Source organism: Sphaerodactylus townsendi, linkage group LG11 (assembly GCF_021028975.2).
Source record: "Sphaerodactylus townsendi isolate TG3544 linkage group LG11, MPM_Stown_v2.3, whole genome shotgun sequence".
NCBI classification, from domain to species: domain Eukaryota; kingdom Metazoa; phylum Chordata; class Lepidosauria; order Squamata; family Sphaerodactylidae; genus Sphaerodactylus; species Sphaerodactylus townsendi.
The window spans coordinates 5,209,246-5,353,424 of NC_059435.1; the positions used below are offsets into that span (position 1 = coordinate 5,209,246).

Sequence of the window (144,179 nt, forward strand, 5' to 3'; positions counted from 1 at the left end):
CCTATCCCCTCATTTGTCAGGACCAGGCCTGTCAGTATCTTGATGTCTTGCTGTGTGTGATTTGCAATTGTTTTCCTGTTTCCCTCTTTCCTTCCTAGCAATCTCCTGTGAGCAATCTCCTGGCGCCAGCCTATCTCCAAAGAGGTGTGAAAGGTTCCCAGGTTCTTTGTAGCTTTGTAGTAGTAGAAACTGTAATGGACATTTGGTGTGGGGCGAAACGGAGGGGATTGAAAGATATAAGTCCTGGATCTGAGCTCTCTAGCTCAGATCCTGCTTTACATTGTTACTCTTCGCATGGAATAAACTGCTTTTGGACTTTCCTACGGTCTCTGTTATTTCCACATTCGAGCGTCTGACACATTCTTCTGCATACATAGATCAGGGTTTAGCTGAACCAGACTGGGGTTTAAACTCAGATGCTCAGGCTACAAATTCAGCACTGAAGCCACTGTTCTACCTTGGTCCAGTTGAAATCAGTGGGACTTATCTAGGAGGAAATAGTTCCTGGGGATATATATTAGTTAATATAGAAAAGTTGCACAGTCATGGGAGAGCCATATCACTTGCAGTGAATAAACTCTTGAGCAAATATATTGCAAAAAAGTAAAACATTTATTTAGGGTGATTCAATTCACATGCTTGCTGCAGTCAAAAAGAGCGAGTGAAGCTTATTCTAAAGAATACTAGTATTCCCTATCACAAATGACCAACAAATCCGGCATCACGTGTGTGCAAGTGAAAAGGCATGACTTCTACAGGAGAGACCACTACATGTGTCCTACTCCTTGCTGATCCATGTGGACAGAGAGAGATAGAATACAAAGGGCACAGGAAGAGAATGAGGATGCAGAGAGAAGCCCCCAGGTTAGGCAAAGAAAGGCATTTCATTCATTAAGAAAAGATTACTCATAAAATCTAGAGTGCTATAGTGCTCCCAGGGTCTGAACATGGTAAATTGTCTCGCTCCAACACTACTTTCAGAACTTAACAAACAAGCAGAGTGGAACCAATTCTGCCCATACCACCAAGTTCCCTCTATTAGAATAAAAAGCCCACGACCTTCAGCTGAATATAATTATAAAACAGTTTTATTTCTGTTAAAGCAACCAGTGCAACATCTCATCACAAAGTAAAATGCTACTCTCACCTGTGCGTTGGCAAAAATTTGATGGCATTCCCAATGAACTAAAAATGTGCATATTAAAACATGGGAAAATGTCCCCACGTCTGGATTATCTTGGTTCTTAGTCACTCCCATGTAGCATGGATTTAATTCAGGTGCTCTATGCAAAAGAAAGCTAATTAATCCCCCCTGACAAGTCGCCTTTCCCTATTAGCAGAGTTCTCAGCAGGGTCACTGGCAGGAGGGAAGGCAAAATCCTGCAAGGTCATTTACTTCCTGATCTGCTGATTTTATAAATCACTGAAGATGACAAATAACATATTAGACTCGGCCTCTGAGCAATATTGGAGCATCAACTATTAGGCTGTTATTCCCACAACTAATTTTAAAAATATGCTATTTCAGGAAGGTGTTTTGCCATTAAACTTGTTATGTTCATACCCTAATGTTATTAAGGCACAATATTTTACGGGTTTGGTAGAAAGTGTCATCAAATCGCAGCTAGCTTATGATGACTCCCTTATGGGGTTTTCAAGGCAAGAGATGTTCAGAGGTGGTTTGCCATTGCCAGTGATGAAGGGAGGGGGAACTACGCCCGGGGCATGAACTGCCTACATGTGCCATTTCCACAGATTAAGAAGAAGAAGAAGAAGAAGAAGAAGAAGAAGAAGAAGAAGAAGAAGAGGAGGAGGAGGTTGGATTTATATCCCCCCTTTCTCTCCTGTAGGAGACTCAAAGGGGCTTACAATCTCCTTGCCCTTCCCCCCCTCACAACAAACACCCTGTGAGGTAGGTGGGGCTGAGAGAGCTCCGAGAAGCTGTGACTAGCCCAAGGTCACCCAGCTGGTGTGTGTGGGAGTGCACAGGCTAATCTGAATTCCCCAGATAAGCCTCCACAGCTCAAGTGGCTGAGCTGGGAATCAAACCCGGTTCCTCCAGATCAGAGTGCACCTGCTCTTAGCCACTACACCACTGCTGCTCCCATTAAGCCTCTATTCAGGACATTTTCCTCCAGTTGGCAGCCTGAAATTCCACTAATCAGTTGCAACAAAAATAGACAAGCGTATCATTGAAAGCATTTACAGTCAGACTCAGTTGGCTGTTGTTCAGTTTTCCAGGCCGTGCGACTGTGGTCTGGTAGTTTTTGCTCCTAATGTTTCACCTACAACAGTGGTGGAAAACCTTTGGGACTCCAGATGTTATGGACTACAATTCCCATCAGCCCCTGCCAGCATGGCCAATTGGCCGTGCTGGCAGGGGCTGATGGGAATTGTAGTCCATAACATCTGGAGTCCCAAAGGTTCGCCACCACGGACCTACAACTATCGCGGGCACCTTCAGAGGTACATCATGGCAAGATCACTTCTGCGTTTCACCACGAATCACCGAAAGGGAGGGAAATGGTTTTACGGCAGCCGAGGGATCCCATCTCTGACCCGAACTTCTCAGTCCTTCATGCAAACATTTTCAGAGCTGTTGGGGGCTGTGCTTCAAGGCAGAGGTCCTGCCGTCACCACAGGTGTGCAGCAGCGCTCGGTCTGTCCAAACGACACTCTGCCACAAACTATACTCTGCCATGATTATTTTTAGAACAGAAGGATAAAGTTAAATCTTTACTGCTCCAGCCCTCTCTATGTTTTCAAGATGAGAAACTATATCCTAGAAAATCAAACTATGGAAAGAATGCTGATCTTTGGTACCACATTAAAACAACTGCGCCACAACCAGTTCAAAGTAGGATTGCGGGTGTGAGTGTGTTAGAAGCTGTTGTTAATTACAGCCATGTGACAAATTTGGATCATGAGCGATTCAGTGTTATTATTGGGATAAATGAGGTGAGCCCTGCAAAAAGCAAAGGCACATAGAAAAGACTGGAAAATCATAAACAGTATTTTTTTTATTATATACAAGAAGCACTTTAGGCTGTTTGTTGGTTTTGTTCATCTTCTAGGCTGACATTTATAGGGTGTATTATCCAGGGAACGTTTAAAAAGAGATGGCTACTTTTACAGAAGAATATTTTAAATCGGTACAATTTCTAAAACCCCACCCCAAATGTTCTTGGATGATAAATTAACCTCACACAGCTCCACGTCACCATTATCAAATATTTACGAAGTATAAAATGTTAAATTCTCTTTATTGGTCACTTTAGATAGAGGAGAATTTGTGAGCATTAAGAATAACGCCAAAGCCCAGCACAATCGACGTGGAGGGGGAAGCGTGTCTCTGCTCGGCAACCCCATTTCTGTCTTTGTAGCAATACCCTGGAGAGGACAGTTTGAAAGCTTACAACTGACGTCAGTTCTTTTAGTCTGACTAAAAAGCTTTTTTAATTAGTCTTCCATCATCCAAAGTTCAAACTCTTCTTTTAAATGGTGGTATTTAACAAAGGTATTTCTGTTCTAACAGAAAAATATAGAGAATAAGTGCAAACGGAGACTTTTGGCTCCGTGGGGCTTGCTAAGTTATCAAAGCACCGAAGGATGTGAAAGAATAAGCTAGAAAATGGCAGGTGGCTTCATAAACCTCACTGGAGGAATGCAATGTGTTTGGTTGGCCTTAACATTGTTTCTTCTTTTGAAGAACTCCTTACAAATGTACTTGTGGCCAACAGACTTATAAAGAAATAATTAGACAGAGGAACATAAGAACATAAGAACTAGCCTGCTGGATCAGACCAGAGTCCATCTAGTCCATCAGAGCCCATCTAGACCAGAGTCCATCTAGCTCAGGGATAGGGAACCTGCGGCTCTCCAGATGTTCAGGAACTACAATTCCCATCAGCCTCTGTCAGCATGGCCAATTTGCCATGCTGGTAGGGGTTGATGGGAAATGTAGTTCCTGAACATCTGGAGAGCCGCAGGTTCCCTACCCCTGATCTAGCTCATGTGCAGCACTCTGCTACTCACAGTGGCCCACCAGGTGCCTTTGGGAGCTCACATGCACGATGTGAAAGCAATGGCCTTCTGCTGCTGCTGCTCCTGAGCACCTGCTCTCCTAAGGCACTTGCAATCTGAGATCAAGGAGGATCAAGATTGGTAGCCATAGATCGACTTCTCCTCCATAAATCTGTCCAAGCCTCTTTTAAAGCTATCCAGGTTAGTGGCCATCATCACCTCCTGCGGCAGCATATTCCAAACACCAATCACACGTTGCGTGAAGAAGTGTTTCCTTTTATTAGTCCTAATTCTTCCTCCCAGCATTTTCAATGTATGCCCCCTGGTTCTAGTATTGTGAGAAAGAGAGAAAAATTTCTCTGTGTCAACATTTTCTACCCCATGCATAATTTTATAGATTTCAATTATATCCCCCCTCAGACGTCTCCTCTCCAAACTAAAGAGTCCCAAACGCTGCAGCCTCTCCTCATAAGGAAGGTGCTCCAGTCCCTCAATCATGGTTGCCCTTCTCTGCACTTTTTCTATCTCTTCAATATCCTTTTTGAGATGTGGCGACCAGAACTGAACACAGTACTCCAAGTGCGGTCGCACCACGACTTTATATAAGGGCATGACAATCTTTGCAGTTTTATTATCAACTCCTTTCCTAATGTTCCCCAGCATAGAGTTTGCCTTTTTCACAGCTGCCATGCATTGAGTTGACATTCCCATGGAACTATCAACTAAGATGCCCAAATCCCTTTCCTGGTCTGTGACTGATAGCACTGACCCCTGTAGCGTGTATGTGAAGTTTGGATTTTTTTGCCCCTATGTGCATCACTTTGCATTTTGCTTTGCACTTTGCATTGCATTTTGCTACATTGAACTGCATTTCAATGCTGCTTGTGCCCCATTGATGAAATCACATTGATAAAATCACAGGCCTTTTCCCCTAGTAATCGTGAGATGCATTGATAACATTTGGAGATCTTTTAATTGATCCAATTAATTTGATCCAATTAATTGGACCATGCTAGCCAGATCATCTCGGAAGCTAAGCAGGGTCAGTCCTGGTTAGTATTTGGGTGGCAGACGAAGGAAGCCCAAGATTGCTATGCAGAGGCAGGCAACTTCTGAAGGTCACTTGCCTTGGAAAAACCCATGGGGTTGCCAAAGGTTGACTGAGACTTGACAGCACTCTCTACCACCAAGAGAGCATCCCTCTAGGGCCGTGGTGGTGAACCTTTGGCACTCCAGATGTTATGGACTACAATTCTCATCCACACCTGCCAGCATGGCCAATTGGCCATGCTGGCAGGGGCTGATGGGAATTGTAGTCCATAACATCTGGAGTGCCAAAGGTTCGCCACCACTGCTCTAGGGCTTTTTCAACCATTCCCCCCACCAAATATTTCCTATTGACCCCAAGAAGTGCCTCATCTTCCAGAACCACAAAACACAATGTTCCTATTTCAGCAACCTTTTAAACCTTGTGTATGAGCTGTGCTTTATCTGTAGATGCCTTGATCTTGCTGTTCTGAGGGATTTTTATGGGCTTGTAATGACGATTCCTACTTGCAAAACTCCTTGAACGTACAAAAAACACAGAATATATTTGGAGGATGAAAAGTAAATAAAGCAATGTCTGAGGAAACTTGTGGTAAAGTTGCATAGGAACGGAGTCAAATGTTTTCCCCTCAGTCAATACAGAAAGCTTTTCTCAGCTTTTCTGGGATACTTCTTGCCCAGCTTCATGAAAGCCTTCCACAAGGATATTTTATCCCCTCCCCCCCCGCCTTCATTTATACCAAGCATTGCCAGGTCCTTCCTGGCAACCAGCAGGAGATGTTGAGAGGTGGGCGCAAGGAATGGTGATTGGCATCTGTGCATGATTTATTTATCTTCTGATGCAATGCAGAAGTGCAGCATTGCATGGGGGGGGGGGGGACACTTGCCCTGTATAGAGTTTTGAGAAAATTGACAGTGTGTCCCCTGGCACAATGCCACTACTTCTGCATCACACCAGAAATGATGTCATTGTGCAAGACACTGACGTTTTCCCCATGGCTAATATATCCTGGGATAAGGAGAAGAAGAAGAAGAGTTTGGATTTATATCCCCCCTTTCTCTCCTGCAGGAGACTCAAAGGGGGTGACAATCTCCTTGCCCTTCCCCGCTCACAACAAACACCCTGTGAGGTGGGTGGGGCTGAGAGAGCTCTGAGAAGCTGTGACTAGCCCAAGGTCACCCAGCTGGCGTGTGTGGGAGTGCACAGGCTAATCTGAATTCCCCAGATAAGCCTCCACAGCTCAGGCGGCAGAGCTGGGAATCAAACCCAGTTCCTCCAGATTAGATACACGAGCTTTTAACCTCCTGTGCCACTGCTGCTGAAACATCCCAGTTCAGCCATAACTTCTGCATGGCTTCCAAGCCTAAATTAGGCACACCCAGCAAGATTTCCCTTATCCCGCGCTTTTCAAAAAAAGATAACATTGGACTGGTTCTGGTGGGTTTCCCGGGCTGTGTGGCTGTGGTCTGGTGGATCTTGTTCCTAACGTCTTGCCTGCATCTGTGGCTGGCATCTTTAGAGGTGTATCACAGAGGGAAGTCTGTTACACACTGTGTCCAGCGAGGCTGGACCTGACCATGCCCTGCCTGCCTGCCTGCAGCACATAGATACAATCCCGCTGACACTATAGCAAACCACCTTTACTTCTCTCTAGCCCTGACAACCCTACAAGATCACAATAAGTTGGCTGCAACTTGACAGCACTTTTCACCACAGGTTTCAGGGCAAACAAACTTTTAACTTTTATCCTTAGTAGTGGTGGCACTGTGGAGGGATGATGGCATCAAGCTGGAGAGGCAAGCCGATTGAGGAGCTTTTGTGTAGTTACTGCTTTCCGCAAGGCTGTTTGCTTCACAATGGGGTTTTCTGCTTACACAAGAGATTACCCTCCTGAAGAAGTGTCCCTAGCTGTAGCATTCCCCTTATGGTGTGTGCCCCTTGGGCTCTCTCAGGCACTGGTTCTCAGATCCATTCAAGCAGAGACAAGCTGGTCGAAAACACGTTTTTATTTGCAAGGAAAGCACCTCTTACAACCATCAGGGTTAGCTAACGGACAAGAACTAGAAGCTGAAACCAAGAGCTCCACCCAGTAGGACCAAACTAAATCACACAGATACATAATAAAATGTACCACACTAGCAGAACCCTGTTTGCCTGTGCTATTTGCATCTAAAATAGTACTCCTGCCAGTCCAACGGGGCAAAAGTTTAAATCCTGCATGCCTTGTTGTTTCACTGCAAACTCCATTTGGGGAGGCTGCCTCCCCCTCCCCCTGCTTGTTTTACCCCAGCATCTTTAGTCAATGGATAGCTCAATAAACCACGACCGTTTCGTTCAGGGTCCCTTGCTCCAGCGATAGACCTGCAGTGATTTAAAAAAAAACCCAAGAAACAAACACAAAAACAAAGCCTGTCCGATCATTTGGAAATGGTTGCCAGGAGTGCTGTTGGTATTGTTGGGGAAGGAAAGAAGCAGCAACAAAACCCAGATAAATAATTATGCTTCCTATTTAACTTTTGCTTTGTGGGGGAAAGCGAAGCAACAGGAAAGGTCGCCTTTTGTTAGCATTTGGAAAACGTGCAGCTTCTCTGCTCTGCCCTATGATGGCTACAAAAATGGCCAAAAAAATGCATAAAGGAACATCTATAGCGAAGGAAAGTGTGCTTGTTGCAAGGCAGAACACAAGTGCACAAACAGCCCTTGGTCTGGCAGCTTGAGACTTAACTCGCTAAACGAATTTTGTGACCCTCATGGAAAAACAATGAATCTATGCAGCCTGTCTCAACACTGGCTTGTAGTCCTTATTGAAAAATAACCTAAGGTAAATCCACAGAACTATGCAAAATAGTATGATCCAAAGGAAGCTGGGTTCAGAATCACTGCATCAAAAACCTGCTTCACACGACTGCTGTGTGGATAAATGACATAAGGATCTCAGAGCACGCTGAATGCTGGGCCTCATTCCCTCTTTCCCATTTTGCTGCTGTCTGACTGATTGTGATAAAGCTGACATGCAAGTCACAGGTCAGAGATGGAACTCTTGCCTTGAATTCAGAAAGTCTCTGATTCATTCCGAGGCATTTCTAGTTCAGAAACACCGGCCAGGGAAAGTGCCAGACTGCTGCCAATCAGAGGACACACAGGACAAACGGATAGATTTTTCTGACAATATAATGCAGCTTCATCTCGGTAGGGGATGTCTCGAATTCCAACAGAAAAACGTGTTGTAGAACAGAAACTCACGTTCCAGATTTTGGAGTAATGTTTACAGTCCTAGTGATCATCAGTGGCGTACCTGCCAGAGGGACATGGGGCATCCCTTCCGTGGGCCTGCAGGGTGCCCCTCGGCCCAGCAACACAAGAGGAAGAGGCTGAAGACCAGGCAGGGAGGCGGCCAGCCGCTGTTGATGGAGGTTGGGCCGGGGGGGGGGGGGGCGCCAGTCTTTGGTCTCTTAGAGCAGCAGTGGCGTAGGAGGTTAAGAGCTCGTGTATCTAATCTGGAGGAACCGGGGTTGATTCCCAGCTCTGCCGCCTGAGCTGTGGAGGCTTATCTGGGGAATTCAGATTAGCCTGGGCACTCCCACACACGCCAGCTGGGTGACCTTGGGCTAGTCACAGCTTCTCGGAGCTCTCTCAGCCCCACCCACCTCACAGGGTGTTTGTTGTGAGGGGGGAAGGGCAAGGAGATTGTCAGCCCCTTTGAGTCTCCTGCAGGAGAGAAAGGGGGGATATAAATCCAAACTCTTCTTCTCCTTCTTCTCCTTCTTCTTTCTCCTCCTCTTCCTCCTCTTCCTCTTCCGCCGCCGCCGCCTCCTCCTCCTCCTGCTGCTGCTGCTGCTGCGGGGCCAGGCCAAGGGCTTTCCTCCTTGCTATGGGTTTGGTCCAGCGGTTCAGAAACCTAGAATTCATTTGCAAGAATTAGACTATACATCTGGAGACCTGTCGGTGTGTAAAAAGACCTGCTGATGGTTCCAGAGTTGTAGCTACCGTGGAAAGCAGTGGCGGGTCTTTCTTCAAGCTTGTTGAACACAGATCATATATCCCACGCTCTCACTCTCACAGAAGGGGCCAAATCACACAACACAACATTGCTCACACACCACCATTAGTTCCAGTGAACACCATATCAACTACAGAGCTGTAACAAGTTGACTCTTCCTTTGGCTGAGACCACATAGAGTTGGTCAAAAACTTTTTAAACACCTCACAGGGTGTTTGTTGTGGTGGGGGTAGGGAAAGGAGATTGTAAGCCCCTTTGAGTCTCCTTACAGGAGAGAAAGGGGGGGGGGGTATAAATCCTCCTCCTCTTCTCCTCCTCCTCCTTCTTCATGACAATTAACATTTTAGTTCTTCCTGCTCCTTTCAAACAATGGAATCCTGGAGAAACAGCATTTGTGATTTAGCCCTGAGTGAATGTGGCAATTTGAGTAGTTGTATCCTTGAAGAAGAAAATGGATTTTTACTGAATTTCTCCAGCTAGAGAAACATAAAAGTTTTAAAGAATCTGCTTCTAAATACAGATCTACTCAAAAAAACATATACGATTCTGACGTATGCTGCTGCAGCTGCAATTCTTCATTCCCTTCTGTTAGCATTTTTGTGACACAACAGCTAGCATGCCCCCCCCAATTAGTAAACATGAAGGGGACACCCCCTCCTCTTCACTACCAAGTATGTCAGTTCCTGAATAAACCCGTACGTACACTTTAATCTGGTTGTGTGCCTTCGCGATGTTAATTACTCTGCTCACACACACAAGTAAGGGAACAATGGGCGATTGTGGCTTCTTAGCACATTACCAACGGGGAGAAATAATGCTTTATGCTGGGGGGGTCCCTGTGACAGCACATCCCAATGGCCTTCTGGGTACATGCCAAGATTTCTAGAAATTGGACGAGGTTCTGCGGGGTTTGGCCTAGCAAGTTTTCTGATTTAAAACTGCTGCTGTCTGGGATTGGCCTGACTGGCCTACCTGGACAACCCCAGGGCCCCAGACTCAGCAAGCAGCAGCAACATCCCTGAGCCGCCGGGGCTGAAGCAGCAGAGGAGAGTCTGGCACAGCAACAATCCAGGAGGCCAGTTCCTGCAGCCTCGGCTCTTACCTGGGCTGCCTTCATCCATCTTGGCTCAGGCAGCTCCTGGGTCATGCCAGCTCTAACTGAAGGAGAGACCTCTGGGCCCGGATGGCTCAGCCAGAGATGTCTTGGCAACTCAGCCAGGAAAGTGTGTGTGTAGCCTGCAAGGGCCAATTTACACCAGCCCTCCTTCCCACCAAATCAAAGGAGAAGGCGAGCCCACGATCCTGGCAAGGGAGAGCCGTGGTCCGTCAAGGTCAGCACTGTCTGCTCAGACTGGCATTGGTTCTCCACAATCTCAGCTGAGATCCTCCACATCACCAACCATTCGATCCTTTTACTAGGTGTTAGGTCTCAGACTCTTAAGCCAACAAACGGACTCTGGAGTATTGATCAGCAGCATTTATTGAGCAGGCATCTAAGTACCACATTGGTAAAGCCAGTTCTGGCGATGCAGGCATTCACAGTCCCCTTTATCCCCCAAGTGAGCCCCTATCCCGTTTCCCCAAGAACTTGTGAAAAATCAGCCTTTGGAGCTAAGACACCCCAAGGTCACAAGCAGGTAGCAAGAGAAAGTCACCTGGCTTCTTGCCCTGCAAGATAACAATGTAACACAGTTCCCATGGGACAGAGGTACCAGGGGAAGCCTAGTTGTCCACAAAGCGTGTGAAGCTCAAGATTCCATAAAGATCAAGGAAAGAATGCACAGATGGCAGTTGATACAATGTAGCAGGCTGGTTACATATATCTTTCCAGCAGCAGCAATTTGTTAATATGCGTATGTTTGTGTTTGTGTGTGTAGATATAAACACACACATACATATTGTCAGGGATGGCCCCTAATTGATTGAGGGGCATTCCTAGACTGAAATAGCCTAACCATATCTGGGTGATTAAAGTACATTTCTGTCAATGTAATTGCTACAAAATATATGCAGCTTGCTATATATTAATTTGCTGAAAAGAAACATTCTTTCCTTGATCTGTACTCTCCCTTTCACACACTTTGTAGATATCTAGGCTTATCGCTGACACCTTCCTCTTCCACGGGAAAAGGGGATGTTTCCGTTGACTCATAGGGGTAGAAGTCCAGATGGCTGGTAGCTATTGCTGAGCTTGGGGTGCCAAGGTGCTGAAATAACTCTTTCTTACATTCTTTGGGAAATTGGGAGGGGGGATTGCTTCTGAATAAAGAAGGGCCCAGAAGCCAGGTTCCTCAGAACTTGCTTCTTGCAAGCTGGGTGCTTCGTTATCTTTTCAATACTGATCAATATTCCAGAGATTGTTTGTTGTTTCAAGGATTCAGACCGAACACATATATACACACAAACATATATGTGCCCTCTCTCTCTCTAGGACCTATGTATATACATGTGTGTTTATATACATACATTCACAAACATATAGTCCTCTATATATATAGGACACGTGTATATATACATAGGTGTATGTGCACATGTATATATCTACATACACATAAATACACACATGTGTTTGTGAATGTGTATATACCAACTGCAATTTAAGCCAGTGAAACATGGAAGGCCACTGCAAGAATAGCCCAAAAGCTGAACGTGTTCCAGCAGCAGTGCCTTCGCAAGATTGTTGGAGGCACTTATCGTGACTATATTACAACAAGGAGATTCTGCGCAGATGTGGTATACGGAGGCTGCAGGACATTGTGACAGAGCGACAATTGCGTCTTGCTGGGCACATCCTACGCCTACCAGGTCACCGTCTCCTGAAGACCGTGATGCGATGGGTCCCATCTGGAGGAAAGCAAAAGCGAGGTAGACCATGGAAGACATGGCGCCAGACGTTCAAAGACCTAAACGAGGCTTGTATCTCATGGGATGAAGTTCGTTGCAGCCAACCAAAATCAATGGAGGACGCCTGTTGCCCTATGTGCCCGGTTAGAACTAAGTCTAAGTAAAGTATTTGTATATATATTCATGCACAAATACACACATACACACGCTCTCTCGCTCTCTACAGAACACATATACCGTTTCCCCGAAAATAAGACATCCCCTGAAAATAAGACGTAGTAGAGGTTTTGCTGAAGTGCTAAATATAAAGCATCCCCCGAAAGTAAGACGTAGCAAAGTTTTTGTTTGCAAGCATGCCCATCAACCAGCTGTGGAGCGGCAAATTAAGACATCCCCTGAAAATAAGACATAGTGCATCTTTGGGAGCAAAAATTAATATAAGACACTGTCTTGTTTTCGGGGAAACAGGGTATATACATAGACACACACAGAGAGAAACGTCCTCTCTCTTGACATGCACACGCGCACACCCTGCTGCAAAACAGGAGAAAGAAGACCCCAGGCAGGTCACGTGTCACTACAGCCTCCCCTTCTCAGGTCCTCTCCGATTGGCCCCGCCCCCGGCCCCGCCCCCCTGAGCGGAGCGCCAAAAGCGGCTGCGCTGGGCCCATGGCGGCTCCGAGTCCCGCCGCTGCCTCCCCGCCGGCGGTGGCCCCAGGCGGCCTTCCCGGGGCAGGCGCCGGAGCCGGGCCGCCTCGAAGCAAGAAGCGCCCCTCCAGCCCGGGCAACGGCAGCTCCGCTAAGAAAAGGCGGGCGGCCACCCCGTGCTTGGGCGCCGTCCCCCCTCAGGTAAGCGGCCGGGCGGATTTGCGCCTGCGCGCGGGTTGTGGGGCGGGGTTGAAGACGAGGAAGAGCCGCGCATGCGTGCTGAGTAGAGACCCTTCGCTTCTCTGTTAGAGGCCGGAGGAGGCTCCGCCCCGAGGAGGCTGCAGTTCGCTGCCTCGGTCCTCCACCTTTCAGAACCGCCGGAGAACTTAGTGGGGCTTCTCTGCAAGGAACGCGTGGCGTGTCTGGTGTCACGTCTGAATGGGGCATGAGGATGTGCAGTGGGGTTTGCTCTCCTTGCCAGGTAGCCTAGGGAACACTTTTCCCGTGCAAAGCAAAGATTTGGCGCCTGCCTGCCTGGTGTTAGGCGTGAAGGGCACTGAATTAAGAGGGGCTGGTGCAGCATGTGCTGGTGGTCTGTGTATTTGCATTACCCCCAGTCCACCCATCTCAGTGACAGCGAAGGAGTATTCCACGGTGTAAAACAGTGCAAATCAATGGATTGGGGCATCCAGTAAGCCATGCAATAGGATGAGGATGTAAGAATCAATCCCAAGTAAGAAAATCTGCAACAAGATTGAAACCGAGCATTAGTACTAACGTGGCAGAGGAAGTGATGCAGAAGTGACACAAGAGGATAATACATCTGTCACTGTTATCATCATCGACCCACGAAAGGTACATCAGATACACTAAAAAGGCTAACATATATTAAAGACTTACATGTATATTGAAAGGAATTACTGGCAGAAGAAAATTGAGAACACAAAAAAGTATGGGAACGTTAGGGGGATGGGATAAGAACGTAAATATTAGAAGGGAGCAAGGCATAAGGAAGCAGTACAATTGGCAGATAAACGGCTATAATTATAAATGGGCAGATAAACAAGTCTAAATAATAAACAATCACAGTAGAGTAATACATCAACAGATAATAGATAGTGCAGATAGTGAGTGGCGTAGTCCAGTGACTTACCCTTTGTTAAACCATTCTTAAAACATTCAATTATAGGTAAAACATTATTTCCTTATTAGAAATACCTCCCTGAATGATTTAATTTTGCATAGTATGCTCATGTGTGTTTTGTAATACGGTCATATAGGGAAGTAATATCGAGTTTTTACCAGTCTCAAATGTCATCTGTTGTTACAGCTATCATGGACACAATGAAGTGAAGTTTTCACATAAACACTGATGTACTTGCAAACAATACAGACACATTTGATTTCCTGCTCTCTTTTTTTTTTAAGTAACTGTGTATTGTATTCACAGTTACTTTCCACACACAAAAAAAGAAGCAGGAAATCAAATGTGTCTGTATTGTTTGCAGGTACATTGATAAAGTATGATGTGTTTATTGGATTTATTTATTATATTAATAATAGTCACACTTCTCACTGAGACTCGAGGCATATTTCACAGTGTAAATTGATACAGACAGTCAGCATAGTGCTGTAGACAAAGTGTTGAAATCAGATCTGGGAAAGACAAGTTTGAATCCCTACTTGGAAGCTTGCTGAGTGACTCGGAGCGAGTCATACATTCTCAGCCATGACCTTGGCTAGTATTTGAATGGGATTTCCATAGTAGTTGCACTAAGGAATACCAAGGTCAAAGTAACCCACCACTGAAGGTCTCTTGCCCTGAAAATCCCGCACTGTCGCCCTAAGTCAGGTTTGGCGGGGGGGGGGGGGGGTTGAGAAAATTGGGATGTTGTTGACTAGATTATGTGTTTTACCACCTATTCCCACGCAATAAGCCCCTCTGGTAAAGGACCAGAACATTTTTCTCCAGGCTTCTGGCATCTCTGTTCCATTCTAGCTTTCTATCATGCTTCTAAGATTGTTTGCCTATGACTGTGAATTTATATACAGTTGCTTGGAGGCAAGTCTGATCGAACCTAATATCCATAAGCATTTTATTGTCATTGTGCACGCACAACGAAATTTACAGCAGCATTCCTCAATGCACACAATTTCAGACTCATATCCCCTCCTCACTTTCCCCTTCCTCCACCCATCCCTACACAGCCCCAAACACATCAACACGAAGCCACGGAGTTCAGCATAGCCACAGCTCTAGAGTAAAAGCTGTCTCTAAGCCTCTTTGTCCTAGTTTTTATAGACCTGTATCGTCTGCCAGATGGTAACAGTTCTAAAAGAGAGTGTGCTGGATGAGACGGGTCTCTCAGAATATTTTGGGCTTTCTTTAGGCTTCGGGGAATTATAGAGTTCTTCCAAGGAGGGGAGAGGGGAGCCGATAATCCTCTGTGCAGTAGTGATCCCCCTTTGGAGCGCCTTCCTATCTGCCACTGTGCAACTGGAGAACCACACACAGATGCAGTAGGTTAAGACACTCTCTATAGCACAGCGGTAAAAGGACACCAGGAGTTTTGCATTCAGTTGTTGTTTCCTTAAAAGTCTCAGATAGTACAGTCTTTGCTGGGCCTTCTTAAGCACCGCGGCAGTCTGAACGCCCCAGGTCAGTGCTGATCTAGGACGAACCCAGCAGGGGGCTTTCAAGGGAAGTCTGATGCAGAGGCAGTTTGCCGTGGCCTTTCTCCAGGGTCTTCTTTGGAGGTCTTCCAAATACTTATTCTATTTAGCATCCGACAGCTGGCGAAATTGGGCTATGTTACGCTGCCATCCCTCCTATAAAATTACTACTATGGAGATCTTAATCAAAAGACACTCATGTTGTGTATTTAGGTTTTTGGTTTATGATTTATCACGACAAAAGTAAAAGCAATAAAAGTTCATCCTTTTATTGGTTCAGTTCCCCAATCTGAAGGCTCTTGCTTGTGTCTGACAGGATAGGATTTAACGGGTGATTGGTGGTCTGTATTGGATTGTGTTTATATTCAAAGTTCAACCTGTTTGGCTAGAAAATAAATCTAATAACCCGGTGTGTGTTGAGCTAGGAGGTAGGTGGGTTTCGCTGCATGAATACCTGACAGTGCTATAGGTCCATGTTTGTTTTGCAAGTATCATTACTGCGATCCACAAGAGGATACATAGGATTTTTTAGCAAATAAGTTACGTGGATAGTTTTACCAGAAAATATGCATTTTAATGAATGACATCTCTTGTTCTCCTGCACAATAATTCTTGTACCAACAGAGACTTGCTTCTGCTAAGACAGGAATTTTCCACTCTGAAGGTTAACGTTGGAAATCAATGGCTTGATATGAGTCTTACTGTTAGTTACATTAAAGGCTTTTCATTTGTTTTACCATTGTCAATAATTATTGTCACAATATGAAATTCCATCAATATTGTGTTTGATTTATACACATCAATGCTTGTATGTTCAGTAACGTAAAGGATTAGGATTCCCAGTTCCCCATACGAACTGGTTTTTTGTTACATCTCATCAAGTTGTCCGGAATTTTGTTGCAATCTGTGTTGTTTTTGGGGTGCTGTGTGGTTTCCGGGCTGTATGGCCGTGTTCTAGCAGCATTCTCTCCTGATGTTTCGTCTGCATCTGTGGCTGGCATCTTCAGAGGATCTGAGAAGAAGAACTAAACAAGTTCCTGGACCATATCAACAAGATCCACCCAAACATCCAATTTACTATGGAAAAAGAAAATGAAGGGAATCTGCCATTTCTAGATGTCTTATTCATCCGCAAACCAAACCAACAATTGGTTCACACAGTATACAGAAAACCGATGCACACAGGTAGATATCTACACAAAAACTCCAATCATCATCCAGGACAAAAAAAGGAGCACCATAAAAACTTTGGTAGATCTCTTAAATTGCTGTGCTGAATATTGTAAGAGGAACGAACTGGTAATTAACTATGAAAAAACCAAAATATTGGTCTTCGCTAGAAGACCCCCTAGTCATACATGGACCATCAATAACAGACCCATAGAACAAGTTAACCAGTTCAAATATTTGGGCATAACTCTTACTAGCAACCTTAATTGGGCAGTACATAGGAAATTAGCACTCGCTGCAGCTAACAGATCAGTGCCCCAGTAATTCAGCTTTTCTTTTTCACTGTGGGCCACCAGTACATCCGCATTGAAGGTGTTCAATGCTAAATGCGACTCTCAGCTCCCTCTATGGAGCACCTATTTGGATCGGAGCTATGCAAACAAAAATATAGCAACACAGCCCAGTCCCGCTTTCTTCCACAAAATTATGGGCTTACCAAATTGTGCTTCATATGCAGCCCTATGTTTTAGAACTCGGGCAAATATCATATGCCCGCGCATGGCCTGGCTGAGAACTGTCAGATACTGGCTCACTGTATCCACACTATTTGCAGGATCGCACTCCAGTTTGTTACACCTCATGCTTTCCGACTATATGCAAATTCTAGGTGGCTGAAACTAGTTGAGGGAAAAATCAACACTCTTGGCTTTTCATTAGAGTCGGTAGTCCCTCTTGTTCCCTATCAGAAGCATATAGCTGCTTGAAAACTAAGCTATTAGAACAAGAGTATCGGGATATGATAACAGCTCGCGAGGAAAACGTGTTCCCCCCTCGACCCTCAAGCTTATTCCAATTGAACAAGGACTACATGGCCAATTATTTACAGTGGATCACCAAGCCTAACAAATTAAGAAGAGCTTAACACTGGCCAGTAGATTCAATCCTAATGCCTTGTATGCTGCTCTATGGCAGATATCAACAAATTGATAAACAGAGGAGGCTATGTCCATGCTATATGAGTCAGGTGGAGACACTCGATCATACCCTCTTTCATTGTGTAAGGTTTGCAAGAATCAGAGTGTCACAATCTGTACTTATCCCATTTCTGTACATAACAATCTAACTGATGCTCTTAAAATACCTTATGCTTTTTTGAACAACACATGGATCCTACAGTGTGTGAGGAAATGTATGCAAAATCTTCTGCTAACAATAATAGACGATAAGTCTAGATGAATACCAACCAATGTCTATGTATTATGGACCACATATAGCCAGCAGTAATTTTTCTAGCTTCTGTCAGTATCCGATGACGTTTAAGTGAGTTAACTTAGCTGAAGGAATGTCCTATAGTTACAGAAGGACCATGTATATATTTTAGTATTTAGTATTTTAGTACCAGTGTCTATAATTGTGAGCAATAATGGGCAAATTTTGTATGCTGATTTTGTATGTTTATTTTATGCCAATAAAGGCTTGTGACTATTGGGTAGATCGCGCAAACAGAATCCTCTGAAGATGCCAGCCACAGATGCAGGTGAAACGTCAGGAGAGAATGCTGCTAGAACACGGCCACACAGCCCGGAAACCACACAGCACCCCAGTGATTCCGGCCGTGAAAGCCTTCGACAATACAATGTGTTGTTTTTCTTAGAATATTGTCTTGTCAACATCTCCTTAGCATGATTACCTAGGAGAAAGTTCCCCTAAATTCCATGCAAAGCTTATGGCATCTTTGCAGCCTGATCCCCCATTGTCTCTACTCATGAGTAAATATTTGAATGGGATTGCAGAATAAATATGCTTTTGTGGTCTTTGAAAAGTGAAGAACTTCCGGTGTGATAGTCTGCAAAAGCATAAAGTAACTGATGTTAGATCTTCGTGATGTCAGAAAATAAACATTCTGAACAACTTTAAAAATATTTTGGGAGGCAGGAAGAACCCAAACTCTATTCTAAATACCTTGGAAGAAAGGCAGAGGATGAAACAAATGTTCTTAGAGAGATTTCACATATAACGTTCCAGCAAACCAAACTTGATTGGGCAAGCGAGAACCAGAAGCTGTCACGGCCAACTATCAAAGGAACCAAAATCATTTGCAGGCTCCGCTTTGTTCCAATGCTGCAGGTTTAGGCACACAGTTTGAAATGTGTGGAGATGTTCTGAAGCTTAGGGCAAAATCTCTGCCATTTACTTTTCACAATGGCCGTTTCTGCACGGCAACGATGGGGGTTGGTCGGCGTATTTCACGCCGACCCAACCCTCCTGGGACCGTTCGCACGAACAGTCCCAGAAACAGCCGGGAAGACGGCACCACGGAGCACCCTTCGCTGCCAACCTATTGGTGGTTGTGGAGCCGCCCAGCGCATTGTACCCAGGCTCAGGGACATGTCCCCCTTGCCTCGCGCGAGTGTTCACAGTCGAGGGCAGGGGGGGCGTGTCCCCAGGCCTTGGCGAAGCGCCAAACGGCCACGGCCATGGTAGGTAGAGGGTGGAAGGGGGGAGGGCGCCTTGGAGCCGCTGCCGTTCGCACGGCAGCGGCTCCAAGCTGCCATTTCCCATAAACCTCGCTTCCCAAGCGAGGTTGGGAAACGGCAGCTTCGCGCTGCTTAGGCGGGGCAAGGGCGGCGCGGCTGCGAAGCAGCTGCGCCCCCTGTGCGAATGGCTCCCTGGGGACGGCGTTTTTGCTGTCCCCAGGGCGCCATAATCCGCCCGTGCGGAAAGGGCCAATTTGAAAAGTAAACGGCAGAGATTTTGCCCCAGGCAATGTGATGAGTGGGACACGCCTCAGTCTTTCTGGAAATACTTCCATATCTGTTCTGCTCCATCAGTGGTTTCTTCTGCTTGGTCTCTGGTGCCGCAGATAAAAATGAGGAAGAAGAGCTTTTCCTGTCTTCGGCACAGTAGACTATTTAAATAACTTTTACAAGAATTGCTTGTATAAAACTGCATACATTGTCTTTAAAACCTCTGCATAGATTAAGTATTAAAAGGCTTGAAAGGGAAATTTATAAAAATTTAATGCCAATTTTTTGGGTAGAAGTATATTTAATGCATAAATCCTAGTGGAGATTGCTGAAAGGTTAACTTTTTATGATGAATATATGTGACTCAGTTGTCCACACACAGATGCACAATAATCAGGTTTTTGAAATATATTGAAATGATTTAGAAAAAAACAGCTTTTCTACCATAACCACCAGGGAGCTAATTTGGTTATCCCCTTTTACCTGGAGAAACTGAAGCTATTCATTGTGTCAGACAGGCAAAATTAAAACGATGTTACGGATCGGTAGAGCTAACAGATACCACAGGTAGAAGAAGAAGAAGAGTTTGGATTTATATCCTCCCTTTCTCTCCTGCAGGAGACTCAAAGGGGCTGACAATCTCCTTGCCCTTCCCCCCTCACAACAAACACCCTGTGAGGTAGGTGGGGCTGAGAGAGCTCCGAAAAGCTGTGACTAGCCCAAGGTCACCCAGCTAGCATGTGTGGGAGTGCACAGGCTAAGCTGAATTCCCCAGATAAGCCTTCACAGCTCAGGCAGCAGAGCTGGGAATCAAACCCGGTTCCTCCAGATTAGATACACGAGCTCTTAACCTCCTACGCCACTGCTGTTCTCACGCCACTGCTGCTCTCTTGTATCTTGTAATGTTATTTTGATACTGCAAGTAGAGATTTGGGAAACAGTTTACTGAGACAGATAGATAAAAATAATCTTTTTGAGTGGCAATACATCGCTTCTCGGCCTTTTGGCTAAGATCAAGTGTGTGTGAGTGGGAATAAATAGGCAACCAAGCATGTTGAAGAATTTGCGGGGTGGAGTGATTATGATCCGATGGAGAAGAGAGTCATTAAGAGCTGAGAGGGAAGGGCCTCTAGCCTGAGTCTGGCCAGAAGGCCACTGGTCAGAACTGGTTACTGGGAGCCAGAGCTGCCCATTCCAGAGAGGGCATTCCGCCAGAGTGTGTGGGCGGGGCCTCCTCCCAAGGTGAAGACAGGTATTGGGGGTGGATTTAAGGACATCTGTGTTGAAGAGCTGGGGAGAGACAGGGGATGCTCCAAGAATTCAAGGCAGTCAGTAAGATAGTCTCACAGGTACACATGGAGGTGAGGGAACCTAGGTCAGTGATAGCGAACCTTTTCGAGACCAAGTGCCCAAATTGCAACCCAAAACCCACTGATTTATCGCAAAGTGCCAACACAGCAATTTAACCAGAATACTGAGGTTTTGGTTTAAAAAAAACAGTTGGCTCCGAGGCGTGCGTTACTTGGGAGTAAGCTTGGTGGTAGTCAGTGGCTTTGCTTTGAAGCAACTGTGCAACTCTTCCAATGGGTGAATCACGACCCGAGGAGGGTTTACTCAGAAGCAAGCCCCATTGCCAGCAACTGAGCTTACTCCCAGGTAAAGGATCACGCTTTAGTTCTTCACACGAAAATCAGTGGGGTTTAACAGTGCTTAACAGGGTTACCTACACTGCTTCCCCAAAACTAGGTCTTAGGTTTAATGCTAATAATCGAGCCCAGAGACCCAGGCCAGCCTAGATGTGTGTGTGGGGGGGCACTTTGCTTGCGCGTGCTCACAGAGTGGGCTCTGAGTGCCACCTCTGGCACCCGTGCCATAGGTTCGCCACCACTGACCTAGGTGCTTGGGCCCAGGGAGTGATGGAAATACTCTCAGCAGTGCCTAGCATGTACTCTGGACTGTAACTAATCCTGTTGTTGCAAGCATTGCTTGGCTCCATGAGTAAGTACGCTGGTGAGAGGGAGGTCTGCCCACTCTCTAGCTTCAGCTCTGGACAGTCCCACCACATGGGCAGGCTCTGAGCAAGACCTGACAGCTACAGAGGCAGTTCTTGTCTCCACAAGGCTGAGGTGTCCTTCTGGTAGCCATGGCCCCCAAACGTTTTGAGCCTACAGGCACCTTCGGCATTCTAACACAGGGTGGCAGGCACCGCCACAAAATGGCTGCTGCAGGAGGTGGACCCTGTCACAAAATGGCTGCCACAGCCTACCTTCAGTGAAGATCCTTGTGCTGTGGTGGCCACTGCTATAGAATTCAACCTTTTAAAATAACTGCACAGCCAATCTAATTCCCTGGTTGTGGTGGGTTTTCCGGGCTGTGTGGCCGTGGTCTGGTGGATCTTGTTCCTCTACGGCAGGGGTCTGCAACCTGCGGCTCTCCAGATGTTCATGGACTACAATTCCCATCAGTCCCTGCCAGCATGGCCAATTGTCATCCATGAACATCTGGAGAGCCGCAGGTTGCAGACCCCTGCTCTACGGGGAGAAAATGTTTCAACAGACCCGGAAAATGGAGACACTCCGGATCAAGAAAGCACACCTGCTATGCTCTTTATCCTTTCTTCTGCATTGCAGAGACACCAAAACTATTCCAGCCTTTCTCACAGAAAAAAGGACTTTTAAATCCCCACAGGCTAACCGCATATATGACCGCCTGGAATGTGCATTATTACGTGAGAGAATCCACACCACACGCAAAGAACTTGCAGCCATAGATGAGGAGTTGTTACTACTCCACATCCACATCAGTCCAAAAAATAGAAGTCAGGACTGGGACAAAAATAGACAACCTCACCTACAGAAAAATGGAGGAAGACATTGCTAGCCACACACAAAGACAGAAGCAGAAATTCAACAAAATCCAAATGGACAAGATCCACCAGACCACGGCCACACAGCCCAGAAAACCCACCACAACCAGTTGAATCCGGCCGTGAAAGCCTTCGGCAAATCTAATTCCCAGTGTCCAAGTAGAAGCCTTGCTGGGCAAAAGCCCCACTTGGCCCCACCCACGTTCTAAAATCATTTGGTGGGGGCCAAAAAAGTGTCCATAGGCACCCTGATGCCCACAGGCAACATACTGAGGACTCTTGAGAAGCCAGACCTTGGAGTGGAACAGGATGAAGGGTCAGTTACCTTCACCCTGGACCCTCTGTGGAGGTGAGGTGGGAGGGGGTGATGGAGGATGTCTCTTTGCCATCTGTTGCAAAGAGACTGTTCTGCATAACCATTAATATTACTATACTCTGTCTCACAAAAAGATGTCAGTAAATTGTATGTTTCTCTGCCACAGAACTCAGCATGCCAGACTGTCTTTGTTATAGAATGCTCTGCCTTTGTCCTAGTGTCTACCTAGCCCTGTTCCCCTCATTGGTTGGAAAGTTTGATGATAATCACTCAATGAACTCTAAATGCTCTTGTATCAAAGCACCATGTTAAGTAATGCATAAAATAACAGTTTTGATAAAGGCAGGGCATAAACAAGAATGATAATTCTCATATTTGTTCAAGACTATATTCTAGCGTGGAAGCATACAGTTTTCTTGACCACTGCACCTTGACTGACTGACTGTTTTAAATCCTTGAGGGATTTAAAAGTCCTTTTTGAGGCAGAGTATAGAACCGTGCCTCCCTTCATGTTAGGCTACCCTAAGTAGGACAGTTGCTTCGGGAACAATTGCCTTATTTTCTAACCTCAGAAGGGTGAAATGACAAAGCAGCCACTGATTTTCTCTCTTGACATACCTACTCAGTTCCCAATTTATAAAAATGTAACTCCTTTTCTAACATTTATTTGTTTAACTTCATTCATCGTTTGCCTTTCTTGGTGAGACTGAAAATGGATCACACAAATAAAAACAATGGAATAGGAAACACAAACTGTTATCTTAAAAGAATCTCCCCAACCGAATGCCTGTAAGACTTGGTCCCCTGTGAGGCTTCAAGATTTTGAAGTAATTATAAAAATGGAGGGGAATAGATATTTACTGTTGTTTCTGTTGTTTTGTATAATGAAAACAGTTTTTAGAAGCCTTACAAAAATACAGAAAGGTGTGTTAACACTAGAATTGCAAACTGACTCAAACACTTTGACCTGTTCCTGTGCCTTTATATTGTTTGATCTGTAGTCCATATGAGCATATTGATATGCATATAATCTTCTAATATCTGTGGATCAAACTGCTGCTAAAGGCACTTAATCAGTGGTCAAGAAAGTTGGCCTCCTTAATTAAGATTTTAAAACACACTTGAAAGGGGAAGAGAAACAAAGCATCGTGTTGTTGCATGTAAATGCTGAACTGTTTAATTAACTGACAAAATCTAACCCTAATTAACACGGATCCATATAAATTGTGATGCCTGCTGTCCATAGTTATTGGGAGACATGTCTCTGAGTTCAAGGAAGCATGCCTTGAGAGGTCTGAAGCTAGATGGGTAGCAGCCCAAGAAGGCTTGGTTGTAGCACGAAAACTTTGGGACGCCTTGCATTGGTGCCTTTCGCCAGCAGGTGAAGACAACTTTGTTTTGTCTGCCATACCTCCTAGAGCAGGGGTAGGGAACCTTTAACACTCGAAGAGCCATTTGGCCCCTTTTTCCATGGGAAAAGAAAACACTTGGAGCCGCAAATAATTTTTGACATTTAAAATAAAGATAACACTGTATATATTGGGTTTTTTTACCTTTTTCTCCGCTCATTCTGAGAAGTGCATGAATGCACCCACCCTGCTGCCTGCAGTGTGGGCAAGGATGAAGCCGGCGGCTCGGCTCGTGGAGCCACAGTGCAAGGGCAGAAGATCCGCATGCGGCTCTCGAGCTGCAGGTTCCCTACCCCTGTCCTAGAGCATTTACTAGCACTCCTTCTAATGTTGTTTATGTTTTAATTGAATTATTTTATAGTTTTAGCAGTCTTTTCATTGCTTACATGTTTTAGTGTTTTTGTGTTTACCACCCTGTGGACCCAGATCGGTTGAAAAGGCTACATAAAATGTTTTTATGATTGTTGTTGTTGTTGATGATGATGATAATAATAATAATAAACCACCCCTCTCAAGTGTACATAGATACTGCAGCCTGATATAACTTAAATTATGATCATTTGCTTAAAAATTATATGTCAGGATTATAAATTTTATAATCTATCTTTATCATGTCATAAGAACATAAGAAAGAGCCTGCTGGATCAGACCAGAGTCCATCTAGTCCAGCACTCTGCTACTCACAGTGGCCCACCAGGTGCCTTTGGGAGCTCACATGCAGGATGTGAAAGCAATGGCCTGCTGCTGCTGCTGCTCCTGAGCACCTGGTCTGCTAAGGCATTTGCAGTCTCAGATCAAGAGGATCAAGATTGGTAGCCATAGATCGACTTCTCCTCTATAAATCTGTCCAAGCCCTTTTTAAAGCTATCCAGGTTAGTGGCCATCACCACCTCCTGTGTCAGCATATTCCAAACACCAATCACACGTTGCGTGAAGAAGTGTTTCCTTTTATTACTCCTAATTCTTCCCCCCAGCATTTTCAATGAATGCCCCCTGGTTCTAGTATTGTGAGAAAGAGAGAAAAATTTATTTCTGTCAACATTTTCTACCCCATGCATAATTTTATAGACTTCAATCATATCCCCCCTCAGACGTCTCCTCTCCAAACTAAAGAGTCCCAAACGCTGCAGCCTCTCCTCATAAGGAAGGTGCTCCAGTCCCTCAATCATCCTTGTTGCCCTTCTCTGCACTTTTTCTATCTCTTCAATATCCTTTTTGAGATGTGACGACCAGAACTGAACACAGTACTCCAAGTGCGGTCGCACCACGGCTTTATGTAATGGCATGACAATCTTTGCAGTTTTATTATCAATTCTTTTCCTAATTATCCCCAGCATAGAGTATTTCATATTTTATGTCTATTTCATATTTTATTACTCTATAGGTTGTGGTTTTTTGAGAGAGAGAGAGAGTACCAACGTGATGTAATGGTTAAGGTTTTGGCCTAGATAGAACCTGGGAAATCCGGCTTTGAATCACCACTCAACCCATGGCCGTTTGCTGGGAGACTTTGGGGACAATCACACTTTCTTAGTCCCACCCCTGTCAAGTACCTGGATGGGAGATCTCCAAGGAATACCCAGCTCATGACATGGAGGCAGGAAATGGCAAGCCACCTCCCAACATCTCTGATCTTGAAAACTTATTTTGCTTTATTTGGGCTGTCCCAGCCACAGCCTACAATGTCACCACAAGTCAGCTGTGGGTCGACAACAACAAAAACAAGTCATTTTTAGTTGTCTTGCATAATTTACACAACCAGACACCTACTGTTGGAGGTTCAGGGGATTTCCAGTTTGTGACAATTGACATCTTTGTTACAATAAGCCTGTCTTCAAGCATGCCTTTAACATGACCTTCAAAAATCCTGATCTTTACTTTGTAATTTGTTTTTCAAAGTCCCATTTTTAAAGTTCAGCCAAAAGCATTTTCCAAAACGAAGGTCTCGCAAGTCAGGCTGTACTTAAAAGGGGAAGATAAGGAAGTCCTGCCAGGGAAATGGAACGTCTTATGCCGTGACTTGACAGCATCTGTTTCCTCTAGGAACTCAATTAAAACGTTGCTGTCCTTCCGACGGTGTTCTAAACTTTTGGAAACTTGCATGCTCCCTTGAGGCAGCTTGTTGTGGCTGCTGAGGTGACCAAAGTAATTAGTATTTCACACACTCTGTGTAAGTATTTTGTCATACAGTGCGGCAGGCCAAGGGAAGGAGAGCGATCGGAGAGCTGGGCCAGCGATGAGACCAGGGAGGAATCCGCCCTTTAATCAAGAGCAGGAGAAGTTGTAATGCCCAGTCCGAGTGCCCTACAGAGAGCATCGAAAAGTGATCCATCACTGTGTGACAGTCCAATCAGACAGACAAAATCGTACCCAGCCTTTCTTGGATCTGGTGGAATATAAAATAGTTTCATATTATCTGAAAACATTAGTTTTAAAATGGTAGTATATAAGTCAGTGTTTGTAAATATCAGGAATAACCAGTTCATGTATTATCGGGGTTTATGCTGTGTCCTTTGGATGAGAAATGCATCTGTTTACACAAAGAGACTTCCCCACACCCCTCCAAGTAAGCAGGTTCCAACATAAATTTGCCGCCTGTCTTTAAGGGACCGCCAAGTGACAGAGCAGGTGTACTTTGTGGTGGCTGGAAAGCGCTGCTAAGTTGTAGCCAACCTCTGTGGGGTTCCCAAATCAAGACTAGTGCAGAGGTGGTTTGCCATTGGCTGCCTGTGCATGGCAATGCTTGGACTTGGAGCAGCAGTGGCGTAGGAGGTTAAGAGCTCATGTATCTAATCTGGAGGAACCGGGTTTGATTCCCAGCTCTGCCGCCTGAGCTGTGGAGGCTCATCTGGGGAATTCAGATTAGCCTGTGCACTCCCACACACGCCAGCTGGGTGACCTTGGGCTAGTCACAGCTTCTCGGAGCTCTCTCAGCCCCACCCACCTCACAGGGTGTTTGTTGTGAGGGGGGAAGGGCAAGGAGATTGTCAGCCCCTTTGAGTCGCCTACAGGAGAGAAAGGGGGATATAAATCCAAACTCCTCCTCCTCCTCCTCCTCCTCCTCCTCCTCCTCTTCTTCTTCTTCTTCTTCTTCATAGGTAAGGTGAGTTTGGCCACTGCAGTAAGAAAATCACTCAGTGCATGTAGGAATTCTGTTTTTACCTCTGTTCCTCCTTCCCCCGTGATAGCACTCCTTTGTGAAATGCATTTACTGACCAATCTTTGTGCTTCTGCTTATTTACTAAAGCAGCACATGGTTCAATCCTTTTATGAATTATGCACGTAACGTGGGAATTTAGTTTATAGTGAGGTTATGATTTTACCTGTATGTGTATATTTCCTTTTATGTTGATGACAGTTTATTATGTTGTAGCTGATCTACAGTCCTAATGGAATTAAGCAATTAATTTAAAAAATGTATTTACTGAGAAGTTGATCTCTGTGAATTAAACTGGGTAGCTTCTTGGTGGTTCCCATTAGGATGGCAGTCTCGCAAACCTCTGCTGGAGTACCAGATTGCTCTGTAGGTTTATTAATCCTTCATTGAGCTGAAGTAATATCCACAGAACTCAGCATTTTTTTAAAACTCTCCAGTTCATGTCAGATTTTTTTCGTGCCCAGTAATTTCATAAAATGAATATGATGTCAGCTGTTCAGCTTGAGCAACCTATTATTTTTAACTAGCTTAATGTGTGCTGAAAAGGTTTTACAAACAGTATATATCAAATAGGAAAAACTAGCCACGCAAAGTGAAATTGAATGGGGATTCTAAAGGAAAATATGTTCTTAAACATGCTATTTTCACACTTCTCCATAACTCTGCTGATCATGCTTGACTATTGAGCAGAAAGAATAAGTAATTTTGAGCCCAAGTTTACATACCAAGCAGAGGCTGCAAGTGCCAGCTACGTTCAGATATAACAGTAAGTCAGGTTTGAATGAACTCCAGTTGACTGGGATGTCTCAAAGCAAACTGCCCAGTGGGAGCTAAAGGGTGATTCCAATTCCCTTCTTCCCCTTTTTCGCACCGATCACCTTGGTGTTCTTCACTCTGATTTAAGTCATAAACAGATTTGACCATATTAGCCGTATTATGGGTGGCAGTATTGTACCTCTGCTGTCGAGAGATTCCATAACGATTCCATATTATGGGTGGCAGTATTGTACCTCTGCTGTCGAGAGATTCCATAACGACGTGTGACAAAAGATCATTGGTTTCAGGAGATCAGAGGGTATCTGCTTCACAATAAGTGTGGGGGAAGACTCTGGTGTTTCTTGGTGGTCTCCCCTCCAAGTACTAGCCAAGGCCAACCTTCTTAGCTTCTGAGATCTGACTGGCCTGGGCTATTCCCCGGGTTTACAAACCAGCAAAATGTATGTGTACTTTCCTAGCAGTGATCACCTGAAAACAACTTTAAAACATCTGGACTTTCCTAGTATTGTAATGACAATGGCATCTGGTCACTGGTCTTATATTTATAAAATGTGAATCTTTACAAATAGAATTTTTTTTCCTCATAAAGCGCTTGGACAACATTTAAAAACATATACACAACTCACATGTGTTTGGGTGATGCTCAAGGCAGCCATGAAAAAGGACAGCAGTTATATTTGCAGCATCTTAAGTGGCAAAGTGCATTCTTCTCCGAACAGGAAGTTGCATCATTTGGGTTCAAGTAATATTTGGTACTGTCTGGGAGGTTTGAAAGGGGGATTCGTCGTTTAGGGGGTGCATGGTGGTACTTACCACCCCTGGCCTTTTATTTATTTAAAACATTTATTAATTACCTTTCCTCCTAACGGCTATTAAGGCAGTTTATGGTATAAATAAAATACTCAAAAATATTGGGTGCAGATAACTCCATCTCTATTTAAAGAAAAAAAAAGTTACCTTCTGTTTGCCTGGCTGTTCATTAACACCACAAGTAAAAAAAATTTGTTGCCAGCCTTTTACATAAACGTATTGTTTTTCTATCTATCCAGGAATGTTAACAGTGTTTTAAATTAGTTCAGATTGAGCAAAATCTGAAATAACCCATAATCCCATGTCATCTTTATTTATTACGTTTCAAAGTAAATGATGTGGTTAATTAATTGCCGCAGAAACAATTGATGGGGGAGTGATAAACATGGCCTCTTGAAGTGTAGGATGTGAATCTAAACTTAAACCTGGATGAAGTTTATTAAATCAGTTCCCAGAGAAATCCAGCCTGAACTTTATAAACAGTTTGTCCCCTTAACAAACAAAACTTACACACCCTAAATGTCCTGAAAAGAATTCTAAAGGAAATAAGTGCCCACCACTCAAGAAATTATAGTGTGGATACAAGAGTTCACCTCCATGGGAGAAGTTAGAACTTGTTTTACAGAACACGGTTGGAACATTAAAATTACTCAAGACAATTTTGTGTAAGATAGAGAAGTACATCTTCGTACCTTTTCTGTAGCCAGATCTTTGGTGACATCCAGTGAGAATTGAAAAAGTTCCCTGAGTATTAACTGCTAGATGAGTGTAAAATTCATGCAGTTTGCACTGAAGGAAAAGATGGTCCTCACCATGTCTTCAGTCTCCATCAACTACCATGAGGACATCATTTTAGTGTCTTTGCTGAGACTCTTTTTGTGGTGAGCGGCATTAGAGAAGCTGCAGGTCCATTCTTTGAGGATGAAAGTCCCTCATGGTTGGGGACATGTCACCTACCTCTTAGTCTGAAGAAGAGCTGGGTTTTATACCCTGCTCTTCTGTACCTTTAAGGAGTCTCAAAGCAGCTTGCAATCACCTTCCTTTCCCCTCCCCACAGCAGACACCTTATAAGACAGGTGGAGCTGTGTGAGTGCAGAGAGAGCTCTCCTGATCTTTTAGGGTGGGGCAGACATTACTGTCACCAACGGGCATGATGAGCTATTCATATCGCGTTTATTGCACCTTAAGTAACAGATTCTGGAACTCTGAAGATTCTTGAGAAGGGCTTCATTGAGATCCCAGTAGAGCATCTGTGTAAATTCTGCTTGGTGTAATGAACTAGTAAAGTCCAGGCAAAAGTAACCGTTCTCAGTTCTTTATTGTACTGGCAGTCATAATCGAATACAGGCGATGCGAGTTCTGAAAACCTCAGAACTTTGATAATAGTTTTAACACAGTAGCAAACCTCTTTCCTGCCACATGAAAATCAACAGTGCATAGTTTCACACAGTCAAGCTGAGATAACAGGAAAGCAGAAATCCCCAGACCAGGCAGAGAGCCAGGACTGACAGGTGGGAAAAATCCAAGGACAGAACACACCCCTAAGAACCGTACCCCCCCGGGTTTGTCACGAAACGCCTTGTAGAAAGCAGTAACAAGAATAAGGGCGTGGACATCAGTAGCACAGACCCATTGATCATGACCTGTGGGAACCCCACCCACGAAACCAGATGCCAGCCACAGATGCAGGCGAAACGTCAGGAGAGAATGCTGCTAGAACACGGCCTTACAGCCCGGAAACCACACAGCACCCCATTGTGCTGGTTCCTTTATTTCCAAACCTGCTTTCTATTTTTTATCACTGGTTTTACTCCTCCCTCCTCTGTCCTTGAGGGGCTAATCATCCATCCCTCCCCATTTGCTTGGGCCTCTTTCCCTGGCCCACGTGTCCCTCTTCAGTGGTCTGCTTTAAGGAGGCTTTAAGGACTGGCTCTTATAGCCTGCTCACTGGCACTGTTGCCTCTCCAGTGGTCAAGGCTCAGATTGTGTCCCAGGAACAGATACATATCCGGACATGACCAAAGCGTCCGATTCAGCCTGTCTTTGGGGAAAGGATGGTCTTTCTTTCCAGAGCCCGATCACTAACAAACTCATCAAACAGATACCATTTTACACATGATTTGAATGGTTCCACTTCATTACTTCTCATTTGAGAATGCACTTAAAGCCGCAGCAGGGGGGGTTGGTGGTAGCGAAGTTTTTCACTTCAAGAAAGGCAGGCAGGCAGGCACACGGCGTAAAGCAGATGGGAACCCCGCTGGCCCCGTTTAAAAAGTCAGATTCTGATGAGAAACTGAAAGAGTTTACAACTCAAAACAAGTTAGAATTTTTTTTTTTGAAAGTTTGCAAGGCACAAAAGGCCTTGATTTTGCATCCCTTACATTCCTTACTGTGCGTTATTTTGAGTATAGAAACAAAGTACAGGCTGCTGGTGAGAACTCCAGTGAAATAACCAACGCAAAGGAATGTTACATCCCTTAATTTTGTGCAGAAAATAATAGGGTTCTGTCATATACATCAAGTCTCTCTAAGTTCTGTAAAGGTTTGTTCCATAAAAGTCCCAATTAAAACTGGAATGTTCTAAATGAGCCCGTTGCTACCGAAGACCTAACCGGTGGTGGAAAGTGCCATCAAGTCATAGCCGGCGTATGGCGAGCCCAGAGCATTTTTAAGGCAAGAGACATTCAGAGGGGGTTTGTTATTGCCAGCCTCTGAGCAGCAGCCCTGGACTCTCTTTGGTGGGTCTCCCATTCAAGTATTAACCAGGGCTTTTGAGATCTGGCGATATTGGCCTAGGCTAGGCCATCCAGGTCAGGGCGAAAACATAGCTACAGTTAATTAAAAATCTTAAGACTGGTATATGGTTCTGACCTGATGGGATTCCAGCTTAATTACACAAATCTTTTGCTGATCTCGTTATACCTTACAGCATTTTGCTTATAGGTCATTTTTCTGTCCTGGAATGAGGTTCAGCCAGTGGTGTTCCTGAAGTCAGATCACAGTGACCGTACCTTCACTGTGGTCCATTAACTGGTTCTTGCCCTCAGTTTTTGGCATATGTAGATCCTGGGGTATGGCTGTATTGCCCAAAGATTTGCTGACAAGGGGTTTGAGTAAGAAACCCATTTTTCGGGAAAGATGAGTGCCCTTTGTTGCTTATGCTGATTCTCTCTCTCTCTCTCTCTCTCTCTATCTCTCTCTCTCTCTTCCTCTGTGTGTGTGTATCTCAGGGTGGATTTGATTTAAATTCTTGCTAGTGTAATCTTGCTAGTACAGACTTAATATTTACAACTGGATGAAGGTTTCATTGTTAGAATAGTGCCTTCCTTACCCCATCGGTAGAGGAACTTCATTAAAATACCTGGTTTCATTAAAATAATACCTTCATTTAAAAACCTGGTTTCTTTTGGGGCCAGCCACTATTATTGATTTTTTCCTCTAGGGAGAGAGTAATGTGGTAAACCTTAGGTTATACACACAAAGATCCCAAGACTTGTGGAGGCTTCACTTTCATTTTCGCTGCTTGCCCCCCCCCCCTCACACTTAGCTCCTTGTGCATATTTATTCCACTCAGAACGATCTTCTATTCATTCAGCTTCTTGAAACTTAGCACTTGAGAGGTAAGGGACTGATTCTGTGTATGTAGATGTGCAAAGAAATGATGGGATTAGAAGAAGAAGAAGAAGAAGAAGAAGAAGAGTTTGGATTTATATCCCCCCTTTCTCTCCTGCAGGAGACTCAAAGGGGCTTACAATCTCCTTGCCCTTCCCCCCTCACAACACCCTGGGAGGTGGGTGGGGCTGAGAGAGCTCCGAGAAGCTGTGACTCGCCCAAGGTCACCCAGCTGGCGTGTGTGGGAGTGCACAGGCTAATCTGAATTCCCCAGATAAGCCTCCACAGCTCAGGCAGCAGAGCTGGGAATCAAACCCGGTTCCTCCAGATTAGATACACGAGCTCTTAACCTCCTACGCCACTACTGCTCCTTTTTCTCAAATCTGTATGTTTATTTTATAACATTTTTGCACCAAGCATCTACAGTAATATCTTCTAGAACGGAAAATTATAAAAAAAATTTTTTACAGAAACCTCTGAAAGGTTACAGAAACCTTGTGAATGGATTAATGGAATTCATTTACCCCAAAATTTAAACATTGCATGTTTATACAGTTTCATGGTACATACTTAAGAATTAATCCTTATTTTATGATGAATAGCCTTTGGACTACAATGTATCTTAAATGGAGAACTATTTAAACTATCTTTGGATAGATTATTTTTCTCAAAAGGTCTTTTATTTTAAAAAAATACAATTTCAATAAAAAAACTGGGTTTTTGTTTAAACAATTGATTTTTATCCTTTTTATGCCAAAGGTGGAATTATATGAAGATGGTTATTTGCTGTAATAGAGATATAAATCCCACTAACGTTTGAGACTATTTTATGATCTGTAACAGTATTGACTGGGGTATGAAGGAGGTGATTTAAACACATGGACTCGTTGCTTGGCCTTATGTCTTTCTTCTAAAGGAAGACTATTCCTTCTTTATAGAATTCCTTTTGTTACCATTTCCTTTTATACCACTTCCTTTATAATATCTTTGCTTTTCCCATGAGTTTTTTTTCCCTTTGCTAAAAATGAAAACTTTATTTAATAAGTTAATAGTCTGGATGTGAGTGAGTCCTGCTTGAAAAGAGCGATGTGCTCTTTTCCTCCTTCTCCTGCTGCCTCCTGTGCCCCCCCCCCACTTGTTTACCTGTAGGTCTCCACTTTCAAACTTGCATCGGACTCCTGCACTGGGGGTTTTTTTTGGGGGGGGGGGACCCAGTGCAGGAGTCAGATGCAAGATTGAAAGTGGAGACAATAAGGAACAATCTTCCTTCCCTCTACTTGCTAAGAGAAATGCTGTTCCATCAGAGAAACTGTTATTGCACAAACGGACAAGCACCTTGAGGTCCAAGTCTCTTTTAAAATGTTTTTATTCAAAACTAGCGGGCCCGGCCACGCGTTGCTGTGGCTGAGTCTGGTGAAGTGGAAAAGAAAGAAAAGGGGAAGCGAACGGTTCGAACATATGTCATTGCACAATGATTGCAAGGGAGGGGAGGGCAAGGGGCCCCTCGCTCCCCTCCCTCTCTCCCGTTCCCTTGCATGGCAACCCGGCCGGTCCCTCCCTAACGTTCCCCTTCCTCTGCTAGGGTAGGTGGGTCATGTGCAGGTGGCTGGCCCTGTCCCTTTCACTCCCTTCCCTTGCAGGCGAATTATCTAGCGTAAAACACGCTGGGAGGCATGAGCTATGTTGTGTTCAAATTTCAGAGTGTTTGGTCCAGCAAACCCCTGGACCCTCCCTCACCTTCCCCTTCCTCCGCTAGGGTGGGTGGGCCATGTGCAGATGGCGGGCCCCATCCCTTTCACTCCATAAGGCAGTGGTTTTCAAGGAAGGCATGGTTGGTTCCCTTAGACGGCCAGCAGATGGCGCTGTTGCAGAACAGAACTGTGGTTCCAACTGTCACAGGTGTGGCATGTACACAATAATGGGCACAGTTGTGACATGTACACAACGGGAGGTGTGGAAACAGTATCCCTTATGGAGTGAAAGGGATGGGGTCCGCCATCTGCACATGGCCCACCCACCCTAGCGGAGGAAGGGGAAGGTGAGGGAGGGTCCAGGGGTTTGCTGGATCGCACGCAAATGCGGTGTTGTGTGAAAATTTCAAAGCAATCGGTCCAGTAGTTTGGGAGATTATCTGTCAGCAGAAAAACGCACTGATAGATTTTTATATATTCAAAATGTCACAATCTGCACTTATCCCATTTCTGTATAACAATCTAACTGATGCTCTTAAGATACCTATGCTTTTGAACAACATGGATCCCACAGTGTGTGAGAATGTAGCAAAATTTCTGCTAACAATAATAGACGTAAGTCTAGATGAATACCAACCAATGTCTATGTATTATGACCACATATAGCCAGCAGTAATTTTTCTAGCTTCTGTCAGTATCCGATGACGTTTAAGTGAGTTAACTTAGCTGAAGGAATGTCCTATAGTTACAGAAGGACCATGTATATATTTTAGTATTTAGTATTTTAGTACCAGTGTCTATAATTGTGAGCAATAATGGGCAAATTTTGTATGCTGATTTTGTATGTTTATTTTATGCCAATAAAGGCTTGTGACTGTATATATTCAAAATGAAAAATTAACACTGGCTAAAAGTGACATTTGAGTACACTTGCAAAAGAGTTTTGGCCCCTTAGACAGCAGTCCTAAGCACTCTTCCTAGGATCAGGCTTCATTCAACTCAGTGGGTCTTGCATCTGTGTAAACATTCATTCTGCCTTTTGTAATGCACCAGGTGATGGGTTTTTTCCTCTTCTGTCTAGTTTTGTTACCATTAGTATAAGGCTTCAGACTTTACTCTTTGTGGGTGGGCGGGGAGGGAAGTCATCTTGGACAGCCCGATCTTGTCAGATTTTGGAACTAAGCAGGACATGCACAGATGAGAGGCCACTGAGGAAGACTATGCAGAAGAAGTGATTGGCAAGGCACCTCTGCATCTCACGTGGCTTGAAGCGTTTGCTGGCATTGCCGTGAGTCAGTTGCAACTTGGCAGCACTTATGAATGTGTGTGTGTAACTCCAGAGTCCAGAATTTTCAAACTGCTGCACTATGTCTTTTTGACTTGCAGCCTATCAATACATTTAATAGTCCACCGAGTATTTAAATCTGTATAGAACTGGATTTAGGGCAAATAAATCTGTTTGAGGATTTTATGGTTCATGCAGTCTGTGACCGATGTGTGAAGCTTTGGAGCGGGGAGGGGGGGGGGGCTGTGAAGTTGCATGTGCTGTTGACTTCCCCAGTCCTGGAACTGAATGAGACTCTTTTTCCAGAGTGGCGGTTCAGAGTCGGGGAGTGAGAATAAAATGGTGCCCACAGATTCCAACATGGGGTCAGCAGAGACTTCTGGCAAACCGTTGCCTTTCAAGGCACCTAGCTTCACAGTAAGTATCCACATGTATAGATAATACTTATATTTTGTTTACTCTATCGCACGGGTGGCCAACCTATGGTGCTCCAGATGTTCATGGACTACAATTCCATGCTGGCAGGGGCTGATGGGGATTGTAGTCCATGAACATCTGGAGCACCATAGGTCGGCCACCCCTACTCTATCGTGAGTCTTAGCATTGTCAGGCCTGGAGCTTACCGTTTAGCCCTGCAACAAGGGATTAACTTTAACTATGCCCGTGTGCGCGTGCTTCCTTTTGCCTGTCCGTCATCTTCAGTTTACCCTGTTGATCGCTGTTCTTTGTAACTGATGGCATATAAACTTAGCCGGTGAAGCTGTTTTGGTCATGAGACCAAGGAGAGGGGCCGTGGCTCTGTGGTAGAACATCTGTTTGACATGCGGAAAATCCCAGTTCAGTCTTCAGCTTCTCCACCTGAAAAAAGAAGCTATTGTGCAAGACCTCTCTGGGTGAGCTGTTGCCTGTCTGACTAGACTACTGACTGGATGCACTGATTCAGTATAGGACAGGGATGACCAACCTATGGCGCTCCAGATGTTCATGGACTACAATCCCCACCAGCCCCTGCCAGCATGGCCAATTGGCTGTGCTGGTAGGGGCTGATGGGAATTGCAGTCCATGAACATCTGGAGTGCCATAGGTTGGCCACCCCAGGTATAGGATAATTTCATGTGTTCATGATAGTAAAATTCTTGGTCCATTGACCAATTCAAAAGGAGCGTTTCTACACAAGGTCATTTCTGGGTGATCTGAAATATTATGGACTGGTCATACCATATTTTTTTAAAATATAAAATCTTTGTTAAATTCTTCAAAATGAATTCATACAGATAGGACAAGCACATATTAAAAAAAATGACACTTAACTGACATTGTACAGATATTGTGACTTCCATCTTCACAGCCATTTGAGAAGTGACTATCTTACATCCTCTAACTAATATATAATTGGTATAGTAAACAAGAAAACAATGAATGCAATGTCATCTAAAAAATTAAAACTTAATATCCACACTTCATTCTGAAATTTAAACCCAGCTGAGAATAAATCTGGGCCATATTGTTGTTTCATACATTCTAACTAGGGAGGCCATGTTCTCTTACAAGTCATACCATATCCCCGTGGTAGCGAACCTTTGGCACTCCAGATGTTATGGACTACAATTCCCATCAGCCCCTGCCAATTGGCCATGCTGGCAAGGGGCTGATGGGAATTGTGGTCCATAACATCTGGAGTGCCAAAGGTTCGCCACCACTGCCATATCCTAATGAGGTGATATAGAGAAATTGGGGGGGGGGGGCTTTCTGAGCCTGCAGGCGCTTTTGGAATTCTGACGCGGCACGTTCAGTGCAGCGACAAAATGGCTGCCATAAAATACCTGCCGCAGGAGGTGGAACCAGTCACAAAATGATTGCCAGAGCTTGACCTTGGTCACTCAGTGAAGATCCTTGTGCCGCCATTGTTGTGTGAAGATCTTTGTGCCCCCAAGGCAACATTTTAAAAAATCTGCGCAGCCAACCAACTCTTCAGTAGTCAATTGGTGGCAGGGGCTGATGGGAATTGTAGTCCATAACATCTGGAGTGCCAAAGGTTCGCCACCACGGTTCTAAGCACTCTCAGTCCTTTCTGCCTCAAGGAGCTGCTGCATCTTGGTGAACCTTCCTGAAATTTAAGATTAGGCATGGGAACTTACTCAGACTGGACTTTACAAGGAGCAGACCTGAATTCCTAGGTGATGACGTGGAGTTCATTCAAAAGTTCAGAACAATGGGACCCCCAGGGCTGAGTAGGGACAGAGAGTTCTTATCTCGGTACAGTGCATCTCTCCCTGCTGTTATCAAACGGTCCACATTTTGCATTGCACTTCTGCGTCCCGGCTTCCTTCTTTGAGACATCCCTCCTACCTTCTGGCTCATACCTCCATTCCAAGTAGTATCTGAACTTTTCACTCTTGAATGCTCATATCCCGCAAATCTCGTTGGTCTCTCAGATGCTGCCGGACTTCGATCCAGCTGTTCTCCTGCAAAAACAACATGGCTGCCATCTGAAATTAAGTTCTCAGGAGTCATTCTGGAGCTTTGGTGTGCTCTCTTACTCTGCTAGCATTCTGCAAGGGGGTGAAACTGTATATGTATTGGGAAAAGAGCTGACTCTCATAGAAAAATTTTGCCAATGGATTTGCCAATGTTTGCTACTGATCACTGAGTCCCCCCCTTCTAGCATGCTTTTGCTGTGGGGGGGGGAGGGTTCCCTGTCCCCCAGGAGCAACATAGAGAGCCTGTGTAGTGTAGTGTAGTGGCTGGAATGACAGGCTAGGACAGGGGTCTTCAAACTATGGCCCTCCAGATGTTCATGGACTACAATTCCCATCAGCCCCTGCCAGCATGGCCAAGTGGCAGGGCTGATGGGAATTGTAGTTCATGAGCATCTGGGGCGGGGCATAGTTTGAAGACCCCTGGGCTAGGATCTAGGTGACCCAGGTTCAATTCCGTGCTCTGCCATGAAAACCTGCCAGGTGGCCTTGGGCCAGTCACATACCCTTGGGCTAATATACCTCACAGGGTTGTTGTGAGAGTAAAGTGGAGGTAATGAGGTAAGCCCCTTTGAGTCCCCCCGGGGAGAAAAGTGGGTTATAAATGAAGTAGAATATACAAAAAAATGCAAGGATGTGTTGGGAGAGCAGAGGTGAAAAAGTCCTCTTCTTCTGGCCAAAATCCCTTTTGTCAGCAGAGAATCACCACTAGAGCCAAGCCAGAGATTTTGATTCATGTCACTGATTCTGTTGGCTTTTGTGTGTGTCTGCCTCTTTATAAGCTGCCCTGCTTATCCGTTGTTTCTGCACTGATATTGGCTTTTATTTTGCAGAGTTTGTTTTAGTGCTCAAAATTTTTACTTTTTTTTTTAATGCTGTGAATTTTTCAAATGAAAGGCAGGACCAAAATCTTGCAAGTAAATAAATGTAAGTAAAGGTCCATCATCCTGCATGGGACTACCCAGGCGCAGGCTGGCTGTCGAGAACTGACTACTAGACTCTCCCGGAAGCTTCAGAGCGCTTGGAGCACTCTCCCTGCCTTCTGTCTGGGGCCGGAAGCTGGCTGATTTCCCACCCAGACAGTCAGTCATATGATGCAGACAGGGAAACGGCTCCCCACACAGTTCTGTCTTTGCCATTGTGGAGACAGGACTGGCTCCAGTTGAGCACTTCATTTACCTCAGAGATCTTCTTTTCGTTTCGTTTCCTTCATCAAAATGACATTATTTGAACGTTCAAAGTGTGGAGCAAAGATGGATCTGAATGATGAGCATACTGAATGTCTTTTCTGCCTCAGTGAGACTCATGTCTCAGAGACATGCTCATCTTTCCATCATTTTAACCCAAAGGCAAGACACGATCATGCCTCTGGGCTTAAGGCACCATAATAATCAAGGCAGCTGTACAACAGGTACTGTCACAATATTACACCAATGCGTACTCCAGCTCTCTAGGTGAGTATCATTTCAACATTATCTTTCTATCACAAATATACCAAAAAAATGTCGCTGGTAATTACACCGTCAGGTATGGCTATAAAACTTCTAGATTAGGTTTTTATTTCGGCAGTCCTTTGTCAAGCCAATCTGAAATGTACAAATACAGGTGTCAATATATAAAAGTGTATCTAATCCTTTCATTTTCATATAATTAACAAAAACCCAAAGAAGCCTCCCATGAGCACTTACAATTGTTGTACAGAGTATTCTTTTTCCTTACTCCTCTAGGAGCACAACTGTTTTTTCTTACGCTATACGATGAGCATACTGCATGTCTTTTCTGCCTCAGTGCGACTCATGTCTCAGAGACATGCTCATCTTTCCATCATTTTAACCCAAAGGCGAGACACGATCGTGCCTCTGGGCTTAAGGCTGCATTGGGGGAAAGACCCCTCATTTTGGTAGACACTCCCCTGGAGAAATCTTTACAGTGGGCTTTTGTGCGCCTTCGGCCTTCACAGCACTAATGACTCCCTCTGATCCAACTTCTGATTTTGCTTTTGCGCCCAAACAGTGCAACTTCCAAGCCCTCTGTTAAAAAGGCGAAAGAGAAGGTGAAGAACCCTTCGCAGTCTAAGCCTTTGTGTCCTCGATGTTGAGCCTTGTTGCTGGTGCGTCTGCAGTCTGATTCTGTTCTGCCTCCTCTCGATGTTGATCCCCATTGTTCCCTCAACTCCCAGACTCTCCTGTTCAGGGGGGACAGTCTCCTCAGCATTGACTGTCCGGGCACCTGCCTAGAGCAGTGGTGGCGAGCCTATGGCACCGGTGCCAGAGGTGGCACTCAGAGCCCTTTCTGTGGGCACATGCAAACAGAGTCCCCCCCACCCCATATCTAAGCTGGCCTGGGCCGCTGGGCTCGATTATTAGCATTAAACCTAAGACCTAGTTTTGGAGAAGCAGTGTAGATAACCCTGATAAGCGCTGTTAAACCCCACTGATTTTCATGCAAAGAACTAAAGCGCAATCCTTTACCTGGGAGTAAGCTCAGTTGCTGGCAATGGGGCTTGCTTCTGAGTAAACCCTCCTAGGGTCGTGATTCACCCGTTGGAAGAGTTGCACAGTTGCTTCAAAGCAGAGCCACTGACTACCATGAAGCTTACTCCTGAATAACGCACGCCTTGGAGCCAATCGTTTTTTTCTAAACTAAAACCTTGATATTCAGGTTAAATTGCTGTGTTGGCACTTTGCGATAAATATGTGGGTTTTGGGTTGTAATTTGGGCACTCGGTCTCAAAAAGGTTCGCCATCACTGGCCTAGAGGAAGCCTTTGTCACAGACAAGGTCAGAGGCCCAGGCCCCTCTTGGCGTTGAAGCAGTTCTTGCTCCCCCCTCAGTGTCAAACGTCATCGTCTCCAGTGATTGAATCTGTTGTCAGAAAGAGTTCCAAGCTCCTCCGTCTGATCGTGACAAAATCGTCCTTGTGCTTCTTTGAGTGTAAGCCCCCATCAGCATCAGTGAGAGGACTCAGGGACGGTTGCAGTTTCTGCCTTGAAAAATCATGTTATTGGGAAAGCATCCACTCTTGAATCCTGTTCCTTCCTTTTGCTTTCTTCCACCCTCTGCTTTTGTAAACGGGCTCACGAGGCGTTCACAGTTCTCCACAGAATTCTCCACAGACTGTTAAGAACATAAGAACATAAGAACTAGCCTGCTGGATCAGACCAGAGTCCATCTAGTCCAGCTTTCTGCTACTCGCAGTGGCCCACCAGGTGCCTTTGGGAGCTCACATGCAGGAGGTGAAAGCAATGGCCTGCTGCTGCTGCTGCTGCTGCTGCTGCTCCTGAGCACCTGGTCTGCTAAGACATTTGCAATCTAAGATCAAGGAGGATCAAGATTAGTAGCCATAGATCGACTTCTCCTCCATCAATCTGTCCAAGCCCCTTTTAAAGCTATCCAGGTTAGTGGCCATCACCACCTCCTGTGGCAGCATATTCCAAACACCAATCACACGTTGCGTGAAGAAGTGTTTCCTTTTATTAGTCCTAATTCTTCCCCCCAGCATTTTCAATGGATGCCCCCTGGTTCTAGTATTGTGAGAAAGAGAGAAAAATTTCTCTCTGTCAACATTTTCTACCGCATGCATAATTTTATAGACTTCAATCATATCCCCCCTCAGACGTCTCCTCTCCAAACTAAAGAGTCCCAAACGCTGCAGCCTCTCCTCATAAGGAAGGTGCTCCAGTCCCTCAATCATCCTCGTTGCCCTTCTCTGCACTTTTTCTATCTCTTCGATATCCTTTTTGAGATGTGGCGACCACTCCGCACGGTCCCATCTCTCCCCCCTTCCCCCCCCCCCCCCCCCCCGGGTATGCTATCCAAAGATCTCGGGACTGCGGAAAATACTTCACAACTCGAGTAATTAAGAACATAAGAATTGTATTCAGTTCAAGCTGTAATACTGTTGCATGAGTTTGGAGATAAGGAGTTTGGAGTTTGAAGATAAGAAGGTAATAGCTGATAATTATTAAATGATAAAGATTACCTTTCTAGACCTGAGACTTTAAAAAAGAACACCTGGAAAGCAAGCCCCATTAAATGAAAAGTACGGCATGCTTTATATTGTTCAGCTCTTCAGGGATCCATATGAACTGCTCCAGAGGAATTGCTTTCATAAGCGAAATTCGTTATCACAACAGTGGCAAAGATTTCTTTTCCAAGCAGCTAGGAAAACTCAGGATTGTTCTTGGTAACCGTGCATTGTTGTGTTAGGATTCCGACGGTAGCCATGTTGGTCTGTTGTTGAACAGATACATTTGAGCCCAGGAGCCCCAACGAGACTTTGAGGGGCATGAACTTTATGAAGGCAAAGCTCCCCTCACCAGACTCCCAAAAGCTCATCGCCCAAAACATCTTGTCGGTCTGTACGGTTCTGTGTGTGTGCGCACGCCATCAAGTCACAACTGAACCATGGCAACCATGTAGGGCAGTGATGGCGAACCTATGGCACGGGTGCCAGAGGTGGCACTCAGAGCCCTCTCTGTGGGCACGCGCAAACAGAGCCCGCCCCCCCACACATACATCTAGGCTGACCTGGGCTGCTGGGCTTGATTATTAGCATTAAACCTAAGACCTTGTTTTGGGGAAGCTGTGTAGGTAACCCTGTTAAGTGCTGTTAAACCCCACTGATTTTCATGCGAAGAACTAAAACGCAATCCTTTACCTGGGAGTAAGCTCGGTTGCTGGCAATGGGGCTTGTTCTGAGTAAACCCTCCTAGGGTTGTGATTCATCCGTTGGAAGAGTTGCACAGTTGCTTCAAAGCAAAGCCACCAACTACCACCAAGCTTACTCCCGAGTAACGCACGCCTCAGAATCAACCATTTTATCTAAACTAAAACCTCAGTATTCAGATTAAATTGCCATGTTGGCACTTTACGATAAATAAGTGGGTTTGGGGTTGCAATTTGGGCACTCGGTCTTGAAAAGGTTTGCCATCACTGATGTAGGGTTTTCAAGGCAAGTGACATTTGGAGGTGGTTTCCCATTGCCTGCCTCTGAGAGGGCTGAGAGAGTTCTGAGAGAACTATGTTTGACCCAAAGTCAACCAGGAAGCTTCATGTGGAAGAGTGGGGAATCAAAACCCGGTTCTCCAGATTAGAGTAGCCGCTCTTAACCACTATGCTGGGTCTCCCTCGTGGGTTCTTTTGGACTCAAATCTAGTAGTTGTGTTAAGAGTTCTGTTTCAATCCTTTTTTAAGTACAGGAGAAAATATTTTGAGAACTTATTTTGCTGAGCATAATATTTCCCCCCAATATGTTTGCTTTGATCCAACTAGAAAGAATCTGCACAAAGACACAAATGTTTGCGTGGGTTCAGGGAACCAGATATATCAGTGGATGTTTCCCCCCTTGATTTAGCTGTTGTGTCTTATGTGTGTCAGCTTGAACTGAAAATTTTAAAAAATGGCAGCTGTTTGGGAAGTCTGTCAGTCTCTTTGAGTTCCTGGGCCCATGTTTTGCCCCCAGTAACCATTCCTACAGCTGTATGGAGCACTCTGTGTGACCTCAGATCTATGTCAAGTTCCATCCCTGCTTCCTCTAGTGGGTAGTCATGTATTAAAGGTAGTGAGCATCCTACACATTGCTGTGAGTTTGATGGTAGGAATTCAGGAGATTCTTGCAAAGTAATTAGGCAAGAAGAATCATTTGAGGAGGCTGTTTGGTAAGTCTGTCAGTCTTTAAGCAGCAGCTGGACAACCTTTGTATGGGATTCTCTAGGCTGGTCCTGCATTGAGCAGGGAGTTGGACTAGAAGATGGCCTCTCTGGCCCCTTCTAACTCTATGATTCTATGGGTTCTACAATAGCTGGGCTCAGGACCAAAGTGGGCAGAGGTGAGCTATAACTGGAGACTGCCTACCTGAGTGATGGTTTTTAGCAGTTGGCTCATCCTATGGACAGAACTGAGATTAGAAGCTAATTGGCTATGCACTGGATCTTATTATGGTAATGAAAGGCCCAAGCCCTGCATTTGGAAGGGCAGATCCTTGCGTCTGGTGGTCCCAGCAACCCTGGCCATGTGGAGTGTGTTTTCCACATCAGAAGTGCACAGCTTCCATTCATTCCACTAAGTTATGACAACAACAACCAAAATGTCTTCCTCTGTTGCATTCAAGAACCAAACAGCCACAGCCTTCATTGAAGTTAACGGTTGGGACATTTTTGGGATTGATACTGTACATAAAATAAAAATGCCAATTTGAATGCATTTGTTTGCAATCTCTCTCTCTCTCTCTCTCTCTCTCTCTCTCTCTCTCTCTCTCTCTCTCTCTCTCTCAAAAACTACTTTAGCACTCTGGCATTGGGGGAGCTGCAGCTGGAAAGAAAAATAGAACCTGGAAGAACCTGAAACAAATCCTCGCATCGGAAAGGGCATTGCCATGGCAACTGAACGATCCCAGTTGTAAGCTGCTTAGATGCTTTTCATGTATTTATAAATAACAACTTTCTCAAAAAGAGAGGGAGAGAGCGAGAGAACAGTTTTCTCTGGGAGAGGGATTGACGTGACCTGGCCTTGGTCAGTTTGGGATCAGGCAAATGACCCTTGCCATCAGAACATGCAGTGTAGGACTGGACACGGCAAGAAACGGGAAAGTGCATTCGAACTAGTCCTGAGTTACCTGGGACGTGTTCTTGTATAGATGTCTGGTTTGTTACATATTTGTAAACTTGCCTGTGCCTTAATCTGGATCACTGTGTGTTAATTCAGTGCCTTTTCTGTTCAGTGCCTAAAGGCAGAATTGCTTTTTTAAAAAAGATGCGAGACAAATTCACTGCAGAGAACAGTCTAAACAACTGATATCTGTGACAGCGCAATAGAACCTCCACGTGAAAAAGAAACATGCATGTTATAGGATCAGGTGATATTCAGAAGCATCGTGGCCAGCCTGTGAGTTCTCAGAAACATCTGGTTGGTGGCTGTTGGAAAAAGAGCAAGAGCCATCTTGTCTGGAAGTCTAGCAATGCACATTGTTAACCTGGAGGACCAGTTGGCAATTTAAAACGTATGAAGAGTCTTCAAATTAACTCTTCCGTTTTCCCACCTCAGCATACTCTGCCATGTCCTTGTGACAACAACACTTGCCGGTGGATTAGATGCTGAGCTGGTGCCCCATCACTGCACAGTTGTAGAATGTTTGCAAGACAATTTATTGTTAATCCATCTATGCCAGTTGTCCCAGCTTCTTGCAGCCACGGAACTCCACCCCCTGACCACCGATCTACCATATTTACTCAAAAGAAAGATGACCCTGAATGTGTAGGGGTGGCCAACCTATGGTGCTCCAGATGTTCATGGACTACAGTTCCCATCAGCCCCTACCATGCTGGCAGAGGCTGATGGAAATTGTAGTCCATGAACATCTGGAGCACCATAGGTTGGCCACCCCTAAAGTAAGGCAACCCCTGCCCTATCTTTAAAATAAAATCGCACACAATTTTTGCTTTTGAATCTGACGAAAGAAGCTTTCAAGACTCAAAGTTGCTGTTGTTGTAGTTGCTGGATATAACTCTTGAATTGCTGAGGATTCTGGAGCCTTTTCTCTAGGAGCGCTAAGGTCGGATCCCTACTCTGCTGTGAGAGCCCACTGGGTGACTTTGGCCCAGTCACACACGCTCACCCCAACCTATCCCACGGGGTGTGGTTCGGAGGATACAGTGAAGAAGCGGAGAATGGCGTCAGCTGCTTTGGGTCCTCACTGAGGAAAAAGGCAGAGTATAATGAAAATAAATAAGTAATAAATACAAATGTTCACTCTTGTGGCGGTGGCAGAAAGTTCCGCCAAGATGCAGCCTGACTTAAGTCAATTCAGTAGGGTTTTCAAGGCAAGAGACAAGCAGAGGTGGCTTGTCATTGCCTGCCTCTCAGAGGCGTTCCTCCCATTGGGCGAAGTGGGCAGTTGCCCAGGGCGCCCCCTTGTGGTGGGTGCCAAAAATCCAGGTTTGTTTGTGGGATTTTTTTGTATTTTCAGTGTTTTTTCTGTTTTTGGCCTGCAGGGGGTGTGGCTTTTAGGCTAGCAGCACCAAAATTTCAGGAATTTTTCAGGAGACTCTCCTGATGATATCACCCAAGTTTGGTGAGGTTTGGTTTAGGGAGTCCAAAGTTATGGACTCCCAACGGGAGTGCCCCATCCCCCATTGTTTCCAATGGGAGTTAATATGAGATGGGGGCTACACATTTGAGGGTCCATAACTTTGGACCCCCTGAACTAAAATTCACAAAACCTGGGTGGTATCATCAGTAGGGGCTCACAAAGATACTCTGAAATTTTGGTGCTGCTATCTTAATAATTGCACCCCTGACAGCAGGCACCCCCTAAATTTCCCCAGATTCTCCTTTTAAATCCACCCCTTCCTTCCAATGCTTGTTTTCTTTTTTCTTTTATTCTCTCAATGCCTAATAAAGGGTGGTGTTGTTGTTATTAAATCCACCTCCTTCAGCATGGATTTAAAGGGAGAATCTAAGGTCCCCAGTTTAAACAGTGAAAGTGATGCTGTTTCAAGGTGGGGGAGAATCCACCCCAAAACAGTATCACTTTCAATGTTGCTTTAACGTGGGACCCCAGATTCTCCCTTTAAGGTGGATTTAAAAGGAGAATCTGGGCTCCCTAGTTTAAACACCATTGAAAATGATGCTGTTTGGGGGTGGATTCCAGCATCACTTGTGGGGTTTTTTTTTAAAGCTGCACAGCCAATTGGAAGCTTTGTCAGACAAAAGCCTGACTGGGTCCCTCCCACTTCCTACAAACACTGGGCAGGCCCCAGGAGAGATGTCAGTGGGCACCCTGCTGCCCACAGGCATTACGTTGGGGGACCCCAGTCCAGATGGCTCCCAGTGTACAAAATAGTACTTTTAATTTTCAGATGGGCAATGTGGCCTATGCAACAGGGGGTGGCAGAGGAAGGGGGATGATAAGAACATAAGAACATAAGAACAAGCCACCTGGATCAGACCAGAGTCCATCTAGTCCAGCTCTCTGCTACTCGCAGTGGCCCACCAGGTGCCTTTGGGAGCTCACGTGCAGGATGTGAAAGCAAGGGCCTTCTGCTGCTGCTGCTCCCGAGCACCTGGACTGTTAAGGCATTTGCAATCTCAGATCAAGGAGGATCAAAGAATTGGTAGCCAAGGATTGACTTCTCCTCCATAAATCTGTCCAAGCCCCTTTTAAAGCTATCCAGGTTAGTGGCCATCACCACCTCCTGTGGCAGCATATTCCAAACACCAATCACATGTTGCGTGAAGAAGTGTTTCCTTTTATTAGTCCTAATTCTTCCCCCCAGCATTTTCAAGGGATGCCCCCTGGTTCTAGTATTGTGAGAAAGAGATTTATGAGACTTCAGATCTTTTGTCCGGAACTAAGTCTGCTGCTCAGTGCAATCCAGCTCCGTTGTTATCTTGCCTGCCGTGTGTTCATAGGGTATTGTAACTGACAACTTGCTGATGATGCTGTTTGTGTTGCCTCCTCTCTCTTCAAAAATAAGCCTTCGCGTGCCCCCCGAAAAGTGTAGTTAAAAGTCAAGTGGTTCAAAGATGTACAAACAGCTGCCCGAGACCATCACTCAGAAGACAGTAATGATGATTAAAAGGTGCTGATCTGCTAAACTGAAAATAGCTCCAGCCATAAAATCCATCCCAGAATCTTCTAAAGGGAAGGGGACCACACAAGCACAAGACAGATGTGTGGGTCTGAACGTGCGATGAAATGCAGGGGTCTCGAGCACCTGCCCCGTGCCTGTCGGCGTCTTTGCATGTGGGGCAGAGCTTTCCATCCCCTTATTTAAGCGTTCGTGCCATTTTCTGGGTCATTGACTAGCTTAAAGTGGTACATGCTTAAAAGATTTGTCTGATTGAAAAGATTACTCTTTGCATTTCCTTTTCCTGGATGATAGCGCATCCGTCTTGAGCTAACCTGCGAGAGGCAGGCACTGCTGGAAGCTGTTGTGTGCAGATATTACACAGCTGGATAGGGAGGAGAGGAGGAGAATAAGCATTTCTGCAGCAGTTGGGCCCTTTCTGCATTGCAGCGCATCTCCAATCCCTCCTGTGCTGCCGAGAAGCATTTTCAGTGCCAAAGCATACAGCACCTCGGGACCACTGGTGGTTCCCCGTAACTAGTTGTCTGTGATTGCAGCTAGAGAACATCGGTGGATGCTTTTTGCATTAATCTTTTTATTTATATTCTAGTTTGCTCCCCAGGAGAGGAGCTTCCAAACCTGGGGATTTAAGTGCAGATTGCCCAAGGCCCGAGCCCAGGAGTCTGCAACCTGCGGCTCTCCAGATGTTCATGGACTACAATTCCCATCATCCCCTGCCAGCATGGCCAATTGGTGGGATAGCATTTAACATGATGGAATAGAACAGTGGTGGCGAACCTTTGGCACTCCAGATGTTATGGACTACGATTCCCATCAGCCCCTGCCAGCATGGCCAATTGGTGGGATAGCATTTAACATGATGGAATAGAACAATGGTGGCAAACCTTTGGCACTCCAGATGTTATGGACTACGATTCCCATCAGCCCCTGCCAGCATGGCCAATTGGAGGGATAGCATTTAACATGATGGAATAGAACCGTGGTGGCAAACCTTTGGCACTCCAGATGTTATGGACTACGATTCCCATCAGCCTCTGCCAGCATGGCCAATTGGTGGGATAGCATTTAACATGATGGAATAGAACAGTGGTGGCGAACCTTTGGCACTCCAGATGTTATGGACTACGATTCCCATCAGACCCTGCCAGCATGGCCAATTGGACATGCTGGCAGGGGCTGATGGGAATTGTAGTTCATAACATCTGGAGTGCCAAAGGTTTGCCACCACTTGAATAAAATGTGCTTTCCATGAAGCTCTATAAGTAACCTTGAACATTCACATACTTTTCACAGATTCCCACCTCACAGCACTGTTGTGAAGGGAAAGTAGGGTGGATAAAAATCAATTTTTTTTAACAATTAAAAAAACGGAGTTTAAAAAATTTAACCTGGATTTTTTAAAAATAAAATGCTTTTAAAGGAAAAAAATCTATCTAAAGATAGTGGTTGTGGTGGGTTTTCCAGGCTGTGTGACCGTGGTCTGGTGGATCTTGTTCCTAACATTTCGCCTGCATCTGTGACTGGCATCTTCAGAGGTGTATCACAGAGGGAAGTCTGTTACACACTGTGTCCCTCTTCCCTCTAACAGACTTCCCTCTGTGATATATCTCTGAAGATGCCAGGCACAGATGTAGGCGAAATGTTAGGAACAAGATCCACCAGACCACGGCCACACAGCCCGGAAAACCCACCACATCCAGTTGAATCCGGCTGTGAAAGCTTTCAACAATACATATCTAAAGATAGTTTAAATAGTTTTCTGTTTGAGATATAGTCCAGAGTTCATTCATCATGAAATATGGATTAGTCTTTAATTATGCAGCATGAGACTGTATATTTTTGATATAATTGTAAAATTAATCCAAAAAGTTGTTATTCTAAAAATTAAACCTTCTGGTTGTAAATATCAAGATTATATCAGCACGAATGAGTCTATATGAATAAAATCATGATTTAAACTCAGTCTTACCTTCCTTATGAGGAAAGGCTGCAGCGTTTGGGACTCTTTAGTTTGGAGAGGAGACGTCTGAGGGGGGATATGATTGAAGTCTATAAAATTATGCATGGGGTAGAAAATGTTGACAGAGAGAAATTTTTCTCTCTTTCTCACAATACTAGAACCAGGGGGCATTCATTGAAAATGCTGGGGGGGGAAGAATTAGAACTTCAATAAAAGGAAACACTTCTTCAATGCCAGCGTGGTTGATTGGTGTTTGGAATATGCTGCCACAGGAGGTGGGTGGTGATGGCCACTAAACCTGGATAGCTTTAAAAGGGGCTTGGACAGATTTCTATGGAGGAGAAGCTTTTCAGGTTTATGGCTACCAAATCTTTGATGATCCCTACTTTGATCTGAGATTGCAAATGCCTTAACAGTCCAGGTGCTCAAAGGAGCAACAGCCACAGAAGGCCATTGCTTTCACATCCTACATGTGAACTCCCAAAGGCACCTGGTGGGCCACTGCGAGTAGCAGAGAGCTGGACTAGATGGACTCTGGTCTGATCCAGCTGGCTTGTTCTTATGTTCTTATGTTCTTATGATTTCAATCGATAGATTCTCATTTTCATATTTATCTACATTAAGAACTGCTCTTGGGACGTGATGGTGGTAAAGAAGCAGCCGTGCAGCTTTGGCTGGTCCCAACATTAAATGCCCTTTCCTCTGTTCTCTTTCTGGCATTCCTCCAGACTTCAGTATTGATGCTCCTCCTTCCTTTAAACCTGCCAAGAAATACTCTGATATTTCAGGACTTCCTGTAAGTATATTTTCCCCACTTTTGTCTTATTTTTCACAGCTTAGAGCCTTAATTATGTTCTTTCCGTGTGTGTGTGTTCGTGAGTGAGTGAGAGAGAGAGAGACTGTGTCTAGCTTCCATGAATATACCGTGTTTCCCCGAAAATAAGACAGTGTCTTATGTTAATTTTTGCTCCCAAAGATGCGCTATATCTTATTTTCAGGGGATGTCTTATTTTTCTGTGTTCTGTTCGTCGGGCATGCTTCCAAACAAAAACTTTGCTACGTCTTACTTTCGGGGGATACCTTATATTTCGCACTTCAGCAAAACCTCTACTACGTCTTATTTTCAGGGAAACAGGGTATCTGAAGGGTTGGTGGGGATTTTATCCAAATCCTTGTCTAGGATGAGATTCTTAGTTAGCTGCAGGTTTCAGTCACAAGCCGATTCTAAAACTTGAGTCACATTCACTGATGGAAGACTTTCTGAGCATTTCTTGTTAATTCTGTTCCCCAGGCACCCAGTTGCCCTGGGGGAACTTCACCAGCCTTCTTGCTAACAGGTACAGACAGGGACCAGCTCCCTTCTGGTCACAGAGTCCCAAAGGGTGAAGAAGAGTTTTGATTTATATCCCACTTTTCTTAGCCCGAAAACCAGACAGCACCCCAGTCTCAAAGCAGCTTACAAGCTCCTTCCCTTCCTTTCCCCACAACAGACACCTTGTGAAGTAGGCGGGACTGAGAGAGTTTGGAGAGAACTGTGACCAGCCCAAGGCAACCCAGCAAGAATGTGGGAGTGGGGAAACAACTCTAGTTTTCCAGATTTGAGTCTGCCACTCATGTGGAGGAGTGGGGAATCAAATCCAGTTTTCCAGATTGGAGTCCACCTTCTGTTAACCACTACACCACACTGAGGGGAGAACTAGATCTATGATGTAGATTCAGGCTCGGAGGGGCAGGACAGAGCTGGGAGAGAAGTCATCTGAGATGGTGGGATGTTTTCTTACCTTCCCTGTATGCCCCTACATCCCTAGACCACGTTTCCCCAACCTGGCACATTTTTGTTAGGGCTAAAGGGGAGAAGCATAAGCATAAGCATTTTATTGTCATTGTGCACGCACAACGAAATTTACAGCAGCATTCCTCGATGCACACAATTTCAGACTCATACCCCATCCTCACTTTCCCCTCCCTCCACCCATCCCTACACAGCCCCAAACACATCAACACGAAGCCGCGGAGTTCAGCATAGCCACAGCTCTAGAGTAGAAGCTGTCTCTAAGCCTCTTTGTCCTAGTTTTGATGGACCTGTATCGTCTGCCGGATGGTAACAGTTCAAAAAGAGAGTGTGCTGGATGAGACGGGTCCCTCAGAATATTTTGGGCTTTTTTTAGGCTTCGGGAATTATAGAGTTCTTCCAAGGAGGGGAGAGGGCAGCCGATAATCCTCTGTGCAGTAGTGATCCCCCTTTGGAGCGCCTTCCTATCTGCCACTGTGCAACTGGAGAACCATACACAGATGCAGTAGGTTAAGACGCTCTCTATAGCACAGCGGTAAAAGGACACCAGGAGTTTTCCATTCAGTTGTTGTTTCCTTAAAAGTCTCAGATAGTGCAGCCTTTGTGGAGTGGAGAGAAGTGGGAGTGGAGGAGAAGGAGGATTGACACGCCCCTCCCCTCCTCATGGTATTTCTGATGCAAATCCCTGTTCCTTTTTACACTGGAGATACCAGGGATTGAACCTCCGATCTTCTGCATGCCAGACAGATCCTTTGTGGCTCAGCCGCAGCCACTCCCCTCTTCTGTGAGGTGTGCTTTTAAATGGGCTGCATACCGTAATTCACTCCCCGTCAGGTTCGGTTTTTGCTAATCTTCTGGAAGATGGTTAATAACTGGGTGTTCAGTTGAGTATTTACCATGTTTTTTCCAGCTTCTTGGTGGATCATGAACAACAACTGATCCCCTCCATTGCATTCCTACGACGCAACCAGCATGCTGACGGATCAAGTGTTACCTTTAAAAGAAGCAAGCCTTTATTGGCATAGACAACAGTACAACAGTAATAAAAAACAGATTAAAAAGCATATACAATACAGGTTGAAGGAAATCTACTGGCGTTTAGTAATTTCCAGGAGAAAGTCTGCCACTATCGTACAGAGAGAAGGATCAGGGTTGTCCAACAAGTAGTGTAATCTAATTAAATCGGGGAGATGGGGTAAATGTAAAGGAGTAAGATTCACATACTTGGATCTGATTTCCTTGAATCTGAGACAGTGTAGTAATTGGTGGGCCAGAAATTCAACTGAGCCATTGTTACATGGGCACAATCTTTTAGCCTTTTCTTGCTTATTAAATCTGCCATGTAACAAGGCAGAAGGCATAACATTAAACCTGGCAAGCATTATGGCTCTTCTTTGAACAGGGTTTATTAAGCAATACAGTTACCTTTAAAAGGCAACCTCCTTTCCTGGGTTATTCTTTTCCATCCCAACTGCTTCCATGCCTCTTTCCTTCTCTATATTCTTGTGCAATGCTTGCATCTTCCTTTCTTTGACATCTGTAAGAATGGGAGAGTACTTCTGAATGCACCCTGCCATCATTCCCGAATGTTATTTGCACTCCTCTACTATTTCGACATAGAACTTTCCACAGAATGATGTCATAGCCTTTTTAGTCTTTCAGGTCATACAAATGGTGTAAGGCAAAAGCATGAGGTGAGATGAGGATACAAAACCATCCGTTGAAGTGTGATGGTACACAAAGGAAGCATAATTCTGAAGGGCTGTTGTACAGCTGTGAGTCTGAAGTTGTAATGAAAAACCAAACTGAGAGTTTGTCTGTTATTATTGTGCAAAGCTCCAGTTGAGCATTTGCTGCGCATATGTGGGGCAGGAGAAGAGCTAAGAATGCTGCTGCTCATGGCTTTGCTTTCTGCGTGATCTGTTGATGAGTGACGGTTATTTAATTATGTCATTTAATTATGTATTTCAATTTATGTCTGAGCAGCCTTTAGAGCCCTGTTGAAATATGAGGCAGGATGTGGAGGAGGAAGGGGCTGTCGAGTTATAGCCACCTCATGGAGTTTTCAAGGCAAGGCATGAATATGGGTGGTTTTTCCTGATTGCTAACCAGGGCTGATCTTGCCTAGCTTCCGAGATCTAGCCTGGGCCATCCAGGTCAGGGAAATAACTCCGCGCCATCAGGTCACAACTGACTTACGACGACCCCTAGTGAGGTTTTCAAGCTAAGAGGCTTTCAGAGGTGGTTTGCCATCGCCTGCCTCTGCATAGTGGCCTTGGCCTTCCTTGGTGGTCTCCCATATCCACATACCAACCACAGGGCCAACCCTGCTTAGCTTCTGTCAGGAGGCCTGTAGTTTGGGATTTTGTTTATGCTGCTGTTTCATTGCACTGGGGGGAGGATGGTAGGGGTTAACTGCATTTCTAACTGTCTTTCCACTGTTGCTGTAGAATGTGGAGTAGCACCAGGTGGTGTCCAAGGTCACTGCTTGCCCATCTTCTGTTATCTTCCTAACACTTACTTTTAGGCGGGCTTTCCCAGGCTGGGGTGGGGGGGGGGGGGCTACCAGTTGTTGTAACTAGTGGAGTTTGCACGGGCTTTTCTCAGTCTTGGCTTTGGCCAGGGAAGATCCTAAACCATTAAAGCTGCTGTTCTTCAACAAGAGTTTGTGTGTGTTTTTGGGATTCTGACAGCTTCCAAGATCTGAACCGATTGGGCTGGAAGGTCAGTGACGTTGAGAGATCTAGCTGGGGCTAACACTGCTTTGCTTCTGAGATCTGCTGAGATTAGGTCATCCTGGGCCATCTAGGTGAATAGACTGTTTGAAACCAATGCAGTTGTTGTTGGGCTCTATGAGGCAAACAGACTTCTGGCTGCCCTCAGTTGGACTCTATTGGGTTGGACCCTGGGGGTCCATTCTGGCACTGGTGGCTCCTGCATCGGGGAAGGCAGGGCCATCAGCAGCGCCAATCCACAGGAAGAAGAAGAAGAGTTTGGATTTATATCCCCCCTTTCTCTCCTGCAGGAGACTCAAAGGGGCTTACAATCTCCTTGCCCTTCCCCCCTCACAACAAACACCCTGTGAGGTGAGTGGGGCTGAGAGAGCTCCAAGAAGCTGTGACTAGCCCAAGGTCACCCAGCTGGCGTGTGTGGGAGTGCCCAGGCTAATCTGAATTCCCCAGGTAAGCCTCCACAGCTCAGGCGGCAGAGCTGGGAATCAAACCCGGTTCCTCCAGATTAGATGCACAGGCTCTTAACCTCCTACACCACTGCTGCTCCCGTCTTTCACCTTTTTTCCACCCCAGGGAATTCTGAGTTTGCCGTGCGATGTGACCTAAAGGTGCTGTTTGTTATAAGCTGCACAGAGCATCTTTTCTTGCATTTGGTTTTCAATTTCTGGAAGCGGGATTTTGTTTCGGGGTTTTTGAATCTATCTCGGAGCACTTCCTACAGAAGACTTCGGGCAGAAGATACCTCTTGCTTTTTCGGGTTGCCAATGATCCTGCAGAAAAATATTCCATCCCTTTATCTTTAGCCTAATGTTTTGAAATGGGTGGCTGAGATAAATAACATCTCCTGGTAAACATCGTCCCATCGAGGCCTCTATTAAGCGGGCAGGATATTTTTCCCCCCTCCAGGTTGTGCTGGAACCCTACTTGCCTCTGATAAGGACTCTCAACACTGGCTGTTCCGTTAAGATAACTGAAGTGGCCTTTTATGTAACCGAGCAAGAATTCTTACAAAAAGAAGCTCTGCATTTAATCTTGTGGTTTCTTCTTAATGGGAAAATGCAAGAGCAAAATTGGAGTGCAGTGGTGGGATTCAGCCGGTTCGCACCACTTGGGCAGAACCGGTTGTTAGAATGGTGCTTGTAAACAATCAGTTGTTAAATTATTTGAATTCCCACCACCGGAACCGGTTGTTAAATTACTTTAATCCCACCACAATTATAGTGGTCTTTAAAAAAAAAACTTAAATGATTTTATTCCACCTTTCTCCTCAGTGAAGACCAAAAGTACGTTATAATGCAGTCTATGTGGGGATGTCCTTGAGAAACATTTGCAAATGTCCGTTGGTGCAGAATGCTACTGCCCGGATGTTGACCGGTATGTGGCAGAGGGACCCTATTCAGTCTTGGCCCATCTACATTGGCTCCCAGTTTGTTTCCGGGCAGAATTCAAGGTGCTGGTCTTGACCTTCGAAGCCCTATGTCAGTGGTGGCGAACCTAAGGCACGGGTGCCAGAGGTGGCACTCAGAGCCCTCTCTGTGGGCACGCGTGCACAGAGCTCGTCATGTGATAATAGTGCAATTATTTCAGGGAGATTATTACACTAAACCTAAGACCTAGTTTTAGAGAAGCAGTGTAGGTAACCCTGTTAAGCGCTGTTAAACCCTACTGATTTTCATGGGAAGAACTAAAGCATGACCTGGGAGTAAGCTTGGTTGCTGACAATGGGACTTGCTTCTGAGTAAACCCTCCTAGGATCGTGATTTACCCGTTCGAAGCGTTGCACAGTTGCTTCAAAGCAAAGCCACCGACTACCACCAAGCTTACTCCCAAGTAACATGCGCCTTGGAGTCAACCATTTTTTCTATACTAAAACCTCAGTATTCAGGTTAAATTGCCATGTTGGCACTTTGCGATAAATAAGTGGGTTTTGGGTCGCAGTTTGGGCACTCGGTCGTGAAAAGGTTCGCCATCACTGCCCTATGTGGTTTGGGACCAAATACCTGAAGGACTGCCTACTCGGTTATGAACTTGCCCAACTACTGAAGTCACCTTTGTAGGTACAGCCAACAGGGGTGGGAGGCCAAAGCTCAGCCTAGAACTCATGCAGCTGGCAGACATGTTCCCAAGAATTCCCCTCTCCTGTTATCAAATGCTGCTGTTCTCCGTGGTATAGGCTGTTGCACAGGAAGGGGTCTTGATGTAGCCTGATCTGGTCAGATTTTGGGAGCAAAGCAAGGCTGCTGCTTGGAAGGGAAACCACCAAAGAAGACTCTACAAGTCAGTGGCAAACTGCATCTCACCTGCCTTGATAGCCCCTTGCTCGGGGCCACAGCGTCTCCAAGGGCGTGAGCTAACCTCCACAGGACAGAGGAAGCACTTCACAAGTAGGCTGGGATGGATTCTGTCCGGGATCTTTTTTTGCGTGATAAATTCTTTTTAGAAAAATCAATGATGGGGCCATCGTTGGTGATGGAAAGTGCACTCAAATCACAGTCACCTAACTGCGGCCCTGTACGGGTTTTGTTTTTGATATCATATATAAGATGCGACAATTTTAGAAGACTGAAGAAAAGTAATGACACATAGGAATCAGGACAACTTAATTGGTAGATAAAACTGTAAAGCAAAATATAAGTATAATTATCTTTGATTAAAGCCATCTCCGTAAACATAATCACACTGTGTGCAAACACTGTAGGGTTTTCAAGGCGAGAGACAGCCAGAGGTGGTTTGCCTTTGCCTGCCTCTGTAGAGCAGCAGCCCCGGTGTCCAGACCCTGTGGTGGCCTGTTGGCACTTCCGCTCTTCCCTGGTTCTTGTCATGAGACTTTGGGATAGGATCGGGTGCAGTTGGCAATGTGGGAACCCCTGACTTGTTCTCTTTTGCTTTCTGCGTGCTGGACTCTTCTCACCCTCTGGCTCCTGGCTTTATTTCCTGGGAGCAGCAGTGGCATAGGAGGTTAAGAGCTCGTGTATCTAATCTGGAGGAACCGGGTTTGATTCCCAGCTCTGCCGCCTGAGCTGTGGAGGCTTATCTGGGGAATTCAGATTAGCCTGTGCACTCCCACACACGGCAGCTGGGTGACCTTGGGCTAGTCACAGCTTCTTGGAGCTCTCTCAGCCCCACCTACCTCACAGGGTGTTTGTTGGCCGGGGGGGGGGAAAGCAAAACAATCAGCAAGGAGTCCTTGCAGGAGAGGAAGGGGGGATATGAATCCAAACTCTTCTTCTTCTTATCTTTGGTCTGGCCTTGAAGACTCTGCACTGCTTTGGAAGGGGGCTAGTGATCTCACCTGGCTGGGATCCCAAGGGAGGGGGTTAGAGGCATACTCTGGGGAGGGAATGTTAATTAAGAACTGGTGTATTGTGACTCCGTTCCAGCAAAAGCTTGATTGATGTTCACTTTAACCCAGTAAAGGACAAAAAGCCTCCAACTGGAGTGCAGTAACGACAGACTGTTTACTTATGTTTCATTACAATCTTAAATGGAAATGTACCCAAGTTTACAAGTCCAGTGGAACCTCGGTTTTCGAGGGTCATCCGTCCGAAAAGAATCGATGAAAACCGAAACCGATGAAAACTGAGGCAAACTTTTCCATAGGAATCAATGTAAATCCAATTAATCCGTTCTAGGCACTCCAAAAAAACATACCAAATACACATTTTTGGTGAATAAACATAGTGTTTAATGCTGAAAACAGTCACAAACAATAATACTAGGACCAGCTTCAGAGCCAGTGGACCAATGTCGCACCAGAAAGCTGTCCCAAGAGGTCTTGTTTCTGACGCCTCTTTAAGATTTGTCTGAAATGGGGCAGGACATTGTCATTAAACAAGTTGCAGACACGGCCTGCAACAGCTTTGTCCGGGTGATTTTGCTCCACAAACCCCTGCACCTTACTGCAAATCGATGAAAACCAAGACAAATCGATGAAAACCAAGACAAATTTTTTACTGAAAAAATCGATGAAAACCAAAACCGATGAAAACCGAAGGCAATGGAATGTATGTAACAAACTAGCCATCTATACAAGAATAAGCTAGCTGGACATCTAGACTCAATGCCGACTTTGTAATGAAACTTCAAGGCTCATTCTGTAAAAATGATAACAAAAATGCAGATAAATAGAAAAGTCCACAAGGAACACCCCCCCAGCCCAAAATTGAAAATGTTTATACCTGCAAATGGAATGGTACTAAGAAACACAACTTGTTACAATGAAATAGGGTACTATACAAAAAACAAACCGTATATAGGGTTTACAATCCACAAAGAGGAGAGAGGGAGAATAGCCAGGTTCAATCATTTCCTAATTACAAAAATGGTCAACAGTCAATTGACTGATTCAGACCGGAGGGCTGGAGACTTAATTTTGTCAGCATTGAGCTATAGCCTTGTGGTGCAACTTTGTCCTGTGCTACCTTGTGGTTGTGTACCACCCCTTTTGCTCATTATGGTGGTGTAGGAGGTTAAGAGCTCATGTATCTAATCTGGAGGAACCGGGTTTGATTCTCCGCTCTGCCACCTGAGCTGTGGAGGCTTATCTGGGGAATTCAGATTAGCCTGTGCACTCCCACACACGCCAGCTGGGTGACCTTGGGCTAGTCACAGCTTCTCGCAGCTCTCTCAGCCCCACCCACCTCACAGGGTGTTTGTTGTGAGGGGGGAAGGGCAAGGAGATTGTCAGCCACTTTGAGTCTCCTGCAGGAGAGAAAGGGGATATAAATCCAAACTCCTCCTCCTCTTCTTCTTCTCCTTCTTCTCCTTCTTCTTCTTCTTCTTTACTTTAACCTGTGAATGAACCTATTTCTGAAGTATGGAGTCTGGTTATTGCAGGGGACGACAGATTTGGATTCCTGGACCTCCTCGAAGGTCTCCCATCCAAGCAAGAGCTGACCTTGCTTAGCTTCCCAGATCTGATGAGATCAGGTTAGCCTGGGACATCCAGGTCAGACCAGCCCCCCATCCCAAAATAAAATTCAATCCCAACAGTTTTTGTACAGACCATTTGCCCTTGGTAGACTTTTCTTGCAATTCAAAAGGAGGGCCACCAGCCTAAGCATGCAACAGTTATTTTATTCAACGGTTGTTTGGTGGCGGTGGCAGGTGGGGGGGGGGGGCGGGGGGGGGGATAATCAAATACTGAAACCTCAGCCTTTGTGTAAAAGTGAATCTGCCTTGTTGCTACAGCAACCCTTAATGATAATTACATATACTTTGAATATTACAGTCTGTAGCCTTTACCCTGCTTTTACAGAAGAGGAGAGCCTTCCCCTGATTGTAGTGCGGAGCTATTTCATATAGCTTATTGGATAATTGGGAGAGAAAATCTCAAGTATAATTTATTTAACCATCTCTGTATGGTAATTACTGTTGCTTCCAGTGTGTAGCAATGCTTTATCCCCTAGATTGAAACCATGCGACTTCTGGAAAAGTTGTTGAGGCCATCTGGCTTTAAAAGAGCATGAGCCGAGGGCGTGGAGGAGGGCGGGGCTGTCAACGGCTGAACGGCTGAATGGAAATGCCGGATTTGTATACAAAGGGCCATTTGACCCCAGATGGGGATAGAAGAGTCATCAGTAGAGGACTCATCATCACCCACCTCCAGTGTTATTGTAAAATGTAGATAAAATTAGCCAGAAGATCATTTCACTAATAAAAGATATATCCTGCAAAATGCTGCTATTTCAGGTTTTCTTTTCCAAGCCAGATCGGCGTCTAACAAATTGGTAGCCTCCGATTTTGAAGTTTGATTTCTGTCTCCAAAACTGAAGGTTGGAACCGCTTCTTCTGTTTCTCACATTCACAATGTTTGTCCCCAAGCATCTGGTGTCCAAAGATGGATCATTCCCAAGGAGCAGCAGTGGCGTAGGAGGTTAAGAGCTCGTGTATCTAATCTGGAGGAACCGGGTTTGATTCCCAGCTCTGCCGCCTGAGCTGTGGAGGCTTATCTGGGGAATTCAGATTAGCCTGTACACTCCCACACACGCCAGCTGGGTGACCTTGGGCTAGTCACAGCTTCTCGGAGCTCTCTCAGTCCCACCTACCTCACAGGGTGTTTGTTGTGAGGGGGGAAGGGAAAGGAGATTGTGAGCCCCTTTGAGTCTCCTGCAGGAGAGAAAGGGGGGATATAAATCCAACCTCTTCTTCTTTTTTTAGTTATTGAAACCAATCAATAGAATGCTTGAAGTTATTTTAGCAACTCTTGTAACACTTTAAAAATTAGAAATAGTTTTATTATCATGAATCATGATGGAAAAAGCAAAAAAAAACAAGGAAGAGAATGCTCACCCAGGTACCCTGAAATCATCTTTGTGTGGGGAATCTGTGAAATGCTAATTTTTATAAGCTTGCCAAGTAATCTGTTTGAGGACTCCTCCATTGAAATGTTTGTCTTCTTCCCTTTTAGGCCAGCTACACAGATCCACAAAGCAAGCTGAGGTTCAGCACTATTGAGGAGTTTGCCTATATTCGGATGCTCCCATCAGATGTTGTCGCTGGCTACCTCACTTTGAGAAAAGCGCCAGCTGTAGTTCCTTGAGAAGCAGGACACTTTGACACTTGTTTGGAAACGCAGATCGCAAGAAGGAATCTTTTGATTGTAGAAGGTGATTGGGGGGGGGGGGGTTGACCTGTAATAGATTAACATTCCAGTGACTGATTTCACTTTGTTGTAAATATTTACCTGCTTCTGTGAAGCTGAACATACTGAATGAAAAGCCCTCAGCATTTGGCATTTGACTAACGGGGTTTAGAGGAAAGTCAAGAGCAGCTTGAACACAAAGGATGGTTTCTAAGTCAAACTTGCGTAAAGAATCTGCACTGGTTTTCAAAGAATTGTGTGCTGTGAGCTTTTATGTCTGTAAAACAATGCCAAACATTTGATTAAAAAAACCGCAGTGTTCTCCCTCTGAGATTCCAGAGCTGGATAACAAAACAAGGTAGAGCAACTGTAACTATTAACCATCAGCTAAAACAGTTCTTAGATATTACCTTCATTGTATACTGTGATCTCAATTTAACTTATTTAGGCACGTACATTTAAAATTTCATTTTGTTGTGCAAATGGCCTATAACTGGCCAAACCCAAAACTGTTTGACATATAATCATGGCCTTCAAAGTTATTTTCACCTAGGTTGGTTTATTACACTATTCTTTTAAATTTAAGGTTGGTGTCCACTTTGGTCCATTGTTGCTGGTCCCTCGATAGCAACATTCACAATCTAAATCTTTGCATGCAGGCTAAATTCGGCAGGAGTCCCCAACAGGATGCTTGTAGGTACCAGGATGCCCGTTGACGCCTTCCCTGGAATATGCCAAATGCTTTTAGAAAGTGGGTGGGACTAGACAGGGCTTGTGCCCAGCAAGGCTTCTGATTGGCTACTGGAAATTTGATTGGCTGTTCAGGCTTTTAAAAACAATCCCTAGGCAGTCTTCATTGTCTGACTGATGGGAAACCGCAACATCCATTTTTTGGTTGGCTCTGCTTCCTGTTTTGTCGGTGGCGCCCACCTCCCTGTATCAGAATTCCAAAAGTGTCTGCAGGCTCAGAAAGGTGCAGGGCCCCCAGAGTAGGGATAGGTCCCTTTGCGGGGTGAGGGTGTCCTTCCTCTAAATCGGAAAATAAAAAGGTTCTGCCGAAATGCCATGTGGTTTTTGCTGTCCTTGGGGCTGTGGTGGAGATAAAAGACTAATGCTGTCTTTTTTGACAATCTGTCATGGGCCTGATCTACCCTCTGGAAAAGAAAGGAGTGATCCACGAAGCAAATCCAGCAATTTCCAGACTGCTTGCCTGGCTAAAAATTCCAACCATCTGCTATAGCCATGGGACAGAGAAGCACTTCGCGGTCCAGGACTTATGGAAAGTAGGCATGGTTGACTATCAGCCTTTCTGAGACACAACTGCTACTACAGGAAAGCAGGAAGAAGTCCTTGTGACAAATCGTAAAACTTGCTAATAAGACTCAGGAGTGCCGCCTAAAGTTTGGGACCCAAGATTACATTACAGGAAAGGGATTCAGTTCCATTCCATATTGGGCCATCCTGGTAGACTTGATCCCTTTTGGACCAAGGAAGATCCTGTTCAGATCGGAGCATCTATTTGTCACCATTTTGTCACCATTACCAGGTGCTTGATGGAGGTGGGACTGTATTGGACAGGGCTCTGATTGGTAAAAGGAGCCTCTGACATCAGAGGTGGGGGATTGGAGAAATCCACTGGTCATTCTTAGAAAGGAGACTGACTTGGGTCTGACTCTGTTTAGCATAAACATTTGGATGTTTGGGATTTTCCTTTGTCTTCACTAGAAACTGGGTCCACAGGAAGTTGGGTAGAGGTTAAGGATTCCTTTGACTTTTTGTTACCTCAAGGAATTCTGCACATGCTCTGATGGACCAGCTGCAGTTTAGGTAGCATGTTTAGTTCAATTGCATTGCTTTACATTTGAATATCCATGTGTTGTTGTTACGGTGTGCTTTTCCCTGTACTTTGTTTTGCTTCTTTCCACTCCTTTCTGAATCCAGCCACACTTTCCTTTCCTTCTCCCCCTTTTACAATAAAGCCTTTTATGAAGTCTTTTGTGTCCTCACTTAATACAGTCTGTTTCCCTGGGATATTTCTTTTAATTTCTTCTCCATGTGCTAGATTGCAGGGGTGTTAGCAAGTTGGCTGTAAGTTATTATATTGCTGCTGTTGTTGCTGTGATACTGTGCTGGAAGAGTGCCTTCTTTGCAGGTCAGTCTAGAAATCCTCAATAAACCTTGAGTGGTAGCCGCTTTAAAGGGGGATTAGACAGATTCGTGGAGAACTGGTCTATCAGAGACTACTAGTCATGATGTCTGAAGGGAACCTCCAAGTGCAGAGGCAGTCAACCTCTGAATCCCATTGCCAGGAAGCAACACTGGGGGGAGGCATCAGTCTCTATGCCCTATTGCAGAGGTCTTCAAACTATGGCCCTCCAGATGTTCAGGAACTACAATTCCCATCAACCTCTGCCAGCATGGCCAAGTAGCAGGGCTGATGGGAATTGTAGTTCCTGAACATCTGGAGGGCCATAGTTTGAAGACCCCTGCCCTATTGTTAGACCTCCAGAGGAACTGGTTGTCCCTGTATGAGACAGGATGCTGGACCAAATGGACCGCTGTGATCCAGTTGGGCTCTTCATACGTTCTTAGTCGACTTGGATGCCCAGTGCAACCCTGAATGTCACCATGTATATTTCATGGTAAAGCAATTGACCTTGTAAACTCCAGTAATCAAGAGTGACCATGTACCTCAATCTGAGAGCCAGCGTGGTTAAGAGTGGTGGACTCTAATCTGAAGAACTGGATTCACTGGCGTAAATAGGGGGGGCAGGGAGGGTCTTTAGCCCTAGGCACCCCTTCTTGGGGGGCGTATTTGCCCCCCTTCCCTGGTAACTGCACCTTGGTCTGGGACTCCCTGCGGAGTTCAGGACTGGGACACAGTTGAGGCGGGCTGCCCCCCCCCTCCCCAATCTCCACAAGGAGGTCAGGTGTGGGGCTGGTCCTGCCTGGTTTCCACATGGAGGCGGGAAAAAGAAGAAGAGTTTGGATTTATATCCCCCCTTTCTCTCCTGCAGGAGACTCAAAGGGGCTGACAATCTCCTTGCCCTTCTCCCCTCACAAAAAACACCCTGTGAGGTGGGTGGGGCTGAGAGAGCTCCGAGAAGCTGTGACTAGCCCAAGGTCACCCAGCTGGCGTGTGTGGGAGTGCACAGGCTAATCTGAATTCCCCAGATAAGCCTCCACAGCTCAGGCGGCAGAGCTGGGAATCAAACCCGGTTCCTCCAGATTAGATACACGAGCTCTTAACCTCCTACGCCACTGCCTGACTCAAAAGGTCCTGCGCTGCTTGGGGCAAGCCTTGCTCGCTGGCCTTCAACGGTGCCTGGTACCTGGCAGGGGCCGTGCGCCTGGGCTAGCTCCAGGTGCTGTTTTAAGTAGATATTCCCCTGACTGGGTTTGCTTCCCCACTCCTCCACGCAAGCGACGGACTCCAATCTGGAGAACCAGGTTTGATTTCCCGTTCTTACATGTGAAGCCTGTTAGTCACACTTCTCAGCCCCACCTACCTCACAATGTATCTCTTGTGGGAAGGGAAGGTGATTGTAGGCCACTCTGAGACTCCTTACAGTTGAGAAAAGTGGGGTATAAAAACCAAGGCCCCTTCCGCACACGCAAAATAATGCATTTTCAAACCACTTTCACAACTGTTTGCAAGTGAATTTTGCTATTCCGCACAGCTTCAAAGAGCACTGAAAGCAGTTTGAAAGTGCATTATTTTGCATGTGCGGAATGAGCCCTACTCTTCCTCTTTCCCCCAAGTTACTCTCTATTTCTCAGGCCCCAGGGTAGAGAATCAGTGTTTTGGGCAGGCCTAATGTCTGCAGAAGCTGCCTGGGTCGCGGTCGTCTTCTTCCAGGGGAACGGTCTTCCAGCAGGAAACTTTCAGGTGGAATAGAACTGCTGTGTTTTATAACTGTACCTCCCGAATGCTAGGCTGGCAAAATCAGACAAGCAGTTTATGCAGGACAAATGTCAGAGTCTATTACCAATGTGCCATTATTTATTTATTTATTTTGCCCTGGGGAAACGTGCTAGCCCAAGTGTGTTGTGTGTTAGAGTGGTAATTACTAAAGACTGGCACTTAGCAGTGGTAATGAAGGTGGTTTCATTGCCCTGTAATTCTCAGTGTGGAGAAGTCTTTGGTTTGTGCTCTGGAAAAAACTGGCCCTGCAGGTTGTAGTGTGATAGGTTTGCATTGGGAAAAAGCCAGCCGTGATGCACACGTTTTGCCTCATGCCCACATTAACTGATATACCTCCTTTGGATGATCAGAGCAGTTCTTTAGCAGTTTTAAAATGCTTAGAAATTTATTTCGTACGGGAAAGCATGTCTGCATATGCTCGCAACCCATGAACCCTGTCTGTTTAGTTCTGAGGAGCAGCAGTGGTGTAGGAGGTTAAGAGACAATCAGTTTATGCAGGACAAATGTCGGAGTCTATCACCAATGTGGCGTAGGAGGTTAAGAGCTCGTGTATCTAATCTGGAGGAACCGGGTTTGATTCCCAGCTCTGCCGCCTGAGCTGGGGAGGCTGATCTGGGGAATTCAGATTAGCCTGTGCACTCCCACACACGCCAGCCGGGTGACCTTGGGCTAGTCACAGCTGTAGGGAGCTCTCTTAGCCCCACCCACCTCACAGGGTGTTTGTTGTGAGGAGGGAAGGGCAAGGAGATTGTCAGCCCCTTTGAGTCTCCTTACAGGAGAGAAAGGGGGGATATAAATCCAAATTATTATTATTATTATTATTATTATTATTATTATTATTATTATTATTATTATTATTATTATTATTATTATTCTCCATTCTGCCTCTTAAATCTCTACTCTGAGCTTGTTGGAGAAAGGGCAAAATATCAGGATAACAAGAAGTTTCCACAAAGCAGATAATTGGAGGGGGCAGGAAATTTTGTTTGCTGGATAAGCTGAAAAAGTTGGCAGCCTTGTCCGCCTTCAGGGCAACATGCAAAATATGGATATCAGCAGTTTGAAACCAGAGCGAGCTCTCAGATCTCAAGACTTGATCTCCTGTGCTGGTTTCACCTCTCTCCCACTTTCGTTCTGAATCCACAAAAATACCTGAACGGACAAATACCCGTGAGCAAGAACTGTAGAACAAAATGCCCCAGAGGACGCAGCCCTGCTTGGCTCCCTGGCTCCCGGCCTCATGGGCCTATTGGAAACGTAGTGCACGGAGGGTAATCTTCTTAGATGACTGACCGGGATGAGTTCCCGGTGAGTTCCTTTAGACCAGAGGTGTCCAACTGGCCATGCCAGCAGGGGCTGATGGGAATTGTAGTCCACGAACATCTGACGCACCAGAGTTGGACACCCCTGCTTCAGACCATTGGTCTCTGCTACCATTCTGAAGGGCAACAAACAAAGCTCTCAGACTTACAATCCAGCATAGAGCCCCTGTGGGCATCTGCTGGTATAACCCTTAATGGTTATCGCTCACACTGCCTTAGCGCTTCTAGAGTAAAAAAATATGGGCGCCCTTCTGGTGGTTTAACTATTCTAGTTCTTAATATATCAACTTTGCAGTTTTACCAAGCTGCCCCCTGTAGCACAAGCCATTAAAATTCACCTAGGAAAATCTTGGATCATTGTAAATGTTTATATCCCCACACGCTTAACTCATGGTATGCTGTTGAGAACTTGGGAAAATTTCATTACTTACGTCGAAGATCTGGAAAACAACTTTCCCTGTATTGAAATAATTTTGGCTGGTGATTTTAATGCTAGAGTGGGCAACTGTGTGTACTCTTTATTGGACTGTGTGACCTGTGCCCCTGTGAACGGAATTTGGGGATACTCCTTCCACTGCCCTGACCTGAATGGCCCACTGATAGCAGAATGGTGCAGCCCACTTTTCTGTTGATGGCAGTCAAAGGCCAGTGTGGCATTGGCTTAAAGAGTGGCGGAAACATCTGGAGAACTGAGTTTGTTTCCCTGCTCCTGCACATGAGGCCTGCTGGGTGACCTTGGGCCAGTCGCAGCTCCCACAGCTCTCAGCCCCACCTGCTTCACAAAGTGTTTGTTGTGGGGAAGAGAAGGGAAAGGAGTTTGGAAGCCCCTTTGAGATTCCTTGTGGTTGACAAAGGTGGGGTAAAAGTCCCACAAACTCTTCTTTGAGCAGCAGTGGCGTAGGAGGTTCAGAGCTCATGTATCTAATCTGGAGGAACCGGGTTTGATTCCCAGCTCTGCCACCTGAGCTGTGGAGGCTTATCTGGGGAGGCTGATCTGGGGAATTCAGATTAGCCTGTGCACTCCCACACACGCCAGCTGGGTGACCTTGGGCTAGTCACAGCTTCTCGGAGCTCTCTCAGCCCCACCCACCTCACAGGGTGTTTGTTGTGAGGGGGGAAGGGAAAGGAGTTTGTTAGCCCCTTTGAGTCTCCTGCAGGAGAGAAAGGGGGGATATAAATCCAAACTCTTCTTCTTCTTCTGTTTGCCCCCATGGCATCCCTTAACAACTGTGGGTTTTTTTAAGGGCCCATCCTATCCCAGCTAGCCTGAACTCGTCAGACTGAAAAAGCTAAGCAGGGCAGGGTCGGCTGTGGTTAGTACTTAGATGAGAGACTAAGGAAGTCCAGGTTGCTATAGAAGCAGGAAATGGCAAACCACCGCAGAACATTTCTCTTCCTGGAAAACCCTACAGGGTTGTCATAAGTCAGCTTCAACTTCACAGCACTTATCACCGCTGTCTCTTGCTGTTTTGTCAGCGAGGCCCCCCCTGGTGTTAATACCGCCCCCTCCACCTTTGCAATCGCACTGTGTCCATGTTGGCTAGCTACTTTTTGCTTTCTTGTTATGATTTGATTTTATTTCTGTCACCTAGAACAGGCCATGTCCTGTAAGCTAAAGCAAACAAAAGTTGGGTGGGGGGAGAAGGGGGAAAACATAACCCTAAAACAACCAAATTAAGCACCAGTTAAAAACAACAACCGCACTAACGGGAGCCTTAATAGCCTACATTACAACCATATTTCTGCTCACATAGATAACACAAATAGTCAGTGCCTTTTATTAGCATAAAACAACACAAATAGTCATAAAAATCAGGTTTTCAATCCTGACCAAATGCATTTTAGTCCAGTGGCCTTCCTTACAATCCTACCGGAAGTTGGTAGTTTCAATTTAAAAAAACTCCTTTTTGCACATATAATACATATGGGGTATATATTCATACACACATTTCCGTGTTTAAATTTTTCAGATACGTTTCACTACAGTCAAAGCTTTTAAAAAGTAATCTCTAACATCTGAAACTGGGATGTTTAATTTTTGACCACTTTTGGAAAGACATTGGGCAGGGCCAGAGTGAGAGGGAACTGTGCACGGGGTACGCGTGTGCCTCGAGCCCCTGCCACGCCCCTGCCACGCCCCACACCCCTGCCACGCCCCCACCCGTGGCGCTGTGCCACTGCCATTGGGCTGAAACACGTTTGGTCAGGCTTGAAAACTTGATTTTTTGGTTGGTCTATTTGTGTGATATATGTGAGTGGAAATATGGTTGTAACGTAGGCTACTGATGTCTTGCAGGCGTCTGCTGGGTTGTGTTTCTGCACCTTTCCCAAACGAGTTGGCCCTCGTGACACTTATTTGCACTTGAGGCGCCTGAGATTGTGTGAGCCTCCCCGTGTTTGACGCTTCTCTGAGATGGAGGGCCTCAGAGTCTATGAGGGACAGGCTTTAACATGTTGACTTCGTACGACTCCATCTTGTTCTTTAACAGCTTTCAAAACGAACGGTTCCTCAATGGACAGGGCCTGCCAGGAGGAAATAAGTTCCAACGTCAACTTAATAGTTTCTCTTTCCGCTACCCTGAAGGGCCTGAGCTGATCACATATTCAGTACTTTCCCTCTTGCTTTTTAGGTGCATTTTAATTCTGGGTGTTGTTTTGACCACTTTTCTTTCCTTAATGGAGGTACGTGACCCATCATTCCTCATGAAACAAGCTACAGGTTTTTTTTAATCTGAATGTCTTCTTTATTAAAATTATAAGTTTTTTCATACAGTTGCAATATAAATGATGTAACACATACAATGTATATTACATGACAATACTGCTATCCAACATTACTAACGAGACAATTTTCAATTAAAAACTAACATTGAACTCGGCTTCCAGTTACCTTCACTATATTCAATCTTATATATCATTATTTATTTATAACATTATATTTATATTTATAACCATAACATTATGCAGCTGACGACAATGTTATCATTCCTATAATCTTGTACAATATAATCTACCTATTCTTTCCCCTCTAATTTGAATTCCATATCAGCCTTGCATAACTTATCACCTGTCAGTTTAGCGAATCTTTGACGTTTCCCAGTTCTTGCAGCAGTGGATAAGTGTTTAAACAGGTTGGCATACCCCTTTATCTTTAAGAACATAAGAACTAGCCTGCTGGATCAGACCAGAGTCCATCTAGTCCAGCACTCTGCTACTCGCAGTGGCCCACCAGGTGCCTTTGGGAGCTCACCTGCAGGATGTGAAAGCAAGGGCCTTCTGCTGCTGCTGCTGCTCCTGAGCACCTGGTCTGCTCAGGCATTTGCAACCTCAGATCAAGGAGGATCAAGATTGGTAGCCATAGATCGACTTCTCCTCCATAAATCTGTCCAAGCCCCTCTTAAAGCTATCCAGGTGAGTGGCCATCACCACCTCCTGTGGCAGCATATTCCAAACACCAATCACACGTTGCGTGAAGAAGTGTTTCCTTTTATTAGTCCTAATTCTTCCCCCCCAGCATTTTCAATGGATGCCCCCTGGTTCTAGTATTGTGAGAAAGAGAGAAAAATTTCTCTCTGTCCACATTTTCTACCCCATGCATAATTTTACAGACTTCAATCATATTCCCCCCTCAGCCGCCTCCTCTCCAAACTAAAGAGTCCCAAACGCTGCAGCCTCTCCTCATAGGGAAGGTGCTCCAGTCCTTCAATCATCCTCGTTGCCCTTTCTTTGTGTGGGTATCTAAAATACCTAGCAAAGTATACCTCAAAGTACAATTTAAGGTTTGGTAGCATCAGGCTTCCTCTGTTTTGCATCTATGAAATCAATAAGAAATTTGCCCCCACAAGGAGAATTCTGGCCTGCCAGTAGAAATCCCTTGAAGGCTTTCTGCTAGTCAGCTGGTCAATGAAAATGGATGTAGCATCGAATACAGGCAGCTTGCTGAGGCTGTGTGGTTGAAAAACTTTACCACTGTCCTCCCCACACCCCTGCGGCACCTTTGGAATAGTGATACAGTGTGGTGGGCATAGTCCCAAAATGGCTGCCACACCATGGCTGCTGTAGAAGGAAGAACCAACCATGAAATGGTTGTCACAGCTCACCTTCGGTCCCAGAATGAAGATTCTTCTGCTGTAATTGGCAGCTGCTGCCCAAACAACAGTCTTAATACTCTGTACGGCCACCCCCTTTTTAAAAAACACTTGGTGGGTGCCAAGGAAGGTGCTGGCAAGCATCACGGCCCCCGTAGGCAATGTTGGGGACCCCTTCTTATAGATGGGAGCAGGTTACGGCTCCTTTTGCTTCAAAAGAACAACATCATGGAAACCAACCTGAATTCTTTAATTCCTCATTTTGCTTCTTTTTAAAAACATTACAGAGGAATAAGCAGTTCAGTTTTTGAAAAAAAAATGGAAGAGATCTTAGTGTTAATACACGCTCATGAGGTAGCTTAAAAATAAGCAGGTGTCTTGTGGCACCTTCTAGATGTTACCTCAGTGTAAGTTTTCATGGGCTGACAGTCAGTGTAGCAAGGAGGAATCATATGATACTCACAATACATTTCAGGAAGATTTATGGAATCCAGAAGCCCTGGTGTAAAGAAGAAGAAGAGGAGGAGGAGGAGGAGTTTGGATTTATATCCCCCCTTTCTCTCCTGCAGGAGACTCAAAGGGGCTGACAATCTCCTTGTCCTTCCCCCCCTCACAACAAACACCCTGTGAGGTGGGTGGGGCTGAGAGAGCTCCGAGAAGCTGTGACTAGCCCAAGGTCACCCAGCTGGCATGTGTGGGAGTGCCCAGGCTAATCTGAATTCCCCAGATAAGTCTCCACAACTCAGGCGGCAGAGCTGGGAATCAAACCCGGTTCCTCCAGATTAGATACACGAGCTCTTAACCTCCTACGCCACTGCTGCTCCTAACAGATCTATTGGCCCTGGGGCCTAAAAAACTAAGTCCACATCTCAGACCCGGTGAGAATCTTGAGCTGCCTTGTGCTGAATTAGACCCTTGGGCCATCCAGGTCAATATTGGTCTACTCAGACTGGCTGTGTCTCAGGCAGAGGTCTGAGAAAGCGCTTACCCCTTGGGGATGCCAGAGACCAAATCCAGGATTTTCTGTGTGCAAAGCAGGTGCCCCACTAGGAGACCAAAGCCCCAACCCCGATAACCCCATCTATAATAAGAAGTTGGAATGACGGAATGAGTCTGGTTGCCTTAAAATCTCCATTGTTGCATAGTGAAAATAAAACAGTTAAATAATACTTGGATTGCCTCTGATTCCTTCCACATGAGATTTTGCTTCTTGTACACTAATGCGAAAAGATTCCCTGTGATTCAAAGTTAGCCTAAGAGCTGACGATTAACAAACACTGCCAATGAATACTGAATTGATTCAGACCAATCTGATGCAAACGGGCGAGAGTTACCTACCGTGTTTCCCTGAATATAAGACAGTGTCTTATATTAATTTTTGCTCCCAAAGATGCGCTATGTCTTATTTTCAGGGGATGTCTTATATTTCTGTATTCTGTTCGTCAGGCATGCTTCCAAACAAAAACTTTGCTACGTCTTACTTTTGGGGGATGCCTTATATTTCGCACTTCAGCAAAACCTCTGCTACGTCTTATTTTCCGGGGATGTCTTATATTCGGGGAAACAGGGTACTTAGCATGGCCTGCTCCTTTATCTCCGGCCATCATTTCTCCCAGTTGACAACTTGGGCTTCGCATCTGGCCATACTCTGCTTTTACTAAATCACATTTTTAAAAAACAGAGTCCTCTTTGCACAGCCGTTGGAAGTGTCCCGCCCTTGGGCAGCTGATTTATTTGGTGGAAGGTCGGGCAGCAGCCAGGGTGCAGCCGTCTCTCCCCCGATGCAGATGTTTGGTCTTGCTTGGGCAGAGAGTGGGAAAAACTCACACAGTGCCTGCTCCACAGGAAAGAGCCGCATGCCGTCATCCAGGCGCTCGGAAAAGGAGCTCAGCGGCAGAGTCGGGTGGGCAGGTTGCCATGTCCTCTCCTCTGCCTCATCTGATTTCCCCTCCAAACTTTGAGTCACCTTTTTCAGTTCTTCCCATACCCGGAAGTGGGCTGTTTGGCTTGGAATGAGTCAGAAACAGGTGGTTCCACCTAGTGTGACAAACAGGCCTTTGTTTTGCAACGGCTCTCCTGCGCAGAGTAAGGACTAAGGGGAGGGCAGGGGGTCCAGCAATTTCCACGCAATTTGACAGCCAGAAACAAACAAGGGCTTCTATGAAAATTCCCACCCATTAATCCCTCCTCAGGATCAAAATCAGTTGCCCCTCTAGTTGCCTGCTGTGAGCAGATTCCTACAGGCACTTAAATATTGAGCTACTTCTTCTCCCAAGAAAGTCTAACAAGTTTGTTTTGCTGGAATTATAAAATAACTTCAAAATGTCAACATGTGACAGAAGATGAACAGTAAGGAGAGCGGCAGTGGCGTAGTGGCTAAGAGCAGGTGCACTCTGATCTGGAGAAACCAGGTTTGATTCCCAGCTCTGCCGTTTCAGCTGTGGAGGCTTATCTGGGGAATTCAGATTAGCCTGTACACTCCCACATACGCCAGCTGGGTGACCTTGGGCTAGTCACAGTTCCTCGGAGCTCTCTCAGCCCCACCTACCTCACAGGGTGTTTGTTGTGAGGGGGGAAGGACAAGGAGATTGTAAGCCCCTTTGAGTCTCCTGCAGGAGAGAAAGGGGGGATATAAATCCAGACTCCTCCTCCTCCTCCTCCTCCTCCTCCTCCTCCTCCTCTTCTTCTTCTTCTTCTTCTTCTTCTTCAGTCTGAAGAAGGTGACCAATATTTCTGGTCTTTAGATCATGGTTTCCCAACATGATGCTCCTAACACCCTTCCAGGAGCATGTCAAGTCTTTTTAGAAAGTGGATGGGGGCCAGGCAGGGCTTTTGCCCAGCAAGACTTCTGATTGGTCACTGGAGATTTGATTAACTGTACAGAGGTTTGCTTTAGCAGCAGCTGCCACCATAGCACAGGGGTCTTCACTGGTGGCTGAAAGTGAGCTGTGAGTCTGAGTGAATCCTGAGAGAACTGTGACTAGCCCAAGGTCGCCCAGCAGGCTTCATGTGGAGGAGTGGGGAATCAAACCAGGGTCTCCCGATCAGAGTCCACCGCTCTTAACTACTACATCATGCTGGCTGGTGTACTGCCTGGTGTGATGGAGCTACCACATGAATAGTTTTGACCCTGTTTGTAGAACATTATTTAGAGAGGAACTAATAACATGAGGGGGCCAATGCAATTGTTCTGGACCTGTTGGACAACCTGGCCACAGAGCCTCATTCTGGTTCCACCTGACCCTGTCATCATATCTTCAAGGGGAGACCCATCTGGTAACCACTACAGTAGCCCAGCCCTTGAGGTAGGCATGTAGCCACTTTAATCACTCAATGCTGATGTACAAAAACACTTCCAAACACCCCTGCCACCCGAGCATCCAGGAATATTTCCCCCCAGGGCGACACGGTTGGAAATATAACTGAGGATCTAGGCTTTTCTGAGAAACTACGTAAGCTTATCCCACCCCAAATCTATCGCTAACAGCTATTTCCTTCACACAAGCAGAATAGCGAGAGCAAGACGCTTTAGCCACTTCAAAAACAGCCTCTGAAACATGGAACAGTACTTCAACCTGAATTAACATCAATTTAATCAAATTTTAATGAAACATTGATTTACATAGGCAGCTCAAAATAGGTTTTCGAAAAGCAGAATAGGCTCCCAGAATGTGCTTGAACTACCGCTGATGAGAAAAGGGACCGGTGCAAAGACGCTGATGTCAGCTCCCAATTGTTCGCTGTGACCGAGGCCTGTCTTCATTTCATTAGATCTTGGAAGGTTGGTTAGTACTTGGATGAGGGGTCAACCAGGGAGGGCTAGAGTGACCGCCCAGAGGAAGGTAACGGCAAACCAACTTTGGACATACGACCTCAATGCTGCAAAAGCCAGTCAGTTCATTTGACAAGACTCCATTGACCGAAACGGATGCTGTTTCTTGACACTGGGATTTCTTTGGGTGTCACCTGAAGGCAGAGTCTTCACATTCCTTCTTCTCCTCTCTTTAAGGCTAAGGATGTTAAGTCTGGAGTTTACCAGCAATTTCCTTCCTGAGTTCCTTTGCCTCAAAGAGGCTGAAGTCACTTTGATTTTATTCGAGTTTTTTTTTTGCTGTCAAGCAGAGGTGTAGCAAGGGGGGAAAGTGCCCGGTGCGTCCTCCATCCCCGCCCTGCCCCGGAATGCCCCCGAAACACCCCCATCACGCCCTTGCCATGCCCCCACAGGGGCATGCCCGGTACATCGCACCCCCCTGTCCCCTTGGAGCTACGCCTCTGCTGTCAAGTCACTGCCAACTTATGGTGACCCCACAGCGGTTTTAGGGCAAGAAACATTCACAAGTGGTTTGGAATTGCCTGGTTCTGTGTGGGAACCGAGGGCCTCCTTGTTGGTCTCCCCGTGAAGTAATAATAAGGCCAATCCAGCATAACTTCCATGGTTGGATGAGATCAGGTTAACCTAGGACCGTGGTGGTGAACCTTTGGAACTTCAGATGTTGGCCATGCTGGCAGGGGCTGATGGGAATTGTAGTCCATAGTATCTGGAGTGCCAAAGGTTCGCCACCACTGGCCTAGGATATCCGTGTCAGAGCTGCCCAGCTAATTACAACAACCACCTTTATTTGGCATTTAAAATTAGGTTCTAGAGCGTTCCCAGACATTTTTGAAATACAAATCAAGAGTACATTCAAAGCGCAGACAGGAAGACTATATAGCAGTATACATTACTTAGAAAGTTCGGTCACTTGTAAAAGAAATTTTGCTACTTTTTCCAAGAGCATGACATCTGTGTTGTTTAACAGAGGCTCCACAGCAGAACAGTCAGAGTCACATTCAGATTTGTCTAGGGCCGTGGTGGCGAACCTTTGGCACTCCAGATGTTAGGGACTACAATTCCCATCGCCCCTACCAGTATAGCCCAATTAGCCCAGCTGGCAGGGCTGTCATGTATCCTGCTTATGTCCCTCCTCAGTGTCAATCTAGGGCAACCTGGGAGAGATTTCGATGCCCACGGACAGTCAAGAATAATGTGAGCAAGTCTCCACTTGATTTTTACAGTGTGGAATGACAAGCCGATCCTGAAGCACAGGTTATGGATAGAAGTCACCCCAGCGACCCTTCCTGTATTGTGTAGCCAAATGGGAACGGTGTGCTCATCTAGCCCCTTGTGATAATCCATCTCTGTTGAAGAAGCTGGTTCAGTGCAGCTGTGGAATTCACTTAATGGTTACTTCGCCATTTGGCAATTACCATTGAATCCTTTACACTCATTACTGTCCCAGGTTTTTTTTGGGAGTTGGTTGCATCCTTATTTCTATCTGTCTTTCTCTAGCGGAGACCCAGAAAGAACAATAGGAGTGGATTTATACTTTTCTCAGCCAAAAGAGGTCTCAAGCAGCTTACAAACTCATTCCTTCTCCCACAACAGACATCTCGAGAGGCAGGTGGGGCTGAGAGAATTCTCAGAACTGTGACTGGCCCAACCAAGGTCACCCAGCAGGCTTCATGTGGAGGAGTGGGGAAAGTAATCCAGTTCTCCTGATTAGGGTCTGCCTATGTGGAGGAGTGGGGGGATTAAACTGGGTTCACAAGATTAGAGTCCACTGCTTTTTACGTACTAACGGGCCTTGGGTGAGTTAGGAGATGGTTTGAGGGGCGCAGGGCAGAAGGTCAGACTAGAAAGGACTCTGCACATGACAAAGAACCAAGTGGCCATGTGGGATAAAACAGCAATAATGATTCTGTACCAAGTCTAGCTTTAAAAAAACACAGTCTCCTTAGGCAGGACCAAAAGGGAGGTCTTTCCAGAGTCCATTATAAGTAGGGTTTCCAACTCTAGGTGGGAAAATTCCTGGAGATTTGGGGATAGAGCCCAGGGTGGGTGGAGCCTGGGGAGGGAAGGGACTTCAGCATAGTACGATTACATAGAGTCCAGCCTCCAACCTGCCATTTTCCCCAAGGGGACGGATTTCTGTTGCCTGGAAATCAGCTGTAATTCCAGGAAATGGCCAGATCCCATCTGGAGGATGTGAGTGTCCTTACTTATTCATTTCATTGGCAGTAGAATTCAAGCCCTGTCCTTAGAGCAGGGGTGGCCAACCTATGGTGCTCCAGATGTACATGTACTACAATTCCCATCAGTCCTTGCTAGCATGCCTAATTGGCCGTGCTGGCAGGGGCTGTGGGGCGTCCACTGATAATCTGGTGAATCCATGGGATTAGCCAAACAGTGACAGAAGGAGTGCTGCCTTTGAACAGGGTCAGTTGGGAAAGAAGATCTCTATAGGACCCCACAGAATATGATAGATGAGAATGTGGAATGGCTAGAATCCAACTCATTCAATATATAGGCCTAGGTCTGTGGTGGCGAACCTATGGCACTCCAGATGTTTGTGGACTACAATTCCCATCAGCCATGCTCACAGGGGCTGATGGGAATTGTAGTCCCAGGCTGCAGTGCCATGGTGCTCCTCACTAACCTTCGTGTTGATTACAAAATAGGTTTTACTATATAATACCCATATATATATGTGTGTGTGTGTGTGTGTGTGTGTCAACAATACTGAATTATTTTCCATCTAATGAAAGGGATTCTTTGGATTTACTGCTATCTGACATCAGAAAGATGGGAAAATATGAAATGGGATGAGCCAGGGATTAGAAAACCATAATTTTGCCAATCCAATTCGTACTGTGATTTGGTAGAGGGTGGATTCAAAAGAGAGGGCGGTTGAGCCTGCGCTATGAACTTTGGGGGACACCAGCTTTGATTCATGTTGTGTACAAAATATCCAAGAGATGCCTTTCACTGGACAGAGTTTTATAGACAAGTTGAAGCTACAGAAAAATCCTGCGTCACAAATTGTCTGCTGTATTCTAGGCGGGGTAATTTGGTGATATTATTTTAGTGCCTTCAATGAACATGATGCTTTACAGAATTGCATAAGCCGAAGATGAGGATTCAAAGGGCTTAAAATTAACATTTAAAATCCTGGGATCAGGGTGCGGGGGGGGTGGGGGTGGGGGAGGAAAAAACAGAGAAAACCGAGGAAGAATAAAAGATGAATCCAACAAATACAGAACAGCAGGAGGATCATCTCTACAGCATTTGCACAAGAACGGCACTGCTCGTCTTTTCTTTCTAATCGTTAACAATAAAATGAATTTGAGTTAACAATTAAATTAGCAATATGTCAGTTTTCACCGCTGTAAATTTTAGTAGTTTGATTGCCTCCTTTGACATGGAGTTTTGGCCAGTTGTCTTAATTTTTGTAATGCATCATGAGAAAAAGTGTGTGGCTCATAAATATCTTAAACAAAATGAATGAAATAAAGAGAACAGCACCCTTTTCTTACTTTGGTTACTGCTTCTGCTGGATAATGCCATGTTCAAAATTATCTGGAAGACTAATGTACCCTGAATTGTTTAAATGCCCATTAGACATTTATAAGCAAATGTTGAACCGTGTGAGAATGAGTGTCATTTCTGGCTACAAAGGTCACAGAATATACAGTATATACTGTATACAGAATATATATAAAATATATTAAAAGGCCACAGAATATATGATGCTCTAAAAAACGAGTGGGTGAAGCAGAGAATTCCAAAACACTGTTGAACAACTCCAAAAGCCCTTCAAACTGGGAAATCCATCAAACTATTTTGTAAGACAGATTTTACGAGGTAGCAAACCAGAAATTTTCATCATCTGCTAAAACGATCTTGAATAAATAACTCCGAAAGAATCAAATTCTTCCCAACACTGTTTTCTCTCCTCCCACTATGCAAAGTGGGTCATGCGTCTGCCTGTAAAGATGACATTTTATACTCTATTAATAGAGAATCTCCTAATGTTGGCCTTGTCATGTTTCAATTAATTTTGACTTTGAAATGAGACAGAAGGATAAAAGAAGAGCAAGTTTCTTAATGGACTGCTAGCAAATATTATTACGCTAGGAATGGAAGGCAAAACTAAGCTGCAGAAACAGCAAAGAGAAGGACTGAACGCTGTCTTTGCAAAACGTTGCCCCTTAAAACTCTCTGCCCTTCTCTGAAGCTTTGACAACCTCGTACACCACTTTTCCAACTGAAATTAAAAGTCGGTTATGTGTAGCTGCATCTGCTTTTATTGTTACAGGAGGTTAGTAGCTATAAATAGGTTAGTAGCTATAAATAAATATAAAGTAGCTGAGCCCTTCGGGGATAGGGCGGTATACTAAATTTTAACAACAACAACAACAACTAACAACAACAACAATAATAATAATAATAGTAATAATAATAATAATAAGATGAACGCGAAATTGCTTTCGGCTCAAAAGGCAGAGCTGATTCCTTGGCCATCCATAATGCTTGACATGGATGTACCTTGACATTCATTCAGTGCTGCTGGGATTAATGTTTCTTATAGCGCTGCATGGAAGCTGAGCAGCGTTGGCCCTGGCTATTATTTGGACGGGCAACCTGCAACGAATACCAAAATCGTGACATGGAGGCAAGCAAAGGCAAAGTACCTCTGAACATCTCTTGCCTTGAAAGCGATGGGGTTGCCATAAGTCAGCTGTGATGGGATGGCAGAAAAATAGCTTAGGAGCCCCTCTTCCCCTTTCCACCCTGTCATCAACGCTTGCCATGCTGACTTCGATGGACCAGTGATCAGTATAAGGAGGCTTCGTGTTCTGCATAAGATCTGGGAGCTGACCATTCTGGCCTTACCATTTCTGGCAGCATCAGTTAAGTTCAAATAAGCTGGCTTTATTGGCATAATACGATGATATAAAACACAGTTCCCAGTTAAAAGTGAGATAGTAAAAAACTTCATGTTTACGTGCATACATTCAGATTTACAAACTTCTGACAAAACCTTTTGCCACTGCATAAGACAACAATGAAAATCCTGACAATTTAAAAGCATTATTTCCACTTTTATCTGATTCAGGTATAATCAATCACTTAGGGTCTATAAGCTTGGGATAGCAGGCTGGATGTCGGAGTTCTTGAATAATGTCAAGCAGTAGTTCAGGAGAATGTAGGGGATGGAATCCAGCTGTCCTGTGCTACAGGTACAGAACCTCTCTTATAAGCTTGGAAGACAGCTTTAAGTCTTCCTCTGTGTAGCCCGGAGATGGCATGATGTTGAAATCTAGCCAGCAAATTGGCTCTCCTGTGTGTGGGATTTGTGAAGCTGTAATATAATAGGCTGGAGTATCCCTGCGTAGAAAGGAATTGACATATTTGTTGGTGAAGACAAGATTTATTTTCCCAAGCTCTCTGCGAGGTAGCAGCGGCATCAGTTCGCTTGACCCTTGTGACAGAACAGGACCTCTGGTCACACACACTTTGCAGCGTGAGAAACCGGTAAAGAGCACGTTTCCAACCCCTGCAGAAGAAATCAAGCTGCATCATTCTTGCTTTGGGTTTCCTGGGTTTCCCGGCTCATCCCCGACCTCCCCCCAGTCCAAACAACAGATCTTCCAGCCACATTTGCAAACTCAGGGCTGCGTCCTGCCTCCTCCCACCACCCTCAGCAAGGGGATCCAAATTCTGCTGCTTGCAATGCACTTGGAAAGTCCTCTGGCTGGCCTTGGTCACTGTCTTGATCACCGCCTGCTCCCCTGCATCCAGCCAGCCAGCCAGCCAGCCAGCCAGCCAGGGATGGTGAGAGTAATTATTGCCTGGCCAGGAGAATGAAGGGGTGAGACAGCACTGAGCCTTTCGTGGTAATGGAAACGCATGAGGGAAACCAGGCCAGAAGCACACAGTGGCGCAGCAGAAGGTAAGTGCACAAAGGGCCGATATTCAAGTTGTGTGTAACAATGGTTTGACTCTTGGTAAGTGTCAGGGTCTGTTACTTCAGTCAGCAAACAAGACTCAGGAAAGTTTCAAGAGCTTTATTGGAACTGTGGCAGCCCAGGATACAGGAAGCCAAAGCTATCGCTTTGGTCCTTGTACCGCAGTATGTACCTGAACATGCCACATGGCTCAGCCCAAAATCCCCCCTCCCTCGCATTCCCAAAACATCAGCATGAGAGAGACTTGGTGAGAACAGAGTGTTGTTATGGAAGTTGCAGGCCCTTCCCTCCTCCTGAGGCCGGGAGATAAGGAAGCGGTTTTTGCCTCTTCAACTGGTTACAAGCAAGCAACAGAAGACCTTCCCAGCCCCAGGCGATGATCATGCAGCCCCAGCTGTGGCCTCGGTGCGTCCGTGCGAGATGCCAGGCCCGGCATGGCTCAGGCCTGACCGTAAGCAGCTTCATAGCATCCTCATGAACATAAGAACATAAGAACAAGCCAGCTGGATCAGACCAGAGTCCATCTAGTCCAGCACTCTGCTACTTGCAGTGGCCCACCAGGTGCCTTTGGGAGCTCACGTGCAGGAGGTGAAAGCAAGGGCGCTGCGGCTGTTGCTCCCAGATCACCCCTGGTCTGCCTAAGGCATTTTGCAACCTCAGATCCAAGGAGGATCAAGATTGGATTAGAGCCATAAGATGGAAGACTTCTCCATAAATCTGTCCAAGCCCCTTTTAAAGCTATCCAGGTGAGTGGCCATCACCACCTCCTGTGGCAGGATATTCCAAACACCAATCACAGTTGTGTGAAGAAGTGTTTCCTTTTATTAGTCCTAATTCTTCCCCCCAGCATTTTCAATGGATGCCCCCTGGTTCTAGTATTGTGAGAAAGAGAGAAAAATTTCTCTCTGTCCACATTTTCTACCCCAGGCATAATTTTATAGACTTCAATCATATACCCCCTCAGACGTGATGCATGGGATGTTTTCCTCCACAAGTCCAATAGATGTTCCTGGAAGCCTCAGGAGAGCACTGCAGTGATGGAGAAAAAGAAAGATAATGTGGAGGAGGGATGGAGAAGGAGAGGCTCTCTAGATTACAATTGTTTTGTTCTCACCGGGGAAGCCCTGACCTGGCGCTCGTCTGCAGCCACCGCATGACAGGATCTGTTGGCCAACAGGAATGCTTCCCACACTTGACAGTCATTGAAATGTTCTGGCTTGAGCCATAGTAGGATATCTAAAATGACGGGCTGGCTTTGTAGATAAAAGGTAAAGTTGCTTGCAGAGATTCCGACACAACGACCCGCTGCCGTTGACAGATTTAAAACACAGGAAGGAAGAAGCCCAGAACTTTGCACAATAGCTGACATGTGGAAATTCCGCTCTGTCCAAACCAGTCAGTGTCAAGCTGGCAAAGAAGCCCTGCCACGCAGAGCAAGGAGGAGAGACTCAGCCCCAGACCGCGATCCAGGTGCGGAGAAAATCCAGGCTCCAGAGCACGAACCCGAGGAGGAAATGTGGCCCAGGATACTGCTCTCACCAGCAGATAAACTTCAGAAAAACGTAGCTTAAAACTTCTTTTGGTCTAGTGAGCAGAGCACTGAAGATGGGAGACCAGCAGATTCAAAATTTTGGGTGGGGCAGGGACCAAGAGGGGGCATCGCTTGACCCTGACGTGCCATGATTGGGGGAAGGAGAGAGACTAATGAAGGTACAGCTTCCCCCTTTCTGGGCAAGCAGCTTTCCCGGTATTTACAGTTTGCTCCTGTGTGTAATGGGCTTCAGGTGTGTAGCCGCATTAATCTGCAGTGGAAAAGCTACACTGGAGCTGGTACCGTGTTTCCCCGAATATAAGACAGTGTCTTATATTAATTTTTGCTCCCAAAGATGCGCTATGTCTCATTTTCAGGGGATGTATCTTATATATTTCTGTGATTCTGTTCGTCAGGCATGCTTCCAAACAAAAACTTTGCTGCGTCTTACTTTCGGGGGATGCCTTATATTTCGCACTTCAGCAAAACCTCTACTACATCTTATTTTCCAAGGATGTCTTATATTCAGGGAAACAGGGTAGCACTTCAGGAGTACAAGACTTCCGAGTATAAAATCTGCACCTGATGAAGAGAGCGTTGACTTTCAAAACTTGTATCCTGGAAAGTTGATCGGGAAGCTGTGTGTTTCCTTGACCTGAAGGAATTGGTTTTAAGATTTCAAGGAACTGTCACCTGTTCCTCACCCTCACCCCTCTCTGGCGCAAAAACTCACCCCAGAAGTCCTCTCTCTTTCCCGGGGAAAACAGAAGCAAGCGTGGGGCAAGAGGAAGCATGTCCGGACGAGAACTCTTGCCCCGACGTGACTCCTCTCTGAGCACACCACAAAGAGGAAGTGCATCAGGAGAAGAAGAAGAGAAGAAGAGTTTGGATTTATACCCCCCCCTTTCTCTCCTGCAGGAGACTCTCAAAGGGGCTGACAATCTCCTTGCCCTTCCCCCCTCACAGCAATACACCCTGTAGCAAGGAGTGGGTGCTGAAGGCTGAGAGAACTCAAAATGACTAAGCCCAAGGTCACCCAGCTGGTGTGTGTGGGAGTGCACAGGCTAATCTGAATTCCCCAGATCAGCCTCCACAGCTCAGGCGGCAGAGCTGGGAATCAAACCCGGTTCCTCCAGATTAGATACACGAGCTCTTAACCTCCTACGCCACTGCTGTTCCTTGTCCCAACACGCTTCCGGTCCCACCCACCGCAAATCCCAGCACCAATGGGTAATCAGCCTATTTCCGTGGTGGCGAACCTTTGGCACTCCAGATGTTATGGACTACAATTCCCATCAGCCCCTGCCAGCATGGCCAATTGGCCATGCTGGCAGGGGCTGATGGGAATTGTAGTCCATAACATCTGGAGTGCCAAAGGTTCGCCACCACTGGACCATGGTGGGATTCCTGAAATGGAACACACCAACTGTAATAAGATTAATAATCTTGCACCTTAACGTGATCATGTGCATTGTTTCCTTTTTGATACGGTTTCCATTCGTAATGTTTTGATCATTTCATTAATTCTTGTTTTGCATCCTAGACATATACACACACGTTCCCCCCCGGCAAAGTTTTCCATTATTTAAACTTCTCTTTCTCCTTCAAACTCTTACCTCTCAACCTGTGATTAATCAGCCCAGGCCATCTTCAAGTACGCCAGCATCTCAGTGCTCAGAATTAATACGGCGAAGAGGAGACTACAGCTACAGAGGTATTCTGCCCAGCCTCAAAATTAAATCAAGGGTTGCAAAAAATAACATGCAAATGGAATTGATTTCAGTCATATTAACAGTTCTGGAAGTTGGCAGGAGGCTGGGGAAAGAACAAATTGAATTCTCTCCATTTTTATTCATTCATTCCTCCTTGATAGGATTTCAAACAGGGGCTTTAAATTCTTAAGATTTTTTGAACTTCTGAATAAAGGTTTGATTGAAGGTAGTCAGCGAGTTAATGTTTGCGAAGTGGGTCACTGAAAAGATGTTGAGAGCATAACTTGGCAGTACCGATGCGCAGACAATAAATCACCTTGCCATTTTCCCACCAGCAAGCCTGGAGAAATCGTATAGACTTCTGTGGGTCTATTTGACTCAGTGGCAAACCTTGGCTGTTTGGCATGCTGCAGGTCCTTCAACATAAAAAGAAAAGAAAAGAAAGCCCTTCTGATGGTTCTGAAATGGTGGTGCAAAGAGTGGGTGGAGCTGCTGTGGTGTGGGTGAGGAAAGGCAGGGGGGCGTGACAAAACCCAAAGAAAGCTTCGCGCCTATGGATCCCCTTCGCTTCCCCAGGAAGAGAGGGAAAAGGTCTCACTTTCAGAATCTATGAGGATTCTCTGATCTGAAGGCAGACTGCAAACGATCATCTTCAAGGTTTGGGTATTGACCTTATGGCCTTACGTGGCCTGGGACCCTCGTACCTCCGGGACCACATTACCCCATACGTCCCTACTAGGCCTCTGTGTTCAGCAGAGGCCAATCTGCTGTTGGTTCCCGGCCCCTCAATGATGCGGCTGGTCTCCACTCGGGCCAGGGCTTTTACGGCCCTGTGGCCTGGCCCTAGAATCGAATGAGCAGCTCTTCCCCTCCCAGCTGTCCAGGACCCTCTGCGGGGACCTCTGGGTGGGAGATTCCTTGCCAGGGGCCTGTAAGACGGAGTTGTTTCGCTGCTGAAACTCAGCTTCTCAGGCACAGAGGCCTAATTTAATTTGGCACTGTGGCATACGTGGTTGCTAAACTCCAGGAGGGGGCTGGCAATCTCCAGGAATTATAACAGATTCCCAGACTACAGAGATCGGCTCACCCAGAGAAGTTGGCTGCTTTGCAGGGTCGCATTACGCCCTACGAAGGTCTCGCTGTGGCAAAAACCCCACCCCACCCAGACTCCACCCCCAAAGCTCCAGGGATTTCCTAACCTGAAGTTGGAGGTCTTAGTGGCATATGAGGAGAAGATTATTATTCTGCTCTGGCCACATTTGCAATTCTCTAGTATTCATTGCACTTTAAATCCTTGTAAAGTCCCCCCCCCCTTTTTTTTGCTGCCAAGTCACGTCTGACTTTTGATGGCCCCCTAGTGGGGTTTTCAAGGCAAGAGATATTCAGAAGTGGTTTGCCATTGCCTGCCTCCACATCACGACCTTCCATGAATGCGTTTAGGAAATCTGCGTCTGTGCATAACGGCTGCAGCCAGCTTCTGGCTAGGAAATTCCTGGAGAATTGGGGGTGAGTGGATTTAGGGATAGAAGGGACCCCAGCAGGGAATAATGCCATAGACGCCATCCTCCCAAACAGCCAAACTGATTTCTATTGTCTGCAGATCAGGTATAATTCTGGGCATCCCCTGGAGGTTGGCAACCCTAATATAGAACTGCCCTTGCGAGGACACTTTTGGAAAGGAGATACTAAACTAGACAGATTGTGGCCTGACGTTAGCCGTTTGATTCCATTAACAACCTTTCTCTACAACCTGAGTTCTGAAAACCAAATTCCCAGTGACTTGTATGGAAAGCAGAGCTGAGCGTGCAGGCAGAGTTCCAAGCGTCCCTATTGGTGCACCGAAGCATAATTCACAGCCTCTGGCCCTCCAGGATCTTTTGCAGCAGAGCAACCACGGCCCAGGGAGTCCTCTCAGATTAATGGTAGATTTCTCCTTGCGATTAATGACTCTTTAGCTCAGCTTCTGGGAGCTGGAACTTCCTTCTCTAGCCAATTAACAAAGGTGTGAATCAGAGTTGGAGCCTGCAGATGTACAGAGGAGAGTTATTGAATGGAGAAAGTCAGTCCTTTGTTCTCTGGCTGAAAAGCAAAGGAATGGCAAAGTCGATCTTTTAAGAGCCCAATTAAAGACTTCTGGATGAGCATGCACACTGGCACTGACTGGTTTAATCCACTTTCCTGTTCCTTTCATGGTTAGTGTCAAAAAGAAGGATACCCAGCACAGCTGCTTCCTATAGGAATTGCCAAACAACTAGAGTTGCCAACCTCCAGGTGACAGCTGGAGATCCCCCGCTACTACAGTTGAATTCCAGACAACTTAGATTAGTTTCCCTGCAGGAAATAGCTGCTTTGGAGGGTGGAAGTTATAGGATTGGACCAGTGGTGGGATCCAAAAATTTTAGTAACAGGTTCCCATGGTGGTGGGATTCAAACTGTGGCGTAGCGCCAATGGGGCTGGGCGGGGCACAACGGGGGCATGGCTGGGCATTCCAGGGCGGGGCATTCCTGGGCGGGGCATTCCTGGGTGGGGCTGTGGCAAGGACACAGCCACTGCGCCAGTCCTTGGGCGGGAAACGAATGCACACAGGCTCAGGCTGCCACGCACGCCGGTGCACCTCCTGCTAGACTGCTTCAAGTTCTGTGCGCTACTGCTGAGAGGAGGGGCGTAACTAAGGCAATAATCACGTGGCAAAATCTCCAATTAGTAACCCCCTCTCGGCACACACAAATAATTAGTCACCTACTCTCGGGAACCTGTGAGAACCTGCTGGATCCCACCTCTGGATTGGACCCTGCTGAAGTCCCTTCCATCCACACACCCCACCCCCCAACTCCATCCCCAAAATCTCCATGTATGCAATATTGGGCATTTACATACTTGCGGTCTCCTTTGCATTGAGCGTGTGCTCAGTTTGGGCTCTAGCACCAGTGGCATAGCTGCAGAAACTGGCACCCAGGGCAAGAACTGAAATTGTGCCCCCTCCAAACATCAGACATCCATTATTTAGATAACACGTCTCCATTCATAGGTAGCACAGGCATAACATAAACAGAAATCTCTACTCCAAGGAATTATTGATCATCTCCCTGTTATAATTTTTCTCCCTCCCCCCCAAAGAAACCAGTTCTCATAATTCCCCATTATTGGGGAAGAAAGCCTGTGGAGGCCAAGGTACTGTGTGGAGGAGGAGGGACTCTCTTTTGTGCTCTTGAGATATAATAATACTGTATTGTCGAAGGCTTTCACGGCCGGAATCACTGGGGTGCTGTGTGGTTTCCAGGCTGTATGGCCATGTTCTAGCAGCATTCTCTCTCCTGGCACCCCGTTTACATACCTGCATCTCTGTGGACTGTAGCATGTCTTCAGAGGATCCTCTGAAAGATGCCAGCCACAAATGCTTTTGTGAGGCAAAAAAACTACTGACAGGCTACAACCTATAATAATACTGGTAATAATGTTGTGATGTTCTGGGAAGAATAAAATCTGTAATTCTGGAAAGGGAAGAGGAAAGGGGAAAAGAAAAACAGATGGAAAGAGAGATGAAAACAAAGAAAGAGAAAGAAATGAAAAGAAAAGAAAAGAAAGTGAGATAGATGAAAAGAGAAAGAGAAAAAGAAAAAGAAAAAGAAAGAGGAAAAAGAGAAAGAGAAAGAGGAAAAGAAAGAGAAAAGGGAAAAGATGAAAAAAGAAAGAGACGGGGAGAGAAGGAAGGGAGGGAGGGAGGGAGGGAGGGAAAAGGGACTTTTTCAAGTAGTGATGAAATATTATTACAATAGCAGAGATGAAAAATGGAGCTGCACCTGCAGGTAGGAGCGAAGAAATATGACACAAGAGGACTTAAATAACTGACAGTAAATAGTTTTTATGTGGATTCAGCCTGGGATTTTTTCGATGTGAAGCGGGGCTCTGCAAGGGAACTGTGTCTCTCCCCTTAATCCAGATGATCTCCAAGTAGACAGGCAAAATGATATTTCATAAATACAATCTGTTCTACAAATATAATTTTACTACTTGAATATTGCAGGTTGAACAGTTGAATATTACAGGTTGAACATGACAAATCTCACCACTGATGTTTATTCAAATGATATCCACAATATTGATTCTTACTTTCACATTTCTAAAATTATGTCGTTCTAAAATATCCTAAAAGGAACCCCGGCAGGTATCCATATCCAAAAGAGTATTTATATGATAGACTGTAGACCCACAGCGCTCCCTTCTGAATTGAAATATGTGGAAATCTTGATTGGGGAGGAGGGGAGGAGGAATATACATGGTTTTCCCTCCCTAGTCTTTGCAACAACTCTGCAAGGTAGGTTAGGCTGAGAGAGAGGCCCCTTCCACACATGCAGAATAATGCACTTTCAATCCACCTTCCATCCACTTTCAGTCCACTTTGCAGCTGGATTTTACTGCGTGGAATAGCAAAATCCACTTTCAAACAATTGTGAAAGTGAATTGAAAGTGCATTATTTTGCATGTACAGAAGGGGCCAGAGAGAGAGAGGCCCAAAATCACATAAAGAGCTGTTGATTGATGGCCTTTGTACAGCCAGCTGCAGCTGGACTTACATAGGACTCTGCTTTTCAGCTGCAGTTACAACTATTGTTACTTGGAAGCAAACCCCACTGAACTAAATGCTGCTGACTTCCAAGCAAATATACCAAGCGATCAAATTGTACAAGATTGCAGTGGCAGTAGGTGCAGTAGTTGCCCAACTGCAGGTTGTGAAGTTCCTAGAGATTTGGGGGATGGAATTTTGGGAAGGGAGGAACCTCAGCGGAATATATTCCTGTAGAATCGACCTTCCAAAAGAGCCATTTTCTCCAGGAGAAATGTCTGCTGTTTCCTGGTCTCACCTGGAGGTTGGAAACTCCGCAGTTCAGTTTTCTTCTCACCATCTCACACTGAGCTTGTTTTCTGCCAAACCACCCAACAAAAAGGGATTTTGGCAAGAAGAAGAAGAAGAAGAAGAAGAAGAAGAAGAAGAAGAAGAAGAAGAGGAGGAGGAGGAGGAGGAGGAGGAGGAGGAGGAGTTTGGATTTATATCCCCCCTTTCTCTCCTGCAGGAGACTCAAAGGGGCTGACAATCTCCTTGCCCTTCCCCCCTCACAACAAACACCCTGTGAGGTGGGTGGGGCTGAGAGAGCTTCGAGAAGCTGTGACTAGCCCAAGGTCACCCAGCTGGCGTGTGTGGGAGTGCACAGGCTAATCTGAATTCCCCAGATAAACCTCCACAGCTCGGGCGGCAGAGCTGGGAATCAAACCCGGTTCCTCCAGATTAGATACACAAGCTCTTAACCTCCTACGCCACTGCTGCTCCCTACTCTTGTTCCCACCCCTCTTTTTCCCCAGTAGTTTTCTGATACAAAGTATGATTCCTGTGGAGTAAAAGGTTCTAAGAGGACAGCTTAAATGAAAGAAAAATATAACAGGGCAGGGAAATCCAGCGCTGGATTTCTTCCAAGGTTTGCCAGAGAAGAGCAAAACGTGTTTGCTGTCCAGTCTTCAGCTGTAGCCATAAACATGGAGTGGTTTATTTTCCTTTCAAACTTCAGTGTGAAATATGTCTAGTCTCATTTCCTCCATCCCCGAACCATTCCAAAAAGAACCCAGCTATGCCTGGTTGGGAACCATCACATTCTCTGGTTAAATTACAACATTGCCAATGGAAAGGTCACGATGTTTTATTGCTGAACATCAGCAGGGCCTCATCAGAATCTAAACATCATCACAGGGAAGTCTGTCAATGGAGACATGGTTCTAAAATGTACTTTTGGCCAAAGACTGGGTCAGTGGCGTACCGCTAATGGGGACATGGGGTATCCCATGTCCCCGGGCGCACACTGGCAAGCCCCGTCCCCCTCCCGGCCTCCCTGCAGGCCAGCTTCTGCCCTCCCCACTTGAGAGCTGGTAGATAGGTGGCCAATTCTGGGTTGGGAAATTCCTTGAGATTTATGGGTGAAATCTTTATGAAGATGGGGTTTGGAGAGGGGAGTCCCTATTGCTAGAGTGCTCCCTCCAAAGCATCCATTTTCTCCAGGAGAACTGATCTCTGTGATCTGAAGATCCGGCCCCACTTGGAGAATACAACCATGTGCAAGTTCACAAATATTGGCTGGCAGGCAAAGGACTATTTAACTTAGAAAGCTTTAAATATGTTTAATACTATTTACAACAAGATAATTTCTCACTAAAGTTCCAAATGAAGTGTATGGAACTTCCTGCTGTCTCCAATACACATAACATTGGCCGTTTCCCCACTCACCTTTTGAAGCGCGCTACTCGCAGCAAGTAACGCGGGGTCCAGCCGCACTCCCCACTACAGCAGCAGCGACAACGCAGCTGCTCCGAATCTGCCGCTCTCCTATCCCCTCAGTGCGCATCATATCTGCTCCTGGACGGAACAGCGCCTTTTGGAAAACCCTGCATAGTTACGTGGAGCCTTTTGCCCAATAAGAAAGCAGTGGGCTGTGCGCAAGTGCGGAGCTTTTTTTATTTCGGGGAACAGAGATCCATGTGTATTTGACCCTACGTTGCAACATAGGATCATTCATATAGCAATGCAAGAGAGCACTCACTGAAACCCTAGTATTTATTCCTACCTGTTATTAGAGTTTCTGTGGCTTAACTAGCTAATGTAGCCTTTTGTCTGCTTGTGCTACAATGTGAAAGCTCACTAGTTCTAGTCCCCAAAGGGATGAGTAATTTTTTAAAAAAAAGTGTATGAAGGAATTGGGGCTGATTTTTGAACAGGACAAGTTTTTTCTGTTTGGGTTGAAAGCAGCGTGAAAGCAACTGGTCCCGCTGTCATACGGGTTTACTCAAAACACACCACCATGAATCCCCACAGTTTCTGTCCTCAGCACAGTTTAAACACCTTCCATTCACTGTTTTTAAAAAAACGTGGAGCTGAGATCCACGTCTATTCGAAGCAACGTCTAGCTGGTTACATAGCTTGCATTTACTTAACCTTGCATTTACTTGAAACCTTTAAAGAACCCCTTCAGCCATTATAGGAGCTGTAGCTCAAATGGTTAAGCATTGCACTAGTGTGTGAAAGGTTGGTGGTTCTAGCCCAGGGAAAAGTATTATTTTAGTGTGTGTTTATGTTTTTCATTGACTGGTGCAGCTGAAGCAACCTGGGCCAGTACCCATCCCCCCCCCACCACAAGAACAAAGCCCCAAGGTTTTTTCCGCCATAGGGTTAGGGCTGTGAATTGTGAATGAAGAGGCAGCAGTGAATGAATTTGTGAATGAAGAGGCAGCAGAATGAATTACTGAGGCAGCTTTAAACACGACAGGACGTGGCAACGGGGCTTCGTTTAAAAATGGAACTTAATTTCCCCGTTTCACTGTGTTAGTCAGTTCTGCCTTGACATGCCTATTTCCCCACCTTTATCCAGAAGGGGAGATATGGCTCAATTGGTAAAGTGTTTGTGCTGTTGTGTAAGAGCTTGCCAGTTTGAGCCCACCCAGGGATGATTTTTTTTTATTTCATAGAACTAAGCAGCTGGTGGCATGGAGAAGAACGTCTAACAGAAGGGCCAGTTTCAGTGCTATTATTTTCACCCCAGCAGGAAGTGCTAGTAACGGGAGAGTGTTTCATGTGAATGCTTCAGGTGGGATAGATATGAAAACACGAAGGCATGCAGGTGGCCCTTAATTGCCTGTTTCCCCGTTTCTGGATATGGTTGTGCGCATGCTCACACAGACGTGGATACGACAGGGAAAAAGTTAAAAAAAGTCCCGCCCATCAGCAGCAACAACCAATCAGGATAACCCCTGAGCTCAACGGGCGTTCCACAGCTTCAGAGTGGGGAATCCTGGTGGCTGCTGCCTGAGGATCGTTTGAGGGGCAGAAGCTGTGGTGGGGAGTACGATCTCGTGCTCAAAAACAGCAATTCAAACGAGACCGGTTTGCCTCAGCTTTTTCTTTTGAAGTGGGGGAATCGACCATTGTTATTTTGAGTTTTTCTTCATTAAAATACACCACACATGAACAAAATGGAACATGGACCCCAATTGCTTCAGCCAATTACAGTTGCTAACTCTGGGTTCCAAATATCTGGGGATTTGAGGGCAGAGCCTGAGATAGTGGGCTTTAGTGAGGGGAGGATCTCAGTAGCTTATAGTGCCATACAGTCCACGTTCCAAAGCAGCCATTTTCTCCAGAAGCAATAGGATAGATAGAGAATGGCTGGCTGGCTGGCTGGCTGGCTGGCTGGCTGGCTGGCTGGCTGGCTGGCTGGCTGGCTGGCTGGCTGGCTGGCTGGCTGGCTGGCTGGCTGGCTGGCTGGCTGGCTGGCTGGCTGGCTGGCTGGCTGGCTGGCTGGCTGGCTGGCTGGCTGGCTGGCTGGCTGGCTGGCTGGCTGGCTGGCTGGCTGGCTGGCTGGCTGGCTGGCTGGCTGGATGGATGGATGGATGGATGGATGGATGGATGGATGGATGGATGGATGGATGGATGGATGGATGGATGGATGGATGGATGGATGGATGGATGGATGGATGGATGGATGGATGAGCGAGCTATCGATGTAAACTGGAGATCAGTTGCAATTCCGGAGGATCTCCAGCCCCCATCTGGCAGTTGGCAAAATGCTGTCTGCCATTTTTAGCTGCCATCTCCATTTCCCAGAATGCCCCATGGCATACTTAGCATGCACAACAAGAAAATGCTTCATTCACAGTGTGTATGCTTTATTCGCAGGTATCCGTGTGTGTGTGAACTGGGGACAATACACCACTAAAATATATCATAGGCAATAGGCCATAACATCATTAAACCTACAGATTGCACGGTACATATTACAACATATTACAAATATATATTACAGCATATTACAAATGTTCTAAAAGCAAAAAACAAAACAAACAATCTACAAATATTAAATGTTTTAAAAATTACCTGTCTGGCTAGAATTCTTGCAGAATTAGTAAATACTAATCTCTTTTTTATATTTACCACTAAAAAGAAGAAACAGTCACTTTAAGAGTTACCAATGGAGTAGTATTAGCTAATAAAAAACCCTAATGCATTCCCCATCAGAACTGAGGACATTTACCAGAAATTGATTTAGCAATTTGTGATGGATGGAGACATAGAAAGAGTGTAGTCGACCCACGCGGTCAGCGTAAGAACGAGACGAGACGCGGAGATAACATCTGGTGGAGATCGCCAGCAGCGGGAGACCGGAGGTCCGTGTTCCTAGCGAATCTCCCGTCTGCCGGTTCCTGGCACCTTTTATTGTTACTCTATCGGGGGCGTGTAGGAGGGAGGACTGGGGGGAGTTCCGGGAGAGCGGGAGGTCGGGAGATCATCAGGTGATGCATGATCTCATCTGGCTACGTGCGGAGAAGAGCGTACGCGTCTGAGCCTAATCCTCACCTGGGGGCAAGATCATTGTCCCTGCGCCCGGTGATTGAGCCAGACAGTTCACGACCTGTGACTCATGGGGGGATGAGGAGTGGGGGTGCGATGCAACCGGCAAGGCCGCAGGTCCGTTGGCGTGCCAACGTTCTACTACGGCACTGCCGGGTCGGCAGTGCACTACTACATCTCCTCCTTTTTTACATTTTAGAAAACGGGGGGGCCGAAATGCTAAGGGGCGATTTAAAGGGACGCTTGTCTCCTCCGTCGTATGGTCAAGCTGACCAAGCTGCTTGTGCAACATTAGAACTTGGTTGCGGGGTAAGGGAAATGCGAGGGGTTTCCTACACACGTTACAGGCAATATTAGACACGCATTGAACGAAACAAGATCCGATAACAAGGCATACAATTAAACCAATGCAGAGCTGTACAATAGCACTCAACCATCCTCCCGGCAGCCAGCTCCAGAGGGCTGACCACCAATGGGGCAAAACATCATACTTCAGATTAGATACAACTTCTTGCAGCTCACGCACTTTCATGTGGATCAACTGGGAATTATCAGAAAGATTAAAACAACACATGTATGTACATTCTCACAACCTTGGTGATGCAACAACAACAAATAATCCATAGCGGCACGATTGTCTAGGGTCGCTTGACGAGGTTCCTGCTGCTCGGAGGCCAGGGCATCCAGAAGCGGTGGAGGTAAGTTGATGGATCTTCGTCAAGGGCACAGGCCAGCCGGCCAATAGTCTTAGCATTGTAGGAAGCGAGTCCGGGGACTCCCACTAGGGAAGTTGCGAGGGAGACGAACTCACGCTTCGGAGAGAGGCGACCGCGTCGCTCCGACAGGAGGGGTCGAAAGGCAGGGCGGAGCGGCGGCCCCGGCGTCCGGGCTCCGGGGTGGAGCCTGGGGCAGGACAATGGTGAGGCGACTGAGGCAGCAAAGAGTTCCGGCAGGGGAGTCGAGCGGGGATGTAGTTAAACGTCCTCTCCCCGCAGGTCCAGAACCAGCCCCTGGGGAGCAGGATGTTTCCGAACACGGGGGGAATGTCCTCCATGTGTGTGCAGTTCCAACTGGCCGAGCCGACGAATGGGCCCGGGTCGGTTCCCCGTTCGGCTGCGCCCGGTGATCTGAGGCGCAGGTGTTGGACTTCGTGGTTAGCTTGACCGTCTTGGTGACAAGAGGAAAAGCGCCAGCCGGGAGGGTTTGGACGACGGGTCCCCAGTCGGCGCTCATAGAGTATCTGATGGATGAGGCATTCATGAAGGGGCTCAGCCCAGACTCCGCCAGGAAGTCTCCGGGCGCTTTACAGAGCCGAGGGAGCAGGCAGGAGCTTAGCAGGCTCCCGACTCCTAGGTACTAGCCCAGGCAGAAAAGATGAGACGTTGGCAGCGGCAGCAAACTGCTCCCAGATGTTGGTCTGGTGAAAGCTCTCGTCAGGGGTGGCCGATCGCCATCGGCAGGAGGCAGCAGAGCAGGCAAAGGATGGTGGTTGCTGAGTTGAGGTGGTGATGATCGTAAAGAGAGCGGCACAGAAGGTTGTCGGGTGTCTCGGGGTGGTCTTGCTGGGCGCAGCAGCGCTGGGAGCCTGGCTGGTGGTCGCCTTTACGTCTCCCCAGGTCATCCGGGTCTTTGGGCGTTGGCGACGGCGTTCCTGTCGAGATCGCTGGAAGCGGGATCCCTCTAGAGAGATGCGTTCCATCTCTGGGATGGGGTTAGTTTCCTCCTGGCGCCATTCCATGGAGTGGAGGCCTGTCGTGGCAGAATCGAGTCCACGGGAACCCTGTAGGAAGAGGGACTGAAACACACCCCCCTTTCCCAGGTTACGGGGGGGGGGCCGGGTCCCGCCAGGCTCAGTTCTAGAGCGGATGGCGGGAGATTGGGATCGAGTTAGTGTTTATATTTAGTATGGGAAGGAAGAAGGCTTGTTTTGCAGCCTGTGAAGGTTGCTTTTAATGCAACCCTCCTGGGGGGGCCGCCTACACTCCTCTTTCTTTAGTTGTTTGACAGGGAGGGCAGGAGGTGGCCCTGGTGGGAATTGGCTTCAAGAAGCGTCATCAAGTGCGTCAAGGCGAGTCCGAGCCTCGAGGGGGGAGAGGAACAGGCGAGTCCTGGGGATTGTGGGTATGCATGCTTAATCAGCAACACAAAGGGGGCTTTGGAAGCACCTTCGGGGATGGGTGCATCCGGGGAATGAAGCAATCAGGCGATTAGAGGCAAATTCCTTGCACACACAAAGGAGAAAGGAAGGGGGGTTTTCTTTGCAAAGGAGTTGCACTTACCGTGACCTTGGTGGCCAATACAGGAAGCTGGATGGTGCTAAATTTTGTGATCGAATTATCTGGGGGAATTGCCGCCCTCGAGACCGCTCCTTAAGGGGCGGTTTAAGCGCCTGGCCTTTAACGTGGTACTGATAAAGTTGCCAGAAGCTGGGCAGCCATAACCCAAACGGGTTTGGGTATGGCATAATAGCGGCAGCCCCTTTTTAAACTGGGGCCTGTCCTGACAGTGCTGCGGTATCAGGACGGGCCCAGATTTTAATTCAGGGAGGGCCAGTCAGCCAATTGGCCCTCCCGCCTCTACTGGTCGAAAAAACAGAAGGAAAAGGGGGAGGGGAGGGGGAAACAGATTTCCTGTGGAAATTAGGAGGCAACTTCGGAAGGCACGATTGGAATCAATGATCCGTGACGGCTTTACCCATCCCAGACCAGAGTCGTTCTAACCTGACTCATGAGGTCTCTTCCCCAGAGATTGACATGGATGTCTAGAACGATGGGGCGGACTGTGAGCTCCCGCTCGAGTCCTGGGCTGTTGACCGTGGCGAGGCCCGGATGCTCCGTCTCGCGGTTTGTCTCCCCACCCCCCAGATGTGCGGGCAAGCCTCGGTCGGCCACTGGTCGGGCCACTTTCGGCTGCTCTGATGACGGTAACATCAGCGCCGGTGTCCACCAGGCCCTTGAACTTACATCCCTTCTATGGCGAGCTCCAGATATGGGCGGGAGCTCGATAGAAGCGTCTCCACCGCTGCGGCGGTGGAGTAGGCTGCGCCATGTTGGCTGCTGGGGCTCGTAGCCTTTATTGGGTCGGCAGCGGGCAGCGCATGGGGCAAGAGAATCAGCTGAGCGCAGCTGGCTCCGGCGGGCAGCTCCTGTGGGATGTTTGTCCAGACCGGGAGAGTGGATGGGTCGCTTAGTGCGTGGAGTCGATCCTCCGGGGACGATGAACAGTCCCTGATCAGCGGCAGAGGCCTTTGGCAGCACTAGCCCAATTGTCACGGTAGGGGTGGGCTCGTCAAACTGGGTTAGGGAGACAAGAACCTGCGTGGGGGAACTTAAAGGAGGCGGGCTGGAGTGCATGTGGCTGAGATGCCACGAGAGGGGGGTGGTTTTGGCAGGGGCCTTGGCGTTTGGGTCTGCTCTAGTACTCTCCTCCTTGGTCCTGGGCGGGGGAGACGCCCGGGCGGGAGTTTCCCGACGGGCGGTCGTCTCTCCAGTGGAAGCCCTTCTGGCAACGTGGGCACCGGGTTTTGGTGGCCTTCTCCTCCTGGGGGAGGACCCTCCTCCATCGGGGTTGTAGGCCCCCGCCGGGCTGCCACTCCCTTCGGAAGTGTCCGGGTCTGCCGCAGTTAAAGCAGTCATCCTGAGACCGTCTCCCGCCGGTGGAGAGTGCTGCGGCGAGGAGGCTAGCTTGGTGAAGCGGAGGATCCCAATGTCCTGGCAAGCTTTAAGCATGCCGGCCAGTTCAGGATTTTTTGCCTAGGCCCGTGATTGCCCTGCGGCACTCCATGGAAGCGTTCTCCTTTGCGAGGCGCATGAGGAGCTCGCTTTGGGCCTCCTCGCTATCTACCTGCCTCTTGAGCGCTTCCTGGAGCCTGTTCACAAATTCAGCATAGGGCTCTTGGGGTTTCTGCGGATGGAGGAGAAACTCTGGAGTTGGCTGGCGGCATTGGGGACTTTGACCGTGCCTTATAGGCGCACTCAGAGGCGACCGTAGCGGGGTGGCCTCAGAGCAGGACAATCTGATCGTTGGGGTTGGCAAAAGCATGAAGCCGTAAAGCTGAGCGGCGGTGTAGGCGCCGCCAGAGGTGGCGGCTCTGTTGAAGCATTGCTGGCGGAACTCACTTTCCCAGACCACAAATTGCGCCAGGGCTCAGGAGCATGCAGACGAAGGTGGTTTTCCAGTCATCTGGAACCATTAGGTGGTTCCTTGCGATGGCTTCCAGCATACCTCTCACGTGGGGGCTAGTGACTCCTCGTCCCGCATTGCTTTCGCGGAGCTTCGGTAAGGATATTATAGCTCAGAGCTCGACAACCAGCCCGAACTATGCCATCCTCTTCGGTATCTGTGAAGTGGATGGGGCACAATGCAAGAATATCGGCATCGTCTTCCGTCAGGGTTTCCTTCTTCTGCAGATCGTGGCTAATACGGCTCTGCAGTTTTGAAACCAGCGCCATTCGTGGCATGCTGGCGGAGGTGCAGTGGCTTCGGAAAATGAAGGCGGAGCAAGGGGAGGGGGCGGCTGAGCCGCGGGAGAGTTTGAATTGGGTGAAGGAGCGAGGGGCAGAAGGAGGACGAAGCGTCCGAATTTAGTGGATAGAGAAAATTCGAGGGTTGAAATTGAAGGTGAAAGATCGAAAGGAGGGCGGCCTACAGCAAGGGAGCCGTGGGTCTGCAGGCTGATGGCGACAAAACATTGTCTCCACGTCAGTAGCAGCGACATCGGCGCTTGAGGCTCTGTGCGAAGAGGCGCCCGATGTTTTCCCAGTCCTTAAGATTCAGTGTCCCCCCCTCTGGGTACCATGGACACTGGGCTCAATCTCCTCAACCAATTTGCGCAGCTCCCTTCTCTTTACGGGGACCCTGCCGCATTTCGTTAACGCCTTCAGCTCGTCAACGTGCTTGTCATAAGCCCTGCTTTTGCAAGCTCCCATACTCACCGGTGTTCCGTCCGACGCGCGATTGTCCTAGGTCGCATGTCTCTGGATGTGCCCGATCCAGAGGACAGGCGATGCAAAGCGGGGAGTCCCTGGATGCGCCGATCCAGCGGACTTCGGTATCGCGGCCCTTCCCCAGGCGACGGTGAGCAGGGTGGAGGTTCGAGGATTCCCGGGTTTCGGCACCAGCTTGTAGTCGACCCACGCGGTCAGCGTAAGAACGAGACGAGACGCGGAGATAACATCTGGTGGAGATCGCCAGCAGCGGGAGACCGGAGGTCCCTGTTCCTAGCGAATCTCCCGTCTGCGGGTTCATGGCACCTTTTATTGTTACTCTATCGGGGGCGTGTAGGAGGGAGGACTGGGGGGGAGTTCCGGGAGAGCGGGAGGTCGGGAGATCATCAGGTGATGCATGATCTCATCTGGCTACGTGCGGAGAAGAGCGTACGCGTCTGAGCCTAATCCTCACCTGGGGGCAAGATCATTGTCCCTGCGCCCGGTGATTGAGCCAGACAGTTCACGACCTGTGACTCATGGGGGGATGAGGAGTGGGGGTGCGATGCAACCGGCAAGGCCGCAGGTCCGTTGGCGTGCCAACGTTCTACTACGGCACTGCCGGGTCGGCAGTGCACTACTACAAAGAGCAATATAAAACAGAGTGGACACTACCTTTAACCGGATTGAGGTCACAGGGACAAATACATTGCTCCTCAGGTATTTTATGGAATCCACCCTGTAAGAACTTGGATGGCGCAGCTTGAAGATGTGCACTAGAAAGAGCTTTTCCTATTTGTTGAGGCTCTCTAAGTAATGTGAGAATTTTTTTTTCTTAAACCAAAAATACTATGCAGATATTGTGAAGGGCATCTTTTTCAAAAAGCCATCTATGGATTTCTCTTGTCCCCATCTTACCGCTGCTGCTCGGGTAACAATAAGAGATTTCAGCTCAGCAACGTAGTGAGGTGCAGGAAGCCAGTGTTTTTCAAAGCAAAGTATTTTATTCGGAGGTGATAGTCACAGCTCGGGCAGGAGAATCGCGCCCTTGCAACCAAGCGCAAGAACTTTTATTCACAAAACATCAAAGGGGCAAAGGGGCAGGTAAGGGGGCAGGTCCCTTACCGAACACCAATAAAGATACATTGATACAAAAGAAAGATACAATTACAACTTTTGTGAATGGGATTACGAAATCCCGCTGTCAAGCGTCTTCCCGCGAGATTTTGCAATGGTGCTGAAAGGAGAGCTGAGAAGGTCCATTCAGAGAATCTGGGTGGGCTCGCTATCGCACCCAGCTATCTACTTTATCAGATGGCTGTTTCCTTCAGTTATGACCTGAGGCTCCCGCGCCTCAGTCCTGCAACAATGGAGAGTTCAAATTGTCCAATGGTGGTCCCGACACGTTCTCCAACGGCTGGGACCTCTGGGTGCTGTCATCAGATTTTTTGTGTCCCCAGCCCCCAGCTAAGGGCGCCAGCCGCCAGGTTTTGGGGCAGTGGTGGGATTCATTCACCGGTTTGGTGAACTGGACAAGCAATTAGCTACTGGTTCGCCTGAACTGATGCGAACTGGCTGAATCCCACCACTGCACCTTATATGTCTGAGATATTGCTGTCTCCAGCCTTCCCCAGACACCTGAAGCTAAAAAGACTGTAAAAAGGGGCTGCTAACTAATAAGAAATACTATAGTGCTCTTGCCTATAGAGGGTTTTTTAAAGGAACAGGGTCTAACTAAGGTTCCCTGCCACAGAATGTTGTACAAAAACAGCTAAGCCCATTCTATCTAAGGGTATAACTGAGGCTTAAATAAAGGAAATAGTGAGGATGTCTCTAGGGCAGTGGTGGTGAACCTTTGGCACTCCAGATGTTATGGACTACAATTCCCATCAGCCCCTTCCAGCATGGCCAATTGGCAGGGGCTGATGGGAATTGTAGTCCATAACATCTGGAGTGCCAAAGGTTCGCCACCACGGCTCTAGGGGCATGATAGTGTCCTTGAAGTGTTCAGTGTAATTCACCTTGAGTCCTGGTGGGAAAGATAGACTATGATTAACGGAAATAAAAAACAAAACCTAAAAGTGCAATAGAGAAGGAGAGAAATAGAGCAGGAGAGATCGTTGCCCTGGGATGTTTCCAATCTAAACTCAGACAACCCAGGAAGGAGGAGGGGTTTAGAGAGAGAAGAGTGGGACCCATAGCCCTAGATGAAGAGAAGGGAAGGCAGAACTCTTTGGGTCTCGTTGCAAAACTGTGATCCTAAACTTGGAAGGAAATCCCATTGCAGCCAATGGGATTTACTTCCTAGTGAACAGGACCTGTGTAGTGATGAGAGTTCTGCTCATTAATTATCCTGACTGGCAATACCCATGAATTAACAAACGGAAAACAGATCAGGCTTTATCAAAGCAGGTGACATTTGCAGCGCGTTTCCTTCAATAAGAGTCTCTCTGGGCAAGCCATTTATTCTGGGGAAATAAACATGCTGGCAGAATTGGTCAGCACTCATGGATTGTGTGTTTTGGCCCATTATCTTGTGGCTCTGTACTTTCTGCACGAGGCAGAATGATTGCGTTCAAAGCCCAGATCTTAATCATCTGCTGTGAATACTTTTCAGGATTACTCCCCAGTTTAATGCCGTTGATTATGGGACCCTGGTCTCTCCTGTTCTTTCCTCTCTCTCTCTCGGAATCAGGAAAACTCCTGATGGCCAAATACTGTAACTGATGGCCAAACTCCTGATGGCCAAATACTGAAAACTCCTGATGGCCAAATACTGTAACCTCCTACGCAGTGGTGTAGGAGGTTAAGAGTTCGTGTATCTAATCTGGAGGAACCGGGTTTGATTCCCAGCTCTGCCGCCTGAGCTGTGGAGGCTTATCTGGGGAATTCAGATTAGCCTGTACGCTCCCACACATGCCAGCTGGGTGACCTTGGGCTAGTCACAGTTTCTTGGAGCTCTCTCAGCCCCACCCACCTCACAGGGTGTTTGTTGTGAGGGGGGAAGGGCAAGGAGATTGTCAGCCCCTTTGAGTCTCCTGCAGGAGAGAAAGGGGGGATATAAATCCAAACTCCTCCTCCTCCTCCTCCTCCTCTTCTTCTCCTCCTCCTCCTCCTCCTCCTCCTCTCTGAATCAGGAAAACTCCTGATGGCCAAATACTGTAACTTATCCACATAGTGCTCACAAGGGAAATCCTGGCCCATTTCTTAGGGCAGGGGTATCAAATATGCAGGCTGGAAACCGAATCCTACCTGTTAAGGGAGCTTATAACAATGAAATAAACGCGTTGCAACCACCGCCTTTCAGTGCTCAGTTTAGTGTATTAAATCATAAAGTGCATGCGTATATTCGACATACAATACAATTACAATACTATAAACTATATACTCTAATATTGAGAACCGTAGCCTTCCGCTACAACCGTAGCAATAAAGTATCCGTTCAATTACGTCGTGTCATCCGTTCTTTGTTGATTTGGTTCCACTTTCCTATGCCGATACAATAGTCTCCTGGTTCGGTCTCTGAAGATTCCAAAATTCAAGCAACTCCGTATATAACAATAAACGGACTGCGCTATTCCTTAACTGTTTTCGAAAGTTCTTCATCAGATTATTTATACATCATAGCAGCCATAACCGGGGTCTGTATGATTAATATTTAAAATTATTCCACTTCTACATCAATATTAATTTAAAAAATACATCTATACAATTTTATAAACATCTTAAAATATAATTAATATTTCTTAAATACCCCTTATATATTAACACACACAAGCCTTTATTGGCATATAAAACAGGACAAAATTTTAAAACAAAACAAGGTTAAGAAATACAGTTAAAATTAACTAATTTCCAGTATAAAATTTGCAACAGTTTCACAAAAGAGCACATCAGAGCTGTTCAGGAGATTGGGTATCTTATAACACTCATGCCACTGAGAACATTGCAAGAAAATAGAATTCATATATTTCATGCGTATCTTATCATATTTAGGGCATACAAACAGAGAATGGTCAAGTGTTTCAACTGTAACCAGATCACAAGAACAAACCCTTTTAGAACGTTCTAAACCCCTTATATATCTTAAATATTTTAAAAAGTATTTATTAATATTTTTAATATTTTTAAATCTTTTTAAACAGTTATTAGGGGTTGCTACAGCTGCCTTGTGGGCCTGGTAAACCCCCTTCCCCAAGGCAGCCCCCCATCTCACCCTGCTGCAAGCTCAGCAGTGCAGGTACCCTCCCAGTGGCATTCTGGGGCCAGGTAAGTCAGCCACTCCTACCCGCCAGTACCTGGCCCAGCCAATTCATTTATGTCACCTCCGGCCTTAGTAACAAATGAGTTCGACATGCCTATTTTAGGGGATAGAGTTATTTGGCAAGAATGGATCCTGATATTGTTCCGCATCCTCCTCCCCTGTGCAAAGAGGGCAAGTGACGAATTGAAGCCATTTACGCAGCCATCTGTGTTTTCGGTTTCTTCCGTGAATCACACAGATGTGATTCTGAAATCCAGAGTGTTGAGGCGGGGGGGGCGGGGTGCAGAGGAACGGCTCAGCAGCTACTTTGGACAGAGGCGCTCCTGGGTTCTGTCCCAGACATTTGCAACAGAAAATCATTCTACCCTCCGAGGTAGAATTCTGAGCTGCGCCTCTGCAGGTGGGGATGTCAAATTCTGAATGTGCAAAAAGCCCCTTACAGGTAACAATTTTGCAAAAGGGGGCCCCAGCAGGCCTGTAGCAAGAAAATTTTCATGGGCGGGGGGCAGATGAGTACAGTGGTGGTCAGCCCCTCATTCTTTATTTTCTTTATTCTTTATTTATTTGTGCTTTGTTTTTTTATTTACTGATTTTGTACTTGAGGCTCAAGGCGTATAAAGCACGGTATAAAGCAATGTCATTGAATAGCACGAGGGATCTAATTAGCAATGCAGTAGATCCAGAATTACAAAATTTAGAAAAGTGCAAAAAAAAAAGTTTCAGGCGTACCAATGTCACTTTCGCCCCCTGGCTTTTAAAATTAGGGCACTTCAGCTCTGCTAACTACCAGTTCTGTTCTAGTGTTAGGTTTTGCAACCTTAAGCCAATAAATGGACTCTGAAGTATTGATCAGTAACGTTTATTGAATAGGCATTGAAGCACCACACTTGGTGAAGCTGGCATTCACGGTCCCCGTTATCCCTCTTAGAGACCCCCCCTCCTGTTCTCCCAAGAATTTGTGAAAAACAGCCTTTGGAGCTAAGGCGCCCCAAGGTCGTTGGCAGATCGCAAGAGAAAGCCACCTGGCTTCCTGCTCCCGTGAGATAACGGATGTAATACAGTTCTCATGGGGCAGAGGTACCAGGGGGAGCCTAGTTGTCTACAAAGCATGTGAAGCCATAACGTAGAGATCAAGGAAAGAATGCACAGAGGGCAGTGGAGACATATAGCAGACTGGTTACATATATCATTCTATCAGCAGCAATTTATTATTTTAAGCAGTTACATGGTTCCGGGAAGGTATCTCAAACACCTAGATAGCATCCCCCATCGAGCCATTTGCATAGAGAATTTGCATTTGGAAGAATTATGAGTGGATTCATAGCTTTTAAACTCAGCCCCTTCCTTTTTTCACATACAGAATCTACACATGAAAGACTCATGAAGGGTTTCACAGCAACCCTAGCGCTGATTAGAGGGGCAGGACAAATGATTGATGGGGCTCAGCCCCCTTTTGCACCATTGTGGCTATGGATCTGGTCCCAAACCTTCTTAAGTGTTCCGGCACTTTTGGAATGCTGACAAAGTGTGGTGGACATAACCACAAAGTGGCTTTCCTTCAGTCACCCAGTGAAGATACTTGTGCAGTGGTGGCAGTTTGGGCCAAAGAGACATTTTTGAAAATCTGCACAGTCAATCAGATCTCCAGTGGCCAATCAGATGCCTTGCGGGGGAAAGTCCCACCTGGCCCATCCCCCTTTGGTAGGCACCAAATATACACCGTGGCCCCCACAGGCCCCACATTGGGAGATTCCTGATCTAGCACAGAAGGAATCTGCATGGAATCTACTTTCCCTATTGTGATGGATCTCGTTCTCGTTACAGGGGAATATTCAGCAACACAACTCACTCCTTGCTGTCAAACTCTCGAACGTGGAAATAACAGAGACCATAGGAAAGTCCAAAAGCAGTTTATTCCATGCAAAGAGGAGCAATGTATAGCAGGATCTGAGCTAGAGAGCTCAGATCCAGGACTTATATCTTTCAAACCCCCCCCCCCCCCGTTTCGCCCCACACCAAATGTCCATTACAGTTTCTATTACTACAAAGCTTCAAAGAACCTGGGAACCTTTCACACCTCTTTGAAGATGGGCTGGCGCCAGGAGATTGCCAACAGGAGATTGCTAGGAAGGGAAGAGGAAACAGGAAAACAATTGCAAATCACACACAGCAAGACATCAAGATACTGACAGGCATGGTCCTGACACTTGCAACATGCAATGTACCATTTGGGATAGTGCACAGAATAGCATCTTGAGAGAACTGCGTGTTGCTCTTGGAAACAGAAGGGAAGAAAGCAGCTTGCAGAGAAGACGCTGGCAAAGAGTGTCTTGCCCCAAGGCCCCCAGAAGAGTTTGTGGCTAAGGTGAAATCGGACCCGGCTATTAACAGTTTTACATGGTGAGCCTGCAACACTGTTTACTGTTGGGCATGTGAGACTTGGAATGGGCAGCAATCCAGTACAATCGCAGATGTAATTTATTAGTGCCTGCATTGTTCATTTTGTAAAAGCAGCTAGCAGGAGATTTTTGAGCTCTTTGAACTTTGGCATTTTGTTATAGTCCCATTCTGTTCGGGATTAAAACAAACATGTTTGTTATAGCATGTTTTTGAACTGAAGGCCTACAGAAGAACTGAAGATCCCTGCTGGATCAGAGCTGCAGTCCATCTTGTCCAGCATCCTGTCTTACACAGTGGCCAACCAATTCCTCTGGAGGCCCAACAACAGGAGTTTCCCAAGTCTAACTGATTTTCAGTTGGGAGGTGCCCTCAGTGGAGAGCAGGAGTGGTGCAGCGGTTAAGAGCAGTGGGCTCTAATCTGGAGAACCAGGTTTGATTCCCCACTCCTCCACACAAGCGGCAAACTCTTATCTGGTGAACTGGATCTGTTCCCCCTCTCTTACGCATGAAGTCTGCTGGGTGTCCTTGGGCTAGTCACAGTTCTCTCTGAACTCTCTCAGCTCCACCTACCTCACAAAATGTCTGTTGTAGGGAGAGAAAGAGGAAGGGAAAGGCGTTTGCAAACCCCTTTGAGTCTTCTTGCAGGTGGAGTATAAATGCAAATGTAACCCCCATGCTCAGAATGGGTTGACCCAGAAAGGGGTGGAGACCCAAAGCAGGAGGAGGCTGCAGAGCTCATGTAGTTTGGAGGAGACAAGGCAACCAGACTCAGACCTTGGTTTGAATAAGCCCTTAACACCTTGTTAAGGTAACTGCAATGTTGTTGGGAACTACTGGGAAGGTAGTTGTTTATTTTTGCTATGTTGTAAATGTTGGAGTTTATTGTTTCAGGGTTTCTTTTTATGTTTGTAATGGGTGAGAGTTCTCCTGGAAACCTTCACCATGTTGAATCCTGTTCATCAAGCCAACCAACTTGCAAAGAAGAATTGGACTTGGCCAACCCACTTGCAAAGAAGAATTGGACTTGGCAGTATCAGTAGACTGTAAATATAAGGACCTGAAAATGCAACCTGAACAGGACTGTGGGGACAGACCAGAATGTATATAAATTGTATTTAATCAAGAAACATGGAAGGGCCTGAACCAAGGATTTGCGAAGAATCAAAATGGGAGCTTCTGTGTAAGTGACCAAAAGCCTGCAGTTTTGCAGCAGGTCAAAGGCATGTTACCAGCTTGTCAGTGACTATGCAGGCAAGCAAGATAACATCTTTAGTATCTTGTAACTACAGGTTACTATGTGACAGAAGACAAATGCATTTTATTACTTTGGTTTTTGGGGTTAGAAATAGAATGTGATTAGTTAAATAGAATAAGTGTTTTTCTATATAGTTAAATGAACACATAAATTATAATGATTCAAATGTATTAGTATTTTACTATAATTCTATTGTGTTGGAATCAATGTTTGTAAAATCTGTTAGAATTATGTTTTAACATTTTAACTGGAAGAAGGAAGTTTTATGATCCTAAAGAATCCTGCATTGCCTAAGGACAGCTCTCTCTCTGGGAGCAACTTAACAACAGGTTTTTCTTGGAGACAAGCAAGCTAGTTTTATGGCTGCCCCTTTTGCAAAGGGGCAGACAGAGAGGGCATGCGCTAGCAGCGTTTGAGTAACAGAAGAAATGTAGAATAAGAGGTTGTCTTACTGTGACCAGGAGACAGATTCTATCCAATTAGATTCTTAAGGTATATGAATCATAATACGTGAAACTTAAGGGGATGGATTGTGTGACGTCTGTAATTCTGTATCTATAAAAATTAAGGCTCTTCCTCTACTGGGTGTGCCTCTTTCGAGAGCCACCCGGGAGGGGTCAACCTCCTGTAACGTTCTAAATTTTGGGTCTCTCACTTGAGAGCACCGGGGTGTGCCTCTCCCACGGGAGAGTTCACATTCTGTAATCTTATCTATATTCTGCTAAGTAAAAACTGTCTGTTTGCTTCTAATGTCAGATGTCTTTTGCTTTTATTTCTAACTTTAAGTTTTTCTTAAACTAACTCAGCTGTGTAGGACCAGAAACGCGGTCCTGGCCCCACAGGACCTTGAAGTGTGATGTTAATGTTATATGTTGATGTTATATGTTATATGTTAAGAAAGTAAACCATTTTGTTTTTAAAAATTTGTTGTTGCAAACTCATTCCAAGTTCTGCCCCACAGAACCCACTCATAGAGGTTACACAAACTCTTCTTGTCATTACCATGCACACTACTCGTTCTTTCTGCCCTCCACCCTCAGCACAGAGAATCCTGATTCAAAACTAGGTCTCCTTTGCCATTATATAAAATAAGCATTGCCGGCCTTCAGGTGGGATCCAGAGACAACCGATTTGTACCCTCAGATCTCCAGGAATATCCCAGCCTGAAGCTGCCAATCTTACTCGCTGCTTGCCTGCTTCTTCCCCAAAGCAAAGAGCCAGTCTTGATATCCCTCCACTTCAGTGTTTCCCAACCTCTTCGAGGTCAGGGTACCCTTGACCTCACTCTTCATATCTCACGGTACCCCTGCCGCCACCCTCCACCTTCCCCTCCCATTGCCCCTGCTTGCCACACCCCCCACCTTCCCCTCCCAGGGTGAAGGGAAGCACTGGGGGGGGGGGTGGCTGCTGACCTTGTGGCAGGCCCTGCCCCATGGGCCAGCTCCATGTCCTTGCTGGCGCCGGTGGGAGACCCCACAAAAATGAGGGGGGCGGTAGTGTTGCCGCGGTACCCCTGGGACATGCTCACGGCACCCCAGGGTACCACGGAACCCTGGTTGAGAATGGCTGCTCCACTTCCTTGGAGTAGAAGCTGCTGCAGATCTCCCGGGTAGCTCTAGAATTTTGAACCCCTGACTTTAGTCCGCCACTTGGAGAATTTTAGGATTTATCCTAAAATTGCTCATGGCTAGAATTGAGTAGGATCAAATAACCACATCTGACAAATATCTGAGAAATTGGTAAGGTTATAATTTTGTCAGGACCTTTTTTAGATGCACAAAAATTATTTGCATTCTCTTTGCTATAGAGAAGAGGCCGACAAGGTTGCAGAGGAGATGAACCAATGTGATTTACTGAGAAAGACAAGCAAGCATCTTCCCCGGAGATTCTTTATGAGCACATAAAGCGATACAGTGTTAACAAAGAGAGAAATCTCTGAAGGTTGGGGCTGAGGGGTGGGAAGCAGGGATTCATTTAATTCCAGTAAATCATCAGGAGCAGATGGGATTCATCAAAGAGTTCAGAAGGGCCTAAACTCCAAGATAGAAGTGCTACTTGCAAACATATGTCATTAGTTATCTAAACCAGAAATGCTTCCCGACTTCCATTAAATCATAACCACTGTGCCAATCTATTTTTTTCAGGTTCATAAATGAAACTGGAGTTTGAAGGCTCATAACTGACATCCGAGAACACAAAACAAAACAAAAATCAGAAGAATCATTGTATGTCGGGATACGATTACATAGGCAAACCACCATCACGGGCCCTGCTTGCATTTTTCTGCCATTATTTCTTTGAAGTTACGGGAGGGGAGGGGAGGATTTAGGATATTAGAAACGAGAGGGATGCAATCTGTTAAAGAGCAGCTAGAGTTTCAACCCTGAGATGGCTTTGGTCCCATTTTGTGCCTGAGAAAAATGCACGTTTATTCGTGTTCCGTGTGGTTCATCTCAAGGATGTGTGCAGATGAGGACTGCAGCTCCTGTGCTTAATTGGCCAATCATACAAAAGCTGGTTGTAGTAAGAGCCTCAAATGGCACACATTCCAGAGAGGTAACCATGCCAGTCTGTCCCAAGAGCATCACCAGAGACTTCTACAGTGGTGGGATCCAAAAAGTTTAGTAACAGGTTCCCATGGTGGTGGGATTCAAACTGTGGCGTAGTGCCAATGGGGCTGGGCGGGGCACGATGGGGGTGTGGGCGGGCATTCCAGGGCAGGGCATTTCTGGGCGGGGCTGTGGCAAGGACACAGCCGCTGCGCCGGTCCTTGGGCGGGAAACGAATGCACGCAGGCGCAGGCTGCCAAGCACGCCGGTGCACCTCCTGCTAGACTGCTTCAAGTTCTGCGCGCTACTGCTGAGAGGAGGGGCGTAACGAAGGCAAAAATCACGTGGCAAAATCACCAATTAGTCACTCTCTCTTGGCACACACAAATAATTAGTAACCTACTCTCGGGAACCTGTGAGAACCTGCTGGATCCCACCTCTGGACTTATAGGGGCAGGGCTGTGGCTCAGTGGAAGAAGAAGAAGAAGAGTTTGGATTTATATCCCCCCTTTCTCTCCTGCAGGAGACTCAAAGGGGGGTCACAATCTTCTTGCCCTTCCCCCCTCATAACAAACACCCTGTGAGGTAGGTGGGGCTGAGAGAGCTCCGAGAAGCTGTGACTAGCCCAAGGTCACCCAGCTGGCATGTGTGGGAGTGCACAGGCTAATGTGGATTCCCCAGATAAGCCTCCACAGCTCAGGCGGCAGAGCTGGGAATCAAACCCAGTTCCTCCAGATTAGATACATGAGCTCTTAACCTCCTGCGCCGCTGCTGCTCCTCTGCTTTGCATGCAGAAGGTCCCAGGTTCGATCTCCAGTGGACAGGACCAGGCAGCAGGTGATGTGAAAGATCTCTGACAGAGACACTGGAGAACTTCTACTAGTCTGATGGGCTTTGCTGGACCAGTGGTCGGATTCAGTGCCGCTATTGTCGCTTCATGGGATCTTCAGGACCAACAGAATTTATTCCAACATAAACATTCATAGGACTAGAGTCCGTTGCAAGGTGGTCTATTTAGGGTTCTTTAGAAGGATCTACTGGGGCTCCAAATGGGAACTTATTGGTTGATATGCCCCCGGGACTGCAGGCTCTTCCTTCCAATGTGGAAAGCTCCTGGACATCCACTAATGGCTGGCATGTGGATCCAACTCACCAGAGCCTTCACTTGGTGCAAGCAAGGACTTTAAGGACACCAGCAGATTCTGTTGCAGGGGAAGCGCTGTCCAGTTTCGATGCACGCATGATGACTCTGTAGAGTGTTCAAGGCAGAAGTGGTTTGCCTTTGCCTGCCTCTGCATAGAAACCCTGGACTTCCTTGGAGGTTTCCCATTCAAATACAAACCAGGGCCAACCCTGCTTAAGAACATAAGAACGTAAGAACAAGCCAGCTGGATCAGACCAGAGTCCATCTAGTCCAGCACTCTGCTACTCGCAGTGGCCCACCAGGTGCCTTTGGGAGCTCACGTGCAGGAGGTGAAAGCAATGGCCACCTGCTGCTGCTGCTCCTGAGCACCTGGTCTGCTAAGGCATTTGCAATCTCAGATCAAGGAGGATCAAGATTTGTAGCCATAGATCGACTTCTCCTCCATAAATCTGTCCAAGCCCCTTTTAAAGCTATCCAGGTTAGTGACCATCACCACCTCCTGTGGCAGCATATTCCAAACACCAATCACACGTTGAGTGAAAAAGTGTTAGTGTTAGTTTTTAGTTCTTGGACCTTAAGTGCTTAGTGTTAGTTCTTGGACCTGAAGACAACAAATGGACTCTGTGTTGTTGATCAGCAGCGTTTGTTGATAGGTATCGAAGCACCCAGCTTGACAAAGCCAGTTCTGACAAACCTAGCTTTTGCAAACCCCTTTATTCTGTTAGCAATCACCCCTCCCAGTTTCCCAAGAAATGTGAGAAAGAGTTAGTTTGGCACCCAGGTGCCCCCAAGGTCAGCGATCGAGATAGAGCACCAAATAACTCTTTCTTTGGTCGATTCCACACTTGGGTTATCGACCTAGGTTCGAGCTGCGTTCGACCTAAGTTCTCCACACAACCACTGGGATCAACATGGTTTTGTACCAGCTTTGCCCCGTGTAACGGTCAAATTTCCTACTCCAGTTGGGAACTACTACTTTTTCAGGGAACCACGCTCGAACTCAGCTCGATTCCAGTAAAGTGCGGAATCTCTGGTGCCAGGAGTCCCCCATTCAGCCAATCACAGCTGAGTGTTTTGGGCATGCATACAGCTGGCCAATCAAAAAACGCCACCTTCGTCCCTCCATTCCTGTGGCAGTTTTTTTTAATAACGTGTGTGGGGATAGACGGAACATGGCCGTAGAACAGTAGCCAATCGGAACGGAGTGGCGAAGAGGCACAGGATGATCCCACCCTCCGAGCTGGGATCAAGCTGGTTGCAGTGGGGAACAACAATGGCTTCGACCTAGGTTAGTACCCTTCTCAGGGAACTGGGTCGAACCTATTTTACTCATGTGCGGAATCGCCTTTTGGAAACTTTTTGAAGAAGGTTGAATGAAATTCTAGGTTGGGGAAATAGACCAACTCCCTCCAAGCATTCCTAAATACCAATAAGCATGTGTGGTTTTTGAAAAGGAAAATTCTTGGCTCTGATGAGTTTGATTCTTTCCAATCCTTATTCTTCTCTGGCAGCAGAAGCGTTTATAATAGCCTGGATATTACGTCCTCCTCAGCCCTTTGACCTGAGGGAAGTACTTATTTTTCTCTGCTAAGAGATTCTGGGCGTTTAAGAGGCCTCTTCAATTTTTTATCCCCTCACCCAGAATTTGGGATAGGTAAGGATCTGCACTTGGCAGCAGTTACTAACTGGCAAGTGAACGGCCTTCTGTGCATGCTCAGAGGCACACATTATTTCACATGGGCAAGTTGCACTTGGGGGCTAGAAGTTAAGGGTTAAATCCAGAGAGAAATTGGGCATTTGTACTTCTGATTCTCTTTCATGGCCCCACTTGATTGAAACTCAATTTCCTTCTGCAAACAGAGGAGGCATTTGGGAAACTATGCATCTCATTCTAATTATCTGTGCAATATTTTCACATGTCACTGCTGACATGAAAGAGGAAAGGGTGTGGGGATGACATGGCTTTGCTGATTTATTTGTTTCTTTACTTAATTTACACCCTGCTTTTCTCTCCAATGGGAGCCCAGAGTGGCCAACTTCATTGTCCCTTCCTCCATTTTGTTCTCACAACAGCCATGTGAGGTAGGCCAGATTGACAGCTGAGACTCAAAGTGACATAATTCTCCCCTCCTCCAGCCTCTCACAACAAACTCACAACTCCCTCTCTCCTGAGAGTGAGATCAGGCTAATAGGCTGTGACTGGCCCAAGGTCACCAACTGTGCTTCCACGGCAGAGGAGAATTCGAACCCAGGACTCCAGGATCATAGACTGACATTCTAACCTCTAAGCAATATTGTGGAGTAGTTTGTGAGCTTTTCAGCAGGGCTTAATGTCCATAGAGCCCACGCTCCAAAAGCAGCCATCTTCTCTGGGCAAACGGTTCTCTGTTCGCTGGAGATCAGTTGTAATTCTGGAAGATCTTTCCTGATTGTCCCGTCCTCGCAGTGCCTGTTTATGCCACCATAAGGTTAGGATTGTATTTGCGTTGGATCTGTATTTGTATTGAAACCGATAGGATTTTATTATGTAAATGGACTGTTGAAAACTGCTCTGAGCTTGCTGTGGTGGGGGAAAGCGATCTATACATTTAACAAATAAATAACACATAAACAAATAATAAGATAGTTTAAGAAATAGGGAAGCTGAGGCAGCAGGTGCTCTGGAAGGGCATGAAGGACTGAGGCAGGAGAAAGAAGAAGAAGAAGAAGAAGAAGAAGAAGAAGAAGAAGAAGAAGAAGAAGAAGAAGAAGAAGAAGAAGAAGAAGAAGAAGAAGAAGAAGAAGAAGAAGAAGAAGAAGAAGAAGAAGAATTATATTCCCCCTTTCTCTCCTGTTAGGAGACACAAAGGGGCTGACAATATCCTTTCCCTCCCCCTCCCCCCCACAACAAACACCCTGTGAGGTAGGTGGGACTGAGAGAGCTCCGAGAAGCTGTGACTAACCCAGCTGGCATGTGTGGGAGTGCACAGGCTAATCTGAATTCCCCGATAAGCCTCCACAGCTCAAGCGGCAGAGCAAGGAATCAAACCCGGTTCTCCAGATTAGAGTGCACCTGCTCTTAACCACTAAGCCACTGCTGCTCTGAAAGGTTTGAGGAGACATTGGGGTGAGTCAGAAACTGACAAGAGGGGTTTCTGTGTAGCATCCCTGTGGCAGTGGGAGCATCAGGAAATGGTTGCCAGTGGTTGAGGTGGGGATGGGGGGGGGATGCTAACTCCTGGATGGGACATTCCTAGAAATTTGAGGGGAGGGGATTGTAGCATGAGGAAGGCAGGGACCTCCATGGGCTATAATGTCACACAGCCTTCCTTCCAAAGGGGCCCCTTTCTCCAGGTGAACTGATTTCTATCGTCCGGAGATCAACTGTAACTCCAGGAGATCTCCAGGCCATACCTGGATGTTGGCAACCTTTGATATGGGAACTGATTGTTTTAACCCCCCCCCTCCCCCCTTTGTAGCTGTGATCTCATCAGCTCTGGAGCTGCCAGCTTTTCATTCCGTGTCCAGATTTGTTTTTTTAAAAAAAGGTTATCCTGCTTTTCACAACCTTTACGGCACAGGTGTCAAATTCGTGGTTGTCCAGATGTTATGGACTACAGTTCCCATCATCCCCTGCCAGCATCATTCTGGCAAGGAATGATGGGAACTGTAGTCCATAACATCTGGAGGGCCGCGAGTTTGACACCTATGCTTTACGGAGTCTCAAAGCAGCTTCCAATTGCCTCAACCTCCCCACCACAGACCCCTTGTGAGGCCAGTCGGGTTGACAGAGTTCAGAGAGAACTGGAACGGACCCAAGGTCATCCGGCAGGCATTGTGTGGAGGAGTGGGGAATCGAACCCAGTTCTCCAAATTAGAGTCCGCCTCTATTAACCGCCATGCCACGCCTGCACGGACGATTCCAAAAGCACAGTAACCGCCTCTTGCTTCCCGGCAGGCAGTTTTGCAGCCTGCTCAGCTTTGCCAAAGCAGCAGTAAGAATGGGGACCAGGAGCAGCAGTGGCGTAGTGGTTAAGAGCAGGTGCATTCTAATCTGGAGGAACCGGGTTTGATTCCCCGCTCTGCCGCTTGAGCTGTGGAGGCTTATCTGGGGGAATTCAGATTAGCCTGTGCACTCCCACACACGCCAGCTGGGTGACCTTGGGCTAGTCACAGCTTCTCAGAGCTCTCTCAGCCCCACCCACCTCACAGGGTGTTTGTTGTGAGGGGGGAAGGGCAAGGAGATTGTCAGCCCCTTTGAGAGAAAGGGGGGATATAAATCCAAACTCTCCTCCTCCTCCTCCTCCTCCTTCTTCCTTCTTCCTCCTTCCTCCTCCTCCTCTTTCTTCCTTCTTCCTCCTTCCTCCTCCTCCTCCTTCTTCCTTCTTCCTCCTTCCTCCTCCTCCTCCTTCTTCCTTCTTCCTTCTTCCTTCTCCCTTCTTCCTTCTTCTTCTTCTTCTTCTTCCTCTTCTTCTTCCTCTTCCTCTTCTTCCTCTCCTCCTCCTCCTCCTCCTTCTATCAATCCATGGCTTGCGACAAGCACAGGCCCAGGGGGTTCATTTTGGAGGGCTGGCGTGTGTTCTCCAAGTATTGCTAATTGCAAGCTGAACTCCAGAGACACGAGCCCAAACTCTGCAGCTGCAGCTCTTGTGAACAGCCTCGCACAGAGTTGTGTTCGGAAACCAGGGCTCTAGGCAGCAGGAGAGCTCCAATCCAGGGAAGTCTCGGCAAACATAAGCAGCAGTTTAGCAGCGCCACACAGAGTAATGATTTTCTGTAATAATAGAAGCTTTTGTGGACTTTCTGCAACAGGCCCAATCCGACATTAAAAACAGCAATATCCAGTAGGCAGGAGGGAAACGTTTCCCTCTCTCAGGACCCGTTGCGGATGATTTAAGGATTTGCTATTTTCTAGCAAAAGAACTTAAGGGACGCTCCAGAGCTGAATCAGAAGCCGTTAGGAAGTCAACAGTATTTCCAAATGTTCTTAACAAGGACTTGGGATTCCTCAACCATCACTGCGGCTAACTGGAATGAGCAAAACTAAGGGAAAGCCGCTATCTCCAATGAGCTCTGTTGCAGATTTGGCAGAAATATCTCCCACTCTAAACTTCCTGCTCTTGGTGGCTGTATGTGTGCAAATAAATGAGAAACAGTGGATGGCAACGAAGTAGTTGTGGCACAGCACTCTCCCGCCAGAGATCCAGGGTGGTGCAGGGGTTCAGAATGGTGGACTTTAATCTAGAGAACTGGGTTTGATTCACTGCTCCTCCACATGAGGGGGTGGACTTTAATCTGGTGAACTAGGTTTGATTCCTCGCTTTTCAGGAGCAGCAGTGGCGTAGGAGGTTAAGAGCTCGTGTATTTAATCTGGAGGAACCGGGTTTGATTCCCAGCTCTGCCGCCTGAGCTGTGGAGGCTTATCTGGGGAATTCAGATTAGCCTGTGCACTCCCACACATGTCAGCTGGGTGACCTTGGGCTAGTCACAGCTTCTCGGAGCTCTCTCAGCCCCACCCACCTCACAGGGTGTTTGTTGTGAGGGGGGAAGGGCAAGGAGATTGTCAGCCCCGTTGTGTCTCCTACAAGAGAGAAAGGGGGGATATAAATCCAAACTCCTCCTCCTCCTCCTCCTCCTCCTCTTCTTCTTCTTCACTATGGAGCCCGCTGGGTTGCCTTGGGCCACTCACAGTTCTCCCCAAACTCTCTCAGGCCCATCTGCTTCACAAGGTGGCTGTTGTGGGGAGAGAAAAGGAAGGAGTTTGTTAGTCTCTTTGAGGCTTCATACAGCAGAGAGAGGCGGGGTGTCAACGCCAACTTTTCTTCTTCTGTTTTAGTGATGTCATTTCTAATATCCTTCAACCCCCCCCCCCCCCCGTGTTTCCCACTTTCTGTCTGGTTGCCCTGCCCTAGATCCAAACCTTGACAATTCACCTGGTGAGACAGAGGTTTTGCCTAGTGACTGCACCAGGGGTCTGCAACCTGCGGCTCTCCAGATGTTCATGGACTACAATTCCCATCACCCCCTGCCAGCATGGCCAATTGGCTCTCTCTCCCACCAGATGAACCCTAGTGGTTTGAATTCTTTGTCAGAATCTGCACTGGAAATGTGTGGTGGTAGAGGAGGGCAGGAAGAGTGATTTGTGCCCAGGGCGACAAGTCAATTTAGGTCATCTCCCAACTTAATGCCAGTTAGATTTGGCAAGTTTCTTGAGATTCGGAGTAGGGGGATGTCTGTGAAGCTACAGCGACAAAACTAGAGAAGCTACAATATGCACGTTTGTGTATTTGTGTACAAATACGGTTGTGTATTTGTGGCACCAACCCCCAAGTGTTGTAAATATGGTGAACCCACCAGGAGGTTGGCAATGAATCCTTCCTGGCCCTTCATTTGGCTCATTCTTGTACCCCAGCAGAGTCTGAGTTGTCTCCGTATCTCCAGGTTTCAATGTCTTTCTGTAGTCGTTGCAATCACCTTTCTTTGCTGGTTGATGAAAAGTGCTCCAAATTGTCTCCAGGCTGCTTTGCGGCCAGAGAGTCGGAACAGAACAGTCCCTGCCAAAATGGAAACAGATGAAGAAACACTGACTCGTGTTGTGATGGTTGGATGCAAACTTGCCCAATGTGAGATTCTTTTGGCAGGGGGAGATTGATGGGAAAGCTACCACAAGAACAGCAGCATCTTGAAATTGTAGCGCCCACGTTTCTTGTCTTATTTTGTTCCCGTCAGATGTGGCAAAGATGTTACAAAGCCAGTTAGTTTCAAAGAGCCACCGTCTGGTGTTCAGATTTCAACTAATTGCTTGTTTAATGCCTTGAAAAAAATGATAAAGGCAGAAAAGTTCTGGTATAGCCACAAATGTATTTGAGAATAAGGGGTTTGATAAGAATAAGAGCCAAAGGGCCTTTTGCATTTGGGTTACCAGGTCCCGTCCCTCCACCATGGGCAGATGATGGGGGGGGGGGGGTAGCATAGCCAGGTGGCGAACTTCTGGGGAGGATAGGCAGAGGCATATCTGGGGAGGATAGGCAGAGGCATATCTGGGGAGGATAGGCAGAGGCATATCTGGGGAGGATAGGCAGAGGCATATCTGGGGAGGATAGGCAGAGGCATATCTGGGGAGGATAGGCAGAGGCATATCTGGGGAGGATAGGCAGAGGCATATCTGTAGAAAATGACATCCAAGACAAGCACTACTGACTCGCCCTGCCCCCTCCCCCAACTCCGCGTAGAGCTTGGGGGTGCAGCCAGCAATATAAAGCTGCTCAGTGTGACGTTGAGTTCAGCCAGACTTGGTCAAAGCCTGCCCTTTAAAGTTTGACCCAGGCAGGCTGTGCTCCGCATTGAACAGGCTTGCCTGGCCCCCGAACTCCACGTGGAGTTCCGTTCAACCGTTCCTGCTCAGGGGCTGCGGGGCCCAGGCTAGTGCTTCCTTTGAGGAGTGGCACCTAGGGCATGTGCCCGGCTTTACCCCATTCTAGATACACCTCTAAGGCCCCTTCCGCACACGCAAAATAATGCATTTTCAAACCACTTTCACAACTGTTTGCAAGTGGATTTTGCTATTCCGCAAAGCTTCAAAGAGCACTGAAAGCAGTTTGAAAGTGCATTATTCTGCATGTGCGGAAGGAGCTTAAGGACAGGGACCTCAGTAGAGTCCACCCTCCAAAGCAGTCATTTTCTCCAGGGAAATTGATCTCTTTCGCTTGGAGATGAGCTGCAATTCCAGGGGATTCCCAGATCGTGCCTGGAGGCCGGCATTGCTGTTTTGCAGGTTGATAGATGTGCAAAAATGCACTTCACAACACAAGCCTTTATTGGCATATAAAACAGGACCAAAATTTTAAAACAAGACAAGGCTAAGAAATGCAGTTAAAACTACTCATTTCCAGTATAAAATTTGCCACAGTTTCACAAAAGAGCACGTCAGAGCTGTTCAGGAGATTGGGTATCTTATAACACTCATGCCACTGAGAACATTGCAAGAAAATGGGATTCATGTATTTCATGCGTATCTTATTGTATTTAGGGCATAGAAACAGAGAATGGTCAAGTGTTTCAACCATAGTCATATCACATGAACAAACTCTTTTAGAACGTTCCATATTCATCAGCAGAGCTGATGGCAGCACATTACATCTTGCAGTAGCCAAGGCTCTCCTCTGGGTGGGATTAATCAGCAGACGAAGATATGCTGCCATAATTCCATGGTCTTTAGGTTTTCTTACTCCTGCTTCCAAATCTAATCCCCAATTCTTTTGTTTGCACAGAACTCTGAAGAGTATAGGAATGGTGTCTCCCTTTTATCTCCCAAAGCAACTGCTCCCAAAGCAACTGTGTTCGATGGAGTCACGAGCGTTAACTTGGCAGCCTGTTGTGGTGCCGCCTGAAGTGGTGAGAGCCTCTCTTTTAGAGTGGGAAATTAGTGATAGCAGATCCTTGGCTTAGCAAAAGGTCAGGCAAGCTCAAGATATTGGTTACCTATGTTTTCCAAAAACCAGCTTTTGCAAGAAACTCGCAGGAGGGCGAATAAAATTTAACAGTTTTTTTAAGGGATAATGGGGACACACAAGCACAAAATAATCAAAATAGCAGAATATTCTAGAGCAGGGGTCTGCAAACTGTGGCTCTCCAGATGTTCATGGACTACAATTCCCATCAGCCCCTGCCAGCATGGCCAATTGGTTAATTGGCCATTCTGGCAGGGGCTGATGGGATTTGTAGTCCATGAACATCTGGAGAGCCACAGGTGGCAGCCCCATGTTCTAGAGTCCTAGAATATAAGCGATTGTGAGGGGATAGGTCTGGAATAGATGAGGGAATTGGGAAGCAAGGGTTATATTCACATGATCTTGGAGCAGATGAACAGAACTGAGCAACCCACACTTAGCTCTGGTAGAAGAACAACGCATTGTGGAACAATATCACAGATAGAGAGGTGTCCAGAGATTTTGAACAAGGGCTACTGGGTGAGGGAGCTTCCTATAGGGAAAAAAGACTGGGTGGGTGTTTATTTCAGATTTTAATTCTTTGGATGCTCATGGGCAGCCAGCGTTACCTTCAAGCTCTCCAGACAGAGGGCCAAACTGTGTGATTGCTGGATTTGAATCCAGTAGTACCTTAGAGACCAACAAGAATTTGGGGCCCCGGTGTGTGCATAACATAAAGCAAACGCAGGGGCTGGTATTATAAAAGGGTGCATTGATTTCTCTTCAAAAAGACATGACAGAGAAATCTCTTTTATAAAAAAAGAGAATAAGAGGAATCGATTGCTATATCTAAAAAAGTGAATTTCTGAAAGAGAACTCTCACTCCCTATTACAGTGGTGGCGAACCTATGGCACAGGTGCCAGAGGTGGCACTCTGTGGGCATGCACAAACAGAGTGCCCCCCCACACACATCTAGGCTGGCCTGGGCTCAATTATTAGCATTAAACCTAAGACCTAGTTTTGGGGTAACAGTGCAGGTAACCCTGTTAAGCGCTGTTAAACCCCACTGATTTTCATGGGAAGAACTAAAGCGCGATCCTTTACCTGGGAGTAAGCTCAGTTGCTGGCAATGGGGCTTGCTTCTGAGTAAACCCTCCTAGGGTCATGATTCACCCATTGGAAGAGTTGCACGGTTGCTTCAAAGCAAAGCCACCGACTTCCACCAAGCTTACTCCTGAGAAACACACGCCTCGGAGCCAACCATTTTTTCTAAACGAAAACCTCAGTATTCAGGTCAAATTGGTGTGTTGGCACTCTGCGATAAATAAGTGGGGGTTGGGTTGCAGTTTGGGCACTCAGTCTCAAAAAGGTTCACCATCACTGCCCTATTATAACCCTGTTATGGGGAATGGGTCAGTTCCTCTTCCTCATGAGCCCAACACCCATTTTGGAAGTGAATGGGGCAGTTTTGTGAAGAACCAATTCTGGCTAGCCATCTCTGGTTTCATTAGCCCCAACATTGTGTTCTTTCTTAGTATGAGCAATCACATCAGTTGTTCAGATTTCTTTAAAACCCTCACCTCTTAAAGAAAAGCGCATACTCTCCTTGATAGCCTTTAAATGGGAAAAGTGAATGTGATGTTTTAGATAGAGGAAAACAGATTGTTTACTTTTAAAAAAACCAACAACTATTATTCCTGTTTCAAAGCCATTCCCCGTAAGTTCTCGTCTAGTGTTTTCTGTAAATAACAGCTGGTTCCCAGGCATTTGGTAAATGCTAATGAGTCTGGATCATTTTTTCAACAGCTTTGCCCCCATTCTTTCTCACAACTATGCAAACCAGACGCAAACAGATATTTGCTTCCATCTGGCCGAACTGATTGCAGGTGCAAGACACAATTCTGCTAAAGATGCCCACTCTAGTTTGGGAAATTCCTAAACAATCTCACGCTGCCATCTCCCCCCGAATCTTCTTTGAGCTGTTGCCACTCTTAGATGAAATGTCCCGGAAGATTAAAATCTTCTCCCACATTTTTGCCCCCCTGTTTTTTTCACTCTATGATCCATCAAGGCCCAGAGAGAAGATCAGCCCATACACAGACTGAGCTAAGCTAACCTTAAGTTGCTTGTGTGGGACCCCTCTGCTTTTCAGTGACCACCAGAGAGCACAGACAGGTCTGCATTTCAGCCCTACGGATCCGGAACGTCGTTCCTTCTTGCCTATGAGTAGCTGTGTAGGATTCAAACCCAGAGGTTGCTGCAAGTTTACAGATCTCTTACAAAAACAAACCAGAGTCTTGAAGCTCTTTAAAAGCTATCCCATTTTTATACCAACAAAGGGATGTCACGTTGAAGATGTTTCCTTGTTTCCTGCTGCTCCAGAGACTAGGACAAAAAGTAATGGATTCAAGGTGCAGGAAAAGAGATAACACCTAAACATTAGGAAGAACTTCTTGACGATATGGGCTGTTCGACAGTAGGATACGCTGCCTCAGAGTATGGTGGGGTCTCCTTTGTTGGATGTTTTTAAACAGAGCCTGGATCTGTCAGAGGGGTTGGTGTATGGCAGGGAGTTGGACTGGATGGCCCTTGTGGGCTCTTCCATCTCTATGATTCTAGATTTTTGCTGTCAAGTCACAGTAAATTTACTGCAACCCCACTGGCTTTTAAATGCAAGAGTTTTCAGAAATGGTTTGCCATTGCTGCCTCTGTGCAGCGACCATGGGCTTCCTGGGTGGTCTCCCATCCAAGAACTAACCAGGGCTGACTCTGCTTAACTTGCATGATCTGGTGAGATTGGGCTAGCCTGGGCTGTCTGGTCAGGACAAGCAGTCCCTAGGATAGTATATATCAGTGTCACTCATTCTGTGGGTTATGGAAAACCACATTTGCAATTATGTACATACAAAAGTGCTGTCAAGTTGTAAGAACATAAGAACAAGCCAGCTGGATCAGACCAGAGTCCATCTAGTCCAGCTCTCTGCTACTGGCAGTGGCCCACCAGGTGCCTTTGGGAGCTCACATGCAGGATGTGAAAGCAATGGCCTTCTGCTGCTGCTGCTGCTCCCGAGCACCTGGTCTGCTAAGGCATTTGCAATCTCAGATCAAGGAGGATCAAGATTGGTAGCCATAGATCGACTTCTCCTACATAAATCTGTCCAAGCCCCTTTTCAAGCTATCCAGATTAGTGGTCATCACCACTTCCTGTGGCAGCATATTCCAAACACCAATCACGCGTTAACGTGAAGAAGTGTTTCCTTTTATTAGTCCTAATTCTTCCTCCCAGCATTTTCAATGTATGTCCTCTGGTTCTAGTATTGTGAGAAAGAGAAAATCTGTCAACATTTTCTACCCCATGCATAATTTTATAGACTTCAATCATATCCCCCCTCAGCCGCCTCCTCTCCAAACTAAAGAGTCCCAAACGCTGCAGCCTCTCCTCATAAGGAAGGTGCTCCAATCCTTCAATCATCCTCGTTGCCCTTCTCTGCACTTTTTCTATCTCTTCGAAATCCTTTTTGAGATGATCTTGGAAAGCCATTCCAGTAGATACGAGCAAAGCTTTTCCCTCACTACTGAGTACTCACAGTCCTTCAGATAGGTCAAGCAAATGGGACTGGAGTCTGAAAGGGGATGGGCGGCTTATTAAATCCAATCAATAAATAAAAGAATGCCATGGAATCCACCCTCAAAAGCAGTCATTTTCTCCAGAAGAACGGAGCTGTAAGACCAGTGTTCAGATAGAATCATCAAAATTCTCCTACAGCCCGTGAGAAGGTGTATCAGTCAGTGGAAAGGGAAATCCTGCAGACAAAAATGCCAACTGGAATGTCTTGCATTAGTTCTTGGAAAAGACTCTGGTCAACGAACACATCTCGGGTCTTCTAAAGCATTTGACATAGCAAGAACAATAAATCCTGGAATATCCATGCACCATTTTGCTGGTAATGGCACAACACAAAGCTGTTTCAATAGCAGTTTTCCTTTTCAAGCAAAGCATTGTCTTTTCTGTGCTTCTTTGATAGAAGCATCCAGAAACGGAATTTTCCAACAGCTGCAGAAATACTTGGTCATAATTTTTTGGGGCAAGCTGCCATTAACTACCCTGCTTTTTTAAAAAAAGACTTTTCTCCAAATTTCATTAGCTGGAATAAAAAGTCCTCCTTTTGCTGCATCTATACAGAGCATTTTATCGGGATCCAGAACATTTGTTTTGTAAACCCAGTTTGTTAATAATGAAAATAATAATAATTATAAGTTTTAACTGCACCTCGCGTTATTATAAAATGCATATGTAAAGGCTCAATGTTATTTATTTACTTATTTTAATATTAGGAACATTTAATTATCCTGTTGATTTAATTAGTAATTCTCCAAAGCCTGAGGAGTGGATATATCCTTTTAGCAAATAGAACTAAATCGGGAAGTGCCAGATATTTTCTGGCGTTGGATCTTAAATATAGTCAAATGGTATCTGTTTTACAAATTTGTCTTTGAATTGAATGGCTTAACCCTTTTAATCCATTTTATATTTTTACAAATGAACTGTCAAGTTGGAAAGCAGAATCCATAGATGTAACATATGATTTTAAATTTAATAATTTAATAATAGTGTATAACCACGGTCTAATACCTAATGCCAATAAAGGTTATTGTGATTGTGATTGTGATAAGTTTTAACTAGCTAACTAATTGCAAGGCAAGATTACGACTGAATGATGCTCAATTCCTCTGTTTCTTGGAAAAATCTATCAGTTCCAAATTATAGACCTTTATACCCAACAGGTGGATATTTCTGGCCATCATCCATCTGTAATCTTCTGGATCTGTTTTTGGAAGCTGTCACTCATTTCACTTAACATCTTGTTTGACTTTTGAGACATGATCCCACCCAACTCAACTATTTTTAACAGTATGGGCCTCTGCTTGTTTGCAAGTTGGAGTATGTTACATGTGTCAGGACCATGCCTGTCAGTATCTTGATGTCTTGCTGTGTGTGATTTGCAATTGTTTTCCTGTTTCCCTCTTCCCTTCCTAGCAATCTCCTGTGAGCAATCTCCTGGCGCCAGCCCATCTTCAAAGAGGTGTGAAAGGTTCCCAGGTCCTTTGTAGCTTTGTAGTAGTAGAATCTGTAATGGACATTTGGTGTGGGGCGAAACGGGGGGGATTGAAAGATATAAGTCCTGGATCTGAGCTCTCTAGCTCAGATCCTGCTATACATTGTTACTCTTCGCATGGAATAAACTGCTTTTGGACTTTCCTACGGTCTCTGTTATTTCCACGTTCGAGAGTCTGACAACATGGGACTTACTCCCAAACAACTCTGCAGACTAAGAGAGAAATCCTAAGCATGTCTAGTCAAGTCTACTCAGTGGGGGGAAATGTTTTCAGGATTAATTGAAGATGCCATTTATTTCATTCCCAGGGTGCTTCACTTTGAGGATTTTGCGCCTTTAATGAATGAGTATTGGGAGGCAGAGGTTGGTTTGTACATTAATCCCATGCAGTAGCAACTATATTTAACATTGTGAGCTGTTGACATAATTGCTGCCATTTTATCTGGAGACATTAATGGTCTGTAGATTTGGCGCATGAATCTGGCCAGTTCCAGACCACACAATTTAATCTTGATGAGCTGATCTCATAGTATTATGAGCTGGGAAGAGGCCCTATAGCGTGTCTCTTCCCCACCCCCCACTGCTCCCGGAACAATGCTTGGGTCTGTGGTTTAGGGTGGGTGGGAAGGTGAAGATAAGGGGTAGGTGAAGTGGAGTGGCTTGGGGGTGGCAAGGTGAGACTTGAGGTGGCGGAGGATGGAGCAGAGTGGCTTGAGAGTGACAGGAGGGTTGAAAGGTGAGGTTTGGGGTGGCAGGAGTTGAGGCCAACTATGGTTTCCACCTGTGCAACCTGCCAGACATTAGTCCTGCCTCACCTGTGCCTTCCGCTGACCAATTCTTGGACAAGCTGCAAGCTCTACTCTGGGAACAACTCCAAGAAGTAAAGCAAGCCTACAAGAAAGTGGCCGACCAAAAGCAGCAACCTGGATTCAATCCTAGTGCTGTTTTCCTGACCAAATTAACAGCTCTATATAAGAGAGAGAGAGACCCCATAAGAGGTCTCAACCGTATGGAGTCTCAAAGAAGCTCACACACTCCTTTCCCTTTCTCTGCCCACAACAGGTATCTGAGAGGACTGTGACTCACTTTTTACAGTCTTTTGAAGGGCAGGGAGGGGAGGGGAGGGCTGCAGTTTTTCAGCCCCACATCCTGCATGCACAGAACCTGGAGTTATTTCAGCTGCATTAAAGCCGACCGATCTCCCGACAGCATGAAGCATTCAAGCTCAGGCGCTCTCACCGAGAGCTTCTCCCATGAAAAGTGTCACGTTATATACGTTTTTCTGTCTCATAAACTTGAAGGTCAAATGAAATCAGGCTCCGTTGACAAACACAGAATATGGAACAGCCCCCAGTCCATGCAAGGGAAACAGATGGGGGAGTGAGTCTAGGCTCCCTCGGTTCATGGAGCTTAGGGGACTCTTAAGGCAAGGCCCTGGGCCGCTCACTTTTCCGTTGGGTTCAGACTCTCATTCGCAGGAGGTCAGCCGGGGCAGCGGTTTGATTAGCCAGCAGCATTAAAATGGTTTAGTTAAAAAGCTGTCGCTTAAAATTGCCAGAGCAAACGCAAAGTCATTAGCAAAGAGCCGAGGTGTTTTGATTTGGCCGGAGAAGTGGTTTTGCAATTTCCTTCCCCCAGGGAACGCTTTCCACTTATTTCTCCACTGAGGAATGTTTGTGCCTCGCGGAGGATTGTGCGATGCTTTTTCAGGGGCCATTTCAGCTGGTGCTGTGTGCCAGCTGGGCACCTCGGGATCTTTGAGGCATCCCTTGGAAGCGGCGCTGCCTGGGGAAGTCGGCAATTGTGCACAGCAAAGACTTGCTTGTTCAGCTTTCCTGACATTACTGAACAGCAGGGAACCACCGAGATGCTCCTTTTAAATCCACCCCCTTCGGCATGGATTTAAAGGGAGAATCTGAGGTCCTCAGTTTAGAAGAAGAAGATTTGGGATTTATATCCTCCCTTTCTCTCCTGTAGGAGACTCAAAGGAGCTTACAATCTCCTTGCCCTTCCCCCCTCACACCTGTGAGATGGATGGGGCTGAGAGAGCTCCGAAGTGCTGTGACTAGCCCAAGGTCACCCTGCTGGCGTGTGTGGGAGTGCACAGGCTAATCTGAATTCCCCAGATAAGCCTCCACAGCTCAAGCGGCAGAGCAGGGAATCAAACCCGGTTCCTCCAGATTAGAATGCACCTGCTCTTAACCACTACACCACATTGAAAGTGATGCTGTTTCAGGGTGGGGGATAATCCACCCCAAAACAGCATCGCTTTCAATGTTGTTTAACTGGGGATCCCAGATTCTCCCTTTAAGGTGGATTTAAAAGGAGAATTTGGGCTCTCTAAACACCATTGAAAGTGATGCTGTTTGGGGGTGGATTCCAGCATCACAGCGGCTGCCCAGGGGGGCGGGGAACAGGACGGGACGCAAAACTCAGATTTTGCACTGGGCTCCATTTTCCCTCTATGCCTCTGCCCAGAGGGGAGGGCAGAAGGAACTGCCAGCTGCCGGCTGGAAGCCCACCTGATGGGGGGCAGGGGAGGGCAGGGCGGGGGAGTCTGCCGTCTCCGGCCTTGGAGAGCTTATTTTATAAGCGCTAGGCCGGGGGTGGGGCTTGGGGAGGCGTGGCCATGCCCTAGGGGTGGGTGGGGGGTTGGCCCCACCCCCGAATCCCCCCATAAAAAATCTATACCTACGTCCCTGCTACCAAGAATTAAAATCAAAGAGAGAGGCCCTCCTGACTGTCACATAAGTCCAAGAAGCGTGTCTTCTGTACACACAAGACAGGGCCTTTTCAGGGGCAGCCCCACGATTATAGAGCAGCCTCCCCAGGGAGGTGCACTTCGCCTCCTCACTTTCAATCTTTAGGAGGTGGTTGGAGATGACTTACTGCTCTGGATAAGTTTGCTGGCAGTTCTGATTTGTGATTTAAAACTTTGGTTTTTATGTTTTGTTCCAATGTATTTTTAATGTATATTATCAACACTGGAAACTACCTTAAGCCTCATAAGGATGAAAGGTGGCTAATAAGTATTTTAAATGAACCAATAAATATCTTTTAAAATCTACAGATGTTTTGCTGGAAGAGGAACCTCCAAATTTGCTTTGAAATTCATTTTGGGAGAAATCCAGTGTAACAAGTTAGGAACATGCAGAATTCTACTTGAGAAATACTGTAAGTTATGCTTTCTCGTGTCTCATTTTTTGAAAGACCCTAAGTGTCATTTCAAATTTCATATTAGGGAAAAATTTCGGGGATGACAACTTCCACCTGATAACCTCGTGAAATTGCTGTGTTTCAAATCCCCACATTACAAGAAACCATATTTCAGCTGTGGATATATTTTATATTCCAACCTACCTTTCACATCCTGCAGAATCAAAATGTCTGGACCTCCAGAATGTAGAACGAACAAGACCTTCCTGTATTATTTGCATTGATTCCTCTGGTCTTTGCTCACTTAGCCCTATCTAAGTACATACAAGTGTAGTATTGTAGCATTTACGTTGTCTGGGATCTGGGCTTCTCTCTGCTTCCTCTCCTCAACCGTACCAGGTTGAGACTTTGGCTGTTTTTCACCCTTGCATTTCCTGAGCTGATTGGACAATTTATCAGTGTCAAACTCAGAAGATGGTTTGCTATCAAATCCAGCACTAGAAAGTAAAACAAGGCTACAGATCCTTTTATATTGGTTTCTAGAGGTAAGTGAAATCAGCAGGTTAGCACTGAACCTTCTTTATACTCCTGTTGACCCGTGAGAGACAACCTGCATATTTTCAATGCTGTTAGCACCAGTGGCGTATCTGCCTAGGGACAAGAGGTACCCCTTGTCCCCAGGCGCCACTCTTCTAGTCACGTGGGGGGCGCAAAATCGGGGGCCCCACGTGACCAGGAAGTCATTGTTTCATCATCGGCAATTCTGACCCCCTTCCTGCTGCCTCCAAGCGCCCTCTACCCCACCCTGGACTTCCCCCTCCTTTCCCCCCCTGCCAGCTGGGCTCCCAGCCGGCAGCCTGCAATCTCTTCTGACCTCCCCTCTGGGCAGGCCAGAAGAGACTGCAGTTCTGGCCTCGGAGACTTTCTTTTATAAGCACTGAGGCCGGGGGTGGGGCTTGGGGAGCAGGAAGTCTGTGGGGGAGGGGAGGTGGGCACCCTAGACCTTGCCCATGTCCATGGTGACATGGGCGGGATCTAGGACAGTGGGGGTGAAGCCTGGGGCATCAGGGGGCGGAGCTAGGGTGGTGGGGGAGAGGGGGGCGGCAGAGCCTGGGGGGGCGTCCTGGAGACAATTTGTCTCCGGGCGCCATTTACCCCTGGTACGCTTCTGGTTAGCACAGCAAAGAGGGGAACGGACAGAATTGTGAATGAAAGCTCCCTGAAAGTTCTCCTGCTCTCAAACATCATTAAAATGAGTAGTTAGAGAATTCTCAGGGGACTTGTGCCCCCCACCCCCCTTTATCAGTGAAGGAGGACTACCATTTAGATTTTCTAATAATACTTTGAATGTAACACTCCAGATGGATTGCATTTGAGAAATAAGGTTTGCGGCTGACGTGCCGGAGATGTTGCCATCTACACTCTCGAATTTACTGAAACGAAAAATGGATTAGAATCATCAGCTGCAATGTGTCTCTGGGCCATCCTTCCCCAGCACAGTCCGGGTCACAGCACTGGGGGTCCCTGGGATTCACTCACTAGCTGAGAATGGAGCGTTTTGACATTCCTTCAGCCTGACTGGCCATTGATTCCCCTGTGAAATGTGCTGATCTCGACTCAGTCTGGGGCCTCTGTGGATACTTTCTTTGTGCCAGGGGTCTGCAACCTGTGGCTCTCCAGATGTTCATGGACTACAAATCCCATCAGCCCCTGCCAGCATGGCCAATTTCTTCTTCTTCTCCTTCTCCTCTTCCTCCTTCTATTTAACTCCACATTTCCCTACACGTAGCATTTCAAGGAAGATAACCAAATAGGAATAAAACAGCATCCATAGAGCAGTACATTCTAACATATCACAGTGACACAGCATAAAGCAGGGGTCCGCAACCTGCAGCTCTCCAGATGTTCATGGACTACAAATCCCATCAGTTTGGTTTAGGGTCAAAGGGGGTCCTCATCCCCCATTCTTTGCTAAGGAGATGGGGGCTACCCTTTTGAGGGTCCATAACTTTGGACCCCATAAACCAAACTACACCAAACTTGGGGGGGGGGGGGTGCCATCATGACAGTCTCCAGATGATACCCTGAAATTTTGGTGCTGATATGTCCAAAAATTCACCCCCTGCAGGAACATCCCAGAAATTTGCTCAAGAATCTTTGTTCTTCACTGAGTTTTCTGCATTGCTGTCAATGGGGGTTGCAGGCTGCGGGGGGGGGGGGCATTTCTGAAGTCTTGTGGGTTTCCTGTTTGGCCTAGGTCTACATTTGAATTTTTTAAAATTATATTGTCTGCTAGTTGTGATATTTTTATCTTACAGAGTCTGAAAAAAAGAAAATTTCCCGTGCATGAGGTCATCCAGCTGGACTCTGAGCCTCCAACATGGCCGACAGCAGTGGATGAAACAACCTGGCATTTCCCCTGGAGTGCAATCGTGGAAATGTGCTTCTCTGTCTCCCCAGTCATCAGGCTGATGCCTAAACAGTTGCAGGATTCTGACTCCAGGCCACTCCATCTCCACCACAGATCCCTTTGACTGGTGGTGATGTTGTTCTCTGGAGCTACTGGGATCTAACCTCTCTCCCCTAACCCCATCTTTAACTTGCTCCACTGTTACCGTATATACTCGTGTATAAGCCGACCCGTGTATAAGCCGAGGCACCTAATTTTACTGCCCAAACCTGGGAAAACTTATTGACTCGTGTATAAGCCGAGGGTGGGAAGCCGGGAGGCAGAGGGAGCTCCTTATTTGGGCAGTGACTCCCCCTGATGTCACTGCCCAAATAAGGAGCTCCCTCTGCCTCCGGGGTTTGACAAAGCCCAGCCAGCCAGGGTGCCTCGGGGTTCCCCCTTCACCCTCCCAGGAGGGCAGCAACAAGCGCTTCCCAGGGCACAGAGGTTGTCCCGGCCCTGGCCCCGGCCTCCTTGTGATTGCTCGAAAATGGCGACTCGTGTATAAGCCGAGGGGGCTTTTCTCAGCCTTTAAACAGGACTGAAAAACTTGGCTTATACGCGAGTATATACGGTAAGTCCCACTGGAACAACAGTTATCAGTGTTCTAGAATTAATCCAGTCTGACTTCCTGTTCAAAGGGGGTTTAGTGATTCTATCCAGCTGGCCCATCCAAGGATGGGATCCTGCCACCTTTAGATGTCAATCATTTTTCTATTGATTTATACTGCTGATGTTCACATAGATATATCCAAAAAGCTGGATGTCAATCATTTTTCTATTGATTAATACTCAAAGCAAAGCCTTTATTGGCATACATAGAACAACAGCAACAAAACACAACAAATTTTAAAAGGCAAAAAGGATAACCTCAGATAAATACATATTATTACTGGCTCTGAATTATTTCCATAACAAAGCTTGCAACCTCGTCACAAAAAACAGAATCAGAATTATTCAACAAGAGAAATAATCGAATCGAATCTGTTAACTCAGATTGGAAGAGAGGGTGTAGATTGACATATTTAGATCTAATTTTAGCAAATTTAGTGCAGTGTAATAGCTGGTGAGCCAATGTTTCAACTACCTTAGAATTACAGCTACACAACCTTTTAGATTTTTCCAGGTTATTCAACCTGCCATGTAGTAAGGCAGATGACATAAGATTGAATCTAGCAATTGTGAAGGCTCTCCTTGAGCAGGGGTTAGTTAGAAAATATAAGTAGTGGGTACTGATTAATACTGCTGATGTTCTCATAGATATATCCAAAAAGCTTCCTCAGACATTGACCCAATGTGGTAGGTGCAGCTACAGAATGTTTGCCAAAATGGCTGTCGCAGGAGACAGCACCAGGCCCAAAATGGCTGCCACAGTGAAGACCCTTCTGCTGTGATGGCAGCTGGAGTTGCCAGCTCTGGGTTGGGAAATTCCCTAAGATTTGAGAGTCAGATTTGGGGAAGAACCTCAGCAAAGTATCCTACCATAGAGTCAACTCTCCAAAGCTGCCATTTTCTCCAGCCAGACTGATTCAGAGGTCGGTCTCATCGTTATTAGCTTTGTTGTTCAGAACACAAACCAACCAGGTTTGAGGGATGATTTTCTCTGTCGAAATTCACTACTGGTCGTGTTAGCCAGCGTTTCCCCAGGAACACAAATGACCATTCGTTTGTGTTCTGAAACCTGGCTAAGACGGTAGTGGGGATTCGACCGGGGAGGTCGTCCCTCAAACCTGGTTAGTTTGTGTTCTGAAACCTGGCTAAGACGGTAGTGGGGATTCGACCTGTGTCATCTGGAGAGCAGTTGTGATTCTGAGAGCTCAGGCCTCACCTGGAGGTTGGCAACCTGGGACTGGCAGCTGCTGCCAAAACAACACTTAAAAAAAATCTGCACAGTCAGCTAAACCTCCAGTGGCCAATCAGAAGTCTTGCTGGTCAAAATCCCACCCTGCCCCCGCCCCCCACCTTCTGAAAACACTTCAGAGCACCAGGAAAGGCGTGGTCAGATGTTAGGGCAGTGATGGTGAACCTTTTCGAGACCGAGTGCCCAAATTGCAGCCCAAAACCCACTTATTTATCGCAAAGTGCCAACACGACAGTTTAACCTGAACACTGAGGTTTTCGTTTAGAACAGGTAGATCTCCGCGTATTCTCCGTGATGTTCATTAGGAACCATAATTCCCATCAGCCCTACCCAATGGCCATGCTGACAAGAGTGGGCCGATGGGAATCGTAGTTCCTGAACATCTGGAGAGCCGCGAGGTTCCTACCCCTGGTTTGCAGAAAAAAATCGGTTGGCTCTGGAGGCGACGCTACTTGGGAGTAAGCTTGGTGAAGCAACCGTGCAACGCTTCGAATGGGTGAATCAAGACCCTAGAAGAGTTTACTCAGAAGCAAGCCCCATTGCCAGCAACCAAGCTTACTCCCAGGTAAAGGATCATGCCCAGGCTAGCCTAGATGTGTGTGTGTGTAAGGTGATTTCCCCACATGATGAACTCTGTGCACATGTGCCCACAGAAAGGGCTTTGAGTGCCACCTCTGGCACCCGTGCCATAGGTTCGCCACCACTGTGTTAGGGCATCTAGACAAGCACCATTTTGCAGACCCCAACTTAAAGTGTTCTTTCAAACGAGGTTATAAAATAGGGCGGGGAAACTTATTGAATGCTCGCTGCTGTAGCACTTCTTGATGGGCTTATCAAAAACAGGGCTAGATTTTAGCAAACTTGCTTTGAATGAATGAAGAGACATTTAGTATTTGCAAAAAATAAAAACAAAAAGACTGATTTCTTTGCACTTCTGAGAATGTTGGAAGCGGATTCATTTCAGCCAACCTGAAAACATGAGTAGCCAGCACACCAAATTCCAACTGTCGTGTTAAGGAGAATATTAAACACCTCAACTCACAAACAGCCCCAAAAGTGCGAGTGAGGCATGCTGAGGTAAATAGAGACCTCATACGTGCTTAAGCTTCTAGTCTAACATAAACTTTTAAACTTAAATGAGACAGAAAGTGGTGGGGAGGTAGACTTTACAACCAATCTTCCGTTCCATCTGCTCGTCCTTTCAGGACTCGATGTGAAAGCTATTAAAAACAACTTTATGGAAGAAATAAAAAAAATATGGGGAACCAATTTTTCCCCTCAGGAGGAATTACTTCACTGCAAAGTCACGGTGAGGGAAGTCAGGATCACAGCTCTTTGGATTCTTCCACTAGTCTTTGAGGAAAAACCCCATGATGGTGACCACATCACAGCCCTCATTTCACTCCAGTTTGCTCAAACAGCTCTTTGTTATCACATGTGGTTATGTTTAGACTTTGTGGGGGAGCTACCAGGAGAGCTTCCAGTTCTTTTGAGTCAGGTGGTTGGCTATCGTAGGTGATGCTTCCAGATAGCTCATGGATCAATACCTCATCAGGCTCCCTACCAGCATGTTTTCAGCTCAATTGGCCATGCTGGCAGGGGCTGATGGGAATTGTTGTCCATGAACATCTGGAGCACCATAGGTTGGCCACCCGTACTTTAGATAGTGTAGCTTCTTTGTACTGATCCCTTGTTTTGTAAATAGCTTTTAGGTGTTGTCCCAGAATTACAACTGATCTCCAGGCAACGGACATCAGTTCCCTTGGAGAAGATGGTTGCTTCAGAGGGTTGACTGCAAGGCATTCCATACGAGCTTCTCCCCAAATTCCACTCTCTCCAGGCTCTGGCTCCTCTCTAAATCTTATAGAGTTAGTAGGGAGAATTTAGTAGGGCCTAGAGGTTAAATATGGGATTGGAATACTTCTTTATATCAAGCCTCCCCCCTACCAGCATAGCCAATTGGCCATGCTGGCAGGGGCTGATGGGAATTGTTGTCCATGAACATCTGGAGTACCATAGGTTGGCCACCCCTACTTTAGATAGTGTAACTTCTTTGTACTGATCCCTTGTTTTGTAAATAGCTTTTAGGTGTTGTCCCAGAATTACAACTGATCTCCAGTTCCCTTGGAGAAGATGGTTGCTTCAGAGGGTTGACTGCAAGGCATCCCATATGAGCTTCTCCCCAAATTCCACTCTCTCCAGGCTCTGCCCTCTCAAATTGAGTATAGAACAGTAGGGAGTGAACCTCCACTTCCAGAGGTTAGTGGATTACAATTTCCTCATCAGTTCCCCTGCCAGCATGGCCACTCAGCTGACATGCGCTGGTAGGGGCTGATGGGAATTGTAGTCCATAACATCTGGAGTGCCAAAGGTTTGCCACCACGGCCATAGAATTTCCCAACCTGGAGTTGGTTGGTAACCCTATGTACATTTCTTGGTAACACAGTGGTTGTGGTTCAAATAGTGGTGGGTGGGATTCAAATAATTTAACAAGTGATTGTTTACAAGCACCATTTTAACAACCGGTTCTGCCAAAGTGGTGCGAACCGGCTGAATCCCATCACTGGCTGTACCACTTCAGACCACTTCAGACAGCAGGTAAGAGTATGGCTTGTCAAAGAATGCTCCCTGTGAAAATCTCCTTGTACCCAGAAAATCAGTATCTCAGGGAAGATAGGAAAGACATATGGTTACCAACCTCCCAGCAGGGCCAGTGTAAGGTTGCAGTTTGACCTTGGAGAGGTTCTCGCCGGAGGTTTTGGCTTAATGCCCGGGAAGGGGAATTTTACTGTTTTGGTTATCTTTTACTTGCTTGCTTGCCTGTGTGAAACTCTGTGTGAAAACCTGCCTTGTTTACATTCTTTTGGGCGGGAGCCTGTCTTTTGCTCTGTATAAGCGGTTGCTTCCGATCTGGGTGTTAGTTCTTGCATTGCCTGTTCCTGACTAAGAATGCCAGCTCAATAAAGAACTTAACACAGTTGCTTTTGACTGGACTTTACTGGTTCGTTACAGCCAGGAGATCTCCTGGAAATACAACTGATCTCCAGATGGAAGAGATTAGCTCCAAATGGTGATTTGGAGGGTGGAATCTTGGCATTATATCCCGCTGAGATCTCTCTCTTCTCCAAAGCTTACCCTCCCCAGGTTCTAGCCTCAGATCTATAGGAATTTCCCAAGCTAAAGTTGGCAACTCTAAATAACATTTGTTCTTGACATTCAAGTTTTTTGTGTACAGGATTCCCCCCTCCCCATGGGGAGTGTTGAAACCAGAGCTTCCCTTCCTTCAATATGAAGATAGACCGTCCAATATGAGCAGCAGCACCGGATTCTCCTGCTTGTGTGATGATGCAGTTCTTGGAAAGCCAATTGTGAAATCCGAAACGAACACGCTAAGGTATCATGTTTGCTAACATACTGTGTAAAACAAAGAGACACAGTCATTGGTCGCTTCCGCAAAGCTGCATCTGGAGGCTGCGAAATACTCTGGCCAGCCTGTCTTTTGAGCTCCTGCAGATAAAAACTGGGAAAATGTGTTCCAAAGAATCGGTGTGACACTGAGATAACTTTTCTATGTAAATCAAAACAAGATTAAAAAAAAAACCCTTGAGCAACTGCCAGAGCTTGCAAAGGACTTAGAAAAAGATGTTGGCCTGCTGTCTTGCCAGAAAGGACAGGACATGTACTTAAGGAGCAGCAGTGGCGTAGGAGGTTAAGAGCTCATGTATCTAATCTGGAGGAACCGGGTTTGATTCCCAGCTCTGCCGCCTGAGCTGTGGAGGCTTCTCTGGGGAATTCAGATTAGCCTGTGCACTCCCACACACGCCAGCTGGGGGACCTTGGGCTAGTCACCGCTTCTCAGAGCTCTCTCAGCCCCACCTACCTCACAGGGTGTTTGTTGTGAGGGGGGGAGGGCAAGGAGATTGTAAGCCCCTTTGAGTCTCCTGCAGGAGAGAAAGGGAGGATATAAATCCAAACTCTTCTTCTTCTTCTTCTTAAACCAAGGCAACTTGGGTCGTTTCCCCACTTACCTCGAGCACCCTTTGCTGCGCGTTACTCCCAGTGCGCGTCATTTCTGGCGCGCTCCCGGGCTTCCCCACGTTTTGAGGAGCGCCAGGAATGATGCACGCTGAGGGGGCACGAGAGCAGCAGCGTCAGGGCGGCTGCATTGTCGCCGCCCCTATAGTGGGGAGTGCTGGGGGACCCAGCGCTACTTGGGGAGAGTAGCGCGCAGCAGCAGGTAAGTGGGGAAACGACCTTAGCTTCCAGGCCTAGGGTTACCAACCCTTTCATGCGTGGTCTGGAGATTTCCTATAATTGCAACAGATCAGTTCCTGTGGAGAAAACAGCTGGTTTGAAAGGCAGGCAGGAGCATTCCTGCATGGCAGGGGTTGGCCCTTGTGGTCTCTTCCAGCTCTATGATTCTATGATTTTATGACTCTATGGCATTACAATCCCTCCCCTCCCAAATCCTGCCCTTCTGAGGCACCACTTCCAAATCTGCAGGAATTTCCAAGACAGAAACCCTGCTGTGCCTCTGGACTGTCCAGTAATGAGACTCTGTATTCAGATGAGTTCCTTATCATGAAATAGCATCGAGGAAAAGTATTTAGACTTCTATTGCCAGAAGTAAAGGTTCAGCCCCTAAACGTCTTCCATTATACCCCCATATCATGCCCTATCACATCACACAACAGCACCCCTTGTAGGGGTGCGTTAGTGAACCCAGTAGAGCTTCAGAAAGTGCACAGGAATGCCTGCGCCATCTGTCCCCTCCTGGGCTCACACGTGCGCACATCACGAGATCCCCCAGACACCCGGGTCACAAGATGCCCGAATGTGGATTCGACCCAGACAGGAACGTCTCTCTCTGCACGTACGCAGCCCTCCGCTGAGTCATGAATTGCGTAACTTTCTCCAGCTCTCCCGCCTTCCCAAACCCTTAATAAAGGTGCCAGGGACTCCAGCTCAGCGGATTAGCCAGATCAGCCAGACTAGCCAGGCTAGTCAGATCAGCTACCGCCGCTGGCTTCTCTCCACCAGTTTCCTGATATCGTTGAGTCTTGTCTCTTCATTGCGTCGTCCGTAACGACTTCAACCCCTGAATACTAGTTCCCAAGGGGGGAGGGGTTGGGCCACCCCCAGTCCCATGGTCCAGAGACAGCGTGGCCTTCACATAGGTCAAAACAACCCACACTCCCCAGCGTTGTGGACAGCAATAGCTTGGAGGTGTCTAGCAAGCAGACTAGGCTTTGTCTGGGAAACAAAAACAAAGCAGACAGGAGGGAGGGAGGGAGGGAGGGAGGGAGGGAGGGAGGGAGGGAGGGAGGGAGGGAGGGAGAAGAGGGAGGAGACCACCTCCCACCTGGGAGACATGGTGGGATCAAACCAGAAGTGACCAGATCATGACAGACCCTGAGATGAATGGTGCAAGAATTTTAACCAATGAGAAGGGAGCACTTTTGTCTTCACAAGCAGGAGAATAGCGGCTTCATTGTTCCTGAAAAACAGCCAGTAGCTTCCTGGGAGGGGAGGAATTAATCTGGTGCAGATTAGTGCTGGCCGGCCTTGGCTGTATTATCCACTTTAATTTGAACAGCCCCTATCAGTAAATCTGTTTTACTCCCCCACAAAAAATATTTGTCCTATAACAGTGTTACCAAAGATGAAGGAAATCTGCCTCTGCTTAATTACAAAACACACCATCATCTCTTGCATTACATTACAATAAATTCTTGCAACAGAGCCCTTCGGGGATGGGGCAGTATATTAAATAATTAAATAAATAAATAAATAAATAAATAAATAATAACACTAACAACAACAACAACAACAACAACAACAACAATAATAATAATGTTACCTGACAATAACTGCAACTGATGAAGCATTTTACAAATATTCTCCTTGAACCAGGTTGATATGCAATACAAGGAATGAACCTTGGCAAAAAGATAAGATAAGACTTTCAAAACTTAACATATCCTAGTGCCATGCCCCTGGACTGTTCAACAATGAGATTCTGTGTTCAGTTGATTTCTTTATTATAAAACAGCATCAGGAATTTAGACGTCTATTGACAGAACTAAGTGTAAACAGCAAAGTGTCCTTCATTATGCCACATGTCATACCCCCACATCTCACAACACCACCCTGACTTCCAGTTCCCAAGGGGAAATGGCACTCCACCAGAGACGACGCAGCCTCTCCCACGGTCACAACAACCTGCATTCCACACTGCAACAAGAACTACAACAGCAGGTGTCTAATGAGCTGATAAGGCATTGCCTGGGAAGAGAAAGTACAGAGAGTGAGAAAGAACAACCAAAGCAAATAAGAGGGAGGGGAAAGAGAAGAGAAAGAGGATCTCATGTCACAACTGAGAGACGGTGACAGGATCAAACCAAGAATGGGCTGATCATGACATCCTAATGCAGTGATGGTGAACCTTTTAGAGACTGAGTGCCCAAATTGCAACCCCAAACCCACTTATTTATCGCAAAGTGACAACACCGCAATTTAACCTGAATACTGAGGTTTTCGTTTAGAAAAAACGGTTGGCTCCTAGGCGCACGTTACTCGGGAGTAAGCTTGGTGAAGCAACTGTGCAATGCTTTGAATGGGTGGATCATGACCCTAGGAGGGTTTACTCAGAAGCAAGCCCCATTGCCAGCAACCGAGCTTACTCCCAGGTAAGGGATCCTGCCCAGGCTACTCTAGATGTGTGTGTGGGGTGTGTGTGTGTGATTTTCCGCCTCCCCCCCAAATGATGAACTCTGTGCACGTGTGCCCACAGAAAGGGCTCTGAGTGGCACCTCTGGCACCCGTGCCATAGGTTCGCCACCGCTGTCCTAATGTGTTTGCCATTTTTTAACATAGTTAAGGATCTCACTATTTGGGTGCTGTGTGGTTTCCGGGCTGTATGGCCGTGTTCTAGCAGCATTCTCTCCTGACGTTTCGCCTGCAGAGGCCAGCTGGGCCTCTGTCCTCTTCTACTACGAATGCTTTGGTTCTCAAAGATCCTTTGCCCGCTCATCCTCTATTGCATGGCTCTCTGCTTCCCAGCAAGGTCTCATCATGTTTTTATCATTTACATGTGAGGAGGCGCCCTGCTGCTTCTCCAGAGCTGTGCCACCATTTTCCCTGACCCCTTGTTTCTGGGTTAGGAAGTTGTTTGCTGTCTCTTTTTCTTTCTTTCTTCCTTTCTTCCTTTCTTCCTTCCTTCCTTCCTTCCTTTCTTCCTTCCTTCCTTTCTTCCTTCCTTCCTTCCTTCCTTTCTTTCTTTCTTCCTTCCTTCCTTCCTTCCTTCCTCCCTCCCTTCCTCCCTTCCTTCCTTTCTGTTGTACATGCAGTACAAAATTCAGAGACAGTTGCTTACTGAAAATAAAGTTTACTAGCTACAAAAATGGGGAAGGGTAACTTGGATAGAAAACAAGTAAATATATCTCTATTTAGCCAGCTCCAGGCCAGCTTGCTACTTGACTATCACATGGCTAACAATCTACTGAGCATGAGCAGAGTGTAACAAAGAACATATATCTAAAGCCTACGTGCAGAACTGCATGTAGCCACCCCAAGTCTGCTAGACCAATAGGTATCAATTACCTGGTCACTGACTTCTGACCTCACTAACTAATTAGCATGCAACAATTAACTCCTTCATTACTGGATTGTGTGACTGGCACTTGCCCAATCCCAGCACTTTCTTTCTTCCTTTCTCCACTCTTTCCTGAGCAGGCAGGGAAAATATCATGCTTTCCACGCTCATAGGGCTTCTCAGATTTGTGGCGTGGTGAGATCTGAAGAGGAAGGAAAGCATGTGCAGTTGAAAATCTGTCCCAAAGGTAACGTCCACTGGACCTGAAGAGACCAAAAGTGCATAAACACCCAAAGTCACACAATTGTAAATATTGAAACCAAAAAGTGGAATAACAGTACATTTTTACTTCCTGTTTTCATAGTACTTACTGTCTCACAAAAAACTACTACGGTGTTTTTATTTAATTCATGAACATGATCTACTTTAACTACTTTCCATTTGTAAAACTGTCATCCAGTCCATCCAAGTTCTATGCTTAATTTAAGAACAACAGATGACAACGTAGAAAAATGAGAAGAAAATTGGCATTGCCATCTGTTCCAAGTTGTCATAATATTATCAAAGAGTTTTTCAAATAAAATGTTTTTTGTCTGGCTTAAAAAAAAACCCTAGTCTCTTAAGAAGAAGAAGAAGAAGAAGAAGAAGAAGAAGAAGAAGAAGAAGAAGAAGAAGAAGAAGAAGAAGAAGAAGAGAAGGAGGAAAAGGAGGAGGAGTTTTGGTTTATATCCCACCTTTCTCTCACAGGAGACTCAAAGGGGCTGACAATCTCCTTGCCCTTCCCTCACAGCAAAGCACCCTGTAGAGGTGGGTGGGAGCTGAGAGCTCCAGAAGCGGTGACAGCCATGAGTACCCAACTGAAGTGTGTGGGAGTGCACAGGTTAATCTGAATTCCCCAGATAAGCCTCCACAGCTCAGGCGGCAGAGCTGGGAATCAAACCCAGTTCCTCCAGATTAGATACATGAGCTCTTAACCTCCTACGCCACTGCTGCTCCCTGTACACTTTGTTCAAAGTGTACACTTTAACTGTACATTTTGTTCAATCTATATTGAAGGGTCTTTTTCACAGGTTTCAAACTCGCAGCCCGCCAGATGTTATGGACTACAGTTCCATCACCCCCTGCCAGCATGATGCTGGTAGGGGATGATGGGAACTGTAGTCCATAACATCTGGAGGGATGCGAGTTTGACGCCTATGATTTGGTAATAAAACTGGCAGATTAATCACTGAATTTCTGAAATGTAATAATAAAAAAGAAATATTAGGGACTTTGGCATCATGTTTTGGATTTTTATTCTCAAAAGACCTCAGTGGAAGACGGTTGCCGGATGGAGATGTTACCCCAGCTTTTATTGACTGAGAAAAGAATCCGAAGAAATGGGAAAGTTTCTCCCTGTCTAGAATAATCTCATTTGGATTTGTGCAAACTTTTAAAAAAAAATCTTTGGATCATTTGGAACTGTGTGATTGAATGCTAAGAATACAAAGATGAAATCAGGCCGTCCAGATCAGGATATATGAGCAGAGGTAGTTTGCCAGTGCCTGCCTCTTCATAGCAACCCTGGTCTTCTTTGGTGGTCTACCATCCAAGTATCAATCAGGGCTGACCCTGCTTAGCTTTTCAGATCTGATAAGATTGATCTGTGCTGGGCATTTCTGGTCAGGGCCATTCCAGCTAGGTATAGTCAATTTCCTTTGATGGATCTTGGTTAGAGAGAACTCAGTATAGAAAATGTATTGTCGAAGGCTTTCACGGCCGGAATCACTTGGGTGCTGTGTGGTTTCCGGGCTGTATGGCCGTGTTCTAGCAGCATTCTCTCCTGACGTTTCGCCTGCATCTGTGGCTGGCATCTGTGGCTGATCCTCTGAAGATGCCAGCCACAGATGCTAATATACTATTAACTTCCTCAATATTCAGTAAAATTCTGATTCGAGCTTATTCAGGCATAAAATTATCTGTATGCCCAAATAAGATGAATACCATATTCAGATATCCAAATATATTCGGGTACGTCTGATTTTTTTTGTATTTTTGGTGTTTTGTGTTTCGGGCTGCAGGGGGCGAATTTTTAAAGCTAGTGGTACCACAATTCCAGGGTGTCATTCAGCGATTCTCCTGATGACACCATTCAAGTTTGGTGAAGTTTGGGTCAGGGGGTCCAGAGTTATGGACCTCCAAAGGGGGTGCCCCAATCCCCCATTGTTTCCACTGGGAGCTAACAGTAGATGGGGGCTACCCCTTTGAGGGTCCATAACTTTGAATCCCCTGAACCAAACTTCACCAAACTTGGGTGGATTCATCAGGAGGTGGATGATGCCCTGCTGGATGATGCCCTGAAATTTTGGTGCTGCTATCTTAAAACTGCACCCCTGACAGGCACCCCAAGAAATTTCCTCAGATTCTCTGCTCTGAAGTGCCTTGGCTCCATTGCAGCCAATGGGGAATTTCTGGGTGTGTAAACAGGCTGCATATTTTTCAAGGTAGTGGCACAAAACTTTCAGGGTATCTTCAGGGTGTCTCTTGATGACATCACCCAGGTTTGGTGACCTTTATTCTGGGGGTTCAGTTTTATGGGCTTGGACAGATTTATGGAGGAGAAGTCAATCTATGGCTACCAGTCTTGATCCTCCTTGATCTGAGATTGCAAATGCTTGGCAGACCAGGTGCTTGGGAACAGCAGCAGCAGAAGGCCATTGGTTTCACATCCTGCATGTAAGCTCCCAAAGGCATCTGGTGGGCCACTGCAAGAAGCAGAGTGCTGGACTAGATGTACTCTGGTCTGTTCCAGTAGGCTCTTTCTTACATTCTTATGTTGTTAAGTTCTCTGGTGGGAAAAATTAATTGTTTATCATAATGAAGTGCATAGCAGTACCAGCAAATCCCCCTTTGAAGTTGTCAATGGACAATCAATATACACCAGCCCAAGGACTTTGCGTAGGAGGATTGGGCTTTACTTGTCCAATTAAGAACTTAATGGAGATTGCACAAATATTCAAAGCTCAACAAGTTCATTGGCCCCTTATGTATTACTAAAGTGCCCTTAATGTGATGTGACTGCCCTTAACCTTGATACTTGCCAAAGCGTTTTAAGTGGCCTTTAGTTTAGGAAGAATGGTTGGCTCGAGGTGTGTGTGTTACTCAGGTCAGTGAAATCTGCTGTGTGAAAGTGATTCTTCTGCTGCTTCCCTGAAGCTTCTTATCTCTCATCCAGAGTAAGCTAGTGAAGGCCACAGTACTTTGGTCTGTAGCTATAGCCAGTGGAATTGTACGGATGGGCATGTTGGTTATTTTAAACTAGCTACGCCTCTGCTGGGCAGCAGAAGCATGCCCCATTGGCACTGTACCGGGAACTGAGCTTACTCTGCAATAAAAGAATGGTGCTTACTTTTGTTCATCAACAACTGTTTCAATTGTCTGGTTAAAGGAGCTTCTGGCAGATAGTGATGTGTCTCCTGAAAGGAACCGGCCAAATTTGCTGGAGTTTGGATGGCTGGGCATTCATTCTGTGGGCACCAGGTTCACCTTCAGATGGTGCTCCTCCCAACCCAGAGCAAGACACACACCCCTGAGCCCCCCAATAAAATCTCCAGCACAGAGCCAGCTGGGCATAACAGCAAGCTTAACAGGGTTACCTACCACTGCTTTCCCAAAACTCAAGAGGTCTTAGGTTTTAATGCTGCACAATAATGCGAGCCCAATGCGGCAGTTCCAGGCCAGCCCTAGATGTGTGCATGTGGGGGCACTCTGTTTGCTGGTACTGCATATGCACCCACAGAGAGGAGAGCTCTGAGTGCCACCTCTGGCAACCTTATGCACCATAGGTTAAGCCACCACTGGTATATACACCTTAGGGTTACAGTTTGGTTCAGAACTCCCATAAAGCCCCTGACCTTTGCATTCCCCAGCAATATCATGCAGGAGACAGTATCGTTACAATCATTTTGTTTGTTTTGGAAACAGGCTAGTTACTCCTTGTGAAAGAAAGATTAGAAGCACTGGTAAGCTCTATCGACTAGGTACATGTGAAACAAAAGACAGAGGCCCCATGGCCTTGAAGCAAATAGGGAGCCCAGCTGGAGCTGGGCTCAGTACGTGCACGCTGGCAGGTCAAAGATGGAGAGGCCTGTCAGGATGGCAAGCAGGGGCACTGGGACGGGAAGGTGGGTGTGGCTAGCAGGGGTACTGAGAGAGGAGGGGTGGCTAGCAGGGCAAGGGGAGTGAATTCTCTCTTCGGTTTGACTCAGTCCACACTCCCTTCCCCAGCCTCGTAGCACCTGCGAAGCTAGGGAATGCTTTAAAGGGACTCTGGCTTGCAAGCGTTGGCCAGGGGAAGGGGGAAGCGGTGGCATTCCAGGATCGTTTAAATGATCCCCGAATGCTGCTGAATATATGCAAGCCAATCCGAATACTTTCTATTCAGAGTGGCTTGCATTCGGGAAAAATGTATTCGGGCCGAATTTGGGCCCGACAATACCTACGTAGATTGTTGATTGCTATCTTTTTATCCTTTGACTTGTTTTTAAGCTATTTGGTTTATGATTTTATAGCATTGTTTTTACCTTATGAACGAAGATTGCCAACTCCGGGTTGGGAAATTTCTGGTGATTCAGTGTGTGGATCCTGGGAGGACAGAGTTTTGAGAGACGGGGGAATTCAGTCGTATGCAACACCAGAGACGCCACCCTCCAAAGCAGCCATTTTTTGCCTGGGCAACTGGTTTTTATAGTTTGGAGATCACTAGATCTACTGGGCCCATTTGGAGGTGACCAACCCTATAAACTGGCCAAGCAAGTCTCTGTAGAGGCAGCATTATACTTTTCTAATAAATATAATAAACATCAGGTGAAGATGTTTTTATTGTGAACTGGTTTTTAACATCTAGAATTTAGCAGGCGACATTTTAGGTTTTATAGGTGTAATGTAGTGACTTTTTAAATGTATGGCATGAGTTTGATGCATTTTATTGTAGTGTTTTCAGTTTTGTTGTTTTAGTTTTATTGTTATGGTATTATTGTATTTTATTGTATTTTATTGCATTTCGTAAGCCACAAATATTGCTACAGAAAAGTGGGGTAGAAATACTTTAAACAAAAAAAATTGAAAGTGGTTCAAGCATCTTTCAACACCACCGATATATTTGAGCTCATTGAAATCTGTGTGGGATTTCGGTCTTTTATTGGAGAATGAATGGACAGGATTGAACGTGGCCAATGGGGCATTCTGCTTGCAGAACCAGGCTTTTTAGCTCACTTCTCGTGGCAGTCCCCCATTTCCTTTGAAAAGACCCGTCCATTATAAGGTAGTCTTTGGAGCAGTACCCCCAGGAGGCTGCATACAAGGGCGTATGTGCATGGCGGCACAAGGGAGGAGGTGAGGGAGGAAGAAGAAGAAGAAGAAGCAGCTAGAAGCAGCTAGCAAAGTATTTGTGTGTGGCTTGTGGCGTAGGAGGAGGAGGAAGAAGAAGAAGAAGAAGAAGAAGAAGAAGAAGAAGAAGAAGAAGAAGAAGAAGAAGAAGAGGAGGAGGAGGGAAGGAGAGGAGGGTGGGAGGAGGAGGAGGGAGGAGTTTCTGATTTATATCCCCTTTTCTCTCCTGCAGGGGAGACTCAGTAATGGAAACACAATCTCCTTGCCCTTCCCCCCTCACAACAAACACCCTGTGAGGTAGGTGGGGCTGAGAGAGCTCCGAGAAGCTGTGACTAGCCCAAGGTCACCTAGCTGGCGTGTGTGGGAGTGTACAGGCTAATCTGAATTCCCCAGATAAGCCTCTGCAGCTCAGGCGGCAGAGCTGGGAATCAAACCCGGTTCCTCCAGATTAGATACACAAGCTCTTAACCTCCTACGCCACTGCTGCTCCTAAGAGGGGGCCACTGGAAGAAGAGAGTGCCCTTTCTTCCATGCACGTGAAGAAGTGTTCGCATTCACACATGGATGGACTGGGACCTCACCTAAAGAGTCCTAAGGCTGCTGCTTTTCTTTCTATTACCATTTTCACACCTTAATAAAATAGCCGTGTAACTGCATGGCAAGTTGTGTTCCCTTCCTCCCAGGCAGAGTTTCTGCCCTGTTGCATGTAGCTGATGTGGTCTCAGCTTCATCAATGCTCTTAGTGTTCTTAGGAGCATCTGATTGCCCAGTTCCAAATAACCCAAAGATGATTATTTTTTTGGAAATGTTCTTACAAATCCAAATGGGACTATTCTAGACAGGGAGGAGCTTTCCCGTTTCTTGGGATTCTTTTCTCGGCCAATAAAAGCTGGGGTAAACATCTCCAGCCGGCAACGGTCTTCCACTGAGGTCTTTTGAGAGTAAAAATCCAAAACATGATGCCAAAGAGCTAGTTTCAAACAGCGGGTGCCACCCTGTCAATACCGCAGAGAATGAGTGAGTAAGAGGTCTGGTTGGAAAATACGGGTGTGGACAAATAGGAACACACTTATAAAATGAATAAATTGCTCCAATCATAAAAAATGTGATTAATACTGTATTGTAGTAATAAAGGGCTGTTATTGCTTCAAAGAAGTGCAGGAACGAAATAAACTTAGAACAGCAGGTAAAGGCAGAGATTCCCTGGTGCAGCGGCATCTAAGATAGATTATGTACTGTTCCAGGTAACATTTCAAGCCATGCCTAATTTTTTAGTTAGTTCACAGAGAAAGGTTAGGTCCGTCATCCACCAGACCCTGCCCCCCAGTAGCTCCCCACAGCTTAAAAAGAGGTCAGCTAGATTTTTTTTAAAAAAAAATAATTGTTGTAAAAAAGTGACAAAAATTGAAATCCATGCCTTTACTCCCAAGCAAAATTACGACCGTATGGTGACTGAGTTTGCAGAGAAGTTTGGCCAGCATTTTAGAAATGCAGAAACCTCAGCAAGCACGTATTTACTGGCTGGGGGACTCTGGTGAGGCTGAACCTGGCTTGCCTAGAAAAAATACAAATCAAAGCCAAAACACCTGCAACCTTAATGGAACGCTAAACACATACTCAGAAAACAAGTTGTGCAACTCTGTGCTTCCAAAGTCCACATTACACCAACCTACCTGTCAGAATGTGTCGTATCCTTTAGTTCCACAGGAGTTCATCCAGCCACAGAG

General features: G+C 46.3%; 1 protein-coding gene across 3 annotated transcripts; it reads left to right on the forward strand.

Moving 5' to 3' along the window:
- Positions 1 to 12,529: 12,529 nt before the first annotated feature.
- Positions 12,530 to 62,199, forward strand: INO80C (INO80 complex subunit C). 3 transcript variants are annotated; one of them, XR_007245790.1, is made up of 6 exons: positions 12,530 to 12,764; positions 35,383 to 35,493; positions 43,840 to 43,951; positions 49,831 to 49,898; positions 60,036 to 60,220; positions 60,260 to 62,199. XR_007245790.1 is itself a non-coding variant. In XM_048511395.1 (5 exons), exons 1-5 carry the CDS (start codon positions 12,585 to 12,587, stop codon positions 60,165 to 60,167), a joined length of 603 nt encoding a protein of 200 aa, XP_048367352.1. In that variant the 5' UTR covers positions 12,530 to 12,584; the 3' UTR covers positions 60,168 to 62,199. The 3 variants fall into 3 exon arrangements, 2 of the variants coding, with proteins under 2 accessions (XP_048367352.1, XP_048367353.1); XM_048511395.1 differs by having other exon boundaries at positions 60,036 to 62,199; XM_048511396.1 differs by lacking the exons at positions 60,036 to 60,220; positions 60,260 to 62,199 and adding an exon at positions 51,805 to 51,952.
- Positions 62,200 to 144,179: the final 81,980 nt, after the last annotated feature.

Excerpts from the sequence above, each read along its gene's own strand:
- INO80C (XM_048511395.1), top strand. The coding sequence starts at position 12,585 with ATGGCGGCTCCGAGTCCCGCCGCTGCCTCCCCGCCGGCGGTGGCCCCA. Across the intron at positions 43,952-49,830 it reads GCAACTGAACGATCCCAGTT|ACTTCAGTATTGATGCTCCT; the intron begins GTAAGCTGCTTA and ends GCATTCCTCCAG. Across the intron at positions 49,899-60,035 it reads CTGATATTTCAGGACTTCCT|GCCAGCTACACAGATCCACA; the intron begins GTAAGTATATTT and ends CTTCCCTTTTAG.